This window comes from Manis javanica, chromosome 6, assembly GCF_040802235.1.
Source record: "Manis javanica isolate MJ-LG chromosome 6, MJ_LKY, whole genome shotgun sequence".
Classification (NCBI taxonomy): Eukaryota; Metazoa; Chordata; class Mammalia; order Pholidota; family Manidae; genus Manis; species Manis javanica.
Window position 1 is genome coordinate 33,616,291 of NC_133161.1, and position 144,179 is coordinate 33,760,469.

General features: G+C 37.8%; 1 protein-coding gene and 1 long non-coding RNA gene across 7 annotated transcripts; one reads left to right on the forward strand and one right to left on the reverse strand.

Moving 5' to 3' along the window:
• Positions 1-9,092: 9,092 nt before the first annotated feature.
• Positions 9,093-104,690, reverse strand: MDFIC (MyoD family inhibitor domain containing). Of its 6 annotated transcripts, none has more exons than XM_037027341.2 (6): positions 104,046-104,659; positions 103,596-103,774; positions 84,405-84,527; positions 52,351-52,626; positions 15,882-15,950; positions 9,093-11,788 (listed from the first exon to the last, which is right to left on the reverse strand). In XM_037027341.2, the coding sequence occupies exons 2-6, from the start codon at positions 103,678-103,680 to the stop codon at positions 11,541-11,543; spliced, it is 801 nt and encodes a 266-aa protein (XP_036883236.1). In that variant the 5' UTR covers positions 103,681-103,774; positions 104,046-104,659; the 3' UTR covers positions 9,093-11,540. The 6 variants fall into 6 exon arrangements, with proteins under 6 accessions (XP_036883236.1, XP_036883237.1, XP_036883239.1 ...); XM_037027342.2 differs by lacking the exon at positions 104,046-104,659 and adding an exon at positions 103,907-104,024; XM_037027344.2 differs by lacking the exon at positions 104,046-104,659 and adding an exon at positions 79,711-79,750 and having other exon boundaries at positions 103,596-103,611.
• Positions 103,785-111,099, forward strand: LOC140849872 (uncharacterized). Its single transcript, XR_012132178.1, has 3 exons — positions 103,785-103,929; positions 104,840-104,917; positions 110,854-111,099. It is a non-coding gene; the product is annotated as an uncharacterized lncRNA (long non-coding RNA).
• Positions 111,100-144,179: the final 33,080 nt, after the last annotated feature.

A 144,179-nucleotide genomic window follows, 5' to 3' on the forward strand; every position in this document is an offset into this window, starting at 1 on the left:
ACCGGCAATGACATAATTCTGAGAGGATTTGGAACCCTACCTCAACAAGTGTATTTCTGGTTTTTTCCACATATATTCAAAGCAATACTTTGGCATTGTAATGTGATTCTTGACAGGGCTAAGGTAAATTCATCATGCTAAACTGAAATGATTCTGGCAGATGTCTATTCTGGAACAATCAAATTGTGTGTACTGTAATATATGACAGCCACAGTGCTACTTCTAGTGGTAAAACCTACAAGTAAATATTTTATTAATGCAAACCTGGAATATAATTATGAAATGTATTATCCCACCATATTTTTTCATTTAAAAAAACTTTCTGAAGACAATCTGCTGACTTCCAAATAATGGGAATTTTTTAGTGAATATAGAAACAATGTAATTTTTTCGTCAAAATGATATGCAGGCATTTTGATACTTTTCAAAATCATATACTTGTTGAAATTTAAGAAAACATGAAAGTAAAGTGTTTTCTCTTATTAAATATTAACTTTGCTCCATATGGAAGTAGTTATTTGTCCCAAATGGGTGCTCTTCTTTAAAGAAGAAATGATAAAAATGCCAACTGCCCACACCATGCATTGAAATATTTTGAAAGCAGGTGTTTGGGGATTGCCTCTGCATAACTGTCTGTGCCACCTGTATACCTCAGTACAGTTTATCATATTTGAAGTCGAAGAACCTTAAAAATGTTTAAAGGAAAATGTAATCCAAATGAATGGCAGCCTTTTGACTTCATAATGTACATGCCTCCTTTTATTCTATGACATGATCTCTGAAAACAAAAACACTCAAGGAATCAGAATATACAACATGTTAAAATTCTGATGGACTTGTTTCCATATGATGGCCTGGATTGCCATTGCTTGGTCTCTGTAGTTTCGACAATTAAATATTTTCATGAACAGATGAAGATCTCTCAGGTCATATTTTATGACCTAGTTGCCAGATGTAAATTAAACGTTTGCCTGGACAGATGCATTGTGATTCCTTTCAAGGACCAGTCTCTACCACTAGGGCCAAAAAGAACCTGAGTGCCTTTCTTTCGCCCTGGAAACTCTTAGTATTCTTAGTAAGCACCCATATTTTAAAGGCCTCCTTGAAGCTCCATTAGTACTTGCAATGTGAATTTAAATATTTACATTTAATGTCATTATTTTTTAAGAAAACAGAAATTAATTCCATGATCCTTTTGCAATTTTTTTGTGAAGAATAGAATAGTTGAAGCAGGTTTGAGTCATTTTATTAAAACTAAGGAAACATAATGTGTGATGTACAGAACTTAAGACAAATCAAGCTACCTCTCAGGGCCAGTAAACACCCTCCCAGACTAACACAAAACCTGGAACCAGCCCAATTGAAAATTTGAATCAGGTTGTGCAAAAAGACAAAACCTGGCAAGAATATAACCTTGGAAGATTTACTCACTAATTTTAGAGCTGGTGGAGGCCAACCAAAAGAGATTTGGGTCATACATTACCTAAGACTTATGATGGGAACCGGACTTACTCATTAAGACAATTAAAGAATGACTCAATTACCGATCAGTAATTAGTAACTGGTTAGTGCTCTGTAGATTTTGTTAAAAATGATTAAACCATTGTGTGCATAGCCCAGTGGAAATTTCTTCTCTCAGATATTAGGCTCATAATTGTCATCCATGTGTACTACTAATATATCACCAATTTTTCACATAGTTATTTATGCCATGTATATACAAGTATATATATGTATTCGTTCATTATTAATTCAACAAATATATACATGAACACCTCTTATATGCCAGGCAGTCTGGAGATCCTTTGTCCATGTCCCTTTGTTCTGTGTTCCCCTCACGTCTTACCCCAAGCCCTGGCTCACATACATTAACATATACCTCTCACTTAGTAGGAAACTGGAAGATTTTATTCTGGCACTTTTCTTCCTAGTTTAGCCACCTGAACCCCACGTATACTACCATTGTCACCATGTAAACCTGAAATGGAATTCTGATGACATTGCTTAATACTGTTTAGCAGCACTTTCAGATCCATGATCTCACTTAATGAAAACATGGTATCTGTGGCCAGAAATGTCAATGCACTTTAAAATTTCTTCTATGGACTTGACTTGTATCTAACAATCACACAGTTGGTTCTGTATGCAGACACTGGGCACATTTAACATGTCCATTTACCTGGACACTCTTTCAATTCTTTTCCAGAAATAGGTTTAACTCAGTTCCGCCGCTGCCTCTGTCTGTTCCTACAGTCAGTGCCTTAGTGCAGGCCCTCACCATCTTCTGTGTGAATGTGCAGTCTTTTAACTATTTGGGGACTTAAACGTGCTGCATGAGGTACCAGGTAACCTAAAGCACACGGCAGGAACTCACACGGGAGGTGGCCTCCCTTCTCAGCGAGTTCATCCTCGGTCCCCTTCGGTCCATCACTCATAGTGCTGCCCCAATAAAAGTATATCAGAATACAGATTAGCTCTGGCCAGTTCCTTGATGAAAATCCTCGGCAGGCTCTACATTGTCTACAGCTCAGCAAAGCCTTTCAGGCCTGACTGTTTGGACTCTGTTCTGCCTCTTCCCATCGCCCCCTACTTTGTCCTTTCCAGCATTACTGCCACTTCCGAATGCGCAAGTAACTGCCTCCTCTTTGTCTGAATCCCAGTTCGAATGTTACCTCTTCTGGGAAATGTTCCTGGCTCTCCTTCATCACCCCCACCTCTCTACCCTCATAGCAAGTATACCTGTCTCTATTACAGTTCTTTAATTCTATCAGATTAATGTGCACACCATCTCTCTAAACTGAGAACTCGCTGATGGACCCCTTGCTAGCACTACTCCCGGCATAGGGTTTAGCACAAATAGCTGATCAGTAAATGCACCTTGACTTACTAGGTAAATATTTGAGGCATCAATTAAAATGTCAGTTTACTATCTTAGGGTTGAATTAGATATCTAAGTTTAATACTGAACTTTCTTTAGCTTAGAGCTATTTGACTCTGAAGGCATAGAGATGTCATATTAAACTCTTCATTGGCTACATGCATATGGAATCCCCAAATAGGACATTTCTGGAGAGATTAATTTCCAGGCTAAGATTATTTTTACTGTGTGTCTGCTTATGTTGATAATGATGTCGAGTCTGCTCAGGTTGTGGGAAACAAAGGAAAACCTCATCTTTAGGGAACCTAACGTTTACAAACGCAGCCATAAACTATGGCTCACTCATGATAATGATACTTCTCCCTTTCCTCTCCCACCACTAGCTTGTGATAGTGTTACATGTTAGCTGGGAGATGTGTAATCAATGAATTAAAAATTCTAAGTAAATTTCTGGATTGTCTTGTGTTGTTCTGGTGATACTGGATTAGACTAACCATAGTAAAAGACATAAACATCTAAGAGACCACCAAGATTTACACTGCTGTGAAAAATCTCAGAAACACAAGACGGGATTCAGACCACATGTATATCTGCATATACACAAACTCATTCTTCCTCATTACCTCATTAGTCAGAGTACTGGCAGAAAACAGATGGCTCATTCAGAGGGCTTAATTGAAGAGCATTTAATAAAATGGACTGTTTGCAGTGGAACAATCAGTTGTAAGGTAACCAACAAGAGAGTCTGAAGTGCCAGGAACTAGCAACAATGGCAAATATTACTTCTCCATGCCCAAAGGGGCAAGCGCAGGGAGCTGTAGCTGTGGGACAGGGGTCACTGCACAGGAGCCCCTTATGGCACTGTTCAGGAAGGGGGCCAGGGAGTGGGTAGGAATTAATACCCTGGACTCTGTCTTCCTACCTTCAAATCTGAAGTCAGTGCTTGCCCTCGGCTAAAGCTAACTGGAAACCAGAAAGCAAGGGATACTAGCATAAAGCTAGAAAGACAGAAGGACAGAAAGCAGATTTAGAGGGATAAATGGAGAGTGACCAGCATACAGTCTTAGAAAGAGCTTCGAATTTGACTCCTCACCTATCTAGAAGAAAAATGACAGCACGGACAAGTAGGCACAAGACAGTGGACTATTGCACGTTGATTGGCTTTTGGATCACTGTGTGAAACAAGAGATAGTAGCTCAGTAGCTATGACTTACAGTCTCCGTAGCCCATGCCAGGACCTCACTCAAAGTAGGAAAGACGGGCGACAAGAAGCAAGGCAGGCAAGAATCCCGATGCCCGTGTCCTCACTCCAGCTTCAAGCGGAGCAGCTGTGATTTGATCTATTTACTAAGCCACATGTGAGATTCCTTAAGAAAGGTAACCATTCTGATGGAACGATCTGGGGTAGCCATCAGGTTTCCTAGATCTACCAGGAGCTGTGTTACTTTAGCAATTGAACTTAAGCTATCTGCCCCAGTTTTCTCATCTGTAAAATGGAGGTAAAAATGTATATCCTAGATGAATCATAGGGTTGCAAAGATCAAATGAGAAAATGGGTATGGCTTCCTTTTGGAAGTTGAGCAAGCTCCACAAATGTCAGGCCCTATCACTTTCGGATGTTATCTTAGAAACCTGCTCCCTGAGTATATGCTTGCCAATCATCACATCCTCTCTTTTGGCTATCTTTCCTCTACACATGGAGCACTTTACTCAACTTCAACTTAAACATCACATATGAAGAAAAGATAAGCAGTAAGAAAATCCAAGTGTGTTGGCAATACTGCTGCATGTTAAAAAGAACTAGATTCATATTGAACTCCGTTTTCATGGTGCATGACTCCCCTTTCCATAGGTTCTATTAACTTCAAAGGGAGCTCTGTGCATGTAAATGATTATATTTATTGGATGCGCCAACTCCTTCTTATCCTCCAGGCACAATTAGAAATATCATAGAAAAATGAATGTCAGACGCTTGGATCCATGTTTGGTATTCTGTGGGAAATTTCCCATAGTTACAGATGTTAAAAATCCTGCCCAATGGTCCAGTTATGAATCTGTAGTATTTCTTCTGTCATCTTTGGAATTATTTTTTCTCTGATTTTAGAATATTATTTTTTACATTAAAGGAAAAATATTCTCTTTAGTTCCAGATAAGCTATAGTGATAAAATTTTAGCTTGTTATACAACTTGGTATAGTAATAAAAATTTAGACAGTGTAGCTCTTCTCTTTCAAGGAACTTGTTAGTGCTTTCCTGAGATTCTATCATTAATACTTAGAGCAATTCTGTTCCTAGTTCAAGTTCACTCTGGGAACTGATGGTTGAATCAGTGTCTAGGAACTAAATTCCTGGACGCCCAGTTTAATATTATATCCACTAAACCACGCTGTGATTTCACTGTTCTTTGTAAGTTCAGGCCATTAATGATTCTTGTTAGTTACCTGTGAACTTGGGTTTTCTACAGTTGAAATTGCCACAATCAAGGAAAACATGGTAGTTGTGAGGAGAGCAGCACTTTTCTCACCAATTTATTGTTTGTTCTTTAAATTCACTTGTCTCCTGGCTCTTGGTGGAAGTGTCTCCAGAACTAATTCTGATAAACAACTTAATATCCTCACCTCGATTTACCAGTGACTGGAAGGGCCTTGCACGTTATGGATGAGGCTCCTTGGCAATATTATATATATTACACATATACACATAAAATCCAAGAGGGCAGGTTGACACTTTATACATTTTTGAGGTGACAAAAAAGAAAAAGGGAAAAAGCCCATCAAATGAAATATTTAGAGCTATGATGAAAGACGCAGAGATTTTTAATAATATTTTGAAAAGCAGTATGACTGAAAAAAGACTCTAACTAGCCTTATATATAAACAAACCATATCCACAAAGTAATTTGGATCTACTTTGAATTATTCGTAAGAAATAAGCAAGCAAAGATGGTCTAATTTTAGTAAATATTTATGGAGCAAAACAATCTAAATTATTATACGTAACAGTCAAATTTCTAGTGAAATGTGGGTAAGTAGGATTATTTTGAAAGGGAAAGTCCTACTCCCAGTGTCATAACCAATTAAATTCTCCAGGTAATGACCCCATTTGCATAGTGAGCGGAACCCACAAGTGGGAATTTTAATGGGTACACCACCTGAGTAGAATAATTGAGAGTGACACAACTTGAACTAGTTTTGTGCTTACCCCACTGAAAATTCTACTCATATTATTTTTAATGTCAAACTACAAGTCAAATTTCAAGATGATGGATTTGTTCTTTTTTTAAGCACAGAGTTTGAGTAAAAGAAATGCTTTAATTCTGTTATGCATTGCATATCTTTGCTTTAACTAATCTGTAGTTCTGATTCTCACCATTGCTTCATTTTCTTCAGTGATTGGAATTTAATTTTATTCATTAATTTGTGAATAATTAGATAAAAAATAATGTTCCCAGCAGTCAAATTGCTTTTGGATTGCAATTTAACATACTTTTACCAGAATATGTATTCTACTTAAGGTGGCATAATAGTTTACTGAATGTAATTGTGTAAACATGCCCAATTATCCTTTCTGATGATCTAGGAAAGCCTAATAGGATATGTATCCATGGGTATTTCCTCCACCTTCACCTCAACATCAGTAAGACACAGTTCCTACAGAGCTGATCAAAGACGCCTTGTCACCTGAATGTGTTAACTTTTAAAAGATACTCTCCTTCTCTCTCAGGCACTATTCATGTCCTTGAAAGAATTGTGCATTCTGATTGAGGGATCATATGACATCCATGTTAAATTAAATAATAAAGGTGATCTCAAAACTCTAAGAGTCAGACACACATGACGAACTGTGCTTTCTAGGTTTTGAGATGACATTTTAAAACTTTTGTTTCACTTGAAGATTGCTTGAGATCCTAAAACTATTGGTGGGTGTTTGACACCACTCCGCCACATCTGTAATTGGCAGAACATCCAGCAGACAGGCTCTGTACATCTTTACACTGCAACCTACCAAGTTAAGAAATGTATTGGTTCAATATAAAACAGCAGGCTGTTTTTTAGACATAGTTACTAGTGCACAAGCTTTAATATGGCTTGGCTTCATCCTATAATGAGATCTTTTGGTTCCCTGCTCAACAGGCTTTTATTCTTTTGCAAAAGGCTATGAACTATGTCAAGTGGATCAGCTGCTTTTGTACACCCTCTTTCTTGGCTTTGGAATGTAATTCTTTTGCTTCTGTCCCTTTATGCATCAGACAGAACTTAAGAACCTTTTTAGTTTTTCAAGCTAAACTTAGAATTTGTTTGAATTTGCTTTTTGCTATTTTCCTAATAATTATGTTCTCAATGAAACCTCACACAAAGGCCTGCCTGGAACTTAACACTTAATTGCAGAGCTATACTCTTACACATGTGTCTGTACCCTACGTTGGTAATGTGTCAAAGGATGGTGATCTAGCGTGATTGCTTTCTGGTCACCTGGCAGCTAAATTCAGGATTCTCATTCCACGGCACTGAGAAGGGGATCAAAGGCATAATAATGGACAAACAATGGGCCTAGAACTAGTAGCCACAGTTTCTTTGGAAGGCAGGAAACTACTCAAGCTGACAGTTGGCAGCTTATGAGCTGTAGTTGTCGCCCCAATGAAAATGGCACATTGTTGTTCCAGTTTGAAGAATGGGGTGGTGTAGATTTCTCTGAGACTAGAGAGCCTGTTTTCTAGGTGGCGCTCATCTGTGGCTTTGCTTATGATCATTCTCACCTCCAGAATATCTACTAACTTCATTAAAATGTGATCATTTACATGAGATTTTGAGTCACAGTCCTTCCAAGCAGAAGGAGCAGCCATGGTTCTTTGGAAGTTTGCAATGTGAAGATGCCTGCTGGTGGGTTAATCACCAGTGATGGCTTTTGCACAAACCCCCCTTCACATTCGGGCTGCATCATTATGCTGTCCCCTCTTCACAAGCCCTTCCCTGAGAACCAAAATCTCTAAAAATAAATAAGCAAGAAAATACCAGCAGCTTCACTGTGAGAATTAAATTTTCTCACCAAAAGTGCCAAACTCCGTTCCCAGACTGACAGTACCGGAGGGTTCTGTGGCCCCCATGAGGTGCTGAAAGCAGTCACTGTACATGTATTGGTTATGGGGCGGCATGGAGATGGAGGATTAAATGGACTCCCTTGGAGTAAAACTCCTTGATTAAAAAAATATAATAGTAAATGTGGAATAAACACTATGAATACATTGACCACTGTTTAAAACAAAAACGGTATGTTTTACTTAATGTAAAAGGGAAAGAAAAAATAGGTATTGCAGTAGTTGATGAAACTTTATCTTGCCTGTCAGATTAGATGTAATAAACCTACAGGCCTGTAAATCATGAACAATTGGGAAGGGCATAAAGGTCTTGAATAATTTGAAAAATAATCTTATTAATAAATAACTTATTCATTAGGTAGGTGAGTAAATCTAAGCATTCAAACTGGAATTCAAGTAGACAAGCCACAAAGACTCTGGACTCAATCTTATTTATATTAGGCAGTGATTTGATGTTCACAGCATTAGAATCTAGGACACTGATGGAGTCTGTATGTATAAAGGGGAAGTTATTACATAAGGTTACCTTGGTTACTCCTTGAATTGCTGAGAGAACACTGAGTGCTTCAGGTAAGGGAAGTGGATATAGTTGATATACTGTAAGAATACAAAAATAAAATTATATTCCTAAATAAAAGGCTTTCTCCTATATAAAGTGATTGGGGGTGGTCGTTGAATATTAACTCTAAAACATCTCCTACTAAAGAATTGTGCCATTAAAAATCCTAGATGAAAATACTTTTGATGACTTACCTTTGGGTGAAATTCATTAAATCTAATACCCAATTTCATTGATCTTTCATGTTAATCTTAGAATATATTAAAAAAAATTACCTTAATTTTTACAAGTTGGGAGATAATTCCAAAGCAAACAAACAGAAACAATTTACCGAAACCATGTACGAAACTTGCATTTTGATCTATTGTGACTATTTTAAAAAACACTATGTTTTGAAATCATATGTCAACTATTACTTGCAATGTAAACTGATCTGAATCTTTCATAGTTCATTTAAGGATGTGAGTCATGTGATTTTACATAAGGAAACTAGAAAGGGATGTATCAAGATAATCTCTTCAAATATCAGTATCAATTAGAAAATATGCTACAGCCCAACAGAGAAGTTATGTTTTTTTAATTTCAAAATAATGTTTTCAGGCTAATACAGGATAATCCAGTTTTAAAATATATAAGATTAAGTTTCCACATTTAAAAAGAGACCAAATCTAAAACTGTAAACTATAGTACTTAGTCATGATGGTCATATAACTCAGCAAAACATTGTCCATACAGACATGCTAAAACATATTGGAATGATTTTCACATTTATTTACTTTTTTTTTCATATTAAAAAATCATATAAGGTACTTTATGGAATAACTGCAGAGTAGACAATGGAGGAAAACTGAATATAAATATGAAAATAAAATTCTGCTATCAGCTAATATGTTCTCTGTTACAGAGAAACATTATTTTAAAAGTGCTAATATTTTCATTGCAAATAGTAGCAGAATATATTTAAATATTAGACAAACCAGTTGGTTGAAAAATTTTGCAGGATACAAGTGAAATATTTTAAAAATTACAGGTCATTGGAAGGCTTTATATGTTAGTACACTGATGAATACTCTTACATTCTAATATATACGCTTAAGTTAACTTTGGGTATATGTAAGTATTCAGACTCTGGTTACTATGAAATAGCACAAAGATGATCTCATAGTTGATGTAATAAATGAAAGATGATCTTTAGACAAGGAGGAAAAAGACAGCTGTTTACTAGAATTCTCTTTAAACCCGACATTTAAAGTGTGTGTGTGTGTGTGTATGTGTGTAAATAGCACTGAAAGGGGACTGAAGAGTTTGCTATTTTCTTCTTTCTTAAGCCCATCAAACAATGGTATAAGTAGAAAGTAGGTTTCGTAACAAAGGAAAAGTCATAGGTGACATTACCATGCTTTAGGTTTAAAATCTTTCTTAAAAGGTTAGGTTTGCTAAAAGTTTCCTAAAAATATACATTTGTTTTTATTATCAGTTTGACTTTCGACCAGAATAATTGAAAATAACTATTAATCAATCCAAAAGTATACTTTGAAAATTTCTACAAGGAATTACAGTAAATCAAACCAAACTATAATTGGGGGAGATCAAACTTAGAAGAACAACATAGTACGAAAATATACTTCCCCTTTCATCTGCACCACACAAAGTCTCTATGTCTTAAAAAGTATTGACTTAGTCTTCTAATTAACAGACTTATTTCTTTGTGCCTAAGGATCTTTATAACCAGTCATATTAGCTTAATTTAACATAAAACTGCAATAGTAAAATTTGGTCACAGTAGTGGATGTCAAGATTCCCACTGGCTTAGGAGGAATTGTCTGCATTTAAGATTAAATGTGTTTATAAAATATAACATTGGTTAAGAAACAAACCAAAACAACCAACCTCCCTCCCCCCCCACAAAAGACTTAAAGCTCTTTAAAAAAAAGGGAAGCTTTTGAATAAATCAAAATCAGAATACTGGACTTAGAATATAAAAGTCTCCCAATTTAAGTGAAATTTGTCAAAAGTATTCCACATTCTTCATAAAATATATAGCTATTTTATAAGGCATTATGTTTTCTTCAAAAACTAACATTTAAATTATGAGTAAGAAAATGAGCACTTTTGAATTTTGTAGTTAAAAAAAAGCTGCATTCCTGCAACTAACAAAAATACATAAGGCTTTTTTCTTTTAACTGCTTACAAGCACACACAGTTCAGGCTATCCACCTAAAACTTGTTCTTAAATCTAATTCATTCAAGCAGCAGATGAAACACTCATCCTAAGAGGCTTCCTGAAATGTCACATTCTCCTTGAAGCCTTCTGAATATTCCAGTAGACATTAGCTGTTCTTTTCTGTGTATTCCTATAGCCTTTGGAGTTTCTCTCTCTCATAATCCTCACTTCCGTATGCCTTGTGGAATGGTTCACTCTTTACAGAGCTCTCTCCTCTGCGAAACTGTATGCTCCTTCGGATGGGAGCAGAATGACATTCATCTCTGCATCCCAGCAGGAGATTATACACGGCAGGCACTGCACGGCTGCCGAGCAAGCGGGGAAAGTGAAGAACAGAGTGCGGGCGTGGACACTGGGTGCCCAACTGGTGTGTGGGTTTGTTTCCCAAAGTTTACTTTAAAGTAGAGAATGCTTACTTTTAGCCATTAACAGACATCACATTGTCTGGTTTAAATACCCACTGAGAAATACTGCGTTTGGAGCCAGGGGCTCCTGAGAATGCTTAAAAGAAACAGAAGCATATGTAACAAGGAGAAGTCATTTACCATTTTCTTTTGTCAGAATGTCCCTCAGTCACTGTAACCTCTTAAAGTTTAAAAGCAGTTAAAGTTTCACATATTAAACCATGTAAATTTGGTTAGAGAAAAAAAGGTTTTCAGAAATTAATGAGTGAACAGTGCAAATACTGGGTTGCTTCATGAGAATCTTGCCATGTGCTTTTCTTCCCCCTTAAAAAAGAAAAATGTAAAACACTCCAGTTTTAACACAAACAGAAGATAAATATTTATGAAGGGAAACAAATTCCACAGCATTCCATACAGATTTCCAAACAGTCTGATGATTCACAACAGGCATCCATGATGCCACAGTCCATGTCACAAGGGCAGCTACAGTCGTCCCCCATCTCCTCCCCACAGCAACAGCAGCAGGCTTCTGAGGTGCAGATGCCGCATGCAGCGCGTCCCAGGACAATGTTGCAGAGCGTCAGGAATTCACAGAACAGGCAGGCCAGGATACAGTGGACACAGCAATCTTCATTGCCAGTTTGGAGACCACATATTGAAAAAGGGAACACAAAATAGATAAATCATCAATGGACTGAGCAGTAAGAATATCAGAATAATTCAGTGATCCAGAACCCCATGACATGCAGTCCTAGAAGGCTGTTATGAGCTAGAAGCTCAAAAAGAAACACGTTAGGTTGTAGATGAGCAATCTTTACAAGTAGAGAAAGCACTTAAAACAAATGGTGGCAGTGTGTATGCCGGTGTGGGACAGAGTATTCCTCTCAGGCGCTGTGCAGCAGTTCGTGGTCCCAGGCTCTACTTGGCGGTCACTCTCCTCTCCCCTATATCCTATTGTGCTCTCTCACTTAAAGCTAAAATGATTCCGTGACCTGAAAGTCCTGCAGGAACAGGTTATTTTCTTCAACTGTTCTACCCACCTCCAAATTTGGAAGGAAAAATTTTTAAGTATGATGGATTCAGAAGTTAAATTGGGATCAACCTATTTTACTGGAAAGGTTTTCCAGTAAAACTAACTCAACTGCATGGTCTTGAAATTTTTTGGTTTCCTAAGAATTAGAAAACCAATGAGACTCTCTGGTTAGGCCCAACCACTGTTTCTGGAATAGTTCTTCTGCCTATTTCTAGCAAAGGATTTGTACCTTAGCAAATATGAATAGTGACACAGTGGCATTGCCTTCCCACTTCCTGTGTGACCAAGTGCTTTATATTTGTTACTTCCTGAGACAATGCTGATGATGCCCTTTTAAACATTTACCAAACTTCATGAATCAGTATAAAAAGATGAGAAATCGAACAGATTTCCAATGTAACACATTTAGTATACCATCTTCAAAGCTCTTTCCTTTAGAATTTTGGGGCAAGTAAGAGGAGCAAGTAAAGAAATTTCTATTTCGGGAGGACTTTTAATATCTGTAATAAAATCACTTAAGACCAATGTTATAAGACATTTGTTGAATTTCAGAAATATTTATGAATTTTGACCAGGGTTATTTCTGGGTTTATGTGTTTTTTGTTTGTTTGTTTTCACGTATATTTTGTATAATGCAAGCTTTCATGAGGGTATTCTACTTCCAAAAGCCCCCAACCCCATCTCATATGTCTCTTTGTGTTTCTATATTTGGCTTTAAAAGTGAGTGCCTTTGAGAGAATTTCAGCACATTGTGTCATGGTCTCATCAAATCTCCCCAATTCCTTGAACATCTCCCTGTTTCTCTGTAGTCTCTAACTTTGTAGAGTCCCTACCATTGTAAAAGAGGGAAATGTGGAAATACAAGGCCATACTGCACATACCAGATGGCAGGAAGGGGGGAAGGTCAGAACAGAACTCGGAAGGTAACCTCCATGGTCATTCATAGAATTAAAGGCTAAAAGAATGCACCCAGCTTTCCTTCTATTTTTCTCAGTGTCAACCCCAGTCCCATGTACAGTGGTCTAGGGAGCAGCTGGAAGCTCATAGAGTTGTGAGAGTCCGCAGGGTGCCTCCATCTTCCCCTAATGTTTTCAGTAGTATCCAATCATATCAGGAGAATGCCAAAATCAAGTACAGGAATCCAGGTCCATAGCCTTGGAAAATTCTGGGTTTCTAAAGAATGTCTGTGGTTTCTCTCTTTCTATGTTCTTTCTATAAACTTTTATTCTAAAATCTCTCTTACATGTCTGTTCAGTTAAGGTTTTCCAGGCTTTTATCATGATGATTTGTAAAATACTTGAAATATTCCAAAGAGCTAGCTTTATTAAGAGAAAAGTAAATACAGCAAGCCAGTTCAATTCAATTTGCTTTCAAACAAATACGTATATTAACCAATTCTAACACTTCTGACCTTAACTTTCTATTCCACTGTGGAATGCCTGTATTTCAAAGGATGAGTGGGAGAATCTACAAACACTTACTTGATGCTGAAGAAACTTTTAACTGAGTATTCCTAAAATCCTAAGAATAGTTATTGAGCATTAGATTCTTTATGTATTAATCACAAAATACATCATACATAGAATTTTATGTAATGGATGTATCAATTTTAAAGGAGAAAGAATGGTCATCCCACCAAGACTTAGAAATACAGGGTTTTATCTTTAAAGCCTCTTTTGGTCCCTAAGTGTGTCTTCCTCTCCCAAGATATAATCACTGACTTGAATGTTGAGTAAATCGTTCCCTTGCATTTCACTGTAATTTTTACAATAGTGAATGTATTAATACTCTTATCAGGAAGGAAACAGTACCATATGAATATTCTGTGAGTAGTTTTTTTGCACAACATTGTGTATCAGATTTACCCTTGTGGATTCATATATATATAGTTCACTTACTTTCCAGGTGTATAGTATTCTATTATTTAATAGACCATTATTTACTTACCCATACTATTTATGAATATTTTGGTTATTTCCAGTGTTTTCATTATTCTGAACATTACAGTTAGAAGTAGTCCTCTGCAAGTCTCCTCTAGTGCACACACTAAATGCCTGGCAGAACCGCTGGGTAAGAGGATATGCAAACGTTTCCAAAGTGATGCTCCAGAGCTCACTCCCACCCACCGAATACGAGAATGCTCACTGTGCTGCACCTTCGCCAATCTTTGAAACTGTCCGACTTTCACAGCTACAAATTAGTTAACTGTGAAATAGCATCTCAAGGTGGTTTTACTTTGCATTTACTTATTTACTAATTAAGTTTAGACATCTTTATGTGTCTGTTGGCCATTCATGTTTCCTCCTCTTTAAAACGGGTGTTTATTGAGTTGCCTTTTTTTTTCTTACTGATGTGCAAAAGTTCTTTATATATTCAAGATGGCAGTCCTTTGTTAACTGTGATCGTCCTCTCTCAGTATGTGGCTTTTCTTGATTAACATGGGACAGGTGAGTTAATTTTTAGACTTGAAGAGCCTGCCGTGATGAAGAAAAACGCAAATCCAATCTTGTAGTTGGCTGGAAATGTGGGATTACACGGCTGAAGAAGTGAAATGGCAGGTAAGTCAGTGAAAAGAAGAGAAGACATTAAGATTTAGCAACAGGAATGAAATTAAAAGGTTGAGTGTCCGATGAAGGGAGGCCAGCCATGCCTACATACAGAAACGGAGAAGAAACCAGTAAGTAATCAGGAGTGAGAGAATAAAGGTGTTTGGTATGAAACCAAAAGCCCTCAGGATGAAAAGGGATAGGGGTGATATTCTGAACTAAACAACCCATTTGCTGCTCATAGGATGTATCTGTTTGAAAATTAAAACCTCTTCTAGATCTTAGACAATAGTGACAGTGGTCATACAGAAATTAGGAGCCCTAAGCCAAGAAAAGACTCTCTCCAAACTGCTACCTTTAGCCAATGAGATTTACAAATTAATTTAAGTCTGTCAAACTGTCTCTGTACTTTTAGTAAACAAAGAGGATGAAAAATTCTTAGTTCTTAAATTGAAGAAATACTCCTTTTCTAGATCAAATACTCCCTTTCTATCCTATGTTGGAATTTCTATAACTAGTGGGTAGGAGTGGTTGTTTTACACAGAATGGGAAGCCTAGCATTAATGAAGGAGAAGTATTTATTTGCTGTTTTCAGAATTAAGAAATGTTAGGAGAAATGGTTTCATTACTATTTCATTTCTAAAAAGCTATTTAAGAAACTTACTTTGTACTAAACCCTGTTTTAAGCTGTTTACAAATAGTAATTTCATTTAATTCTAATAATATTCCTAAGAAGCAGTACTGGTACTATCCCCATCTTACTAATACAGAGACAACTGACAGACATTTTATGACATTTGTTCCAAGTCCTGGAGGCAGTAAGCAGCAGAGCTAGTGTCAGAAGCTGCACCATCTGCCTGCGCGGCCCGCGCTCTAACCCAGCATGTTGTGTTGCCTCTGGGAGGCGGGGTCACTTCTAACAGTTGGTTCATCTTCCATGGGGGAAGATCAGTTATGAATCCAAACCTTTCTGCAGATTTGTTTTGCTGATCTGTCTGTTTTTAGCTTTGATTCACGTTTCTCTTCCTTTCTGAAGATGAGATTTTGAATTTTGGTTTTAAAAAAGGGTTGATAGTAAGTGTTAACCTTCAACAAGTAAGAGTAAGGTTTATGAGTTGGAGAATTGATAAATGGCCACTTACATTGCTGAAACAGACATAATAGGGTAGGCAGCCAAGGGACAGATAGTGTCTCAATCGAAAGAAACAAATCTGTGAATTTAAAACAGAAAAATTAAGCTCCATAGTTACATGAACAAGAGCAATATAGAGATTACATAGGAACGCTAGTGGTAAACATACAGTAATGACGACAGAGGTCTCAAAAGAATAAGGTCTTTATTTACACATTAAAACATACAAAAAATAGACATCCTCTTTAAAACATCAGTCCTACATAATTTACTAGAAAAGTGCTTTGCATCACTCTGAAAAACCAGATGTATTAAGGGGACAGGCACCTTAAGAGGCCACAAACCAAGACGTATTTCAGAGACTAAAGTGACATTAAACAAGGCACATTTACAGAGACACCCACCAAGAACACAGTCATTTTCTGTATTGTATAGAGAAATACCTGGACAGGACAACAAAAAAAGAAAAAAATGGATCCCTAAATTCTGTCAAATCAACTTAATGATCTGATTTATATTCCTTGCCAAAAACATTTTTCTTCTCAGATGTGTTCTAGAAAGAGTAATTTGAAATAAACGAAGAATAGCTGTTACATTTTCTGCCACTACTACCTCCACCATGCCAGAGACATCAAGAATCATAAAAGGCATTAAGATGTTGGTTTTATTGGAAGCAAAGAGAGGATTATAATTAATATCAAACTAAGAAGAGGTGGGGAAACTTTCAAGAAGATGAGTCCTCTGCATGCATGTAGTTCACTGTCAGAAATAATTCTTTTTCCCCCTGTTCTTGAGGTTTTTAGTTTTTATGGTTTTATTCAGTCATGTTTGCAGTTTTTGCCAAAGTGTTTAACCTTTGAGAAGCCAACTAGGTTCTGGGAAGGATGCCTGTCCCAAACTGAGCCAAGCCAGAATTGCACAATTCAGTATAGTATTGAGAGGAGAGAGCTTAGCACAAGCCTGACAGGTACTGTAAATTTAGGAAAACACAGGAACATCCCAGCAGCCAAGTTAAGTAAAATGAAAGCATAAGAGGAAATCTTTAGCACAATGTTTGATTTAAAAGAGAAACAAAAACAACTTATGAACCACTGCAGACATAAACCCAAACAGAAGCTTTGAATGCTATGAAAGGTCAGCAGTGTTCCATGCATGCGGCTGGCGTAGCTGGACAGTGTCCAGCTTCCTGATGCCATAGAGGTAACAACTGAAACCTACTTATATTGACTGGTAACAATGTTGGTGGCTAATCCACAGGACTTTGTTTTGATTAAAATGAGACTGAAGATACTAAATTATCTACATGTTAGTTTAACAATGAAATTATCCCACACTGATTTACCCAATCACATGTGGCCAGAAATGTTAAGAAAATATGAGGAAAGCAGTTTGTTATAACAAAAGGACCTCTGCCTAAGAGCCATCAGAAAACTATTCACATAGTAAATTCAACTCTATTCTAAATAAGTCTCTTATATTTCTTTAGTTTCCTTCTTTTAACATGTGGTGTGACAAGTGCTCTGAATTTCTTGGAACACAGACACCAAAGAGCAGAGTACAGGGGAGGGCAAAGAGTGGTGAGTTCTGAGAATAACCCACAACCCATTTTTGAGCCCACAAAGATTTGCATGCGCTTTATTGGAGCTAATCTCTAATAACATTTCCTATGACTTAAAATGCCTGAAATACTTTCTTAGTCAGGTTGCTGTCACCTCACCTATAAACTAAGCAGCGAGTTCACACCCATGGTTAACAGGCCGACAGTATGCCCACACACAACTGCGGACCAGAACATGAGCAGTCGGTTATGTGGAACCAGGAATTTAGGAAACAGCATCAAAGAGGTCAAACCTGACTGTACCTTTACAACCAAAGCTGCAGAGAACCCACAGGTGTCCCCATGTCTTTAGCCTCTAAGGTTCACATCTGCCCGGTGGGCGTACAAGGGGAATCACGGTGCAGAGGAAACCCAAGCTGGGTGGAGGCATTCTTCTTCCCAGATCCTGCTTTATTGTGACTGTTGTCTGTCAATACAAAGTCAAAAAGCAGGCTCAAAGTGGGTTTTGGTCATCCTGAGTTGCAGCCAGGATAGCTAAGTTAGTATCTGGTCTCTGAGAAGAGCCAGCTGTGAGGGACAAGATGCAGACATCTCCAGGGAGTTCTGCTCCTCCAGCACTCCCAGGGCCAGGAAATATTCACTCATACAGCACGGTAGCTCTCCAAGTAGCTCTGCGTGTCCCAGCCGGAGGACACAGAGCATTCTGGCCCACAGCCCTAGAATGACCTGCTGCCTGCACAAACTGGCCTGAAGTGCGCCTCCTGCACAGAGCCCTCTGGCACACTACTGTCCCTGTGAGGACATGCGTCTTAGCCAGAACACAGTCAACATTTTCCTAGTAGGGAGGAAAGGGAGTTAGGTCAGGAGGTAGAAAGAGTGAGCTACATTTTCCACTGCTGCACAAAGATGACCACACTTAGGAAAACTGAACAATAATCTTCACTGTTATCTTTCCTTTCAACCAACTCAAAAGAACCTTGGAAAAAACCAGCTCCATTCTCCCACAGCCCGCAAACAGAGTCCTCAATAATTTTCCTATCATGTGTTCAAATTCTGGACTCCATCCTCCACTTAGGGGACGTGCATTTGTATTTTAAATCATAGTAAGTGGAGAGCACAGAGCTTTGCTTCTATTCGTTTACTCTGCTGCCTGTATCTTTGGTTGATTCATTAAACATCCAGTAATTATGGGTCATCACCTAATTGTGGCCCTGATTCAGGCAGTTGTTTCTAAAGAGTCACATTTCGCAAAGTCCAGGAAGGTAACATATGTACCAGGATGACTTTTTATTTCCCAGGAGCTTTACAAAGAAATCTGAATAGAAGTAAAAGTTCAGCTAGTTGGGGTGTTTATAACACTGTTCATGTAAAGTCAGCATGGGGCAGAGAGGGGAGGGGGAAGAAAAGCTAAAAAAAAAATTGATGGTGCTAGTCATATTTACATTAGTTGACTGGATCTCTGTAACACTTTAAGGTCACAATTTTGATAGCTGCTAATAACAGCATTGTCGTCACAGGCATATGGTGAGGATTCAGAGAGACAGTGCATATAAAGTGTTCAATAAACGATTTATCATGTGAGTACTTACTAAAGATTATTACTGTGAAGAGGGCAAACTATTCTAGGGAGGACACAACTCTTTGCTCACTGGTTTTTCACCCACTCTGATTACCACACCAAAAGGTCATTCTGTTTTAACCCAAAGAGGTTTATTATAAAGGGCTCTGTTCATGATTCAGACACTTGAAAAGACAGAACCGAGAAGGCAACGCCGAGACATGGAATCTCCAGAAGAGTGGAGCAGCTATCTGGGAAAAATTAGTAAATCTTGTGTTTTGCTATAGCAGAAGATTTTAAAATAATAATCGTTTTCTAGATTTAAATTATCACCAGTTTATTTTCTCAGGAAGCGAGAAAGCAGCAACAGAGTTAAGACCATACTTTCCTTGAGCCTATTCAATGCTGACTTTAAGTTGGCCAGTTGAAATATCTCTGATCTAAAAAGTTTAACTAATAACAAGGCTGAATATAACTTTTGAATAACACAATCTGCTTTAGATCATACAAGCATTTTTCCTCAAAATACTATCTATGGCTAGGACAACATATAAGAAAGTAAACACTCTAGCATTAATGAAAACATGTTCGTATAAAAATGATCTAAGACATATCTCCCAAAAGCTGAACTTAGTATTTTTCCCATTTTTTATTTTTGCAATGCTGTTTATTTCACAATTCATATTTCAGCTTTATCTCTTCCAATCTGTGCTTGGTTATTGCACAAGGTCAGATTATGAAAAGAAATAAACGTTTATTTTTATTTTAAATTTAAAAATTTTTTTATTTTGTTGTCATTAATTTACAATTATATGAAGAACATTATGTTTACTAGGCTCCCCCCTTCACCAAGTCCCCCCCACAAACCCCATTACAGTCACTGTCCATCAGCGTAGTAAGATGCTGTAGAATCACTACTTGTCTTCTCTGTGTTGCACAGCCCTCCCCGTGCCTCCCCCCACGTTACACGTGCTAATCGTAATGTCCCCTTTCTTTTTCCCCACCCTTAGCCCTCCCTTCCTACCTATCCTCCCCAGTCCCTTTCCCTTTGGTAACTGTTAGTCTATTCTTGGGTTCTGTGATTGTGCTGCTGTTTTGTTCCTTCAGTTTTCCATTGTTCTTATACTCCACATATGAGTGAAATCATTTGGTACTTGTCTTTCTCTGCCTGGCTTATTTCATTGAGCATAGTACCCTCTAGCTCCATCCATTCTGTTGCAAATGGTAGGGTTTGTTTTCTTCTTATGGCTGAATAATATTCCATTGTGTATATGAACAACATCTTTTTTATCCATTCATCTAATGACGGAAACTTAGGTTGCTTCCATTTCTTGGCTATTGTAAATAGTGCAGCGATAAATATATGGGTGCATCTGTCTTTTTCAAACTGGGCTGCTGCATTCTTAGGGTAAATTCCTAGGAGTGGAATTCCTGGGTCAAATGGTATGTCTATTTTGAGCTTTATGAGGAACCTCCATACTGCTTTCCACAATGGCTGAACTATTTTACATTCCCACCAGCAGTATAGGAGGGTTCCCCTTTCTCCACAACCTCGCCAACATTTGTTGTTGTTTGTTTTTGGGTGATGGCGATTCTTACTGGTGTGAGGTGATATCTCATTGTGGTTTTAATTTGCATCTCTCTGATGACTAGCAATGTGCAGCATCTTTTCATGTGTCTGTTGGCCATCTGAATTTCTTCTTTGGAGAACTGTCTGTTCAGCTCCTCTGCTCATTTTTTAATTGGATAATTTGCTTTTTGTTTGTTGAAGTGCGTGAGTTCTTTATATATTTTGGATGTCAACCCTTTATCGGATCTGTCATTTATGAATATATTCTCCCATACTGTAGGGTACCTTTTTTCTCTATTGATGGTGTCCTTTGCTGTACAGAAGCTTTTCAGCTTGATATAGTCCCACTTAATAAACTTTTTTTTAAAAGCCACACAGTACCCACTGGGGTAATCCTGAAAAATGTTGATGAGAGTAAAATGGCAACCTTGCCATATCAGATGCTTGTTATCTAATTATATTTATCAAGGTCTAATTGACATACAATATTATATTAGTTTCAAGTGTACAATATAGTTTTTATATATCATATAGTCTTTATATATCGATATTTGCATACAGTGTGAAGTGATCATCAGATATGTCTAGCTAACAGCCATCACCATAGTTATATAATTTTTTCTTGTGATGAGAACTTTTAAGATCTACTCTTTTAGAAACCTTCAAATATACATAACAGTAGTCTTGACCACAGTCACGTGCTATACTTCTTTTACAACTGGAAGTCTGTGCCATTTGACCCCCTTCATCCATTGTCCAACCCTCCCTGCCCCACCCCCACCTCAGACCACCACTAATTTTTTCTTTGTATCTGTGAATTCCTGGTTGGTTGGTTTTTAGACACCATGTATAAATGAGGTCATATGGTATTTGACTTACTTTACTTATTAGCATAATGCCATCAAGGCCCATCCATGTTGTCACAAATGGTAAGATTTACTTCCTTTTTCATGGCTGAATAATATTTCAGTGTATGTGTGTCAACATATATTTGAATATATATTTATGTGTGTGTGTGTGAGAAGATCTGATCTTTAATCATCCATCAATGGACACTTAGGTTGTTTCCATATATTGGCTATTGTAAATAGTGCTGCAGTTAACATAGTACAGATATCTTTTCAAGTCAGTATTTTCATTTCTTTCAGATAAATACCCAGAAATGAAATTGCTAGACCCTATGGTAATTCTATTTTTCATTTCTTGAGGAACCTCCATACTAGAGGTTTTCCATAGTGGCTGCACCAATTTACATTCTTTCCAACGGTGCATAATAACTCCTTTTCTCTACAACCTTGTTAACATTTATCTCTTCTCTTTTCGATAATAGCCAATCTAACTGGTGTAAGATAGTATCTTACTGTGGTTTTGATTTGCATCTCCTAGATGATTAGCGATGGTGAGCTTCTTTTCATGGACCTGTTGGCCTTCTGTATGTCACCTTGGAAAAATGCCTAGTCAGAGCCTCTGCCCATTTTTTAAATCCAATTTTGTTGTTGTTGTTGTTACTGCATTGTATGAATTCTTTCCATATTTTGGGAATCAACCCCTTATCAGATACTTGCAAACAAATATTTTCTTCCATTTGGTAGGTTGCCTTTTTGTTTTGTTGGTGGTTTCTCTTTGCTGTGCAGCTTTTTTAGTTGTAGTCATACGTCTTTATTTTTGCTGTTTTTACCTTCAATTTTCGTATCAAATCCAAAAAACTGTCACCAAGACAGATGTTAAAGATCTTACTGTCTATGTTTTCTTCAGGAATTTTATGGTTTCAGGTCTTACATTCAAATCTTTAATCTGTTTTGAGTTAATTTTTGTGTATGGTATAAGATAGTGGTCCTGTTTCATTCTTCTGTATGTGGCTATCTAATTTTCCCAACACCACTTACTGAAGAGGCTGCTTGTTCCCCATCGTATATGCTTGGCTCCTTCTGATAAATTGACCATATATGCATGGGTTTATTTCTGGGCACTCTATTCTGTTCCATTGACCTATATGTTATTTTTTATGCCAATACCATACTGTTTATTAGCAATTATTATAGCTTTGTAATATACTTTAAAATCAGAGCTTATAATGCCTCCAGCTTTGTCTTTCTCAAAACTCCTTTGGCTATTTGGGGTCTTTTACAGTTCCACACAAATTTTTGGATCATTCTATTTCTGTAAAAAATGCAGTTGGAATTTTGATAGATATTGCATTGAATCTGTAGTTTGCTCTGGGCATTATGGACATTTTAATAATACTAATTTTTCCAATCCATGAGAATATCCTCCCATTTATTTGTTGTCCTTAATTTTTTTCATCAGTGTCTTATAACTTTCAGAGTATAGGTTTTTCAACCCTTTGATTATATTTATTTCTAGGAATTTTATTTTTTTATGCAATTATAAATGGGAATTAATTCTTAATTTCATTTTCTGATAATTCATTATTAGTGCATAGAAACACAACAAAATTTTCATATGGATTTTGGATCCTGTGACTTAACTGAATTTGTTGGCTGAGCTCTAGCACTTTTTTAGAGTCTGGGGTTTTCTATATATAATAGGTCATCTGCAAATAGTGACAGTTTTACCTTTTCCTTTCCAATTTATATGCCTTCTTTTTGTCACCTACTTGCTGTGGCTAAAATTTTGAATACTACACTGAATAAAAGTGGGGAGAGTGGGCATTCTTGTCTTATTCCTGAGCGTAGAGGAATAGCTTTGAGTTTTTCTCCATTGAGTATGTTAGCAATGTGCTTGTCATATTTGGCCTTTATTATGTTGAGGTACATTCACTTTGTTGAGAGTTTTTATCATAAATGGATGGTGAATTTTATCAAATGCTTTTTCTGCACCTATAGAGATGACCATATGACTTATTCTTCATTTTATTAACACAGTGTATATGTTGATTTGTGGATGTTGAACCATTCTTGCATCTCTGGGCTAAATCCCACTTGCTCATTATATATGATCCTTTAAATGTATTGTTGAATTCAGCTTGCTAATATTTTGTTGAGGATGTTTCATTAATGTTCACTGGGGACACTGGCCTGTAATTTTATTTTCTTGTGGCATCCTTGCCTGGCTTTCATATTATCAGTTTAGCACTGGCATTATAAAATGAGTTTGGAAGTAATTTGTCTTCTATTTTTTGGAAAGAGTTCAAAAAGGATTGGTGTTAATTCTTCTTTAAATGCTCAGTAGAATTCACCAGTGAAGCTGCCTGGTTTAACTTTTGTTTGTTGGCAGGTTTTTGACTACTGACTCAATCTTCTTACTAGTTATCTGTCAAGATTTTTATATTTCTTTATGATTCAGTCTTGGTAAATTGTATGCTTCTGGAATTTATTTAATCTAGGTTGTCAAATTTGTTGGTATATAATTGTTCATAGCAGTCTGTTTGTTTTGTTTTTCCTGTGATATCACTTGTACTATTTCCCTTTCATTTCTGATTTTGAGGTCTCTCTCTGGGGAGTCTAGTTAAAGGCTTGTCAGTTTCACTAATTTTTGCAAAGAACCAGTTCTTAGTTTCACTGATCTTTTGTCTTTTTAGTCTTATTTATTTTCACCTGATCTTTGTTATTTCTTTCCTTCTAGTAACTCTGAGCTTCATTTGTTCTTTTTTTTAGTTCCTTGAGGAGTGAAGTTGGTTGTTTATTTGAGACTTTTCTTGTTTCTTAAGGTAGGCATTTATGGCTGTGAACTTCCCTTGTAGAACTAATTTTGTTGCATCCCGAAAGTTTTGCTATGTTATATTTTCATTTGCCTCAAGAATTTTAACATCTGTTTTGATTTCTTCTTTGACCTACTAGTGCTCAGTGGCATGTTGCTTAATCCCTACCTATTGGTGAGTTTTCCAGTTCTCTTCTTGTAATTTCCAACCACAATGGTATGAAATTAGAAGTCAAAGATGCTCAATATAATTTCGATCTTCTTAAATTTATTAAGTCTTGTCTGTGGCTTGACATATAATTTATCCTGGAGAATGTTCCATGTGCACTTGAAAAGAATGTGTATTCTTGTGCTTTTGGATAGAAAGTTCTGTGTATGTATCTTAAATCTATCTGGTCTAACATGTCATTTAAGGAGATGGTTCTCTACTGAGTTTCTGTCTGGATGATCTAACCATTGATGTCAGTGGGGTATTTCTCCTTTTAAGACTGTAAATATTTGCTTTATATATTTAGGTGGTCCTATATTGAATAAATATTTACAAATGTTATATCCTCTTGTTGGAATCAACCCATCATTATATAATGATCTTCTTTGTTACTTCTTACATTCTTTGTTTTAAAGTCCATTTGTCTGATAGCTACTCCAGCTTTCTTTTGGTTTCTATTTCATGTAATATTTTTTTTTCCATCCCTTCACTTAAATCTGTATATATCCTTAATCTGAAATGAGTCTGTTGTAGACACATATAGATGGGTCTTTTTTTTTTCTTTTCTTCAAATTCATCTTACTACTCCAACTTTTAATTGGAGAGTCTAGTCCATTCACACTTAGAGTAATTATTGATAGGCATGTACATTCTGCTGTTCTGTAGTTCCTGTTCCTCCTTCTCCTGCTCTCTTTGTGACTTGATGATTTTCTGTGGTGGCATCTATTCTAGGTTCTTGCTTTGTGGTTATCATGAGTTATATATAATGACTTACAACTTAAAATAGATTGTTAGGATTATAACAACTAAAGTTTGCATTCTAAAGCTCTGCATTTTTACTCTTCTCCCCTTTTTAATGTCACATTTTTGCATCTTTTTCTGTAGTGTATCCTTTAGCTACTTATTTAGTTATTTTTATTACTTTTGTCTTTTAACCATGCTAGCTATATAAGTAATTAATCTGCTAGCTTACAAAATTCAATTATTCTAAGTTTTTCTATATATTCCCTTACCAGTGAGATTTATACTTTCATAAATTTTCTCATTACTAATCAGTGCCTTCTTTTCAACTTGAAGAAGTCCCTATAATATTCCTTGTAAGGTGGTCTTAATAATAGTAAATTCCTTTAGTTTTTGCTTGTCTGGAAAACTCCCCTGTAATTCAGAATGACAACTTTGATGGATGGATTATTCTTGTCTGCAAGTTTTTTTCTTTAAGCATTTTGGATATATCATACCACTCCTTTCTGACCTGCAAAGTTCCTGTGGAAAAATTTGCTGATTTTTATGTAAATGTGTTGATCTCTTTATGTAACCAGTTGTTTTTCTCTTGCTGCCTTTAGGATTCTCTTCTTATCTTTAACCTTTCACATTTTAATTACAGTGTCTTGGTAGCAGTCCCCTTGGGTTCATCTCATTTGGAACTCTCTGAGCTTCCTAGATCTGTATGTCTGTTCCCTTCCCCAGTTAAGGAAGTTTTCAGTCATTATTTCTTCAAATAAGTTTTCTGTTCCTTTTTAGTGTGAACATTATTCTGCTTGATGTTGTTCCATAGGTCCCTTATTTTCATTTTTAAAAATTCTTCTTGCCACTCTGTCTTGGATGAGTTTCATTGCTTTGTCTCCCAGCTCACTGACCCAGTCTTCTGTTTCATCCAGTCTTGTTGAGCCAATGCATCTCGTGTATTATTCAATTCAGTTGTGTATTTTTCAGCTCCATGACTTCTTTTTAGTATTTTATTATATTTCTCCTTATTGAAGTTCTGTGTTCCTCTTCTCCCAAGTTAGTGAGCATCTTTATGACTATTATTTTGAACTCATTATCAGGTAAATCTTATCTGTTTAATTAAGGTTATTTTCTTAGGTTTTATCTTGTTCTTTCTTTTGGAACATAGTCCTCTGTTTCTCTATTGTCCCTGAGTTTCTCTGTTAGCTTCTATGCATTAGATAAAACAATCACCTGTCCCAGTCTGAAGGAGTGGCTTCATGTGGGGGATGAATCTTACAGTTCTTCTCTGCCCTAGCTCTTGCTTGTCTCTTAAATCTTTGTGATTGCCCAAGCAGCCTATTTTATATTTAGCAGCTCTCCATAGTATCTCAAGACCTGTCAGTGTTCCAAAGAAGACGATCTCAGCACCTAAATTTAGGCTGATTAGAAGGCAGTCCCTTAGACAGCAGCTTCTAAAGTATGCAAATATGCTTTTTGTCCCACAGGGACGTATATATATATATATATACTTTCATAAATTTTCTCATTACTAATCAGTACTCCCTTTTCAACTTGAAGAAGTCCCTATAACATTCCTTGTAAGGTGGTCTTAATAATAGTAAGTCCCACTGGCCACCAGAGGTAGGTAATCAAATGATGTCTGTGGGCAGCAGTCACATATATGTACTCAGTCTGGGAGATACTGGTGCTCTGGTGGGCAAAGAAGGAGAACATGCAGATAGTGCCTGCCCTCTGCGATGTCTAAAAAGGATGACAGCAGGCAAGTTGGAGGAAGGCAGAAGACAGCACTGAGATGTGCCAGCCTCAGTCCCCAGAGGGTACCCTAATGGGCCCCTAGATGTGTGTTAAATTAGATGCCTGTCCCTCAGGCCAATGCTTTAAGCCATGAAGTCTCTTTCACATAAAGTCTGGGCATCTCCCAACAGGCTGCCTCTGAGGCAGGTCCTGGGGTGGGTGAGTCTGAGCCCTAAACACTGTTTCTCAGTTCACTACAGGGGAGGCAAGCCCATTGGTTTTCAAAGTTAAATGTTTCAGGGGCTGTCTCTCAGGTGCAGGTCTTAAAGTTGGGCTGATGTAAGGCTCAAACTCTTTGCTCCTCAAGAAGGGATTCCAGGTCTTGGGTTCCCTCCCAGTTATGGTTGCCGCGCCAGGGCTGAGGTTTATGGTGAGACAGTTTCTTGGCCTCTCCTGTCTGTTTCATGAGAGTTTTTTCTCATTTGCCTGATGTGTGGGATTCACTCAGTTTTTATTGTTCCATATGTAGCTGTAGATTTGGTATGTTGATGGCATGTCATCTTGAACTGGAACTTCCCACATTGGATTAATTGGATCCCACACTAACATTAGCCTATTACTGAGCCCACCAGGTTTGGCCAGGTTACCTGGGACATGAGGTCTTGATGACAACATGGGAATAAACACTAAGACGACGCTGAGAGTATTTACAGCATTAGGATCATGTGCGCACTTAAGCGTTCCTGAACAGGTGTCCAAAGGGCCGAGAGGCCCCGGCTCTGGCTGCTCCTGCGGGTGCCTATGGAGGCCTAGTGGGCATGAGGAGCCTTGCCTTGGGAGGCCCAGGACATGCTCCCTAGCCAAAAAGGCACAGCAGTGACAGACACTCCAGGCACGACGAAGAGAAACAAGCAGAGTGAAACGAGACTCCCCAGCCGCATTGTGAAGCAGTGCTCGGAAGGCAAACCCTGTCATTTATGGAATTAATTTGTGAATAATTGATGGCATTGTTACTCTTTCCACATCCCTCCCTCTCCACCCATGTTATCTATTAATACAATTTCGGTTTTTTTTTTAAGTCTCAGATGAATAGCCTGACATTGAAATTATAAGGTACAAATACCTCCACCTTAATTTAGTATACAAACAATTCCAGAGCCAAGAAAACCTACCAACATGCTGTTTGCAAGCATTCTCAAACTGACAGAAGCAGATAAGCCTGATTTTCTTGTACAATAAAAATTTTGTAGCCTTGCTATATTACTTTAAATTGTGGAAAAGGAGATAAAAATAAAGACCCTCTTATTTAGCTGCCTCCCAGTCCTCTGCACTTCATCAGGGCCACCCCTCACCTGAGGTTTTTCTGAGTAACTGCTCATTACTTACTGTGGCAATTAAGGCAAATGCTAGAACTACTAACAGAAATGCCAAAAGTGTCTGTGGTGGTGGCTGGCTATATGTTTGGTTCCAGTGAGGCTTCCAGCAACAGGGGAGTAAGATTCTTGGGGGCATAAAAGCAAAGAGGCACACACGCAACTTAGGATCACCCTGCCATCTTCACGAATGACACAGACAGCTTAGAGTTTTTCTATTTGTTAGGATCTGGAAAGTTAAAACCTATTTTCTGGTCTTGACTCTGTCACTAATTGGTTAAGTGTAAACCTTGAACAAATCATTTTACTCAGTGCCTTTATGCATATAATGAAGGGGAAAATGATCTTTGAGTTCTTTTCAAGCAGTAAGTTTCTATGATGATATAATCTACTATTATCTCTAAACAGTACATTTTTAAGTCTGGTTCAGGGTCTTGTCTTGGGCTTGAACAGAGCCATTATTTGGCTTAACACAATACTCAAAGCACAATGGAAAATTAATAAATCCTGAACACACACTGACTTCAAGCTGGCTAAACCCTGGGAGCATACGGTCAGATGGCATATTAGGTAAAGAGAAGCAAAGGTGGTTCCAGAAAATGGGGAAAAAGAAACAGAGGCAAGAATATGATAGTTTCAGAGATGGCTGTGACTCAGCATTTCTGGGGCAGGGAAAAACCAGGTAGTAAGCCTTCCATTTCCCATTTCAGGAATGAGGAGGCATAGCATCACTGATCATACCATGGTGTCAGGTGGCACGACTCTGAGGAATGTCAAGGCAGAAGCATTAGCAGGAGTTGACAAGACACTGGGTGAGGCATGGTGGGAAAAGAAGAGTCAAGTGTGACTCCCTTTGCTGGAGCCACTTACCAGTTTGATTTAAGACATTTTGAACATAAGACATAGTAGGTCTGAAGATACTCAAATGGAGATGTCTGAGAGAGAGCTGGAGCCAGGCTGGGGAGTTAGAGGCAGCTGAGACCCCAACAGTGATGAAATCATTAAGTTGCTCAGGGAGAATGTACCAAGTGAAAAGAGGAGAGCTGCAAGACAGCGGCATTAAGGGAAGGGCAGAGGAAACTGAGTGTGTAACAACTAGGAACCCCAGGAAGGCGGTGCCATGGAAGCAAGAGAAAAAAAACATGTCAAATACTGTTTAGCTAGAGAAATTTCAGTGATGTGATAGGGGTGGAGGTGAGTAGCAGTATGCTGAGGAGTGACTGAAAAATAGGAAATAGAGATGTCCTTTCAAGAAATCTGTGACAGGGAAGAAAAACCTGAGGGGACATTGCAGAGGGAGGCAGGCCTGAGGAAGAGACGCCCAGTCCTTACACTTGTAACACATGCACTGTCACACAGGAAAGGCTCGACATGTTTACTGTTCTCTGGCAGAGTGGAAGGCAGGACCTGTGTCACAGGTTCTGTTACTACAGGAAGCAAGGCATCTCTTCCTTTGAAATGGGAGATAAAAACGGTTCAGATTTAGGTAAGTTTGTAGGAAGGGCCCGAGGTAGAGAGATCTTAAGGGCATGCTAGATGGCTTCTTTTCCCACGGAGCCGAGGGACAGTCTAGGGAGAGCTCAAGTCTGTGGGCCCACTGCTGAATCCCAGTACACAAGAGTGCCTGCCACACAGCAAACTTGGTAATGACTTCTTGAATGAATTAGGGACACAGAAGATTTGTGGAAGGATAGTGAGAATCCAGTTTAGACCCAAAGCTATGTACGGGTAGTGATGGTGATTTTTATGGACATCAAGGTTTCTTCAGCAGTGCTTAGCTACTTGGTATACACAGAAGTTGAAACGACAGACCCCGAGATTTTTGGTTCTGAAAGACAAGTATGCCAGAATGACAGGGTCTTACGCAAGTTGGGAGATACATCAAGAGCGTTGGATAAGGAAGAAAATGTATGTGAGACCAGATAGATAGATATCTGTCTAGCTCTCTATATCTATAAAGATAGATACAGTGGTCAGTGGGGGTTCAAGAGCCAAGTATGTTTGTACTTATGTATGACTAAAAGTATGTATTTGTTTAAAAGTAATAGAAAAATGATCAAAAAGATACTAGATTGGAAGATAAAATGGGTCTGCTCTATAGAAACTAGGATATAGGCCTAGGCACAAGGTGGACCCTTTCCACAATTGAGTTGAGGAAATTCATTTGTATGGCTTGAGGCAAAGATCACTTTTAGTTTTACTTTAACTTCTCCTGTCACTCCACAGAACACATTTTCTAGGAAAGAGCTACCATAGATGTTGAGTAGTTACTTTAGAAAGAACTTTTTTCCCGTCATTCCAAAATGCAATTTCTGCATCCCTCACTGAGCATAATTATTAGGAGAAAAATAAACTTCAACTTCTAGTGTCAACTTTAAATTATGTTATGGGGATATTATTCCCCAAGAGGTCCGGTTCCTCCAGTCTGATTTCCCAAGAGAAGTCAAAGTAGAAATTTAGGCAGGTTTAATATATCTTTGGAAAACTAGTATATTAATCCATTTTGCTCTTTTCTTTCAATTATCTATCTTCATACTTTGCCTCAAATCCTGGATTTCTCAATCTTCTAGGAGACAACTACTATTTATTTGTATGATTATTTTTCCCGTCAGAATAGGGAAGATGAATAAGCTCCCTGAGCAAACTGTTTTATAATCATTCAGTCTTACTCTTCTAATTGTCTCCTATATCCACCTGAGAGGATGCCTACCAACTCCATTTTCCCTTTATCAAGTGTACAAGAAATAGGGAAGCCGTACAAATTATCAGTGCTGGGAAGGGGGCCTGAGGCCACACTATGTTGCATATCAATCAAAATCCCTTCGTAAGATTTGCCTGGTAGCCCCGAAACAAATTTTTTCACCCGATTGTTGACTTTTGATCCATTTCTTCTATTTTCTCCTGTACTAATTTATGGAACGCTAAGCTAAGATTACCCAAATTGTGGCATACAAAACCATGAAGTTAATTTTCTCCATGCCCCTGTATCCTGATACTGTTGACTATGCTTTGATAAAAGTACATCGTTAAAAATGTAAACAGGAGAATAACAATTACTTAGGAATTTAATACAGTTTTCTAAGAGGGAAATTTTGGGTATGTCCTTTATTCTTATTTCAATTTCAGTTGAGCAAAAAAGCTATTAAAAATATGTGTTGTCTGCATTATGAAAACTGCACACAGAAATGTAAGTTCACAAAACTAGTATGTTATGAAAAAAACTACTAGCATGCTAAGCATTTTTTTGTAGTGTAAAGATGCCAGAGCAAGTATTCTTGTTTCTGTGTGCCATGGACACAAAACAGTATTTTTAATTGGGTAAAATAAACAGGGATTCAAAGGAAATCAGTTATATTGAAGTACTTACAATATTTAAAGTAGAACAAATATGTAATTTACTAACATTTTAATAACTAGATCTAGTAGTCATTTGATAACTACTCTATTTCATGATTTCTGCAACAACTGTAGTAATATGAAAATGTTAGTAACAAAGTCAGATACCACCAGTGCTACTGGAGTTTATTGCTTATGTTTCTAATTGAGGGAAATGCTAAATTTCATTTAAAGCATAGAAGCTAATTAAATTTTTTTTCTCATTAAACACAGACCCCTTCCAAAGCTAAGAACCCTTGAGCTGAAGGATAAGTAAATCGTTCAAGTAGCTTCCTAGTGTATTCAGCTTAAACCTTTTATTAAAAAAAGTTAGACCTTGCAAGTTTTTTAGAAATGTGCACACTTGGTACCATGAGCACCCTTCTATTCTATTTTATACAAATTTTAACTATAAAATTAGAGAAAACATTTCTAAGCAAAACTAGCACCTATTTTACATTATATCAATTATAATCATTTAGATTATAATTGGAATCAGAGTCATTTGAGAATGTAATTTTGAAAAGCCAAAGAGTAAATAAAGCATCTATATATTCTTAAAGCATGGGAAGCTAATTTAATCTAGACAAAAAAAATGGCTGTTAAAAAAGTGTCGGGTCTTAAACCATAAAACTCTTAGAAAAAAACATAGGCAAAAATCTCTTGGACATAAACATGAGCAACTTCTTCATGAACATATCTCTCCAGGCAAGGGAAACAAAAGCAAAAATGAACAAGTGGGACTATATCAAACTAAAATGCTTCTGTACAGCTAAGGACACCATCAGCAGAACAAAAAGACATCCTACAGTATGGGAGAATATATTCATAAATGACATATCCAATAAAGGGTTGACATCCAAAATATATAACGAGCTCACGCACCTCAACAAACAAAAAGCAAATAATCCAATTAAAAAATGGGCAGAGGATCTGAACAGACACTTCACCAAAGAAGAAATTCAGATGGCCAACAGGCCCATGAAAAGATGCTCCACATTGCTAATCATCAGAGAAACGCAAATTAAAACCACAATGAGATCACCTCACACCAGTAAGGATCGCCAGCATCCAAAAGACAAACAAAAAGAAATGCTGACGAGGATGCAGAGAAAGGGGAACCCTCCTACACTGCTGGTGGGATGTAAATTAGTTCAACCATTGTGGAAAACAATATGAAGGTTCCTCAAAAAGCTAAAAATAGAAATTCCATTTGACCTGGGAATCCCACTCCTTGGAATTTACCCAAAGAATACAAGTTATCAGATTCAAAAAGACATATGCACCCCTATGTTTATCACAGCACTATTTACAGTGGCCAAGATATCGAAGCAACCTAAGTGTCCATTACTGGGTGAATGGATAAAGAAGATGTGGTACACACACACACACACACACACACACACACACACACACACACACACACACACACACACACACACACACACACACAATGGAATATTATTCAGCCATAAGAAGAAAACAAATCCTCCTATTTGCAACAACATGGATGGAGCTAGAGGATAGTATGCTCAGTGAAATAAGCCAAGTGGAGAAAGACAAGTACCAAATGATTTCACTCATTTGTGGAGTGTAACAAAGCAAAAGTGAAGAAACAAAACAGCAACAGACTCCAGGAAGGGACTAGCAGTTACCAAAGGGAAGGGGTGGAGGAGGGTGAAGGGGATTAAGGGGCACTGTAATTAGCAATCACAGTATAGGTAAGTCACAGGGAAGGCAGTACAGCAGGGAGAAGACAAGTAATGAACTCTACAGCATCTTACTATGCTGATGGACAGTGACTGCAATGGGGGTGGGTGGGTAAGGACTTGATAATATAGGTAAATGTTGAGACCACAATGTTGTTCATGTAAAACCTTCATAAAATTGTATATCAGTGATACTTTAATAAAACAAAAGTCTAGGGTTTTAGAGGTTTTGGATCTACTTTTAAGCTATGTACTCATACTCACAAACACACAAGCATAAAACTATCTTAAAAGAATATTTAAAAACAGTATTTTGGAAAATGTCATGAATCATTTGGATTCCTCTAAATTGCACTAAATTGTTCAATGAAATCATACAGAATTTCTAACTGAAATGAGTCAGGAGGGAGACGGAAGAACAAGTAAGAAAATGAGAGACATGAAGGGGGTTGGGGAAGAAAGACAGATACAGAAGGTTTACTTTGGAATAACAGCCAAAACTCTAGGCTTTACAGGCCAAATCTTCATAGATGGAAGCTTCTCCGACTAGTGCCCCAAACAATATATTCTGAGACATAAAGGGTATCCATCAGAATCTTTTCTTTTTTAAAAATACTCCATATACCAAGTCTATTTCCCCCCAATATTGTACTTTTCTATTATTAAACATTTTAGTGTCTATTTAGCCTGTAAGACAAATAGACCTTTTGAGTATTACAGAGCTAATGGTGGGGGCATCAAAGATGACAATAAAAAAGTACAGATTAATCAGAATGGTTGTAAAGACAAAAGAACAAGAATATAATCCAGTCAGAACAAAAATCTTGAATTTTCTCTTTCCTCCAGATTGTCAATGGGTAGAAAAACGCAGCATCTGAATACAAATTAAGGCATGGATTACATGTCAATATTTTCACCAGCTGATTTAAATTATCCTCAAAAATTGGTTCCAACTAATTTTTTAAAAGGTAAAATACCTTATCTAAAGGGATAAAATTTAGGCTGAAGTGAAATACAGTATATAAAGAAAATGTTACGATTTATAGTGAGCATCTGAGATAAAGTTTAATGTAAGTAGTTACCTCAAATTGACAAAAATTATATTCAGTGAACAATACTCTGATACTATTTTCCCTGGGTGTACACTTCATAAATTCTATGAGTCATCAGCCAGTTTTTGTCAGAAGATTCAAAACATCCTGCAGATTCTGTATCTCTTCCCAAAAACTTCCTCCTTTGAGAACTGTAGTATTACGCAGTGTCTAGTGCTATTATTGGACTGTATTTTTTTGAAAACCTAAAATGAATGGAAACTTTTAGTTTACTCAACATCATTCCAAATGATAAAATTTTTTCTTAAATGGAAGTTTCCAAAACTGTAAATCTATGTCAAATCCTACTGGTCATTTGAAAGATCTCCAGTTAAATAAATAGAAAGTGCCTCAGATACTGTAGTGAAGCAAGCACTGTAAAAGATCATCTCAAGGCCTGGCCACTGTCTTCTAAGAATCTAAAAGTCGAGAGGGATGATGAGATACAAATACTGATCACCGATACAGATGACTACATACAGAACCCTCTGTAATGGACCTCCTCCCCTCTCACCTACTCCAGGACATTTTTCTCCTGCATCATCAATATCTACACTAGCTCATTGCCAACAACACTCAAAGATATCCCATTTCAAAAAACATTCCCCTTTAGTAAAATTCTTTTAACAGAGTAATTCGGACTTGCTATCTTCAATTTTTTCTTTTTTCATTCTCTCTAGAACCCACTTTCAATCAGACTTCTGTCCCCATCACATCACCAGAAGTAGGAGAGTCCCCAGTGACCTGCACAGAACTGACACTTCAGTGGTCACCTCGCAGTCATCTTACTGGAGTTCTCAGGTATATTCGACACATGCTCACTCCCTGCATCTTGAAATAACTTCTTCACTTGGTTTCCAAGCTTTCCCTCTTTACAGGGTCCTCCTTCACCACCAGTTACTCATCCTCCTCCTTCATGGCTCCTCTTCATTTTCTGATCTCTACAGATTGGGGTGAACCAGGGATCAGTTCTTGGAAAACTTAACCTACAACAGTTCTTAACCCTACATGCATATCAGAATCATGTGGGGAGCTTCTAAAGGATGCTGATACCTTAACCCCACTCCATTCCAGATGAATTAGAATTTCTGGGGGCAAATCCCAGAAGCTCTTTATCCAAATACCCAGGTGCCAGGGTTGAGAACCCCAGTGCTCAGTGATCCCATCCACTTAACAACCTGTACCCTGATGACTCAAAAATACATTATTCAGGCTACAGTCCTTTCCTCTGAATTGCAGACTCCTCTATCCAACCACCTGTTTTACACTGTCACTTAGAGAGATAACAGGCATCTCAAATCCAACATGTTCAGAAGCAAACTCCTGGTCTTCCTCCTAGAAGCAAACCCTCTTCTCATCTCTGTTAATGACAACTCCATACTGTCAACTGCTCAAGTCAAAAAACTTGAAGTCATCCATAACCCCTGTGTTTCTCTCACACTGCCACCTCATCTTTCAGTAATCTTATTCTGCCTCCAAAATACATCCAAGAGCATCTTACCACCTCCACCCTGATCCAAACCAGTCATCTCCCATCTGAATACTGCATGAGCCACATGCTAATCTCCCTTCTTTGTACCGTGTGTGCCTACAGTGTACTACTCTCAGCACAAAAGGCAGGTGAGGCTTTAAAATGGCAAGTCAGCTCATGCCAGTTATCTGCTCAGAACCTGCCACTGGCTCCCAGCTCACTCAGAGCAAAATTAAGACCCTTATAATGGCTCTTATGGCTCCCCTCTTTGCTGTTCAGTTCTTTGATGCATTTAATTTCAGAATAAGACATCTAGGCACCTACTGTCTCTGTTTACTTTCGGGAACAACACAAAAGCTAACAGGATTTTATTACCATCTTTCTTAAAAACTTGACAGCAAGAGTCATAATTTTTGTGGGATTTTCATATAAACCCATGAACAGAGAATTTTCACAGTTAATCAAACTTTCAGTTTAAGTCTCAACCTTTTCAAGCCTTTGCTTATGACAGTAGTTCAGGGAAGAAGCCATGTTGAAACATAAAATTCACTTTTATAACCATTTTAGAATTAGGCTACTGTTTTTCCTTTTTCTGGATTATGCAGTGGTTTCCTTAGTCATCTTCCCTACACATTTCTTCTCTTTAACAGCTTGTTTTGTTTTCCTCATATTATACTATATGTAAAAGCTATGATTAAATTCAATTAGGGGCTTTATGAAGTATAAGAAGTTATTAACTTTTGGTCCAAAATATAAAAGTCCGAAACTTGGAACTCAGAATCATGAATGCCTGCCTTGTCTATGCCTTCCACTCAAGTGCAATTAGTGTTCCTGAAATGAGGTAGAAGGGGGAACTTGAGATAGGCTTTTTAATTCCTTCTATCTAGTCATTCCAAAACTCGGAAGGCTTCTAAGATGAATCAACCACACAACCCATAGAGTGGAGGCATCTGAGTTAACAGTTCCGTAAATGCTTCACTGGTTGCTCAGTTTCTCTCGCTTTGATAATGCACACGCAGTCACATACTCCAGTGTAACTGAACTCTTAAGAAACTATGCTTGCTTGTCAAGAAGGTATCATTATTACCTTCTTATAGATTCAGTTTCCCTCTCTCCTCGATCCTTTCCAGCCAAATGTAAACACACTCAAACTTTTCCATTTTACAATGAAATAACACAAAACAACCAACCTCCTTGGACCCACACTTTCAGCCTGGACTTTGGCCTTTCTAGAACTATTGTCATCAATGTGTTTCTTCACATTCCACAACTCACATCATTCTGGATTCTCCATGAAAATGATTCTAAATTAGGTTGCCAAATAACATCCACAATGCTAAGCCCAACAGAATTATTTCAGGCCTCATCCTTGGGTAACCTGGCAACATTATCTGGTGCAGTCCTCTTCATCAGACATTATTTCCCTGGCCTCCATGACCCTATTCTCTCCAGTTGGTTTCTTCTCTCACATTTCTTATTGTTTCCTCTTAGCCAGATAGTCCTCTCTTTGCCTGCTGACCTCTCCTATAGGATCTTGTCAGTGCCACGGCCTCACGCTGACTTCACCTCTGAAGGTGAAAGTCTGAGCCTTCCAAGGGTCTGTCTCCCAAATGTGCAAACTGAACTCGCATTCCCATCCCACTAAGCTGGCTGGTCTGTAGTGGTCCCTGAGCCACTCAGTTCTCAGCCATCTGACCTTTTCCCTTAAAATGCTACTTAAGAAAACTTAGTCAGATCTCTGTTTCAAATACCCCCTCTATGAGAACAAATATAAATTAGTATGCTTGGTTCTAATTCCTTCTTTTAAGCTCCACTTGTGTATTTCTAAATAGTCTTTGATCATGTATTCAGCTATTCCTTAGGATTTCCTAATCTGTATTCATTATCCCAATTAACTGGATTAGAAAATCCTGCTCAGGATGCATGTCTGACTACTGTTTCAGTTCTACTCCCTTTTATCCGTAGGCGAGGACCGGCACTTAAAGAAAGAAAACTTGCAGGTTCTCCAGTGCCCACACTTCGCAAAACTCTTGGGGTTGAAAACAAACTTTTATCCTAGAAAATCCTGGCTGCTGGTACCTACCTGTTGCTGCTTGGACACTTAGGTAAATTTGGATGGTTGTTTAATTTTTAAAGAAAAAATTAAAATCTTGGTATATTATATTAAAGGGGCCACAAGATTTATTCAATTCTTTCCATTTAGCTTAATACTCTGAAGCTGGAATTTCTAAATAGTCTCTTCACTCTGCCACCCGACGCCGCAGAGCTTCCTGACCAATCTGTCTGTATCTTCATTGTTTTACTTCCTCCCCACCCATCTCCTGAGTGAATGCTAAGCTAATTTGATTTTTTGACGCAGTGGCCTAAGGCAATTTGTCCGCAAAACCACAAACCAAAGGTGGAAGAGGTGGAGTCCATACACAGTTGATTGCTTCTCCCTCTTTAACACGGCTCCACAAAGCTATTATAAAAGAAGGGCTCTGAGATTTGAGGAATACTTTGAGGTGTCTCTTGTGTTTCAAATGTTAAATATATATACTTCAGAACCTTGTAAAATCTTTTATTTACCTCATCAAATGGATTGGCATGAGAATAATTTACTGTACATCATAATTTCCTAAACTCTAAAGGAACCATATTTAAATATTTACTTTGGGCCCTAATGAAACACTTATACTTACAAATACCTCAGATAGATAATTGTTTTAATTTTTTATGAACAGCTGAATAAATGTCAAATAAATAAAAAGAATGACATACATACAGAATGACTTGTGCTTTGACAACAGTCACTTGTGGTCTTGCTTTCTCTTGCACACACCCCTCATTGTATTACGGTTGTTCAATTTAGCTTGTTGACTGAGCAGTGAAATTATTAAAATCCTGTTTTCCAATGGACTGGCAAATATTCCTTTGGAAAGCAGAATTCTAAACCTTTCTCCTAGACAAATATTCTGACATGGAATGAGAAGCACTATCCTGAGGAAACAAAACAGAACATCATCAAAGCAAATTAAGTATTTTGAGGAATGCAGTGACATTTTGCCAAAGTCAAAGAAAATTTGTTTCTGGAAGCTCAGATTATAACACTATGGTCATATCATAAAAGTCCTATTATCCTTCCACTAAAATACTTATCTCTCCACAATTACAGGTAAAAACTGGAGTTATTATGGGAAAAAAATGAATGTAAGATTTTATACTACTACTAAAACTAAAAATTAACTATTCAATTTTACTTTTTTCTTATTTTAGGACTTGGGAGTGTGCGATTGACTGAAAACTACACAGAATGCGAAACACTTGATGGGGCTGGGAGTCAGAGAAGTTCTGAGTTCTAATCCAACCTCACCTAAATTTCTTTTTGTCTTTCTTTGAGCTCAAGTATTTGCTCTCCCTTAAGAATATCAGCCATTCGTGAGGTTTCAACCATAATATCTACAAAGAACAAGTACCTATGTTCTTCACTTTATACTCCTCACTGGGTTTGACATTTACTGAACACTTATTATAAGCCAGTCTGTAGGCTATGTGATGGAAATTAGAAGAGGAATAATAGTCTTTGCTTTCAATGATCTTACCTTTTAGTGCAGGAAGATACATCAGAAAACAGATAAACTTCAGTATCATTTTATATGTGGAAGGCGCTGTGGGAACCGAAAACTGGATATCAGGAGATGATGACTGAGTTCTGATAAAGTTGTGCTGATATCAAGAAGGCAAGAAGAATTATGAAAACATTCCAGACTGAGGGGACAGAAGCAAAGAGGCATTCGGTTGTGTCACTTAACCATGTATGTAGGGACCTCTAAGCATTGCAGTGAAGGCCCTGTTTCAAGTGCCAGGAGTTACATTGGGTTTTGCAGATGGTGGGGAGTGAAGGAGAAGTAGAGAGGCCAAGGAAAGATATTTTTAACATTTTACCAGTGATTCTCAAGAAAGATAGAGTGGCACATACTGGAATCACCTAGTGAGCTTTTCAAACTGTCCTGCTTGATTGTGCTGCATCCCCTCCCAGAGCAGCACACTATGCTCCTCCTGATGGTATGATGCCCTGCCCTTTGGTATGTCATGAGAAGCTGCTACACTACAGATGCATGGGGACATACACCAAAAAGGGGAGGAAGAGGGGCCTAAAATGGAGACCGGGAAAAGTCAGAGGTGGGAAGGAGAGAGGACCAGTAAAATCACAAGACTGGGCTTACGTCCATTCACATGTCCAAAGGCTTCCCAGAGAGCTTGTAAGCATCCCAGCTCAATGAATCTAAAGGCAATTCATCATTTCCTCTATGGTAATAGTTCATTATTAAAGTACAGGAGAATCGTACAGGCAATCAGAGTGCAGGTGCTTAATATGCAGCAGTATTCATTACAGGCAAGAAGGCATCCAGGTTTTTACATAATTGCACCCATGGAATTTCTGCATTATGGTGACAGAAGAAAAAAGTTTTCAAATAAATATATCCTGGATAGAAGATAGAAGATGATGTCCTTCAGAGAAGTCATGCATAGCTGGGCTATCTGGCTTCAGAACAGGGCATAGCAGGCTGCCTATAGACTGGCCCTTTCTCACCTTTCCGGTCTCACCTCCTCTAATTCTTGACAACAGCAAACTGTTTACGTTTCTCTGAACAAAACACAGTAACTCATAAGGGCCCCTCAGCTTTAAATGTCTCCCTCTGTCCTCAACTCCCTAACCTCACTTTACCTCTTGGGCCTCCATCCCGGCATCGCCTTTTCCAGGAAGCTACCATTCTGGACACCTGTGTGCCCCTTATTGGTGACGACGACAGCTGCAGCACCAAATGCCTTCTCAGGGCCAGCCCGCCCTGACCCGGGAACGCAGCACCCGCGCAACTCCTTCACAGCCATCCTGCGAGCTGGGTGCTAGTAATGTCCCTGTTTTACAGATAAGACTCGGAGGCACAAAGGACACATCATGGGTCCATGAGAAAGCCAGTATTTGAATCCCAGCTGATGGGCTCTAGAGTCTGTGCTCTAATCACCTAACCCCTACTGCCTCCGTGTGATTAGCCATGAGGCTGATCCTGGGTACTGCTCTATATACAATGCTCTTGACTATAGTCTTGCTCAGCACTTATGTTCAATAAGCTGCTGGGATTGGTTAGGTATATACTTACAGATTAACTTAAAACATATAAAATCACTTTTGTTGAAAGTGAATTTTTATACGAATGTACAGCTGTAACTGGTACACCTAAAATGTGTGAGGATTTACCGTTCCTATGATAAGAAGAGTATCTTAAGAGTCTAATGAAAACCCTTGGCAATTTGAATATTATATGATATTAAATTATACTATAATTATTTCAAAGGTCAAGAATCTTAAACATTTAGTCTTAAAACTCTCCACCTGGGTGATGCAATCAGAAAATTAAAGTATGTCTGAAAATATTAAATTAGATTTCTCCTTGTTTTGTATAATTAAATGATGTTCAAATAAAAGGTACAATATTTTTCCATGTGGGTATTTTTTTTTCCCTCTATTGCATAAAAGAAACTTTTCAAAAATAACCTTTTTAATGAATATGAGTGCACATTTTATTTTCCAGTGCTAGTTTCAAGGAAGACTATGATAAAGACGTTTGGAATAAAACATTGTATCATTTATTAACTCACAGAAACTTTATGAAGCTATTGTGCTGGGCACAGCTGTGAATTAAAAAAATAAAAGATGGACTCAGACTCAATGCAGCCTCTTCAGGAATTTATAGTCTAGCAGGGAAGGAAAACCAACACAAGCTGTAAGTGTTACTAAAATTTTAGTAGGAAAGAAGGCAAATGTATACTAATGAGATCCCTGCCTAACCCACAGCTGTAACACACGGCCAGAAATTACCCTTCGCTCAGGGACCTTTAACAAGGCAAAGTATCACGGGGATTAGGAGCAGACGGTGGAGCCAGAATGTCTGGGTTTGACTGTCTTGTCTATCACGTACCAACAAATGTCGGCAGGTTCCTTCGCCTCTCTGTGCCTTAGTTGCCTCATTTATACCTAGATAATTACACACAGTTCATAGAATTGCAGTGCTGTGGGGAGGATTAAATGAGTTCATGTGAGGGAAGCAGGTACATAGAATGAATCTACATGGATACACAAATCAATATAGCCCAAAAAGAGCTTTGATGGAGCACATACCGATTTGCACTCAAGCCTTGGGTAACCCACAGTTAAAGACATAATAATAAAATGTTACAAACCCACTGAGACAATTATGTGTCTGGGTTAATCCTTACCTCTGTACAAGCAAAGGGTGTTTTCCATACTTGGTCAGCAAAGAGGCTCTCAATACTCTTAATGAAATAGATGACAGAAATTCCATCAGCTGAACCAGAAAAATGCCCCTCTAGTTGTCAATATTATTTATACGCAATACCAAAAAATCATAACCACAAGGACTATTTTACCCAGAAAAAAACAATGCATATTGTACAAGAGCACAGTTAGCTGTGGGAAGTTTTCAGGGACTATTATTTGCTAGTAGTTTGCTCATTGTGCTGTAAGAAGAATGTAAGAATCAAACACTTAAAGACAATGAAGACATAAGAAAATACAGAACAAAACTGAAAAGTCTCGATATTAAATACCCAATTTTTTAAAATAATTCTATCCATTTTGATTAATGTCACAAATTAAGCCTGTTGAAGACCTACTCTCCCAACACATAGGCCTCCTCAAATCCAGATGCCATCCCTGTTCATCAAACCCATGTGTGCCATTGCTCTGTTCCACCCAGCCAGTGTTAGATTTTTCCTCTACCAGGAATTGGATTATCTTGTGGAGCAAGAGACATATCCTAGAGTGAAACAGTTCTGTATGAAGAGAGCATCATGGAATCCTGGAACTGAACCTGAGTTAGAAGATGTTTAATCCAAACCATTTTATAGAAAAAGCAGGCCCAGGGTGGAGCCAACATGGCGGAGTGATTAGGACAGTGGGAATCTCCTCCCAAAAACATATATATTTCTGAAAATACAACAAATACAACTAATCCTAAAAGAGAGACCAGAAGACACAGGACAACAGTCAGACTACATCCACACGTGCGAGAGCCCAGCACCTGGTGAAAGGGGTAAGATACAACCCCTGGCCCGGCAGGACCCGAGCACACCTACCCCCAGCTCCCGGCGGGAGGGAGAGGGAGCCCAGGACTGATAAACACCGAGCCCCAGCCACCCACACCAGAGCGTAGACACAGTGCATGCATGGAGGGCTGGAAACTAGGGAAACAGGGCAGCAAGACCTCTGAGTGGGTTCCAAAGCTGATGCCCCTGTGACAAAGAAAAGCGAGTGCTTTTTGAAAGTCTTAAAGGGACAGGGACATAACAGCGGGACAGATACAACACAGGTCACAGCCCAGTGGCTGGAAATTACTGGGAAAACCGGGCACACTAACCCGTGGTCAACAGCTCTGAGACCCCTCATGGAGGTAAACAGCCAAACAGTCACCCCCCCACATCCGTTACCCCTCCGGGCACTGCGAAAGCAGAGAAACAGCCTAAGGCAGACCACGACCAGAGAAAGGGAAATTCCTCCGTGTCGGCCCGGCAAGACACAAAGACCCAGTCTACACGCAATTACCCAACACAAGCCACTAGGGGTCGCAGTTGTCCCAGTAAAGAAAGGCCAGTAGCAAGTGAAAAGTTTGGCCCTCCCAGCTGACAGTCAATAGCACCTGTCAACATGAAAAGGCAAAAAAATATGATCCAGACAAGACTAACCCAGACAGCTTCGGCATCTGCCACATCTTCCCCTGAGAAGGAACCTGGGGAGATAGATTTAACCAGCCTTCCTGAAAAAGAATTCAAAACAAAAGTCATAACCATGCTGATGGACTTGCAGAGAAATATGCAAGAACTAAGGAAGGAGAATACAGAAATAAAACAAGCTTTGGAAGGACTTCAAAACAGAATGGACGAGATACAAGAGACCATTAATGGACTAGAAAACAGAGAACAAGAACGCAGAGAAGCTGATGCAGAGAGAAATAAAAGGATCTCCAGGAATGAAAGAATTCTAAGAGAGCTGAGTGACCAATTGAAATGGAACAATATCCTCATTATAGGGGTACCAGAAGAAGAGAGAGAAAAAGGGATAGAAAGTGTCTTTGAAGAAATAATTGCTAAAAACTTCCCCAAACTAGGGGAAGAAATGGCCTCTCAGACCACAGAGGTACACAGAACTCCCATGACAAGGGATCCAAGGAGGGCAACACCAAGACACATAATAATTAAAATGGCAAAGATCAAAGACAAGGACAAAGTATTAAAGGCAGCCAGAGAGAAAAAAAAGGTTACCTACAAAGGAAAACCCCTCAGGCTATATCATCAGACTTCTCAACAGAAACCCTACAGGCCAGAAGAGAATGGCATGATATACTTATTGCAATGAAACAGAAGGGCCTCGAACCAAGACTACTGTATCCAGCACGAATATCATTTAAATATGAAGGAGGGATTAAACAATTCCCAGACAAGCAAAAGTTGAGGGAATTGGCCTCCCACAAACCACCTCTACAGGGCATCCTACAGGGACTGCTCTAGATGGGAGCACTCCTAAAAAGAACACAGAACAAAACACCCAACATATGAAGAAGGGAGAAGGAGGAATAAGAAGGGAGAGAAATAAAGAATCATCAGACTGCGTTTATAATAGCTAAACAAGTGAGTTAAGTTAGACAGTAAGATAGTAAAGACGCTGACCCTGAACCTTTGGTAACCACAAACTTAAAGCCTGCAATGGCAATAAGTTCATACATCTCAATAATCACCCTAAATGTAAATGGACTGAATGCACCAATCAAAAGACACAGAGTAACAGAATGGATAAAAAAGCAAGATCCATCCATATGCTACTTACAAGAGACTCACCTCAAACCCAAAGACATGCACAGACTTAAAGTCAAGGGATGGAAAAAGATATTTCATGCAAACAACAGAGAGAAGAAAGCAGGTGTTGCAATTCTGGTATCAGACAAAATAGACTTCAAAATAAAGAAAGTAACAAAAGACAAAGAAGGATATTACATAATGGTAAATGGCTCAGTCCAACAAGAGAATATAACCATTATAAATATATATGCACCCAATACAGGAGCACCAACGTAACTGAAACAAATACTAACAGAACTAAAGGAGGAAATAGAATGCAATCCATTCATTCTAGGAGACTTCAACACACCACTCACTCCAAAGGACAGATCCACCAGACAGAAAATAAGTAAGGACACAGAGGCACTGAACAACACACTAGAACAGATGGACCTAATAGACATCTACAGAACTCTACACCCAAAAGCAACAGGATACACATTCTTCTCAAGTGCACATGGAACATTCTCCAGAATAGACCACATACTAGGCCACAAAAAGAGCCTCAGTAAATTCCAAAAGATTGAAATCCTACCAACCAACTTTTCAGACCACAAAGGCATAAAACTAGAAATAAACTGTACAAAGAAAGCAAAAAGGCTCACAAACACATGGAGGCTTAACAACACGCTCCTAAATAATCAATGGATCAATGACCAAATCAAAATGGAGATCCAGCAATATATGGAAACAAACGACAACAACAATACTAAGCCCCAACTACTGTGGGACACAGCAAAAGCAGTCTTAAGAGGAAAGTATATAGCAATCCAGGCATATTTAAAAAAGGAAGAGCAATCCCAAATAAATGGTCTAATGTCATAATTATCAAAATTGGAAAAAGAAGAACAAATGAGGCCTAAGGTCAGCAGAAGGAGGGACATAATAAAGATCGGAGAAGAAATAAATAAAATTGAGAAGAATAAAACAATAGCAAAAATCAATGAAACCAAGAGCTTCATTCGAGAAAATAAACAAAATAGATAAGCCTCTAGCCAGACTTATTAAGAGGAAAAGAGAGTCAACACACATCAACAGAATCAGAAATGAGAAAGGAAAAATCATGACGGACCCCACAGAAATACAAAGAATTATTAGTGAGTACTATGAAAACCTATATGCTAACAAGCTGGGAAACCAAGGAGAAATGGACAACTTCCTAGAAAAATGCAACCTTCCAAGACTGACCCAGAAAGAAACAGAAATTCTAAACAGACAAATTACCAGCAACAAAATTGAAGCGGTAATCAAAAAACAACCAAAGAACAAAACCCCCGGGCCACATGAATTCACCTCGGAATTTTCTCAGACATACAGGGAAGATATAATACCCATTCTCCTTAATGTTTTCCAAAAAATAGAAGAGGAGGGAATACTCCCAAACTCATTCTATGAAGCCAACATCACCTTAATACCAAAACGAGGCAAAGACCCAACCAAAAAAGAAAACTACAGACCAATATCCCTGATGAACGTAGATGCAAAAATACTCAACAAAATATTAGCAAACCAAATTCAAAAATACATCAAAAGGATCGTACACCGTGTCCAAGGGGGATTCATCCCAGGGATGCAAGGATGGTACAACATTCGGAAGTCCATCAACATCATCCACCACATCAACAAAAAGAAAGACAAAAACCACATGATCATCTCCATAGATGCTGAAAAAGCATTTGACAAAGTTCAACATCCATTCATGAAAAAACTCTCAGCAAAATGGGAATAGAGGGCAAGTACCTCAACATAATAATGGCCATCTATGATAAACCCACAGCCAACATTATATTGAACAGCGAGAAGCTGAAAGCTTTTCCTCTGAGATCAAGAACTAGAGAGGGATGCCCACTCTCCCCACTGTTATTTAACATAGTACTGGAGGTCCTAGCCACAGCAATTAGAAAAAACAAAGAAATACAAGGAATGTAGATTGGTAAAGAAGAAGTTAAACTGTCACTATTTGCCGATGACATGATACTATACATAAAAACCCCTAAAGACTCCACCCCAAAACTACTAGAACTGATATCGGAATACAGCAAAGTTGCAGGATACAAAATCAACACACAGAAATCTGTGGCTTTCCTATACACTAACAATGAACCAACAGAAAGAGAAATTAGGAAAACAACTCCATTCACAATTGCATCAAAAAAAATAAGATACCTAGGAATAAACCTAACCAAAGAAGTGAAAGACTTATACCCTGAAAACTACAAGTCACTCTTAAGAGAAATTAAAGGGGACACTAACAGATGGAAACTCATCCCATGCTCGTGGCTAGGAAGAATTAATATCGTCAAAATTGCCATCCTGCCCAAAGCAATATACAGATTTGATGCAATCCCTATGAAACTAACAGCAACATTCTTCAATGAATTGGAACAAATAATTCAAAAATTCATGTGGGAACACCAAAGACCCCGAATAGCCAAAGCAATCCTGAGAAAGAAGAATAAAGTAGGGGGGATCTCACTCCCCAACTTCAAGCTCTACTACAAAGCCATAGTAATCAAGACAATTTGGTACTGGCACAAGAACAGAGCCACAGACCAGTGGAACAGACTAGAGAATACAGACATTAACCCAGACATATATGGTCAATTATTATTTGATAAAGGAGCCATGGACATACAATGGCAAAATAACAGTCTCTTCAACAGATGGTGCTGGCAAAACTGGACAGCTACATGTAGGAGAATGAAACTGGACCATTGTCTAACCCCATATACAAAAGTAAACTCAAAATGGATCAAAGACCTGAATGTAAGTCATGAAACCATTAAACTCTTGGAAAAAAACATAGGCAAAAACCTCTTAGACATAAACATGAGTGACCTCTTCTTGAACATATCTCCCCGGGCAAGGAAAACAACAGCAAAAATGAACAAGTGGGACTATATTAAGCTGAAAAGCTTCTGTACAGCAAAAGACACCATCAATAGAACAAAAAGGAACCCTACAGTATGGGAGAATATATTTGAAAATGACAGATCCAATAAAGGCTTGACATCCAGAATATATAAAGAGCTCACACACCTCAACAAACAAAAAACAAATAACCCAATTAAAAAATGGGCAGAGGAACTGAACAGACAGTTCTCCAAAAAAGAAATACAGATGGCCAACAGACACATGAAAAGATGCTCCACATCACTAATTATCAGAGAAATGCAAACTAAAACCACAATGAGGTATCACCTCACACCAGTAAGGATGGCTGCCACCCAAAAGACAAACAACAACAAATGTTGGTGAGGCTGTGGAGAAAGGGGAACCCTCCTACACTGCTGGTGGGAATGTAAATTAGTTCAACCATTGTGGAAAGCTGTATGGAGGTACATCAAAATGCTCAAAACAGACTTACCATTTGACCCAGGAATTCCACTCCTAGGAATTTACCCTAAGAACGCAGCAATCAAGTTTGAGAAAGACAGATGCACCCCTGTTTATCGCAGCACTATTTACAATAGCCAAGAATTGGAAGCAACCTAAATGCCCATTGATAGATGAATGGATAAAGAAGATGTTGTATATATATACACAATGGAATACTACTCAGCCATAAGAAAAGGGCAAATCCTACCATTTGCAGCAACATGGATGGAGCTGGAGGGTATTATGCTCAGTGATGTAAGCCAAGCAGAAAAAGAGAAATACCAAATGATTTCACTCATCTGTGGAGTATAAGAACAAAGGAAAAACTGAAGGAACAAAACAGCAGCAGAATCACAGAACTCAAGAATGGACTAACAGGTACCAAAGGGAAAGGGACAGGGGAGGATGGGTGGGTAGGGAAGGTTAAGGAGGGGGGAAGAAGAAGGGCGGTATTAAGATTAGCATGCATGGGGAGGGGGAGAAAGGGGAGGGCTGTACAACACAGAGAAGACAAGTAGTAATTCTACAACATTTTGCTATGCTGATGGACAGTGACCGTAAAGGGGTTTATAGGGAGGACCTGGTTATACAGAGGATCAAAGTTTAAGTTGGCTACCCTGAAAATGAACTAAGATACGATATGAAAAAGAACTTCCAACATCAGCACTGTCTGGAAGACTCATGCCAGAGGATGATCATCAAAAAACCCCAACAAAGATCCACGTGCTGCTACAGGTGTAGATGCACTCATCCCACCTGTTCCTGGACTTGCCATGGGAATGAAGAAGGAGATATCTAAGCTGGCCTGTGCATACAGTAAAACAAAAAACTTGACTGGATCTGTACTGTTGGAACTCAACCAAGAATTAGGAGAAGTGTAAATTGTAGCACTCCAAAATCTTACAACTACAGACTATTTACTGTTAAAAGAACATATGGGATGTGAACAGTCCCCAGGAATGGGCTGTTTTAATTTGTCTGATTTCTCTCAGACTGTTCAAGTTCAGTTGGACAATATCCACCATATCATAGATAAGTTTTCACAAATGCCTACGGTGCCTAACTGGTTTTCTTGGTTTCACTGGAGATCGCTGGTAATTATAGGTATGCTTTGGTTATGTAACTGTACTCCTATTATGTTAATGTGTGTGTGCAATTTAATTAGTAGTTTAAAACCTATACATGCTGAAGTTACTCTACAAGAAGATACGTCAAAGAAAGAATCAATCTTCCCATGTTTTCTTCCACCTGCTACTTCTATAGCTTTTCTTCTTCCTTCCTAATTACAACCCTTAAATAGAATTCGTGCCTCATATTGAATTTACCGTGTATCATAATTCTTCCAAGTGGTAAAGATACCTCAAGACAAATGCTGGGCATAGAAGCCACAGGGCATAAATAAATATGCAAAGAAGTAAAAATAAAAAGCTAACCTTTTCAAACAATAAGGCTTCTCCCTCACTTACCAACTTTACATTTCCCTGTATGGCCCCTGAGGATGACTGGTTAGCCAGAGACAGGTAAGATTCCTCAAGGGAGGAACAACCTAAGACAGGCACAGTCACAGGGGGGCCATCAGGTGAGAAATTGGGGATCAACAGAGGTGAGGCTTAGAACCTCTCCCCTCCTGTTCTGAGAGAAATCTGCTGCATCCGTGGATGTTTTATGGCCCTTGTCTAGCTTGGATTAACACATAGTCTACAGGCACACACCTAATCATCTACATTTGCTCTCTTACAACACTAAACTATGTTTTCTACCTTTATCTTGCATCTACCAACCACTTCAGCATTTTATTAAAAATAGTAATAATCAAGAGAGAAATATGGTATCAACATATAAATCAAGTATAAAAATCTAACGAATATTCATATTTGGACTGATTGTTTATAGTTCATAATGCATGATCAAAACCGAAAGTTTCTGTGATGACTGCCCTTGTACTGTTCACCATGTAACTTATTCACTATGTAAGAATTTGTTCTCCATGTAAGAACTTGTTCGTTATGCTTCAGAAGACTGGAGACTGACGAAAATTAGGCTTGGGGTGGATTAATGATTGTACATTGAGCATTGACTTCCCTATACAGAATTTTATTGTTGTTAACAACCATTCGATCAATAAATAAGAGAGATGCCCTCACAAAAAAAGAAAAAAAAAAGCAGTCCCAGAAAAGTCCAACTCCCTCAGCTAGCTGGTAGTAGAGGTGCGAACGTTTTCCTTTTAATTTGCCATCAACCAGGCACACAGGTTTTTTTGTCATTTAACTATAGCACATTGCTAAAGAATAAAGTAAACTTCAAAACTGGCAATCAGAAGAAACAGCACTTCAGGGTGCAACCTTAAACAGTATCAAAAAGCATGAAGAGAACCTAGTTTTGAGAACATCTGAATTAGGACAATGGAATTTTCATCTAGATCCAAGCAACTACAGTAAAAGGAACCTGCGATTGGCTAAATTCTATAACCTAACAGTGAAGCTCTGGGTAGGACATTTTGTAATATATTTAGACACGTCCCTTTGTGTCTCATAGTACTCATGCCACCAGTCCAATGTGCAACAGATTTTGTGATAAGAGCAGGATTAAGAGGGACTTCCCCTATCCATATCTCTGTGGTTGGCTGTAAGAGAGTGAGAGAGAAGGGGAGAAGAGGAGAAGGGAGGAGAGGGCGGGGAGAACTCTACTTCACTCATATACCATTTATTGGTTTTCTGCTTCATATGTTACTTAGGAAGCTGTATTCTCCCATTAGAAAGCAATTCAGACATTGTTATTAAAAATAAGCAAATACGAAATTTTCTAAAAACTCCGTTATTTCAAATTGAATCAACATGCAAATGTTGCCATTCTTTAAGTCAATATCAAATGGAAAATAAGAGATTTGAGTCCTAGTAAGTAAATTCAGATGTATAAAACAAGTAGATTTCAATTACATTCAATTATTTCACCCAATCACCTAGAAGCGAAGATACTCTAAAGAAAATTGCATTGCCTTCCTAACTCCTTGGAGAATCCGTTTAGTTAACAGCCTACCTATGCTTCAGAGATGACCATACGGCGTACATGTCAAACTCATTTTAAAGTGTCAATCATGTCCCTTTCAATCTAATTAGTTTGGAAAGTAGTGTCACTGACCTGGAACTATGCAGACCATTTATTATCATATCATTTGATCTTCCTAACACTTTACCTCAGTTGAGTTTGAGACACCTGTAGCCAAAATGTAATATCCTTTTTCCCCCTCTCATTACTGGTAACTCTCAATACAATTTCCTATTTACAACTCAATTTATCTCTATGAATAAGCATGGCCAACTTCACATAAGCATCCACAGAATTTCCCTTATTTAAGATGTCATGGTCATTAAAATAGAAAGATAAGGAGAATATGAAAAAAATATCAGTTATATTTCAGAACTAGAGAAATTACTATATGTATATATATGAAATACACTTGAGGTTTTTGATGCCCAAGAACTGCTAAAGGAGGAGAAAGAGAAGAGCAGTGGAACATGAGTATGCTGGGAGAAATGTGGGACCTTCAAACATGGAGAAGGCGATTCTTTTTTTAATATAATACAGCAAGCCATCAGATGGGTTTGAGTTATAGTATGTAATCTAACTTTGACCTGGTAAGGGCAGGATGAGGTGGAACTGGAGAGGTCACAGTTGTGGTGACTGCACTGGTGGCTGCAAGATGCTGGTCAGTCAAGCAACAGAGATCACCTGGACTACTCCCTGGCAAAAGAATGAAAACTGCCAATTTCCCATTTTAGTTTTGCATATTTAAGAGCTGATTTTTAAGAAAAAAACAATCTTATCTCTGAACCACAGAGTAACATTAAATCAGGGTGAGAAAAAAATACATATATTCATAAGCCACCAAAATGTTGCATTCATATTTTTGAATGTATTAAAAAATAAGTATAGCAGTTATATTTAAAGTAATAACTATTCACTCTAGAAGACAATAATCTAAAGCAGGATGTTGGCTGCCAGCGCTTCCTTTCCTAGCTTGTGCTTTCCTTTAGGAAAGTTGCACTTCACCAAAATTCTTGTTTGTCTGAATGATAAGGAAGGTTCTTCATTTATATTTTCTTGATCAAATAATTACTAGTGAATATGATTTTACATACGGTCAAATAAAATATGCATAGATCTCAAACTTACCTTCAGGTGAAGAGCCTGTCTTTTGGGAAAAGACAGCATTTACTTTACTCTTCTTACTGATATCACTGTTTACAGACAAGCTGGACTGAAGTTTTCTATGCATTTTTTGAGTAACAGGCGCTGAAAGTCTTCGATTATCTGCAGATACGTGTTTCGCTCCATGGTGAATTCCATTTCCATTGCTCAGACTTGTGTGGCCGTTCTTTATCTTCACTATTTCCTCCTCACTTGGTTCCTGTGCTGACATTTGAAGCTGGGGCAAGCGCTGAGGTTGGGCTACATTTAAACAACAGGAAAAGTTTATCCAGTTAAAAAAGAAATTAATATCTGAAAATAAACTACATTCAGTAACAGACTTTTTTGGATTTTACCCATGATACAAACAATGGAGAGGGGAAAAAAAGGCTATTAATAAACATGGACATATTAACATACCATATAACAAATAATAAACATAACATAATACAGAGAAAGCATAATTATTAAAAGTGAAAATCAGATGGGTGTCATCTAAGGTGACTTTACATATAAAAAGAAAAGATTTTTTTTTAAAGAAAATTTAAGTTGGAAATCTGAAAAAGTAATTCAATACTCATTCAGCAGCAAATAGTAATTTTCTATGCACCAGGTCCTCTTTTGGGTGCTAGAGACACAGCAGTATTATCTCAATATCCCTGATAATGACAAACTACTCAATTATTTTTGAGATAAAATTAACAATAAATTCAGGTATCAAAGCTGGAAAGTATGTAAAGAAATACAGTTGTGTTTCTTTTTAATTCCATCTTAAATCCTGAAGAAAATCTTTGATTTTGATTCTTAAATAAACCATTTACAAAAAGTTAGGAATAAAAGAACACTTCCTTAATTTGATAAAATACATCTACCAGAATGAAATGTCAACCCTTTAAAGGTGCTCCCATTTAGGTCAAGACCAAGAAAAGAATGCCCATCTTTATCCCTCTTAAGCAGCTTTACAATGAAGATTCTGGCAAAATAAACAAACATGAAAGAGAAATAAAAACTAAAATTTGAGATGTATACATAATTCGAATGTTTAGGGGAAATCCAAGAAGTTATTAATCATGAAAATCTAATGATTTTGCAAGACATATACAGAATCAACCACATTAAAATCAATTATATAAAATTTCTCTATGCCAATGATAACCAAATAGCAAATATACAAGAAAAAATAGTCATAACAGCCAAAAAATCTACCAGCTAACACTGTAAGTATCTAAGAATTAAGTTAGAAAAACTGGACAGAAATTTTATGGCAAAACTTAGAGAACATTACTGTAGGCCATAACAGAAAACCCTAATAAATTGAAGTATAAATTTTAGTAAAATGTTAATTCTACCCAATTTATTTGTTTAGTGTAATTCCCATAAAATTTCCAACAGGCTTGTTTATAGAACTTGAAAACTGATCTAAAAATTTATAAGGAAAATTAAAGAATCACTAAGAAAATTTTAAGGAAGAAAAAGAGGGTTGAGAAACTTATTAGATATAAAGTATATTTTAAAACTATAGTAACTAAAACAGTATGGCATTGGTCCAGACAAAGACATAGCCAATGGAACAGCAGAGAAAATTCCAAATATGCATGTGCATGCACATATAAGTGCATGTGTATCTCATACAAATATATTCCAGATGTACTCAATGCCTGTGCATGTAAAGCAAAACTTTGGTTTAAAAGCAAAATACAAGAGACTATGTTAATAGCATGACACAAGGAAGGACAAACTAATTTGATTGTTTGGACAATGAATCATAAAACAAGCAGGATGACTATCCATTATTTGGGTTGCCTAGCATTTCTGAACACTCTCACAAAATCTGAAGTTCCTCTGTCCCATCCCTAGACTCCTCTTCAGCTAGGCGGCAGGTATGTGACCTAAGTTCTACCAAGCAGAATTATGTCTTACATGTAGAAGTGACCAATGCAAGATGGCAGCCACACTGGGGAGGTGGAGCCTTTCAGCACAAATAGTGAAGAAGGCATTTATTGGTCTTGGCAGTGGGGTGCAGTGTCTGGTGTCCACTTCCTAGCAGACCAGTTGGCTAATAGTGCCACAGTGGGTTTTCATTAGAAAAGTACCATTGAATGGATAGGCAAGATCTTTGGCTAAATTTTCAGGGAGTTTATATACTACTAGTAGATTTATTTTCTATGTAAATTAGCTAAAATGGATTCTGATTTTTGCAGCTATGAGCATTGATATCCCCCAAAATGGTATCTGTTTACATTGGTTAAGCAATGGATTATTAAAATCAGTATTTGCCTTGACTGTGCAACTCCTAAGCAAAGCTGTCATAGCACTTCAGTTAAACAAAAGAGCAACAACAAAAATCATTCACTGTCAAAATTTTACTATAATTTCCTGGAATTTCAAAATCAAAGCTTCTGTTATAATTAAACTCCTTTTCTATTTATCATTATTAACAGTTATGAAATGTAAATGAAATCTGAATACTAAGAACTCTTCAACTTAGAAAAAGTATTTCATGCAAAGCTGTAATAATTATACATGGCACTGATAATGTCTAAGAGGGACTGATTACCTGTGATCTGGGGACCAGCTAAGACTTGGTACAGATTTTTGACAAAGAAGCCATTTGCATTTGAGTAAGTCTTTAGCATATGTTGTTTACTTCTGCTCTTGTTTACACATGCTAACAGGTTAGCATATCAAAATATCCTACTCACGAATGTACATATTTCAAGAGAAGAGATTCATTTTTATACTTAACAAACTGAAGCATGCTTTCATACCAAACAGTATGGCATTGGTCCAGACAAAGACAAATGTCTATTAACATTTATACCTGATTTATAAAACAAATACATGAACTCCTCTTACACTTTTTCAGTTCTTGAGTGATAAACAAGGGAGAGTGTACTGGTTGTAAAATGCATCAAAATATTTTGCTTTTCTCCTTACTTCTGACAAGAAGAAAAGCTTACTTCTCTGTTTAGCAGCAGAATATATGCCCTTCTCATAGCTGAGATCAACAGTCAAGTCATCTGCAAAAGGAGATCTATGTCTTATGGACATGCAATCATTTGATCTAGAGATTAATTTACTGCTCCTGTAACTCCTTGTAGCAACTAGAATGACATCCTAATGACTGCTATTGAACATAAAGCCAGTTATGCATATGTATTTAAAGGGATGCCAAAGAAAGACAGTTAAACCTAATCTGGCCTTCTTTTCAGAGCACTTTCCAGTAATCTCACCAAATAAATGGAATGTTTTGGGCCATCTTATCTCTGAAAAGAATAATTCAAGCAGTCTGAGAGTTTGGTTAAGTTGAAACATCACTGACCAAGGCTAGGGACACTTCTTATCAAAAACGTTCTATCAATTTCCATAATTCAATATACATTTAAATTTACTATGTAAGTTAAACATTCCCAATAAATAAAAATAAAGGTGGTAAAAGATAACTGTCTTCCCACAAATTCCAAAACTGACAGATTTGACCTTTTTCTACTATCAAAATTGACTATTTGCAAATTACTGGCTATGGCTGAAGTGATAGTCAAACATATCCTTAATGATTTATCTACATTTCAGTCTTCAAAATGGTATCTATGTCTGTTGGCAGACAAATGATAGTACATTCATTTTTGTTTCACTGTTACCTAATTATTTTTACTATAGTTCATACTATGATCAGATAACCAAGTATTGTCTCCTCACTCCAATTTTTTTTAACATGAAAACAATTTTTAGCTTAATGGTTTTTATCAGATACATGCAGTATCCAAGTCAAATCAAACCTGGATAAACCTTAGATATATTAGTTATCTTAACAGACATTTATTTCAACTTCACTGATAATTTTCATGGGTATGACTTGAATCTTCTGGTAAAGTGACAACTAAAACCAAAGCGGACACACAATTTTATTCTCAAACAAGAACAAAATGTCTGACTAATTAAGCTGTAACTACTTGACTTTAAACAGATTTCTTTTCCTTATTGTGTAAAAGTTGTGTATGGCTTTAAAAAAAAGCACACTAATATGGAACGACCCAGTGCTTCTTAAAACACAAGTGATGCCTAGGGACCCACACTCCCCCTTTAATGATCCACTGCTCTCATTCAGCTGTCTTTCTTTTTTCAAATCTTTACATATGTGACAGCTCTCAAAAGTAGACCATAGACCATCTGGCATTTTCAGAGGTGTAACTTGTGCAAATTCAGCTCTATTGGGAGCACACTGCTATCTTCTGCCTGTGTTAGAAAGGGACAATAGAATGTAGAACTTATGGGTTGTTTTGAATTATTCATTTTTTTGCCTGTATATTCAAGAAATTTTACAAACTCTGCATTTTGTACTACATAATCACATGCGTTAAAGGTACAAAGAAACTTTTTGACACCTCTTTTCTACAGAAAACTGGCATTTTGTTTGATATGTGAACATTCAGCATCTCTTATATCATTCTAAACAGGATGGGTGCTTCTACAAAAGACCCCATTTTAAATGTACTCTATACGAGGAAAAAAATGTATTCTTGATATTCAGTAACGAATGCAATACACATCAAAATTTCAAATACCAGTTATATGAACATTCAGCATCGACAAACCTGGATAGCACTGGTCACCCGCTTACCATATGTGTAAAGAGTTTTTTTTTTAACCATTGCTTACACAATGAAACATGATTATAATTTTAATATCCATGATGAATAGTTACAAATGTCTTAAGAAATACTGTACTTCCTAGGCTCAAGTGTTTTCAATCAGGAAGGAAACCAATAGAATTCTATCTAGTGATTTACAATAAGAATAACAAATATGGGAGTAATGAGTCAATAGCATGAACTTCTTTTGATAAATTTTTTAAAAAGCTGGGTGATATTGTAGCCAGTAATAACTACACTTGAAACTGCGGCTGCTGGAGTAGCAATATAAGGCCACATTTTGCTATAGCATATAATCTATTACCATTTGTGAATCATCTTCAGTCACTGGTCTCTTTACACAAGTCAGATTTAATAAAATTACAAAAGAATCTTCATACCTTTTAGGCAGTGTACATGGTGGTGTACACATACAAAAAAAATAAAATAAACAGAAAGTAAATGCTTAGAATTTAAAATTGTCAATAACAAAATTATCAAAATAAAATATGGAAGGGAGGAAATGACTTGTATAAACTGAAATTACTCTCTCCAGAGATAGGTAACAAAGCTTTTATGGGGTGCCCTGTGCAATGGTCAGTGTGATACAGAGAGGCACACAAGTATGAATATATACACACAAAAATGGTAGAGATTTCATATATATATATATGTATGTGTGTATATATATATATATGGCAAAATAGTATATTACATATACATATTACTTGCATCTATGTACAATAACAGTTTTAAAAGGCACTTCAATATGCACAATACGATAGAGCTACATCACTGTATTTATTGATATAATGTAGATTTAGGCTAAAATCTACTAAGGCAAATGTGCTGATGGCCAACCCTGTTCATCAGCCGAGGCAAGCCTTTCTCAGTGTGCAGACCCTGGAAAGACCTCACATCCTGACACACAATCTGGAAGCTCCTGACATTTTCCACCTCACTGCTTTAGTTCTCCAAAGGCCTCCTGAAATTTTCTGTTTACCTCTTGAGCCACTGAACTTTTTCATCACATATTCCCATCTTCATTTTTTAATCTATATTAACATATTGAAATGTATTTTGGAATTGTGACTTTTTTGGAACATTGATCAATCTGAGAATAACAAATTCTTTGACCACATGATTGGGAATTCACAGGACGGAGGGATTGTCTCATGCTGGTGTTGCCATCTAACAGCGTTTTAAGCAGTAACTCAGTTTTGATGATCACAAAATGAATCACCAAGTGACAGGGGTTAGAGGTACTTCTTTACAAACAAAAGGATAAAACTTTAGAAGCTATTTGGAGAATGAATCATTTTTCTTCATTTGATAAGGAATGTGGAGAAAGTACTTAAACATATTTATGTAGAGCTTGGAAGAGGGAAACTCCTAGGTTTTCCCCAAATCCATTCTCCTCATTGTACTGAGCATTTGGCCAACCCATTTCCCAGCCTTCCTTGCAGTCCAGGTCTGCCATGTTTCCGTGTTCACAGAAATTATTTCTGCCCCTTCTAGGCCTAGGCCTAAGACTTGGTTGGGTGTGTCCTCACTCTACGTGCTTTCTTGTACTCGCCAGCAACCCAGCTCTGCACAAGGCTGAGGGAAATACCTTCAGGGATGCTGGAGAATCCAAATAGAAGCAATCTGCCTGGTGGCAGGGAGGACAGCCTCTCACTGACCTGGAATGCCCATCTTGTATTCTTACGTAGAAATAAGCTTTTATTTAGCCATAGGATTATGGCTGGACTCATTGTTATAAAGCATTAATAGCTTCTATCAAAGCCTATTAACACATATGTACAGTATTTATACACAGAACATATATAAACCGCCCCTAGTCGAAATGATCCCAAAGATTCTAAATTTCACTAGAAAGAGAGATACAAGAATATATTGGTAGCAGTAGAAAGACCACTGCCAAATCCAGAGCCTGTGGTGAATCTTAGAAAGCAGCAATTCAGCTTTACAATGCAGGACCTGATTATTACTGAGGAAAAATAATGCATCAAGGAGTTTTGTAGCAAAAGTATCCCAACCTTACTCTGCCATTTGAAGACAATCATATAATTATGTCAAATTTCTCTCCTAACCACAGCCAGGAGTAAATTAGGTATGGTGACCAACCATCCTGGTTTACTCAAGACTGAGGGAAGTGCTGGGATGCAAAACTTTAAGTTTTAAAACCAGTCTCAGGAAACTGGAACCCGTTGATTACCTTTCATCAGGAACAATTTGTGCACCACTACTATTGTTTTCCTCAAACAGTACTGGCAACAGCAGATAGTAGGAACTGCATAGGTTTTGAGCAAGCCCCCCAGGATTTGAATTCTAGAGTCAATATTTCCCAGTTCTGTGAGCCTGAGAAAATCACTTCATCTCCTGGGCATTAGGCCCTTCATTGGGAAAATGAGAAAAAATGATAGACTTTCATGGGTATGGAGAGACTTAACTTCCCAGTTCTATACTATCATTTTTCCTTTCCGTACTCTCCCCTACATAATCTTCCTTCTATTTTTCTTTCTGATTTTACTGTTTGGCTTTTATTTTTTATTCTGTTACTAGGGAATTTTTTTTTCCCTATAAACCATCCCAAGATCTTTTTGTAAATAAATAGGTTTCAAATAAATACACAAATATTACCTTTTATTTTTCAGAGTAATTACAACTTGATAGAAAAATAAATTAAAAAATACAGATTATTAAGGAAAGCAATGGACTTCTAAAGTATTACTGAAAAGTCGCCAGATAGCAAACCGATGAGTAACAAAAAAAAATTTTTTTGTATCCCTTCCAAATATAGTTTTTCTCTAATGATTGTTTTTAATCCGCATTTGCATGATAAATTTGGCCTTAGTTTGTGCCAGCTTTTACACATCAGTGTTTCTAGTTAACTTATCTGGATAATATGAGCCCAGAACTCATATATTTGACAAAAGAATATTTTAAGATTTTTTTTTTTTTTTTGCTGTCTACAAGCTTTATTTATATACTAAATATATATATTTATATATATATACTGTCCTCTCATATAATCCCATAGTGAAGACGGGGTCTCTGTAGTGGGGCCCCTTTGTTCTCTGACCTAATAGGTATTTCCATCATTTGGTCCAACTGATAATGTAACCTCTGCTAGTAATTATTTATAATTGTATAATAAAACATCTAAAGGCAGATGTGCTTATAGTTAATACAATATAAGTAACATAAGCTGTGTTTTTTTTTGTATGACAGAAAACATATTAATTCAATAAAAAGATAACACAAGGGCACGATCTTCTGAAAATGTATTTTCCATACTGAAATTTTTATAATATGGTAACTTTACAAGGAATTAATGCCTTCATGTTCTTCTGAAGAATCGCTCCTGAGTTTTCTAATATGTAATAATAGGCTCATTCAGGACAAATACATCTGTTGTTTTTTTTAAAGGTATAGACTAGTTTCTTTCACTATTTAAAGAATCAGTGGACAAGCAGAAGCTTGCAAAGCCCTTCTTTTACTGTGTTAAGTCTCAGCAAATGCAAGCTTTCCTCAGAACTCTCAAAGCAACAGCAAGACAAGAAGCACAGGGGCTACTACTCAACCTCAGCCTGCAGACCATCAGTTAGACATTTCTTTGACCTTGAGAATGTTTCACAATATAGGTTTATAGGCAAAGATAAATATATTATTAATATTCATTTTGTAAGTATTCACTTGAAACAGTAGCAAAGTAGTTAAACTGCCATCAGTTCTTGGAGATCAGAACTGATCCTGTGCACACTGAGGCCTGGAGCTTCAGGGCACTTTGCAGAAAACTATTCAGTTATTGGTATATTGGACCTTTTTACAGCTTTCAATAGCTACTACAATAAAACCGAAAACTCCATTCCAACTAGCTGAGGCAAAAGCCAACTGGAAAAAGCGTGCAGCTTTATTGAAGACAGCTACGTTCACCTGCAAGCAACACAACTGGAGCGAGCAACACACAAATAAGTTCACCATTGTGTACATTGAAAAAGGCTCCCCTCTGAGCAAATTTCAAAACGCCTTCTCTCCTGAGTGCAAGCCTTAGTAAGCAGAGCAAGGGCTGGATTCTGGCATCCCACTTGCGTTTGAGCAATTCACAGATGTACAGCCATAAGCAACAGCCCTGGTAGTTGGTGACGTGGGACCACTAAAGTTCATATACTCACACATGTTAGCTGACCTTCAGCAGTCAAATTACTTGTTCAGTCTAAATTTAGTGTGCTGATTAGGTAAACATGAAGTGCAAGAAAATGGAATAACGCATATTCGGGAGGAGCATGAACTGTGGAAACCTGAAACCCCAGGCTCTCAAGTGCTTCTGCCACTCACTGCCCATCAGTAGTTCGTGTAACTCACTCACAAGGGACACAGCCTGTGGAAGGGGCAGCGTCAGGGTCAAGCCTCACAACCCACAGAAGTAGCTCTAGTGACAGGAAGCCATTAAATTGAGACAAAAGAGATAGAGGAAGCCCAGAGCTCAAAAACAAATGTAGCAAGGCAAGGAACCAGAGTCAAAGATCATTATTTGATGCAACTTTTGGTGCCAGTTACCAGAAGATGAAGTCACCACCTCCAAAAAAGGGATATTGATAAGCAACTAACAAAGATATTAAAGAAATTGTATGGCTAGTAAAATTCCTACCCTAGCAAATAAAGGCTTGTGACTGTTCTCCCCTAGGGCAATCTCTGAATCTAAGTCCTTGTTACCAACAGAAAAATAAGTGCTAAGGCCCCTGCAAGGGAATCCTCCCTGTACGCTTCCCACATGCGGCCACGAAGGATGCCCAACACAGGAAATCTCAGCAGATGACCCTGGGGCTATACATACCCGCTGGACACAGATCCCAGGCCAAGGTCAGAGAAGAAACTCAATAAAAAGAGGCTTATGACAGTCCCTGGCCACATCATCTTCTGTCCCATCCCCAGCCAGAGGGATAGGTATTCCCGAGACCAGTACTATAACTTGAGAGTTTGCACTGCAGCTATCCTACACTTCCTTCACCATTGTGCAATCAGATAGATTTTAAAACCTAAGCTGCCAGATCATCAGGAGCTGCATCCTAATTTGATCAAGATCAGATTTCTGAATCATTTCAGAGGAGGAATAAACCACCCAGAGGTCTGTGGAACAATGGCCACAAGACACTAGCTCTAGGTGCCTCATCTGGATGTGAGTTCATCTTCCATTAGGGAAAGGCAGAATACACATATGTGTGCCTGAGGATAACTGGATCTCATCAGAAATTATTTTGAAATTATATGTGTGGGAACAAAGAGTATATCTGTGTACACACATACATAAATGTGTGCTGGTCAGCCAAGGACAGGACCATAGACACCTATTCTTGGCCCATCCAACATCACCCTTTTTTCTTGTGTCAGTATAGATATTAATGACAGCAGAACCCCATTTTACTAAAAAGAACCCTTCAGAAATAAAGTATTTTAGTTTCTTACATCTTGTACACACAGCTTGATAATACTGGGCATTTACTGACTTGCCTTTGATTATGTGGAGTGTGCCTTAAGGACAAAATTCTGTCTTAGAGTTCCATCAACCTTATCACGTGCATACCTGCTGCCAAAGAGCCTTGTACAATGTTCAGCACCCAGCAGACACCCAGTGAAAATTAGCTGATGATGATGAATTATACTAGCTTTTAAGCTGTCACTTGATCCCAGTATATAACAACCTTCCTGAATAAATCAAGCAACAGTTTGGTATTCAGTACCATTATAAACTTCATCCTTCACCTTCATGAGTCTAGGGAATTGCTGTAAAAGCATAATATGAGGATGGTGAAGCTGTAGTAAGGATTCAAGAAATTCTCTGTTATAACAAGGGAATTAAAGATTCAGTTACAGATATCATACAGTGTGTAGGGAAATGCATCAAAAATACTAGCTAAGTGACCTTTCTGAAAATAGCATAAGAAAAGTCAGTACCAAATCATATATCTAGAAGTTTTTCCACCTCCCTGTAATCCAACTTAATGTACAAGTAAAACTGGTATCTCCTTGAAGTCAGAGTAGCAGAAATGCAAATGAAGTTCCAGTTAGAAGATATGGAATTAGGCAGAGGAAACTGAATTGCCAACTGAGCATTTAAAAAGTAAATTTCTGGTAGCCTATATAAGATAAATCAGAACAAAAGCAAATTCCATTATTATGAATTCTCCACGGCTTGAATATAGCTCACAACCATCAGAGTTCATTGGTGAATATTTATTAGGGTATCTTTTCACTCTTCAATAAATTCCTTTAAGATATGGCCTAAGACAGGGAAACCTTTGTTCTTTATTTAACAGTTCTTGCTATAGAGGATGCTCTCTTTGACATGATTTGAAAATTTAGGACTCCAAGCAAAGTTTTCAGACTGACTGTATGTAGGCTGGGATGGGATGGCCCTAAGTATCATGTCCAATGCCTATAAGGGATCCTGGAGAGTTTCTTCCACAAAGAAGTACTGAGCAAGCTGCTTATCCCACATAACTATCAACAATATTCAGAAAAATGGAGTAATAAAGTTTCCAAACATGCAGAGGTAAATGCACATAAGTGAATTTTGAATTATTTTGTACATGTGAACAACAGACTAGAGCTTAAACATAATGGAAAGGTTTCAATATATAAATGAGTAAGTACAGTAACACTATTTCTCATTATTCTCATTGTGTTTTCACCTAAGATGAAATCACCCTGCCTTGTCCCCCTATAAGGCTGTTTTAATATTCTGGCGCCTGATTTGGGGAATGTGAATTTTACATTCTTATCTTCATCAATGTATCAAGATGATTTTAACCTCTGTGGTAACAGAATGTTACCCAAACCTAAGTACCAGGAAATGGCTAAACCTAGATGAACAGACTCATTTACCACATTTAAAGATTAACATGTTTTTACAAATATTTCTTCCCCCATTTTGCCATTAAAACCCACTAAATCCATCAAAAGGTACCTCTGGCTGCAAACTAAATGAATTACTATAAGATGTTGAGTGTATACTATAGTGCCAGCAACTGTTCAAGGCATAAAGAATATTCCAGTGAACAAAATTTACAAACAGCTTCCCCTCAGAGAACTTACAGATACTTATATCTTGTATAACCAGAAATTCAAAGATAGGGCAGGTCTGGTATTACTAATTTCGCAGGTTCTGTACTTTCACCATCATCCTCAGCAAATCAACTTTCCCATCTGACTGTTCCCCTCAGTTAGAAGACTCTCTGACACATTTCCAGACACATCACATCCAGAGATGATGACAGTCCTTGAAAAAAGTGGGTGCTCTTTCTTTCAGAATATATATATAAATCCTTTCCCAGAAACTCTCCAGATGTCCCTCACTTCTCATCGCTCAGCACTGGGTCACATGCTGAGCCCAAAGGTCCTTCCACTCTTGCCTGAGGGCAAAATCTCTTTAAAGGTTTGCCCTCCCCAGCAGACTGCATGCTCCTCCATGGCAAGAAACATTCCATTCATTCATTCGTATAGTCACTCAATGAGCATTTACTAAGTGCTACTTACAAATGCCCAGCACTTCTAACAACCTCCTCCAGCACCTAGAACCATGGTCCACTTAGAAAAATGAATGACAGACGATAGACAGAAGCAATAATGTTCATTCCACAGCTCTCAAATTCAATCATTTAATAAAATCCTTATAAGTACACATTGCTTACCTGGGGCAAGGAAAACAGAAGCATGATTGCCTTCCTTCGTTTCTCTGATATATTCTGACTTCTACTTAACCTAGATGATTTTTCAAACTATAACTACTACCTTTATTCTCCAAACCTCCACAATTATCTCACACACATTGTGTCATTTATAAGGCCAATTACTATTTGTAATTCAAATGAATTGGAAAAATGAGAATGTCAAATTTATTCACCACCATAGATCTCGTATCAATTTCACCAACGTGTTGCTCTGTTTTCTAGTAGTAGACAAAAATCCATAAATAACAACTGGAGCTAGTGAAAATAAACAAAGAAAACTCAGATCTCAGCACCTGAAAATAAAGAGCTGATGAAAGTGCTCATTATGTATATAAAATTATGTTTTTTTTTATATGTTATGTATTCTTTTACCAAATACTTATTGAACATCTACTATGAATCAGACACAGTGCTAAGACTCATTAAGTAGAGGTGAACAAAAAAACACTAAACATGTAACTAAACAATAAACACAATGTACAATTTGAAATTGTGGTAAATGCTGTAAAGGAAAAGTACTACTATCAGAGAAAATAACAAGGAAAACTGTTTTGGCTTGGGTAACTACGAATGGCACCTCAACAGAGATCTGAAGGAGAAGGGGCCTGGCAAGGAGGAGGAACGGGGTTCCAGGCCAGGCTCACAACACGTGGAAGTCCTGAGGCAGAACAGGGCTCAGCACATGTGCTGGACTGATGGGCAGCCAGTGTGGCTAGATAATACTCAGAGTCTTGTTGACCCCATTTACTGCCTGCTTCAAATTATAAACATTAATGAATATATTAGAAAATCATAGAATACGCCTCCATAAACAGTTCCTGGCAATATTCTTCCAGATATAGTGCTTTTTCACCATTTAAGCCATTACTACAATAAATTATTCATTTAAAAGACCACTCTCAGTATAACTGACCAGAATTTGACTTAAATACTTACTGTGAATCAAGACACTCCCAATAAAAAGAGCTTAGGAAGTTACATAAAGGGGCCATCGACTATATATAAATGTAAAATACAACCACGATTTGGAATATTAGGGAACACTTATAGAAATCTTATCCTTTAATTACTTTCCAAGAAAGAAATATATCCATTTCTCTGAAATGTACAAATCTATTTATATTGAAATTGGGTGAAAATTGTTCTGAGGCTAAAGAGAACAGCATGAATTATTTGATGCTCTTTAATAGTAAAATGAATGGTTGTGAGGCAATCTTGCTACTGTTCTTAAGAATCTGCTCCGATTTTAGAAATGGAACTTTGATTTGCATGTACCTTCATATTTTATTCGGGTTTCCTAAATCAGATTCCTTTACTCAATTAAAACACAATTCTCTAGCAGTAACTCTCAACCTTTTTCCAACTGCACAGAGTTTATTTGAGCAACACACACCCTTTAGTAATACCTTGTGTGGTTTCAGGAAACGTACTCCAGCATTTCTCCAATCTTCTGCCTTACATACTCCACCTGAGAATCAAAATTCTAATACTGGAACTACAGGTGGGTAGAAAGCTGACAAAGAGCAATTTTTATCATGAAGGCAGACTCTTAGGGGAGAACAAAAAGGGCAATTGGACAGTGAATTGAATAAGTTTATCTTCCTGGGGCCTTAAAAGTTCCTATTAATTTCTAGTAATTATTTTCTATTAATATAGCCTTTCAAATCCCTCATTGTGGTTTACAAATAGCAAGTAGTAATTACGTATTCTTGTTGATAATCGAAAGATCATTTTCAAAATTTATAGCCCAGCTTCTGCCACTACCTACCTGGGCAGCTTTGGACAATTTGTTTACCTCTTTCTGGTTCAATTTTCCAGATTAAAAAAAAAAAAAATCACGGAGGCTAAACACACTGATCTCTAAGGCACCTTCCCTAACTTTAATATACAGGTCCATGATTCATTGTCAGCACGTAGAAAAACAGTGTGTAGATGACATAATATCTAGAAAACAATCTGGAAAGAATCTATACATGCACCATTTCACTGGGGCCTTGTAATTTAGGATTTAAGTCATCTAGATAATATTTACTAATGTAATTATTAAATTTTTCTTCTTTTTCTAGAGAAAGAAGTATGAGAGCATGGAAGGTATGATATCTTAAACAGAAACATTCATCGAGAGCAAGATTAACCTGGAGGAGTTTAGGGATTGGACACTTTTCTATCCATCTACAGCCAGCAATGACTGATTTAACAAGGTTCATGGCCCTTCTGCTCTTAGCGAGGTGCCAGGGGCTGAGGGCTGCTACTAGAGAAAATGGTAACCAGTGGGAGGTAAGATTAAATTTTTTCCATTTTTTCCCTAAAATTGGAGAACTAGTGAACAAATTTTTCTCTTTCTGGTTAGTAGTATCTGGTTCATGACCATCCATACTTAAGGGGAAAAGAGGTAGGGACTGCAGCTGTGTTGTCACTGAGGATGTACATTTTCACTAAGCACCCTTGTGGTCATTATACCACTCAGGCCTCTGCTCTGCTGTGCCAGGTGTCCAGGGGCGGCAGCCACCCTGGTTTCAGCTCTGCAGTGCATCGCTCTCTAGTGTTTTGTGTCTTGTGAGAGTTGGAGCAGGAGTAACATGGCTGATCAGACTCAGGGGATGGAGCAGACCCAAAGGTCAAAGTCTTCCGTTCATGAACTTTGAACCTGCACTTTCCTTGTCCAGTCCAAATTTCACCCCAGACTCCTAGAGCCCTGGTGCCTCCAAATCTTGAATTTGAGTCTTTTGTGGAGAATGATCTACTGTATCATATTGGCACTTATGTCTGGCTTCTCCATTGTTTCTCCATCTACTTTCCAACTTCCAGAAAGTTCTTAACATCTCTAATTCACTAATTTCCTTGTGTCCTCTTCCTTAAATATTATTTTAAAAATTATTAATCTGCTATCATTTAAGTGGTATTTCCAAAAAGAATGGAATACATAATGTTCAATCTGTCATGCTGAACATTTTATTTTTAAAAACAAAAACCTTATGTAAATTTGCCAAATTAATGATAACACTCGTTAAATCTGAGCATATTGGTATAAACATTGGTGTTTGCCATATTCCTGGTTTTTCTTTTTAAAGGAGTTCACTAAATGTTAAGAAAAATCAGATTTCCATTTATTAGCACATGAAGTTCAGAAACCAATGAATTGCTACTGATTTGGTTGGTACTTAGGTGAAAGCATCATTTTACTGAAAACACTTAGAGAGTCTGGTGTTACCAGGAATCAAGGACAAAAGAGTAATTTTTGTAGAAGAATATTCTTTTGTATATCTTTCTAATTGAGATATTCCATTACATTTAAAACTGAAAATTAATTTTAAAATAAAGATGGGTCACTTCAGTACAGTGAGTCATTTCCTCAAAATTTTGTGGGACATTCTAATGATGTGTTTGGTTTTTTTTTTAATGGTAACATAAGAGAGGCCATGACATGTGTACTCCACTCTTCCCCCAACTCCAAGATAACCAGTGAGAGAATTCAGAGATCATGCATCACTTTCACTGTTCAGACTCTCTGGTTCAGCCTGAAAATGTGATTAAGGAAGGGTTTCCATTCTTTCCAAGACATGACTCAAAACGGTCCTGTATTTCTTCCTTTACACAGGTTTTAGTTACGTTCACTCACCCTTAGGCATAACTAATATCCATCCAGAAACTTAGGCTTAACAAAATATTTCCTTTTAGATTTCCATGTCTGCCCCTTCACCAACCTCATGGAGGTAGTGACGAAAGAAGGACCTCCAATCTATATTCTAAAGATGCAGGAATTGAAGCTTTTAAAAGACAAAAGTGCTTGCCCAATGACCCACAGAGAGTGAGTTTCAGGCAGCATTAGAATCCAAATCTTTGGATACGGTGCCTCACCCCCTCTAAATGCTCACTGCCTTCTCTGAGCACGGGCACTGGTGCTACCCCTTTAATATCTCTGACCAGTAGCCTCATCCCCATCAAAAGTCCAGCTGGCTGATAAGTCAGTCAAGTTTTCGGCCATTATTTCATTTTTATTTTTCCTCCAAACACTTTGTCTATATAGAGTATGGGAGTCAAGCTAATTGGCTTGCCACATGTGTACTTTCTCCTACTTTAAAAAAGCACCATGCTATGTTTGTATCTGTCATCAGTGACACCTCCACTTCTTCCAGAGTCTGCATACATAATCACTAACGGTGTGAGAGATTTCAGCAGTTAAGCTGCAAGGCACACTGGAGCGCATTGCGTCAGGCCCAGCTGACTGGAAACTCTCTAAGTTGAAGCAACCCTTATGAAAATATAAAAATTAAGTTACCTAAATAATGAAACTTCTTTATGGCATTTTCCAAGGGATTGAGTTTAATATTAATTCTATGCACCAAAATATCACCGGGGTATGTCGAGGGTGGAGAGGTACACGATAATGAGCCTTTCTTCCAAACAGACCTTCCCCAAACATTTTCACATTGTATTAATAGCAGAGTTGTGAAAATAAAGCTGTACCTACAGTTAAAAGGGAACAGGCTAAAACTGTCCCCAAATGATTTAAAGTCATCCTTCCCCTCAAGAAATGCTATTCTAGGACGATAAACCACCCATTTTTTTCAATTCATTGTAATTTAGTGTTTTGTACACTAAAATGGACACTAAAATCTGTCATTATTACTGACCAAGCTATAATCGTACCTACTCAGCCTGCCAGAGCTGGAGACCTGTCTCTGTGAGCTTGGTTATCCGATTTCACTTTTTGAATCCAAGAAGTAGTGGTTGGGCTTTTGTTTGTTTTTAGTTATAAAAAAAAAAATTAAATGCAGAAAATAAACACTCCCACACCTTTGTGTTCTCTGCACATTAAGCACATACTCTGTGAACTTTTTCATTTAAATTTTACCTTAACACTGTGGATGTCATCAGAAAAGTGCACTGAACTGAAGACTTCTTCACAGTGAGTCTTATAACAAACTCATTTTCTTTAGGCTTAATGGGGACAAGGATTGATCATGAACTCAATGTTTATTAAAATGAGCAAACCTGGGAAAGATGATGAACAAAGGGTGATGAGCCCTTGGCTAAACAATGGCCTTCATTTCCCAGGAAGGAAACTTTTCAATGTATCTAGGATAACGATGATAAAATGCTACAGTTTCAGAGGAAAAACTTCTAAAAGCTGGACGAAAGATGGCAAGACAGTTATTTTGTCTGTGTGCCTCAAAAACTCAGGACTGGATGGTAAATGGTACCTGCACAGGGTCTAATACATAGGCTGTGTGTACTTAATAAAATCGGTTTGCTCCAAACTCTGTTCCCTCAGAACATATTTATTTCACAATTCTATGTCTTCTTACTCTGTAAGTGCTGATTTTCTGAAGTAGGTCCATTATCCAGTATTTTGTAAAAAAAAAGTAACTCTTAATAACTAAATGACCAAGCTCTTTTAAATGCTTATTGTGCTGCTGCTTATTCTTATACAAGCAAATGATTATTATTGGTTTACTGGCTACAAACAATGGTGCCAGAAATTATATAGAACTAATGTTTTCCCAGCAGGCCTATAAATATTTGCTATTATTTTTCTTTCAGTAACTAGTCCTGAATGAGCCAACTATGAACTTTTACACGGTAAGAATGGTTTAAAACTGCCCCTAATAAATCTTCTCAGTCTATGCTATATTTTCATATTTCCATACCACTGAAAGAAATAGCTGATACTGCGCAAAGTTTTGAAATGCAGTGTTCTCCAAAGTATATGCTTCATCAGCAATTTATTTTAACATCACATTTCTCTCTCAAAGGGAATTGAAACTAATTATGTATTGTCCCAAATGCCTAGGTACTACTGGTATCATATGAATTCATATATTATTCAAAAAGCTCATTTTTTTTTTACTTATTAATATGACTCCTAGGTAAACTGTATCTCTATTATAAGGGACTTTGCTCTATTCCAAGAACAAACTCTAGCTGTAATAGTTAAGGAGATATTCTTTCCAATGTACCTACAAATACTTGATTGGGAGTCTGTTTACTCCAGAAATTTTTAACTGAAAGAGATAGCTTTTTCCAATTTGGGAACGAGTGTCAAAAGATGAACGAAGCAGGCATTTGTAATTCTTCAGAAGAAAGAGCAAATGGGTTTTCATCCTTAAAGAATTTGATTCATATGTAACATAAACCTTGATTTGGGTTTAATATCTCAAGGTTCCTAAAACAATCAAATAATTCCTTAGCCAATCAAGTTTTAGATTTTAAAGTCCTTTGTGCCATCCACCCTCACTGTGCAGTTTAACAAGGCTACAGTACAAATTATGATAGTTTTCTTCTAATATTACAAAACTTAAAGTGTTGCATAGTGAAACTAAAAGAAAGGAACACATTCTGAACAATGTAAACATCTCTGTAGAAAACAACCTCCCAAAAGGATAAGGGGACAAAACCAGAAGCCAGTACCCGGTGCTCCCAAACAGGCAGCCACAGCTACTAGCTCCTATGGATCAATCTTAACTGCAGGAAACCACTTTTAAAAAAAAGGCTTTAAATATCCAAATAAAACCTGAATGCTCTGCCCATTTTACAAGCTTATTTGTTATAGGGCAATATATACAGATTGAAAATTTCATCGGTTCTAAGTCTGACCTGCACCTCGGAATTAACTGAGGAGCTCTGGATAATCATGGTTGCCTGGACCCTACCCGCAAATGCTTTTGAATCGCGTCTTAGGAGGGAGCCTGGTCGGTGGGCATGTGCAGCTGATGTGAAGAGCTGGGAACCAGTGCTTCACACAAGGGTTATTCCTGGCCCCTGCATCTTCAGCGTCAGTCATTATGACTTCTTAACTGCAGAAGGAAACTGCCTATCTTTGTATCACAGAAAAGATCTTGTGATGCCAAGATTCTCTGCCTATCTTTCGGAATGTGACCAAGTTCTCATGGAAGCAATGAGTAGTTCTGAGAACTAAAGAAGCCCTTTTTCTAAGATGTCAAGTATATATTAAGCCCAGTAATTGTCTTGAATTTATCACAAAGATGAATTTCTACGGGAGTACAGTACATTCAAATTTTCCCAACTTTTTTCTAACCCGATGTAAAGGCAGAATACAGTCACATCATTAATAATAGTAGAACGGCAATAATATCCAACGAGGGAAATGGACTAGAATTTTTGTCTTGGAATAAGTTTATAATTTAGGAAAATCTCTACCTCCCCTGTGATTTTAAAGCAATATCTAGGGGACAAAAATGCCATCAAGTCCTTACCCTTCCCTCTATATCCTATCTGAGAATTACTGCTAGATCATCAGGACATTAATTGTGGCCCTAGGCTACACTTTTGACTTTGCCCTAGGCTTGACTTTTCTGAGCTCAGTTTCATATGGAGATAATAATACTTATCACACCTGCCTGATAAAGTTGCTGATAGACCAACTTAGATCATCAATATGAAAAATTTCATTAACTGCAAAAAGCTCTAAGTAATAACACTGTTAATATTACTAATAAAAAGCATCCTTTGATATGCATGAACTGTAGACTTAGAAAATTAGCTCCTTAAGAGAAGCAAAGATAGTCAATCCACATTTTAAGACAAATTACTACAGCTTAACCAATCAAAGCTGTCAGTCTCTTACAGAGAGGCTAAATGTAGTCAAAAGGCACAGGTTTTCATTTATTCAACAATTAACAGTATTAGGAACAAAATCTATGTGTGGCCCTGGGCTATATGCTGAGGGCTAAAAGCTGAATGAGATGCCAATCCCACCTTTAAGGAGCCTTCAGTGATGGGGAAGGGGGCCATCCCCACACATATTACTTTGAAATTACCAAGTCCTCAAGGACAGATGAAGATAATACTCTGAAAGCCTGATGGAGGAGAAATCACAGATGGCATCACTGTACAGCTGAAGATGCGGGAAGGCAGGTAACATGAGTGAAGCTTGGAAGAAGGAAAATACTGGACATGAAGAAGAGAAAGCAAGGAATGTACTTTGGCGATGGCAAGAGTTCATGAAAGGAAGTAGTGGAGGAAAAAGCAAAACTTATTTCACTCCCACAATCATCGAAAATAGTTTCCTGCAAGTTTGCCGTGATGCTGGAATGATACTAACTGCTGGGAATGCAACCTAAAGCCTGTGACAGTAGGCGTGTAATAGCAGGAGTAAATTACAAATGATGAGGATGGCGAGAAAGGAAGGGTGCTGGGAAAAATAGAGAAACCCAGTCCTGATGGAGAGGTCTGGAAGGCGACTCTTTGGAAGTGACAAAGAAGCCTGGGGGGAGACCCAGAATACAGAAGCCCAGGGACAGAGAGGAACTCAGGGCATCTGAGGGACTGATGGGAAGCCAAGAGAGCCACCGAGGCAAAATGAGTGGGGAGAGCAGCAGAAGAAAGGTGTTTCAAGCAGGAAATGTGTCCTGTAAAACTACAGAAAGAATGAGGACTGAGAAGAGGCCACTGGACTGGGACACATGACCTATCAATTTCAAAGTCTAGTTTAGGTTGGCTGTACTTAACCCTTCCAGGACATAGATCAAGGCAGACTAAGTCTCAGCCATGTAGACAAGAATTGGGTTTGAATACCAGAAACTGGTGCTTAAATATAACCTAAAATATCTTAGTAATGAAGGAATTAGAATATTATCTGAATTCTTATAAAACAGTGTTATAAAATTAAAAGGCAGGAATGGACTAAAAGTGGAAATCAATTAGAAATTAAAGTACAGCTGGGTAGCTGAGATGTCACAATTGAGTTTAGAGAACAGGTATTTATACTAGAGATCATCTTCTGCTAAGTAACATTTTTGTCTATGATCCACCGCTCTCAGAACCTGAAGTAAGAAGGCTCACAGTGAGGTCTCTTACCTTAGTTTGACCATAAGCATAGCAAATAGCACATAAGGTTGTAGAACTTAGGGGGATAAAGAAAGATTACTTGCCTGTCACACCTGGCCATGAAAAAAGGCAGATGAGGTTAAGGAGATGAGATGCAACAGGGAAAAGGATCATAGTTAACAGAGTGGGTGCACTTATTGTAGGTAAAATTGCAGTATTTCCAGAATCTCTAGCCTGGCCTTAGTGCATTTCCATAACAATAGGTGAATACTAGGGTCAGCTGGTGGGGCCTCTTCTGCAGCTGGGTTGAAAGAGAGGATGGCTTGCCAGCAATAAATGGGTTTCTCCCACTTTATTTCTCCCTTTGACTGATTTCAGTTTCAAAGGTATTTTGCCCTGGGATTTCCCCCCCACCCTGGAGTTACACTTACTATTAAGGCAAAGAACAGGAAGAAATGAGAAAGTGAACTTCCACCTTCAAACCCTTAGAGGGGATGATGGTAAGAGCAGTGGTAGCAAGGCCCCAGATATGACCATATTTGTAAGGTGGCTTAAGTGAAATAGGTGTGACATCCTTACTGTTAGAGAAGTCGAGAAGCAGTGTGATTTCAAAGATATTTAAAAAAGTTATACATTTTAAAGACATTAAAAGACTATTTGACTTAGAGGACAAGTAAGATACTAGTTAGGGATCCACCAGGTTATTATGGCTGGAAGGTGGAGCGGAAGGCAGGAATGAATAGTTGCAACAATGTCCTGCTCAACACCATTTCACACAATGACTAATTTAAGGTTCTGCCATTTGATTTTCAGTGTCAGCTGGGAATTAATGTACTACCAATATCCCTTCACATCAACTTTCCAGGTACCAGACTGGCAGCTAGACTAAGATTTAATATTGAAGTAATCAGAGGATCTTGCAGCCTGAAATTTTCACTCTGCCTTGAATTAGTCCAAACACATTTGGACTTTATAGCAAAAGTCAGTATTATTCAGTACTCTATAAAAACGATCTTGCGATGTACTATGTAGAATGGAATTTTTTGTTTCTTTCAAAATGTAAAGCTAGACCAAAAATCGACCACCTTAAAATTGGCTAAACCTGAGAAATACTGAAAACCTAAATATGTAAGTATATGGGTTCAACTTTACATCTCCAGTAGTAAATATTCATAGAGCTACTGGATAAGACTTTTTAGATGTACTGGGTATGGGAGAAGGGCAGTAAGAAGAGCCTAGCTTACAAGGAGCAGCCGAAAATGCTAATTACACAGATCACACCACTGGGTGAGCTGTCCCTGCTGCCGCCTATGTCATCAGTCACCTTTGCGATTACAACAGCACCTTCATCCTGCTGAAGTCATATGGAGAAAACAGGCCTCTGTGTCATGATGCTTTCATAACTTTTCCATAAAGACAAGGAATGATGGACAGCAGCCAAAGATGAGATGTACAGTCAGGAGGATCACACCGGCATGAGAATCAATTATTTGTGACAATTTGAGATGGTGGGAATCTTTTTTTTTTTTCCTCACATATCCCAATCCAAGTTCTGAACAACCATTGAAAATGTACTTAATTAAATTATGTCCCAAAGCAGAACAGATTTCTCCACCCACTCTCTTCTCTGGTCCACTTAATGCAATTTTACCCCTCTATATTACCAGCATCTGAGGGTTTTTAAAGAGATTTCCCTCACTTTTTTATGTCTCGCTGCAGAACCCAGGGACCTGGGAGGAATCCAGCTGCCTGTGGGGGAGTGCGGAGCATGGATTTACCAAGGCCTGAGAGACTCAACCAAGAAACCCAGGACAGGTCACCGTGCTGCCTCTGCTCTGCACCAAAGCGAAGGGGAGTGAAGCACCTAGAAGCAGAGAGGGATTTCCACCAACCCGCCTCCCCTCGGACTGAGCCAGGGAGAAAGCCAGAGGCAAGGCTCAGTCCCACTGGGGCTGGAGGAAAGCTGGGGCCAGAGCGTTGGGGTCTGCTGCGCGGTGGCTGCTCCTCATACTGACACACGTTGCACATGCTGGGACAGACACATGAATTGCCACACCCAGGACGTTTCCTCCTCCCTGAATTTCAGGGCCTTATTGGGAAAAGGAAGTATAAAATAGGTAGAGGGGTTTGTTTTTGTTTGCTTACCAGACATGAATCTCCACTCCCTCACTGCCTCCAGCTAGGCCCAGCTTCAGGGACCAGCTCAGAAGGACCCTAAACTTGGTCTAATGCTCTGCTGTTGCCATCTTGAAATTCATAATTTTTGAACGAGGGGACCAGAATTCTCATTTTGCGGTGTTCTCCACCACCCTCTCCCCTAGCTTGTTCAGCTGGCCCTGCCTTCCGTGGAACTGAAAGGGATCTGAATCTCCTGGCTTACCTGAGACCTGAGGCGCCTCCCATAGATGACTGGGCTCTACTGCAGCTTTGGAAAGCTGGGCCCTCGCCCTGATGTTGCTGGCTATATGGGAGAATTTTCTTTTTAAAATATTACTGCTTTTAATTTAACAAATAATTCACCTCATGGGAAAAAAATGATACATATGAAAGTATACAGAATATTAAGTGGAGTTCTCTTCACCACTATGTCCCCACTCAATTTCATATATAACTCCCTGGAGGTAACCAAGAAAAAAAACACACATATATAATTAGATGCAAATCATATATATGCACACATACACACACATACTAATACATATCTTTTTCTTAAATCCCAAATTTGTGTGTCTACTGGACTAGATGGAGAAGACCCTTTAGAATCTCACAATAAAGAAAGCCAGCAGGCCCAAACAATGTGCATTATTTTTCATTCATTTCCAGATCCTCAGCTTGGAGAACATCAAATGACTCTTCCATTCATCCACAACAGGTGACTAATCTTTGTGTCAAGTGGAAAGAACCAGAGATAAAAAACTGGCTGACTCCTCCTAAACCATTAACTTTCAATGAGGAATTCAAATGACTGAGACTCAAAAAACATAGATAAAGCCCCAGATTTGCTGACTACTGGCCAGACTGATTGGGGCAAACATCTGGATTTATGTTTCCCCACCCCTCAACAGGATAATTTTTATCAAGCCTCCTAAATCTCTTCCATATCAAGCCCTCTGGGTCTGGGAGAAGCTGTTCCAGTCACCTGTCCTCATGACCACATCTCGGGCCTTGTCCTCACCGGGGACTGTTTCACCTCGGAAATCTTAAATTCATATTTCCTAGTCTCATAATGCATCTTCTCTTTCCACTTCTCCCATTCATTTATTGAATCTATTTTGTTTTGTTTCATTTCTGAAAGAACAGAAACCTTTAGGGGTTACTAGCCTCTGTTTTTTTCTTATTTGTTAGACCCTTCCTGTCTTTATTTCCTTGTCTGCCCATCTGACATCCACGGTCTGTCATTTCAAGCCCTCCTTGGACAATGTTCTTAAATCCTCTGCCCAGCTGTTCTTTCATCACAACTGTCATTTGTCCAAACTGAAATACCTGGGTCTCACTGGCAGCACCTGCCGTACCCTTGCCCCGTATGTCTTACTGACTGTGCTCCGTAAAAGCTGAATCCACCTACTTCCCGCAATCGTCCCTACTATTCTACCAGCCCAAGACTTCTCCCTTTTTCATTGGATTAATACAACAGTCTCCCAGTTGGTCTCTTAAAGCCTTCAGTCATTCCCACTCCTATTTATTTTCTAACTATTACAACAGTAATCATCCTAAAATAGAACCAAACTAAAATACGAACCTACTTATTTAAGTCACTAAGCCCTTCGATTCCCTCCATCTTCTCTTAACCCTTTATTAACAGATTATTTTCCTCTCATCTCTCTCTACCCCTCATCTTACACTTAAATCCCAGCTTAAACAAAACTTCTCCAAGTCCCCTCAAGCCATGCTCTCTCATATCTAGACCAGGATGCATGCTGTTCCCCATGCTGCTAGAGTTAGCTACTTCCTTTAGGTATTATGCTAGACACCACTGTCTCTGGAGGAGCCTCTGACCCCTCCCTGACATGAGGATTTGTTTCTCTCAAATGCAAAAATACAGCAGCCTGCATTTCCCCATCATAGCCCTCCTAACACTCATTAACATTTCAGGACAAATTGTCTGTCTCTTCTATCAGACTATAAACTCTAATGCAGAGACCACACCCATAGTGTTCATCACTGTATCACCAACATTACACACCATCAGCACACTGTAAGCACTCTGTCTTAATGTAATTGATTTTTCATTCAGTTTTCAAAGTTACACTTTGATTCTTAATCTTGGAAGTTCAGTACAACAATATGCTATACAGCAAATAATACATGTGTAAATTCAGAGCGTTCAGATTCAGGAAGTTTGAGATTTGAGAACTAAAATTATCTAGACCACAGAATTTATGGTCTTGATCATTAAAGTTATTTATGCAATGGTTAGCATTTTCAGGGTGATCTCTAAGGTAGTTCCCCAACCTCAGCATGTTCCTGAGACTCAAAGAACTCCCAAATGGGAAAGGAATAAATCTGGTTCCCTCAACGAGCTCTCCTCCACCACTTGTACTTCAGTACCATCTCATCTCCCCTACTAAAGATCATAAGCTTTTAGAAACATCAGGAAGAGACTGAAAATCTTTGCCAAAGTGCAGGCTACAGACTGGAAATGGAATAAGTCATGGTATGTGACAAGGGCGAAGGGTAAAGTAATAAATTAGAATAATAACATTAATAAGGATAGTGTGAACAACAATAATAACAAGATACATTGTACTTTATAGAATACAATGCATTTGAAAACTGATTTAGGAAAGCAGAAAAAGGTATGGGAAGGAAGAAGAAAGGTGTGAGGAAAGGAAGGAGGGTGGTAAGGGCGAGAGTAAGCTAGGGAAGGAGGAACAGTCAAGGAAGGGAGGGAACTAAAGGAGCCTCAAGCTTTTTTTCTTACAGGTAGGCAAGAAAAAAGAAGCATCAGGGACCAAAAAGGCCCTACCTAAAGCGTCATTCCTACCCACCTACACAGATGGTGGACGTCATCCAGGGCACTGTCACAGTTCACTGAGAGCTCTTGGAAGAGCCTCATCAGTGAACAGCAGCCAAACGCAGGACTTGAATGCTTTACTGTCCTTAACAGTCCTCTTAGAACTTGACGTGAATGAACCATGTGTAGCTTGGGAGTGAGAAGGCAGTGTGAAGGAATAAAAGGGGAAATGCAATGATTTAGAATGTTCATCATAGGGCCTTAAAGTCTGAAATAACAGAAGTTGGGCAAAGAATCTCTTCCCTCCTGCATGACTTAGGATTTATTAGACCTAAACCATGTAGCATCCAATGTGCTGGCTATGTTACAGGTATAAATACAACTGGTCTCAGAAAGCAGGTCTGGACATGTAACTTGCCAGAACCACGCTGAAAAACAACAATAACAACAAAGCCTTATAACTGACACGTGGGCTTAAGGATGATAATAATGAAAACCAATACATTGAGCTAAATAAATAATAAGCTACTTACTTAGCTCTATGCTAATCAAGCACACAATACATACTTTCTTGTTTCATCCCTAAAAGAACAACAATGAGGTATATAGAATTAGTACCTCCATTTACAAAGTGAGGAATCTGATCTCAGAGGGTTTAGGTAAATTGTCCAACACTGCAGTAATGGTGCACCCAGGGTCTGAACCCTGGCGGTTGGCTTCTGCTTGGGACTCTGAACTTAAGGTGCCCCAAACAAAAGCTGAGCGGTGGTCTTCCTGGCTTCCCAAGGAGAGCCCAATGAACAGGACTATGCACCCTGAGGAGAAAGTATGTCAGGGAACCTGAGTTCCATCCAGAACGCAGCCTACTGGATGGCACTGACCAATGAGATAAATACAGGCCATCAACAAAAAGGGCTTATGATTGTCTACCCAGCCCTGAAACCAAACCAAGAGATGGATGACGGAATAACTGATGGTTAAAGACTCCTCTCCACCACAATAATCCAATCACTGGAACTGAAGCCACATGACCACTTGGTCAGCATATTGAAAAACAGAGAATTTTTCTGGGAGACAAATGGAAGAAAAGACACTGAGCAAGATGAAGCCACACTGGCTCACTTCCAGTATGGGATCCCAAAATGAAGGAGCATTGACCATCAGGGAGAGGATCCCAGATTACCTAGGAAACGCTACACAAAAGTGACATCCCCCAGTCTTCCTGGGTAGTACTTACCTGGGGGCTTGTTGATAGCTTCTTTTATATAAAGCAAATTCTAAAAACAAAACAAACAATACTTACTGTGCATTCAAACAGGAAAGCCATGGAAGAAATTTAAATCCAACCCTCTCAGTGTTCTTTCCTTATCATCAAATAAGAAATGTAAGCATAGAAATAGTACCTGAGTATCTGCTGTTTTTTATTTTACATACAGGAGGCATTTCCTAATGTGATGAGTGGTGTTCATTAAGGGGTAATCAGTGTTAAGCTGGTATAGTCTAGTAAAAGAAATAATAGAGTTCCTAGTAACAAAGCCTACTGATGTCGAGAGGAACCTCACTGGATGCCAAGTAGTAGAATGAGTGCAAAAGCTTGACGCATCAGCTCCATAAAAAAGAGGTTTGTGTGAAGTAGAGAAAGAGGGCTTGCCATCTACTACCAATTAAGTGATTACTATTATGGGAGCTAAAAACTCTTCAAAATGAATAAATGGGTTACACAGAATAGGGATTGTCATTTAAGTAGAACATTCTAACTTTGCTTCAGATCATGGGAATTCTACAAAATCACAAAGGAGAGAGTTAGCTGAACAAAACAGTTTAATGGGAAATTTATTTCAGAAGGGAAGCTAAGGAGAATTTCTGGAGTTAAGTAATGACATTTAAAATTACAAAACGTTTATATAAAAACAATGTCCAATAACAAAGTTAAATAATAATTTTCAGAAAGACCCAGAAGAATCTGAGATAGACACCTGAGGCACTTTAGAAAAAGGAACAAAGAAAAATGCAAGCTCTTTCTCTATAGGAAATGATTAGAATAGAATTTGACCTAAATTAAAGGAAAATATTACACATACCCATGAATATAAACACAGGAAAACATACACACACACACACACACACACTTCTTCCTACCTTAGAAATCCTCCCAAAGACTGAGATCAAAATGTTACCTCTGTTCTTTTTCTAGTCTAATTAAAACATGAAATGTTGCCTATTGCCTGTTATCAGCTTATGCATATTATGGGTTAAATAGAAAAATTAATATTAATTGACGGTGTCACTTCACTGCAACATTTATTTTACTAAGTCAGAGAAACAGTGATTGCTAAAATGAGGCATAGCTCCAAATTATATACTGTACCATATATGCTAATCTGGAAGGAAAAGCCTTAGTCTAAATCAGTGTTCCCATAAAAAGATGCTCTTAGAAACCCTAAAATTTAAGCTCCATTCCAAAAATTAAATTATACATCAAAATATTTTCTCAGAGTATGCTTTTTAAGCTATAAAAAAGATAAAAAGTTATAAAATGAAAAAAAATAAAACTCCAATTATAAAACTGCCTCACAAAACCTCCATTGTGTTTCTAATTCTTTCCTTGATTTTATTTAGATTTTTTTAAAACAAATTTGAGTGGTTGGAATTATCTTTTTAATTTAAATTTCATAACGAAGGATCACAATGCACATTCCCACACCAGATTGTGTGTGGCCTATTTATACAAAATGTTGGATTCCATATGGATTTCTTCTCTTTTATTTATAACTTCCAGAAAGGATTCTCTCTAATAAGTTAGCAGCTCAAGGGCAACCAATTTGAAATCCAGGCCCTGAGGGCACAATACTTCAGGTCTGCCACCTGCGATGTTTTCTAGACGGACCAGGGAAGGCTCACAAGGCTTGCATTTCTGTGTGAAGCATGAACAAAATGTGAGCCACAAGTGGGTGGTCCACGGAGGTCAGGGTTAAAGTTCACAGAATAATTTGGAAATTATTCTCAGCTTGGATCTCATTTATGAAACCTGAGCATACACCCTTTAATTAGAATACAATTTCCAAAGCAGCCACTCCCTTGACTTTCCAGAGCTCAGTTATTCTCAGAAAAGTAAAAACAGCCTCATCACACTGACAGCTAACAGTCCCCTAAAAATTATGCCTCAAATGTCCAGCAGAGAAGACGGCAGGCAGCAGAGACAATGGAGACATGAGCTGCCAGACCTCACCAACCACTCTCAAGGATAGAGGAAAAGAAGTCATATTAAACCCTCTACTTCACTTGCTTATACAGCTGAGCTGTCCCATGGAAGCTTGGAAAAAGAGTGGGCTGTGCATTTGAAAATGTTCCCACACCCTAGCTGGCCTCATTTTTCTGATGATCCCTCCATCCAGCCAAGCTCGCATTACAGTGGGAATACTAAAATCAGTTCCATGAGAGGCAGCTGTCTGCCTCTTCCACAGTGCTCAGGGAGCCACACAGGACTCCTGGACCGGGAGCCGGCCCAGACCTGACTCACTGCCCATGTTCTGAGCCAGAGCCTTCTTCCCACGGCCTGCTGTGATCACAAAAGATGTACAGGGCCCCCCAAACTAGATCCCGAATCAAGAGGAAAACAAACATTTCCCTAACTTTGGGGTTAAGCAAGACAAACATTAACTTATATAGAAATGGCCAACAAATCTATGGGGAAGGCCAAAGAAAGAGATTCAGGCAGCTTTGCAGAGTTCAGTATGGAGGAGTTGGAATAGCAGAAACTATCACAATATAAAACTTTCGAATGCTATCCTGACTTAAGTCAGGTTTAAAGATGACATAAAATGTTCCATTTCAGCAAATGCAGAAATCAAGGTTTTCCACAGACCCCACAAAGTTGCCTTTATCCAGAAAAGTATAACCAGGAAAATAACAAAAATAGAGTTTTTGAAATTTGTAATCAGAATTCAGAGTGAGCTGCCCCCAACAAACATTTGGAAATTTTTCCCAGGTTATGTTTCAGGCAGGAGCAGCCTTATTGTCTTTGGTCATTATCTTTGGGATATCCATTCAGCTGCCAGGTTTCCCACCAGCCCTCCCAGAGGGGTGCCATAAATCTCCCTGCCTCTGCACCCCTCCAGTGCATAGGAGGAGGCAAGCAGACAGAGGTTCCCAACTGCTCCAGAGTCCCATGGTACAGGTGGCCTCATTATCTCAACAAAAAAACCTATTTCATGCAATTTACAATTTATTTTATCACTGTCCACTTAACCATTATAGACAATACAGGGAATAGTTCATTTTAAATCCATTACCTTTAATGGTAAGAATCCCGTGACTAAACCAAGCTTAACCAAGTAGCGTAAACAAATTTTGAACACATTAACATGACTCTCAATATCCTTACAAGAGCTTGCATTTTGGGTTTTGACTTGTAAGTCTTATTGATGCTTTCCTTGCATGGGCCTTGGGAAAGACTAGGGAAATAAATCAATTAAATAAAACACACACAATTAAAATTCTGTAACTGTGGGGAAAAACAAAAAAAGAAACAATCACGTCTTCCAAAAGGTGGAGGTAGAATTATTTTTAAGAGCTCTTCTAACTCTAACTCTTGTTAGGAAACCACAGATAAAACATGCCAGGATCTCAAAACAAAACCCTAAGTTTTACAATAGCAGAGACAATAGTTAGATAGAAGACAACCAATATATGTTTTTGGGATAAATGTTTACTTGAAATATTGTTTATTTGGAAAAGCTATTATCAATCTTGCTCTTCACTGATTTATGAGCCTCATTTCCTTCCTATTTGCATCTGGATACAAAAGTGTAGAAAGCCAAAATGGTTCTAAAACTACACTAATGTGCCCATTTTTAGAGTTTTTGTTTGAAAATTTGACATGATTTTATTGGTATCATTTATTTTCTAGCAAATTGGTTCTTTCCTTTTTTATTTTCCCTGCTTTATTCTGTTTGGTTTCAATTAGGGACAGACATTGGCCATTCTAGAGACTAGAGACAAAAGGGAACATTCTGCCAGTAAGTATAACACGCAAAGCAAGAGAGGCTCTATATTTCTTGTGGTCCAAACTGAAGAACTAAATTTTCAAAATAGTAAAACAACACCTGGTTCCCAGAAAGGAATTCTCCTCTGTCCACTCTGGAAAACGGAGCATGAGACATAGTAACTCAGTTACCATGAATAAGGGAAGTACTGACTCCTGTGCTCTTCCAGCTGTGGCACAGCAGCGATCTTAATACTTACATGTTTACTACAGAGAGTAATTCATGTGGTAAATCCATCCTGCACCCACCTGGGGTAGCTTAGAGACCAGAATTTACACTTTAGGTCTAGAGGGAACCTGGCATGGAGTCGGCGTTCTCAGCAGCACCCAGGAGACACTGGTGTTTCTGGGCATTTCCAGAGTAAGGCAAAAATACACCAATGCTTTTGTATATATTCTACAGAGCAATTTTAGGAAGAGGAGGAGAATAAAAAGGAACCAAGTAGTGATAAAAATGTTAATTGTGAGAGTCTGGAATCATTTGGCTCAAAAAACAGGGACCACAATGGCATTAGCAAAGCTCTAATTATTGTCCTTCACTGTTTTTTTCTTTCGTTTTAGAGCTTCACAGTCCATGTACATTTAGTATTGTCTGACATCCACTTTGTCACTGCTCAAGAAAGAATTAAGTTTTGTCTAAATTTCTCTTGAGAACCGAGTGAGTCTAAAATTTTCAGGTCAATTCTTGCTTTCTAAATAAAGGATGAAAACTGACAGTATTGTTTGTAACCTAGTTTTGCTCTGTATTTTGCAGTACTCAGGAAAACACTTTCAGATAAACTCAGCTGATTTATAGATTTCCAGCAGAACTATATGGGACAACTAATGAGAGCATGTTATCATAGTCCTATCCCCAAATGACCCCAATTTGCTCTATAAATACTTACTTCGGATAAGTTTGTCATCTGAACAATTTCCCCACGTTGACTGGTCATGTGTCTCTCCGTGTGTAAAACAGCTATTGGTAGCATGAGTTACATCTCTCTCAGTATTTTCTTTATCACATTTTTCTGAATAAGAAGAAAGATTTATTATCATTAAATGTTACCTAGGTTCTCCATTTCTTTCACTTCTTAGATTTTTTTCCCCAAATGCTTCCAAGTCTGCCATAACTTAAGGAAATGGGAGTAGTACCTCTATGGACTGTTACATACGCTTTTGATTCAATAACAGATATTAATTGGGCTCCTACTATGTGACTAGCATTGAAGAAACAGAGATGTTTAAATAATGTTTAAAGATGTTAAAGAATTTTTAAACACAGGTGTAAAAACAATCTGTTAAGATTTCTATAAACAAACCATCAGAACAGAGCAAGTGATCTGCCATGATAGAAAAATGTGGAAAGGTTCCATGAAGGATGAAAGTGAGTCCACACCTGTAGAGGGTGGGGCGGCAGGGAAAGCATCAAAGGAGAAGGGCCCCCAGTGAATGGTGGGGATGAAGTCAGACTGCAGGTGAATGTGGAGTGGCTGAGACACAGAGAGTTATGAAAAGCACAGAGCTCTCTGGAAACTTGGGGAAGATGCAATGACTGTGTTAACCTTTCTCAGAGAGGGGGGTGTTTAGGATGAGAGATTTTTCTCATGGGTCTTTAGGTTCTCAAGGGGAAAGCCAGTAGGTAAGGAAAAGAGTAGCATCTCAGTAGGCACATAATTCAAGCAAAAAGCAAACTGTAACACGAGGTAAAATGCACATTATGACAAGTCCAGAGCACCAACAAAGTTCAAAGGAATGAAAAGAAACTTCTCAGGATTCAGAACTCAAGAAAGGCACTATAGAAAAAATGTGCATGTTGAATGGTCTGTAAAAGATTAGGAGGAATTCTAAAAGTAGAATGGTTGAAAGGCCACTCCAGGTGGAACAACATGGGCTAACTCCACAAGCAGACACTTGGGCAATGTTCCAACTTTCTGGACAGTACTCTAAGGAGAAGGAGATAAGAGGTTTGATTAAACACATGGTCTAGATACTGGAATGCCAAGATGAGAAATCTGGACCAAATTTAAAAGAAGATATAAGTCAAAGTATCCATTTAAGCTTTACAAATTGCTTAATTGGAGCCATGCACTAGAATGATTAATAAATCTATGTACATCAGTAGTTTTCAATCCTAATTGCACTTTAACTCACTGCGGGACCTTTTTAAGAAAACAGATTCCTGGGCCCCACAACCAAAGATTCTATTTCCATCTGGGGGTGAGGGACTTAGGTAGTTTTATTGCACTTATATCCTTGAGAACTGATGGAGTACAGATGCATCTAAGAGGAAGAACAGAGTTAAAAAGAACTAAAAGGAAGACTTAGCACAGTTCAGGTCAAAGTTGGTGAGAGTTTAATCAACTGATGAGAAAGGGGGTAGGTTGAAGAAAATAATTAGAGGTTTACACAGATGATCAGAGGAAATTGGACTGGAGATGACTGGGTTTCCCTTAGTCTGGATTTGACTGGGAAAACCTGGCGACAAAAGAATAATTTTTTAACTTAAAATATATGTATTTTTATATAGTAGATGTTTAGGCACTGCACTAGGTAGTAGGGATACAAGGACATGCAAGACTCAGCCCAGGCCTTCATGGAGTTTACAAATTTACAGTTTGGTGGATGAGTTTAGTATTGGACATTTGAATTTGCAAGTCACAAATAAAGTTATAGCTAGAAACAGTCATCTTTCTAAACTTGAATGCTGAAGCCATTTAAATGGATGGGCTCATGAAAAGAGTGAGTATATTAAAAGAAGAGTACCAAGAGGGGTCTGTAAAACTAAAAAGGAGCCACAGAAGGTAGAGAAGCTGGAGGATGTCAAGTCATGGAAGGAAGGAAAGGAAAGAGATTCAAACAGAAGTTGTTAGTCAACTGTGTTAACATTTCCAGTGGAAGGAACAATTTTCTGCACATAAAAAAATTTCTTATGTACCATGGGGATTTCACAACAATTGAAAAGTTCTGCCATGAAACACATTTCAACACATGAAAATAGATGGACACCAACTTAGGACTCAGTCCAGAGGCTAAGCTCTCTGAAGAAAAAAATAGGGTCTTCAATGCTAAGTATTTTTAGAAAGCAAAACCATATTCAAGTAGCAGTAAAATATAAATTAGAAGCATGCTAAACCAATATGTTCTAAAAGATTTATGTAACATTTACTCAGTATTATCACAGAGAAAAAGTAATCTTCTTGAGATGTGTTAGTTTCAATTAAAATCTTTACTGTTTTAAACGACTCCAGAAATCTTTTCTGTGCTATAGTCAACTCAAGGCCTTCCTGAGTTTATTGCACAAGCTTTTCTCATACAAACTCACTGGTGCACGTGAACAAGCTCATCAGCGGACCCACATACTTGAATGCTACTTTATGTAGCCAACTGCCGCCAGGTGTCAGGCTAGGAGGCTTGATTCAATTAGTAACTTTAATTGAAGCTGAATGAAATTAATTATATAATTTTGAGCTGTTCAAGTTTAATTCCATTAAGATTTATTCATGAAACCAGGGCATTATGAAGCATTGCTGACTAAAAGAAAATAGGTATGAATAAAGCCTCTAGACACACTTGACTCACATTTGAATCACGTCCAATATTCAAGTGCTAAACACAAACCCTTGAAAACTCCCCACTGAATAAATGAAAATGTCATGTGGTCCATACACACACAGATTGAGCAGTGACCTACTACTAAGAGGAAAATAAAGTTCTTTCTGCTCTAAATATTTATTAAGGAAGTTTATCACATTTTTTAAGTTTCCTTATCTATTAAATTCCATAATCAAATGATTCCTCAGAGTCCCTCTCAAGTTAAAAAACAAAAAATATAATTTTGTCTCATTTATTCAATAAATAATAAATAATATGTAATTACTCTTAAATCACAATCATCAGTCTATCCAACTTGACCTTCTTCGAAAACTAAATGTTTTGGCTCAAAAGTTGGTCTTGGGTATTTGCTCTGATCCCTAGCCCCCAGCCCAAAGCCAGACTCAGGGAAGGTTCCAAGTACAAAATTTAAATTGACTTTTGCCAATTCTCCTCTTCTATAAACTAAACTTCTGTAACCACTTGACTATTCCATGACTTTCTAATGTTGGTATATTACTTTATTAACATATCTTTAATCTTTAATGTTTAACGGCACACCTACATAGAATCCTTAAAAATGGGTTCATAGTCACACCTAACATTGAAGAAGTGCACTGACACAGAGCGCGATTTAATCAACAATTTAAGATGGGCACCATGATGCCAGCCACAAAACCAACCTCTCTACATCTTAACACTTGGTTGGGTCAGCCACTATCATTAGGATGACAAGTCAGCAGTTTCTATTAGTAGATTTCTGTTATCAGTGTGGGGTTGCTGTGTCACTTCTGGATTCCAGAAGCAGAGGTGAAAGCCCTGGTTTAACCCATTCCTTCTGGGTTTAATGGGGTTTGTAGTTCCTATTCAACCACCAAGTGGGCCTGGAAGAATAACTCACAGGCAATCAAGTAATTTCAAGCATGTATGAAATCAGTCTGTACTTTCTACAAGATTTCTGTAACTACACCCAGCAAGCACTCCCCACCAACTTAGCAATTTCCTCAAGATGGGAAGCCTTCATCATCTCAATGATGCTATTCCTCTAAGCCAGTGGTTCTGTACTGAAGAGCTCTTTAAACAAAGATGCACAGGTCCCAACGTCAGAGGGGTCAATTTAGGTGCTGTGGGGGACAGGACATGTAGATGTCATCATCATATATGGCCAAGTTTGAGGGACATTGTCTAATGAAGCTCTTCTGTACTACACAATTCAGAGAAAACTTAGAACAGTCTACTGAATATTAACAGATCTTGCATCTCATCACCTTCTCATAGTAGTCCAAGTAATCAGAAATGCAGTTTTATCTAATCACTAATTAATATAGGGGTATTTAGTTCTATCTCCATGTTAGGACAACTAGGAGAAGATAAAACCTGAATTATATATAATACTAAGCAGTTCTAATGGATGGATTTATATGAAGTATGTTTTAGAAATTAAAATAAAAATTGAAGACACTTTAAAAATAGGACTAGACAAAAGGATAGTCGTATAGCCCTGGCGTCTGCTTCCAGAACGCTTGCTCCCAAATATTCCAGGCTGCCTACTCTGAACCCAGAAGAACAAATGAATCTGTGGGTGAGGAAACACATCTTGGTCCCTGACAACAAATCCTCTATCTGGGGAAACCAAACGCTCACACAAAACAATTAGGCAGCTACAAAACAGAAGGTAATGAAAACTGCCCTGGTCATAATTCTGGATCAAACCTGACCAGCTGTGTGGCTGGGGCTGGGCCTCTTCCTCTTCATCCAGAAATGAGGGCCTTGAGCTGGATGGCTGCAGAGATCTTTGCTGGCTCTAAAATTCTGTAAATCTCAATCTGCATAAGGGCTAAACAACACAACCAGATTTCATATACACACTGAAGTGTATTTAGAATGGAGTGGGGGAAACAGAAAAGCCTCTGTAAGGCCCTAATTCAGAAAGAAAAGTGACAAGCATGTATTAAGTAAAAGAAAGGAAAACAAATAAGAGTCCTAACCGATCAACTTAAATACAGTAAGTATGTCTTATTCAGAAATATCTTAAAGAACCAGTACTTTTTACTTTTTGTTGTTTTTCTAAAGGGTATGATAGGTGAGAAACAACCTCTCTCTAATCAGATTATTCTGCTGAAGGTGAATGAGAAAGATTTGGATAAACAGAATTTCCATTTAATTTGAAATTCTATGATTTTTCCTAATTGGCATTTCCTAGAAGTAAAACCTTTGATTGTTTTATGTATCTCAGAGAGTTGAAGAAGAAAATAATTGAATGGTGATTGACAAGAGAAAAATATAAGGGCATTAAAAACAAGTAAAATTGGATAATATATATAAAATATTATATATGCCATATAACAGCCATTCAGCTGGTATATGATTAAGTAAAAAACAAAATACTTCCTTTTGTTGAAAAAATTAGTGAAATTTTGCAATTACATTAGCAGTTCTCAAAGGAATATATATTTATTTGATCTTAAGAGCCATCAATGAGATAATAAGAAAACATTATCTCAATTTTACTGAGGCAAACACAGAGTGAGTTTCAGAGATATACTCGGAAACAGGATGATAAAATTCATAGCAGGAAAAGATCTTGCAGTTCAGCTAATTTCTTATTCCACCCAGTATAGAGTCCCACGGCCACACCCAGCCCTTCCCCAAAATTCCAAGGAAAGGTGCCTCACAAGAGAACGCGCTGTATTCTTGGGTCATTTTTGTTCATTAATAAGTTATTCTTCATTTCAAACGAAAATCTGCGGTCAGGCAGTTTACAATTAGTTCTGCCACTGTAAGTAGAAATAATAAGCTTAAACTTTTCTTTAAGACAACAGTTCAAACTACTGAAGGATATTCATTCCTTCAATTTGTAGTCCAACAACTATATCAACTCAACAACTAACTGCTTATAGCGAATAACAGTAATAGAAAAGTCTAGTTGTGTTGCACAAGGATAAATGAGTTTATCAAAGTTACTAATGAGCTTTTTAACATAAAGTTCTGTTATGTGTCATGGTTTGTATAGGGATTGTACTGTCATCTAAAAGCCCAGACTGAATCCTCCCTGATGAATAGAAAGACTCTCCTTAGGTCCTCAGGGACAGAAATATCATCCCTAGAGCATACTTTGCACTAGAGAAGGGGTTAAGAGCACAGGATCTGAAATCAGGGTGCCCGGGTGTGTCATGAACAATGTGGATTCTGGGCAAGTTAATGTCAGATTCTTCATCTTTAAAATAGGAATAGCAGCAGGACTCAAAGGTAGATAGGAAAAGAAATGGAATCATGCCTGGAAAGCAGAGTTTTTAGTATAAGGGCTCATTCACTCTTGCTTTTGTTATTACATTATTACAATAAGCACCTTTTAAAGACTTGGTATAAAGGGGGAGGCTGTTGAGGGCAGTGTCTATTCAGTAATCCCATGTGAAAAACCATACTTCTATTTCCAGACTGAATATAAGGAAAACTACTGCTTCTTCTCTGTGAAGCTGTGTTATTTTTTTTCCTTATGGATGAAAAAAATCATATTTAAAGAAAATATTTTCATTTGCACTCAAATTTACAAACAAAATTTAGTGGGTTTGACCCTACAGTTTATATCTGTGTTTTCCACCAGGTATGGATATCCCCGACTAACTATATTTTCCATTACTCTGTTTTAATCTTTCTTTAAAATGTACCGTTATAAACCACTTCAAATATTCTGTTAAACCAGGCAGTAGAATGTGTAAATGCACAAACCAATCATCACATACATTTTCTACTTGTTATCCATACTCTATTTGCCTACTTCATGAAAGACTAATATAAATGATGATGGGTGGCAGAAATTTTTATAAAACCTCATAAAACTTAAATGGTGTAAAATACACTTACATTCTTTTAGAAAGGAGTATAAGCTTTCTTGGTACCTAAATATTGGGACTTTTGCATGGTAGATCTCATCCTCTTCAATTTAATATCTGATGATAATCTATGACAGATCACTTATAATCTACATAATATATATATTCCTACTGTTACACAATCTATATTAATACCTCCCTTATCAGTAAACAAAATCACTTTGAACAATTTCATTTTTTACTCTCCCATTCAAATACCAGCATTATTTCAGACAAGCTGTGTCCATTCTGGTTTATAAAATCTCAAGTTATCTTAAACTAAAATCTCGGAAAAGTAAAAAAAACCTGGATCTGTATTTCCCAGAGGCTCAGAACAATGTGGACATCCACAAATGTTTCCCAAATGTAACCTTTAAAAAATCAAAGATAAGGCAGCTTTCAGGAAGACTCCAGGCTCTGGAATTTTACTTCTTCACTGATCCAAAAAAAAAAAAAAAAAAAGCTTCAAACTCAGTGACCTTTAAGAAACACTACAAAACCAAAACCTTCCTGCTTTGCCTAATGTTCTAAAATATATTAAAATCTCATTCTCAAAAAAAAATGTTGAGATAACCAAAGCATTTTTAACAGATAAATGAGTAAATGCATAAAATTTAATAATTTTGTAAATATGTTATTATATAATCAAAGAGACTGATAAATGAATTAAATATCTACATCAATTTAATTTAATCAATTCCTTGTTATCAGTATTTTGAGAAATAAGACCTCTTTGTGAAATCTAAAATGTATTCCTTCAAAGGGCTTTTTATGCATTTGGAAACCTACATTGTGTTTATATGTAAAAGAATGATAAAAATGACACGGACTCAGGGGTTTACAGGTAGGGGTGGATAAAGAAGAATGAGTTATATACACAGCAAAATAGAAAACAATTATGAAATAAGTGAATATGCAATTGAATATGACTATGCAACTATATAAGTATAAAATGCAACAACTGTTCAAATCATACCTCAATTTATCTGAATAAATGGGGGGAAGAGGAGGAGTCGACTGAGGTTAGATAACAGCAAGCTGATACATTACCTCAGTCATTTTTATCTCCTGCATCTTTGACATCTAAATCTGTATTTCCTTATCCTAAAAATATATTTTCAGGATGACTGACTCTGAGGCATAGTAAACTCCTGCATTCTCAAAAACTGGTTCAATCATGTTTTTTCAGCCAACAGGTATACTCATGCTAATGCCAAACACTCATTAGCTCATGAAGTTTGGATAGTTAGAAGGGCTGGCTTTCAGAAGTCTCTTAGCCAAACTTGCTAACGTGAATTCAGATGAATGTACTCACTATCCCACATGCCCAAGAATAAGCCAAGAAGGGCAGTATAGACACTTCCAGGACAGGGAAAGCTCAGAAAGCAGCTTACTTCATTTGGGGCTGCTTTAACTATGCAAATACTTCCCACAATTGGCTAACATCCACTTCCCTATAATTCATCGTATTTTGCTCTTTGCAGTCAAAGTGAAGTTTAACCTTCCCTTCGTGTGACAGTCTCATATTAGAAAATATATGTCCTTGTGTCTTCATCTACTCTGTACTAAACACTCTCCACCCCGTGGTTTTCCAGATCCTTCACATTCTATTCACTCTAAAAGACAAAACAGCCTTCTTAATCTTATCTAGAAAGCTATCATGAAAGAGTGTCTTACTGACTGCTGAAATCCAGAGATGCTGTATCTATAGCAACTCCTTTACTTTGCAGCTGATTTACCTTATTACAAAAAGGAATAGAAGACTCTACCATCTTCCCCTTTTTAAAAATGATCATGTACATCTACAGTCTTTTAGCATGATCCCTGATGTTAAGGGACACAATTTAAAGGGGCACAAAATTTTTCTGTTCCCTCTCAGTTTTATTGAGTGATTTCATCAAGAACACTTTCTTTTCCAAGTCCTTTGGTCAAGGGATGAAACCTTATTTGGTACTGGTTTTTTTGTTTGTTTGGTTTTTTTTTTTTTCACAAGAATAAAAGTGAACCAAAGGGGATTGTCACATCTATAAAGACATTTTAAAGCTATGATTTCAGTCTTATCTGAAATAAATAAATGAGAGTGGATGGAGAAAAGAATTTCAAACAGTAGTGAAGCCACAGATACTAAGAGAATTAGAAGTATATTGGAATTTATTATTTGGACTTCAGAAAGATGGAAATGGATTAGAGGTCAGAGAATGTGTCCTCTCTGGTAATTCTACTAAAGGCCAAAACCAGCAGCATCTCAGATAATTACTTAACCTGGCCTCTTGCTTTCTAGATTCTCTCTGTGCTGCACTGCCTTCTTTGGATTCTCCTTTAAGACCACCAATGCATTCTGGCTTTACAGTCTTCGCAATCTCATTAACTTCCACAGTCCTATCTTTGGCAAATCAAACTCACCAGTTCCTATTTATCAAGACTTCTCGTCTGTCCGTGCATGTTTCTCCAATTGTGGTTTGTCTAGTGGTCAGTGCTAGTCACAGAATCATCTTTTGACTCTCGACTTTCCTCACATACACCCTGCTCCAACATAGTTGACTACCAGATCCTGCTGGTTACAACGTGCCGATTTTTTTTAAACTACTTCCTTTTCCATGCCCACTAACAGCACCTCCAATCTTTTTCTCCTCCAACCAGAAATATTTTCCTAACAAAGACTGACTATGTTACTCCTTAGCTCAAGTAAGAATTACATTCACTTTGCATATTGATGAAGAACTGATATAGTTGTTTTAACACTGTACATATTTTAATGTTATAAACTCCTCCACTTTTTCCAGGCTCCACCCTCTTATCTTGCATCCCAGTGAAAAATAAAAGAGGAAAACCCCTCAGAAAATGCACGTTGTTTGGGTGATGGAAGACAGAAGAACAGAATGTGTCTACATTGCTAGAGCCCAAAAGATCAAGGGCCGATCCACCGGGGAAAGTAGTGCAGTATATCTTGGAGTAGAGATAGTGAGCAGAGGGAGGTGGTTCCTTTGGACTCTGCCACCTGCCTTCAGAGGGCCTGTCACCTGCTCAACCACAAGTTGTCATATTTTTAGTGCTCACTCTGCATAATCAAAACCAAAAAGACCTTGCCCATCAGCTGGCAACGGGACATAAACTCATCTGCCACATGGTTCTTGCTGAAATCCTGATTTCACATTTAGACAAAAGATTACAATTTAATTTGTCACATATTTTTATCACATCCTCTCTCTCACCTGACTTACAAATTTGTTGTGGGCAAAGTGACATATTACACATTTTTAATCTTCATAGGATTTTGTACATAGTAGGCACACAGAAAGTATTGGTTGACAGGGTTTCCTCTTCAAATGCATCAATAATAAAATATCTGTGTTAGCATTAAAATTATTACAAACTTGACTTCTGAAATGACTAAAAAAGCAAGCATAAAAAGCACATGCACATGAATCAGCTTAGTTCAGATCATGTGGGCGTAAATCCAAAAACAGAAGTGGACTTCAAGTAGAAACCACAAACGAAGTTAAAAGTTAAAATAACTTTTTTCGTAGTTCCTACTCAGTGAGCACTAAGTGATTAGAATTAGGATATACAAAATATAATTCAACCTCAAAAACAAGGTTAAAAGCTTTCCTACTTCAGGATATTTACACAAATATAAAAAGAAGATATGAAAAGTTTAAGTAACTTCAGCAGTGTTGATAGCAAGACAGGGAGGAAAGAGAAGAAAGAAGAGAGAGAGAGAGAGGCACCCAAACACGGGTGCACACACAGGACGGGCCAAGAAGCAGGAAGGACCGAAGCACCTTTCATGCTCCAAAGAATCACCAAAGTTCAACCATCTACACATTTAAAATCAACCCAGTGCACATATCATAGACAAATTTTCACAGATGCCTAGGGTGCCTAAATGGTTTTCTTGGCTTCACTGGAGATGGATGGTAATTATAGATTTGCTTAGTTTATGTCACCGTATTCCTATTATGTTAATATGTGTGTGCAAATTAGTTAGTAGTTTAAAACCTATACATACTTAAGGTACTCTACAAGAAGATATGTCAAAGAAATAATCAATCTTCCCATGTTTTCTTCCATATGCTACCTCTATAGCTTTTCTTCTTCTTTCCTAATTACAACCCTTAAACAGAATTCGTGCCTCATATCGAATTTACCGAGTACCATAATTCCTCCAGGTGGCAAAGATACCTCAAGACAAGTGCTGGGCATAGAAGCCACAGGGCATAAATCTGCAAAGAAGTAAAAAGCTAACCTTTTCAAACAATATGGCTTCTCTCTCACTTACCAACTTTACATTTCCCTGTATGGCCCCGGAAGATGACTGGTTAGCCAGAGACGGGTAAGATTCCTCAAGGGAGGAACAACCTAAGACAGGCACAGTCGCAGGGGGGCCATCAGGTGAGAAATTGGGGATCAACAGAGGTGAGGCTCAGAACCTCATCCCCCCTGTTTTGAGAGAAATCTTCTGCATCTGTGGATGTCTTGCTGCCCTTGTCTAGCTTGGATTAATACTTAGTCCACAGGCACACACCTGATCATCTACATCTGCCCTCTTACAGTACTAAACTATGTTTTCTACCTTTATCTTGCATCTACCTACCACTTCAGGATTTTATTAAAAATAAAAATAATAATAATAATAAAGGGAGAAATGTGGGATCAACATATAAATCAAGTATAAAAATCAAACGAATATTCATATTTGACCTGATTGTTTATAGTTCATAATGCGTGATCAAAACCGAAAGTTTCTGTGATGAAAGCCCTTGTACTGTTCACCATGTAAGAATTTATTCACTATGTAAGAATTTGTTCACCATGTAAGAACTTGTTCGTTATGCTTCAGAAGATTGGAGACTGACGAGAATTAGGCTTGAGATGGATTAATGATTGTACATTGAGCATTGACCCCCCTATACTGAATTTTATTGTTGTTAACAACCATTTGATCAATAAATATGAGAGATGCCCTCTCAAAAAAAAAAAAAAATCAAGCCAGTGCAGAATCAGTCTTCCAAGAATAACAACTGAATAAACATAAAAAAACCACATCCCCTGTCTTTATACACACAACAAAATAATTAAATTATCTCAGAAAGACAATTTGGTTGAATTGTTTCCTTCTTCGGTTGTCCTAACTAATTTACCATTTGCAAATGGCATGACTTTAGATGGTGTCAATTTATGTTTCCTGATTTTCTCCAAATCTTTTATTATTATTATAAAAATATAATGCTAGTAAAATAATTGCATACTGTCATTAGACCTTTCCATGAAGTCACTCCAACAAGGAAATAAGGTTCAAAGAAACAGGAAAGGCCTTTACACACCCCAGAATTCCACAGCTTCCCCAGTAGCCCTGTAAAGGTCATTCCACTATATATATGAAATCCTTGTATGTGATCTGCCCAAACAGGGCCAACAGGCATGACCATTGCTGGCCAGAGATGTCAGCCAGTCAACTGCACTGCTGGCCTCCCTAGCTCCCCATACAGCCAGGAACCTAAGACCAGTGAGTGTAAATGCTCTCTTCCCACGCGGGGGTGACCCTCCTCCCTGATGTCCCCCACCTTCTCCAACCGATTCTGCCCTGCCTTCAACCCTCTGCTAATTCCAGAAATCTCTTCTATCTGCTTCTTGTTCCAAGTTCCCATGTGCTCCTTGCTGAGAAAGGCAATCAACCATGCTGACCGTGTCCACTAAAAATTCATGCTGTTCATTCTTAGTTAAGCCCTCAGTGTTACTAAGCAGCCCTTTGTTTGCCCCAGATGGACTTTCTCTTGACTTCTTCATTCTTCAAAATCTTTTCCACACATCTCGAATTTCTTAACTGATCCGATGCCCCCCTTGCTCTCAGCACATGCTACCATCTCCTCTGCTGAGAAGCTGCAGGCCTTCCATGATCTCTTCTTTGTATCTACTTTCCTCTGAGTTACCACTCATCCTTTACTCCCAGCCCCATCTCAAAGGGGAACATTCCCAACCTTCCTAAGACTGCTGCTTCATCTCATTCTTTCCCAGAATTTTCCTCTTCCAAATCCACTCACCATACCACCTCTCCACCCGGTACCCTTTCTCTGTCAGTCTCTATCCCCTGGCTTTCTTTCCATTAGTGTGTGGTGAGTATGTTCAAAATCCATACACCTTGTTTCCCCCTGAATAAACTACTCTCTCTTCATTGACTACTTAACATCTAATGCTTCTATAACCAATTTCTGTGGACTCTTTTTTTTTACATTTTTTTCCTTTTCCTCCCTAAAGCATAGCCATTCCCCAAGTGTGGTCCTCAGTCTTCCCTCTCACTCTTGTGCCCGTCCATCAGCTACGTGGTGGGAACTCTTGGTCTGCACTCCTAGCCATCAGCACTCTCCTAGTAACAGGTCCTCTTTTTGAGTGGCCTACCGGCGATCACAGCCAGGGACTAGTTCTATGGAACCAACATGGTCAAAAGAAGAGTCAACAACAACTCCTATGTTTCCACACAGGCTAAAAAGCAAACCTATGGATTACCTTAATTTCTGCCTTTCCAGTATTTCCCATCTTAACTATTTTGCCCAACCACATCGATTCAATTCAACAAAGTTTGGACAATGTGTTTGGTTTTAGATTATTCAAAGATAAAGAAGTAAAAATCAATGTGCCCTCCTGGGGCTCTCACAGCTGGGTAGAGCTCTATCCTACTTTTGCTATTGTTCTGAAATTCATTTTCTCAGTTCTACTCCCACTGGTACTACCCTCAATCCGCTAACCTTTTGTCAGGCTACTGTAATCACCTCCTAGATAACTACTATCTTCACTCTTGCCCCTCCCCACAATATCATCTTTTCAACTACCACCAGGTTTATTTTCCTAAAAACACCAATTTGGTCCTGTCCTGTCCCTTCTCGAGAACTTTCAGTGGCTCACCACTGCTTACAGAAAGGATATACAAACTCCTCAGCAGAAGAATCAAATCACCTCAAAATTATTTTAGCCTGTCTTTGCAACTTTATCTCATTCTCTGCTCCTTCAAAAAGCCCAGACAGTGATCTTACTGAATTTACTCAACATTCTATAATAATCCTCTCCAAGGCTTGCATCCCACAGTTCCTCTCCACAGAGTTGAGTCCTATGACCACACCTCTTGGTCCAACTCAAATCAAAAAGTTCTCCTTGAGGTTCTTCCAAATGCCCCTGCTGGGGATGCTTTTTCTCTCCCATTTTCTGCCATCACAAGCTGTGCCTCAGTTACAGCACGAATCAGTCTACCTCATTACCGATACATGTGAATGTATGTTTCTCCCTCATCTTGCAAGCCCTAGAGTTCATTTATCCATTTAATCTCTCTGTACTTGGTTTTTATATATTTATATTATATATTTTTATTATATATAGGATTGAACAGTTATAGAGCATCTGAGAATGAGAAATAAACAATACAAAGAGGACAAAAAAGGCTATAGTAGAGATGAAACTCAGTAGTAAAACTAAACCTCTACACAAGGGCCCTGAATGACAAACATAAATATATAAACACTTTCCCTATTCCTATCCTCCACCCTGACCCCAAAACTGTCCCTTTTCATTGCCACCTGCTGCCTTGACTCATATTTGTTCTGGACAGCAATTGGGCCCTCCATCAGACCAGTCCCTTGCTTCATAGACACATATTAGGACCTGCTTAAGAGTCAGGGTGCTACCTCACTCAAGATGCGCCTCCTTACCTGCTTCTTCCGCATGTCTGCTCCCAGCTCAGCTTATACTTTCTTAAAGTTCTACACATACAAAAGTAAACCACTTCTTTCCTTCCTCCCTCCTGTCCCTCTTAGTTTTTTCTCAGCTACATCCTTCTCTAACTTATTTTGTCCTTTTTCTTAGCACAGGGAAAATGAACTTCCTAGCTGATAGGCCTGGCTCTTCTATAGTTAAACTTACAAAATGAACATTAGATCCTTTAGACATAATGAAGAACAGGGAGTATAAGTTCTAAGGTGCTTGAAAATGCCCCCACATCCTCTTCCAAATCTAGATAAGTTTCCTAATTGTTTAATCTTTTCCTTTCTCAAGCACTTATAATCAAAAGTGTTTCAAACCAGTTTCTATTCAACTTAATTTTGATCTTGGTTATTTATACTTGGTTGCCAGTATTGTAATACACAGTATGTTCTCTATGATTTATTATTGTAAAGATATGAAATTTAATAAAATTTAATTCCAACAATCCTTAGAGACTTATCACAGAAGTAAGTACAATTTATCACTTTGTTTCTAATGGATAATTCAGCCTCCGAAACTCCAATTTAACAAATGAACACAACTGATGGACAAATTAAAGGCTTTTTTCCTTATTATTCCCTAATGCTGGGATCTCCAGAGAGAAGTGTAGGCTGGCAGGGCAACAATACCTACTGAGGTGGTAGAAGAAAAGTATCAAAATATCTATTTATCTATTTGTTTTTCTCTCACTCTTCTAAATATTTATTATTTATTTTCTAATGCTCACAATACAATTGGAATACAGAAAATGTAATTTTGAAAAGAAAAATTTTGAGGACGAATTCTCAGGCCTATTTTTATTAATTGGAGTATGTGATAAAAGTGCTGGAGAGCATTAGTATAGCATACCCATAGACTTAAAGAATTGAAAAAGGGGTTTCTTAGAAGCTTTCTGAAGGCTTACTACTAAAAAAGAGAAAAGACCTTAAAAGAATCTATCAATATAATGTCTCTCTATAGATAAAAGCCTCTAAAACAATGATTCTCAACTGTAGATAAGAGCACCTTAGAAAAGCAGATTCTTGAATCTTACACCCAGAGATTCTGATTCTATGAGTCTGGAGTGGAGCCAAAAATGTCAATCTCTTTGAGAGGTGAGGGTAGTGTCTCAACACTGTTAACATGCTGGGCCAGATAATTCTTCACAGTGAGGGGCTATCCTGGCCTGGGCACTCTAAGATGTTCAGCATTATGTCTGGCCTCTCCCCACCAGGTGCTGGGAGAGCCCTCTGTGCTCCCCATTCGGACCAAACATGTCTCCAAGGTGCTGTGAAATGCAAGGTGGAGGGCACAATCATCCCCCACTGAGAACTAGAGACAGAAGCTGTGCAAAGATGACACACTTTGACAAATGCCATCCTTAACTGAAGGGATAAAACAGCGTGATACAAATAGAAAAATGGGGATATTTAAAGTATACACTGTATAAACTGACATAAACAGGCTTCCCGTATAGGAAATCTGACTAGCCACTATAAACTGCAATTGAGCTAAGCCTAGTCAAAGCTCTTTTTCTGTAATCGCAACTTGGAGATTTTCTCCCTTGCTTCCATTTTAAATTATTTTTAATTAACTTCATTGGCATTCTGCATCCTGCTATGAAAAGTCTGTCTAATGGTCTCAGAGGACTCTCCCCAGAGAGCAGAGTGCATTAAGTCATACATTATCACATTAAAGTATATTCCAGCACTCACAGTCCAACAGCCTAAATCTTGGCAAATGCAATGGGGTGGGTGGGGCAGGGATTAAGGGAAGGAACAGGCTCCTGTGATTCACAGTATCCAAAGCCTATGATCTTCAAATTATCCATCCATAGGAAAAAGTTGTTTTGATTCTCCACTTCAACCACATTTGTCACCATGACATTGTGCTTCTACCCTGATTTCTACTGAGTGTGTATGAGACCCTTGGCAAGTCAACTAAACTTCTTTTCGTGTCTTTTCTAAAAAGTAAGCCAGGTGGACTCAATTGTTTCCAAAGACACTTCTAATCCCAAATCGCAAATGTAAGAATGAAGCACTTAATTAAAAAAGGTTGTTTCGATTGTGATATGGATTCTAGTAACTATTGAACAAAAAAGCAAATTCATTTCCAGTGTTGATAACATACTGAATTTTAAGATGCTTAATCCAAAAAAAGAAAAAATGGAAATTAGATGAATCATATATACAAGATCCATTCTCTCTAAAAACAAACATGTTTGGCCCAAGTTTGCATGAGAAGGCAAATCAAATCAATCATTCAGAGTTTTGTCATAAATAGGAAAACAATTTTAGATTGCATGTTTACTCTGTTTTCTGTAACCAAGATCACAAATCAGCTGCTTAGAGGCCATTTCCAGTCTGCAGGTGTGGCTGTTTTGTTTGGCCCGGAGAAAAATTGTCTTTAATTAGTTGCCAACTTTTAAACAGGGAGAGAGGATACATAAAAATCCCTGTTTCCAGTATCTCTTGAAATAATATAAGATTCTTAACCCAAATGGCAACCATGAGCTGGAGCTGTGAGTACTGCCTCCTGGTCAATGAGCAATCCAGTGGCCTGCAATCCCCATGGCTCCCTATCTTCTGACATCCACCCTGGTTCCCTCTTACAGCTTGCAGCATAAAAGCTGAGTCTTGCTCTGTAACAGTTTTCAAAATACACAGGAAAGATTTTTAATGCTCCCAAAGCAATCGAATGTCACTTGCAGACTCACAGAAAAAGGGTAGAAGTTTTAAAGACAGCTATGCTATCAGTAAGGAAAACCTTCATAACTCTGAATGCTGTTAAGTAGAATGTATTACCCTGTGGGTTTCCAACTAATCGTCTGAAATAATGTAGAAAGGAATTCTAGATCTGATGGGGAGTTAAGACTAGACCCCCCAAAATAACTGTCAATTTTAATGTTTATGCAATTGGTTAGCAATACAGAAAGCCCATAACAATATAGTAGTAATACAAATATAAGTTATCATATTTATGTACATGCATATATATAAAGATATAAATATAACTTTGTTGGCAGGGGAAGACTTGCCCTTATTCTTCCTCTTCATGAAATACACTTGCTGTTAACTTTCATAAAATATTGTTTTTCTCATTGATTTTAATATATAAATTTTTAAAATTAAGTTGCAATTAACTAAGGAGCCACATCTTACCAGGGAATATAATTAAACTATTCTTTTCAAAAGATGATTAAGAATCCAAGGACAGAAGGAAGAAGTTAAAAGAACTAGAGGTACAACTTAAAGAGCAGAGCAGTCTGTGAGCAAAGCTTTTTCACTAATTAACAAGATTCTAAGGATTTCCTTCTAAAACATCAATTTTATATTCTATTTACAATTAAACTGATGCCAATTTCAAGGATGTTGTGAGTCAAAGTTAAACTAGTAAGAAAGCAATATGTAACTAAGTTGCTGAGGCTAAACCACTTCTCAGGTAAAATATAACCCAAGAGTTTACACAACAATGTGAGTCCTGTATATAGTCAACATTCTATTTCAGACTACTCCAAATGCACCGATACCTTCACAGCCGCATCTGCACAGGTGCATTAAGTTCCAGTGTAAGTTCTTCTACCCGACCTTAAAAATGCATATTATTAAAGTTGGATATTATAGATATTGCTATTTCCAAATCAGTTGTTTTTCTAGTGTGTCTGAAGTTAATTTTTGACATAAGCATTGTTTAACAACAGTGATGAATGGCTCCATACCCTGCCCATGAGTAGATCAACTATTGAAGGCATGCCTGATGTGTAGGATCATGATTGTACTGGTAGTACAACCTGCAGAGCACCGGCTGCCTCTAGGAAAACATGTTTATCATTCTAGTTCTCTGATTTTCTGTTTAGAAAAAAATGACTCACTGTTTAGAAACAAAAGACAACGATAAAAAGAATTCAATTTACCAGCTCCAAATGCCAGAACATTTTAAGTTCGCATGGATGTTTTCTGCTTTTTACCTACTGTGGGTTCAACATTAACTTCTTTCTAACTTTTTGCTGTCTTAAAAAAAAGAATCTCAGGAAGCTCACTACATTACTGATAAGAAAAAAAAAAAAAACAGCTGCTATCCGATATGCTTTAAAAATCAAGTGTAAAGGAGGTTTTTGAGCCCTGGAAAATTTAGTGTATCATCAGTGTCAGAACTCTCTTATCAGAGTAAAATTCATCAGAAAAGGAAGGCCCTTGCTGTCACTGATGTGACAATGAAGTACCTTACTGACAGTAGAATAAAGATAGTGTCTTTATGTTTTATAAACTTGTGGAAGTTTCACAGAAACGAGAATTTTCTTTATAGGCTGTATGTGTTTATACTTTGGAAGAACACAAAGGAGCTAGTTCCTTCTTGGAGAGTGTTTCTTTTAAACCATGTTTATTTCAAAACAGAACAGTTACTGAAAAGGCATGCAGGAGCCACTCCAAAGCAGTGGCTCACAGAAACCTGGATTGTCAGCCCAGCTGCAGAGTGGCCCACAAGAAACTGAAAATGAACGGAGAGTGCGTGCTTGTTCAGAGAGAAGCCCCAGTCCTGGTTCTGGAGACACCAGAGCTGAAGGGAAGTAAAGAGAGGGAGCTGCTTCGGATGGCCGCACGTTTTAGTCTTAGGCCTTGAAATGCATATGCTTAAGAAAGAAGAAATCCTGTCATCATGTTTCTCTGCAGCCAAAGGAAGGGGGAGTGGAGGCACCAGCGGATCCCGCCCTCCTATCCGGTTGTTGATCTAGGGCAGGAATCCTGGAGAACTTGCTTGAGTAACGAGAACTGTGCAAAAGTTCCCAACTACGATGGAGGCATCCGTCCCTCTCTGCATCAACTCCCGCCCCCCACCCCAAAGCGGGAGCAAGTGTTAAACTGCAACGACGACAAAGAAGCTTGCCAGTGGCAAGCGCGCACTCACCCGCGGCCGGGGCGCCCGGCCGGCCGCTGCCCGCCTCGGCCCCGCGCCGGGGCGGAGGAGCGACGGCTTCGCCCGCGCCGGACATGGGCCGCTCGCCGCGCCGCGCCGTCTAGCTCGTCGCCCTGCGGGCCGGACGCACGGAGGGCTCGTCGGCGTGGGGTGCGGGGCCTCGACCGCTTCTGGCGGGAAAAGAAGAGTGTTTTTAGAGAGGAGCACACCGCCCCTGCGGGACATTCCCTTCCCCTCCGCTTCCCTCCGCCAACCCCACCCCAGGGAAGTTTTGATTCGAAACCTGGGAAGAAAACTGTTACCCAACAAGTTGACAACGGCGGAGGTGGGAGGTCAGAGGGCGGCCCTGCCGCGGTGGGGGGCGGGAAGGTGCTGGGTCCGGAGGAGCGGGGGAAGGGGCCACGCCGCTCCTCCGCCTCGCCCCGGGGGACCGCCACCTACCTCGGCATCCCCCCCAGCTCGCTCGGAGCCTTCCTCCTCCTCCTCCTCTTCCGCCCTGGACGGTCAGCGCGGCTCGGGCGGCAGCCGCATCTCGGCCCGGCGGCCTGGCGGCGGTGGCAGCCGCCCCTGCGCGGCCCTCCCCGCCTCCCTCCGGCTCAGCCCAGACACTGCAGGGCGGCAGCTGCGCCGGCCGCCGCTCCGCCGGCTCCTAGCTCTCCGCCCCCTCTTCCCAGCCCGCGCAGCCCGGCCAGTTCCCCAAGGGGGCCCGTCCCCCTCGGCCTCGCTGTCCCTCTCCCGCCGCTCCTACAGCCCTGAAGCACTGCCCCCCCTCGGCTGCTCTTTTCACCCTATCTGGACAGGGAGGGCCTCGAACTGCCGGCGGGCAGCGGCCCCCAGGCTGCAGGCGGCGGGGCCAGGCTGGCGGGGCTCCCTCCGCCCTGCGGTCTGGGTCAGGAGGCCAAAGCGCCACCGGACTGCCTGGGCGTTGAGGGCTTCCTCCAGGGATGGGCAAAAGGAGGGGGTGGCTGGTACCTGACTCCCCAGGGGTCCCCCTGCCTACGGAGTCACCCCATCCCTTTTCACCCAACAACTCTTCCCAGCCTTGCCTCAGGGCTCTGAAGCTCTGGGCATGCGCCGAGCGAAGTAGAACCCTTGAAGGGACAGTTGCAAAATGAAAAAAATACCAAAAATATCAAACTTTCCTACTGGGGTAAAGTGTGGTTTTGAAACCTTTACCCTTGACTGTTTCGTCTGTTAATCTCTGACTGTGAAGTTACCTTTATTGTGTTTTTCAGTTGTTGTTTTCACCAAACAGGATCCTGGATTGTAAAGCCAGCTGTAGCTGCAGGAATCCACTGGAGGCATCGGGGCAGGTAAGGCCGCCTGACACACCTGAGGACCTGCCTGGCCCCAGGCCTGGCCTGCTGCACACTGAATTCTTGGATCCACAGCTTCTGTGGCAAGATAACTTACAGTCTGGTCGGAAGTGAAATGTTAACTAACTCTCTCCATTTACAAAGGAGATGTTCTGATGGTAACTCAATCTGATGAGCCTGGAACAAGCATAAAGTAATTTGTAAATACAAAGTACTTTAAAAATACATTCAGATAACTTTTGCTGTTTATTTCCCTGTAAGTGAAACACAGGATTCACATGTAGGAAGCTAGAACAACTCTCAGTGTATCATTAATAGTAATAACCCAGGAATTTCATTTCTTAAAAAACCAATTGAAATTGATTCCATTTGATTGAGAAGATCCAGTTCTTGCTTTTAAAGGTTCAGTGCAACCAAACTTACTTTCAATTAAACCTGAGAAACACCGTTTAAGATTCTGATGACATTTATTCAGATACTCCCAAGAAGAAAATGAGACATTTTGCCCAATGACCTATGACTAACAAGTGTTTTTTTGTAATTTAGAGGTTTCAGAAATGATGTGTATCAAAGTGCCTTAACTGTCCAGAAAACTTTCCTTGGGGCTTAGACTATTTGGAATCTGCCTGACAGAAGCAGATCAGTTCTGGGGGTGACTGTATTACCATTAGACAATAATTATTTAGGAAGCATCACCATCTACTTCAGCATAACATGCAATCAAAGAGTGGGATAGAAAGTAGCTGCTCTGGAAGATTCTGTTTAATTCTTTTACTACATATTTTTTTATTTTTTAAAAATATCCCCTCACTAAGATGTTAAATTCCGTAAGTATCAAGAGTTTACAGCATTCTTCTGGAAAGTCATAGTCAGTGATGGATAATGTTGAGAATGACATAATGGCTACATCACAAGAGCCATATTAAAATACCAGGTAACCATGCCATGTATATTACACAAATTATCTCAATGAATTTTTATGTCAGCCTCATCAGTAACTTGCTAGGATTACTCTATTAAGGACTTAGAACTCAAGCCTGTCTGACTACAAGGCTATCCTGCTTCTCTAGGCTAGGGATGATGCTGCCAAGGGGAGCCAAGCAAACAGAGGTCAAGGATTAGGGAGCTGGAGGAATCAAGGGCAGCTTCCAGGTTTCTGCCTTTGGGTAGATGATGCTACTACCACCTATGGAGATGGACACATTGGGGAGAAGCAGGTTTGGGGAAAGTTGCTTCACTAGCCAGGTGGATGATGTAGTGTTTGAGGTACCTGCGAGACCCTAACTGGAACTATCCAGTAGTCTGCTGGATTGGTGTCTGGAATGCAAACGCATGGATGGTACTCTGTTGGCTGGGAAGTTATGCTAAGATGTTGAGTGCATGAGGTACAAATGCAGTGTAAGAGCAGAAGGTACAAGACGGCTAGGCACTGTAACATAACCCAAATGTGTTGTGACTGGTTCCTCTTTCTCTGTATGTCCTATGCCTAGTGTCATAATACTGATACGTGCCTGGCTTTGAGAATCACCCTTATTTAGTTACTACTGCTAGTGCCCACCCACCACCCAGATGCCCCTGGGTATCACCTGATGATCTTTATTAAGCCAGATTTTGCCACATCTCATATTACAATAATCTAGATGGATGAAAACATTTTGTGGGGACCAGCTTCCCAGTGGAATTAAGTGCCCTGGCCCTGACTTAAAGCCCTCTGCCACTGAAATTCCAGTGTGTCTTACTGCCTACTGATGTGCATATTAATGATGATATTGTATACTATGTGGACACATTGTCAAAGAGGCCTAATATTAGGTAAGCAAGTAAATGAACTAATTAAAAGAGTTTATGAAGTGTCCTTATGGACTACTTAGTCATCATGAAACACTGTGCACCTACTATATGGTAGCATGCATATAGTTAGGTTCTGCAGATAATAAAAAATTGATTTGCTATCTTAAAAACCAGCTAAATTAGTTTTCACTTGGACAGAGGCTTATCTGCCTAGCTAAAGTCCAAGTTAATATCCTTACACAGTTATCTAAACCAGAGGTCTACAGGTAGGGTGTGTAACTGTGTGTGCGTCTCAGGAAGTACACAAGACAATTGTCTGGAATGTGAAAAGAAAATACTAGAACGAGCATTTGTTTGTTTACATGTTATTTATAATTTCAGTTTTTGAGTACATTTTATAACACGTATAAACTTATTAGTACAAAAGTAATTGTGTCTCATTTACAAGTAAACACACATTAAGGGTTCATGCTCAAAAGTATTTTAACATTCGCTTTGTAAAAATAAATGGTGTAAATGCTTTAAATCATTTAAGGTACATTCAGTCATTCCCAGATTGGACCAAGGTTAGTTTTTCTAGAAAACACATATTCCTACCTCAGTTATACAGAAGCATGACTTCAGCAACCCCCAGGCCCAAGGACATAAAAAGCAGCAATTAACTCTAAGCCTCTAAAGACCTAAAATACCCTTCATGACCTTCACATGGTGCCAACACAATGACCATCAATGTTCTCAACTCCTACTCATTTTTGTTGTGAACATACATTTCTAAACAAACTTTATTTTCTATTGTTTTAGCTCACAGAAAATTTAGGACATAGGGGCTTTGAGGAAAAGATACTAGCTAAGGGAGCTATTAGGTCAGAAAAATGACAGCAGAAGAGATGACAACTGACAGACATAGGAAAATAACACGTCATAACAACGCCTCTGTGAATTCAGCTCAGTGAAACAGTCAATGTTCTTAATGAGAGCCCAAGTCATTAAAGAAAGATTCTGTTATGTTAGCTGTGCCTTCTCGTTTTCAGAGAAGCAGGTCAGTATTTTTTACATTTTAGGAAAAATTTACCAAAAAATGTTCACATAAAAAATGGTGGCTACTTGAAATAAATTTCACAGATTTATATTTTGATAGCTGCAAGAGAAATGAGCAACCATGATTTGTAGGCCAATGTGTTTTACTTGTATTTCTCTACCTCTGGTAGAAGAGAGGTCAAGTGGACGGGTTTCTGGAATCCCATTCTTCTAAAAGAGCACTTTCTTCTTTCATTATTGGTCTTTCTCTTAAATTTTTCATTGTGAAAACTGGTTCTTCTACTTTTTAAACATTTAAAAACTATCATTCCTGCCCAATTCTACTTAACATATAAATAAATATAAAAACATGAAGTTCATTCTGTAGGTTTGACAAACACATATTGAGTGTTTACTGTAAGTCAAACTCTGTGGTGGGTACTAGTATTTCAAAAACAGAGAAATCAAGTGATTTCTCATTGGGGAGCTCACAGTGTGTAAGGCTAGAAGCAAAGCAGGAGAGGGACATGCCCGTAGATAATGACTGTACCACAGGGGCACAGAGGAAGCGGCATCTCACCACTCAGGCGTAGGTGGGGAGAGTCGGGTTGTTTCAGGGAGAAGATGATACCAGACTGAGTATTGCTGATGAGTAAAAGCTTGCCTGTCATAGAGCTTAGGGAATTCCAAGTAGAAAGATAACACTTGCAAAGGCACAGATGTGTGAAAACCCCAGAGAAGTTAAATGACTTGGCAAAGGTTGTTTAGTGAGTTTATTGCACTGCCAGTCCTGAGGGCCTCCATTTCTTGACACTGAGGTTTCCTGCTCGAGTTACCTCAATAAACCACATAAATGAATCCATCATTTTAAGTGATGGCAAAGCGCGGGTGTACCTGATCATACACACAGGAGTTCCAGAGAGTTTCTGGTGTAAATATGTGACCAAAGAACTGGGTGCAGAATTCTCCTGGGGAATGAGCTTGACTTGACTTGTCCTTCTCCCCAAGCTCTCAGTTAGTGTTCCTATCAGTTGGCCAACCCCTCTTCAGCCTTCAGGGTGCTTCTCTGCTGTCACCTTACTTCCCTGCTTGTGTTTTAAAGGAAGGGAAGGAGATACTAAGGCACACAGAAGCACATGCTAGATAGCAACATGAGTGCAGGCAGAAATCAAAGTGGGCAAATCATATGCAACAGACAGTAAGACGACTTCTTGTTACATAGAAAGTGAGCCTAGACAAACCAGTTACTGTGGAAAAGTAGTAAATACAAAAAGCCCTTGAAAATGATGACAGCTACTGAAACCCTAACTGGAAACAATCTTAGCATGATGACCATGACAAAAACGTTTAAATCAATGTTGAATATGAGGATTATTTTGCCACTGTGGCCCCTAAACTTGCTTATATTCTTGGATAAAGAGAGGGACTTTCAGCTCTGACATGTAAACCAATGCCTATGTTTCTCCAAATTCTGTATGAAGAAACAGACACTAAATAAAAAAGTCAGGACTGCAGATAAACTATGTTGTTCATTTAATACTGGGACCTTTAATCAACTCTGGGAAAAAAGGTAGTTTTCTTGATTATCCTCCCACCTCCCATTACTCTCCTTTCTTTCACTTTGAATAGCTCCTGCCCCCAAAGCACTTGATAGCCCCACACATTCCCAACCTTAGACTCTATGCAAATAAGTGCCGAAGTTTGTAAGGAACAAATTTGATTTAGTACATGTGACACAAAGATATACATAACTCATAGTCTTCCTGATCTAGGAGTGACAATCCTGTTCCTATGTTCATAGTCTCCCCCCAAATTGTATTTGGGCCCAAAAAGGGACATACAGTTTATTTATTGCCACATTATATTGGTGGCAGAGCATGGGGTAGTTGTGTAGCTATTATGAGAACAGATACATGCCCATGTTAGCAACAACGTGGATCTTCAAACACTGCCGTTAGGGAAAAGAGAAACAAGGTGATTCCAGCACAAAACCAATTGATAATTAGAACTGTGCACCCAAAACAGCAGAACACAGTGTGTAAAAACCCAAAGGAGCAAAAGGACTTACATAAATAGCTCACGGTAACAATCTGTGGGGGATGGAAAAGAGTGGAGAGTGGGAATCTGAAGATATAATACATTCAGACAAGCATGTGTGCAAGAAAGGGGACTTGCACAGAGCAGTGGGATGAATGTGCCATGTACCAAGGTGCTGATTACCTCAATTCTTCTCTCTAGAGGGTCCAAAACAATGACAGCTACAGCCGCCAGTAATAATATTAATAGTAGCAGTAATAAATAATAATAAAATAATGGTGCTTGAGTTTGTATTTGGCAGAATATCCGGCTATGTCATAAAATGACCAGAAGAATATATACTGGGGAAGGGAACCCTGCATGTATTCCTGAAGTTCCTATAGAGACTATTTTACCTAATTTATCTGTGTTTAAGATCAGCAATAACAGAACACTTTGGTCACAGCAGCTAATTCCATTAAGGCATGTTTCGCACTTTCTTATACCCCGTGGTAGTCAGTTGAATGGTCTAGTGGCTCTGAAAGAGATATGGCCACGTCCTAATGCCTGGGCCCTGTGAATGTTACATTATTTGGTTAGAGGGTCTTTGCAGACATAATTAAGTATTTTGAAATGAAGAAATCATCCTGGATTATCCAGGTAAACCCTCATTTCAGTGGCAAGTGTGATGGTTAATTTTATGTCAACTTGACTGGGCCACGGTCCTGGTAGCTGGTTAGACATTATTTTGGGTGTGTCTGTGAGACTGTTTTTGTAAGAGATTAGCACTCAAACTGGGGGCACTCCTAAAGCGGATGACCCTCCCTACATGGGTGGGCATCATCCAATCTGTTGAGAGCCTGAACAGAACAAAAACAAAGAGGAAAACTGAACTTGCTCTCTTACTGTGAGCTGGAGTATCAGTCTTCTGTGTTCACCACTCCTGGTGCCCATGCTTTCAGACTCAGACTTGAATCTGTGCTGTTGAGCCTCTGCCTGGCAGGCTTTCAAACCACACCACAGGCCTGCCTGGTTCTCCAGCTCGCAAATGGCAAATCCTATTGGCTTTGTTTTTCTGGAGAATCCTAATACCACTTCCCTTGTAACAGACAAGGAGAGGAGGAGGCACTGTGCAGACAGCTACAGAGATGGAGTCAAGGGCCACAGGATGGCAGTTTCCAGACACCAAAAAAACCATGGCACAGACAGTCTCCCTGAGCCTCCAGAAGCAGCATGGCCCTGTCACATCTTCATTTTGGGCTTCTGGCCCCTAAAACTGTGAGAATAAATTGTTACTGCCTTAAGCCACTGGAGTTTGGGATAATTTGTTACAGCAGCTACAGAAAATTAACACAATTATCTTTGGTAGGCATGAAATGTAGGCCCACTGAGCTACCGTTATTTGATTTTTGCTGTCCTCTCACTACCAAAGAGAAAAGCAATCTTCTCTGAATCTCTGAAGGGACTCAATCCTTTCATCAAAAGCCTTTTTCCAGGTTGATGTTATCCATCCCAATATTTCCAAATGTATAGCCCATCTCTCAGCATTAACTATAATGACTATCATATGCAAGATCCTCTTTTTCTATTCATCCCCAACTCTATCCAAGGGAAAACTCTGTGTGATATATATTGAATATATTATGATACTCACTCTATAAATAAGGAAACGAAAGGTAAGAGAGATTCAGTGAAGAACATATAAGCAGTAAGTTGAAAAACTCAGACTCTAACTGAAATCTGTGTCTAGTTATTCATCACATATTTATTGACTATAAACTCTAAACCAGCTAGGCCTCCAGTTAGAGCCTTGGAACAGAATTCTTTTGTTCAACTACAAGATGTCAGGTACTATGCTAAATGCTGGAATAAAATGCAAAGTAAAGCAGATGTGTCCTGGCCTTCATAAAGTTTTAGAGTCTGGGAGCAGGTAGACATTAATCAAGTGAGCACACATATAAATATGTATAAATAGTGGTTAGTGAAGAAAAAGGATGGAATGCTGTGAGAGCATGTATAGGGCGGGGGCACAGAATGAGAGACAAAGTTCCTGCTCTGAAAGAGCTAAAACAGTAGAGTAGGGGGAAGAACCAAGTAAGCAGAAGATTAAAATAAAATGTGATTCACAGTAGGAAGTAGGGATTGGGTCTTTCGACAAGACACAAGAGGTGTCACCAAATCCAATCTGAAGAGAGGAATTCAATAAATGAAATCAGTTTGGAGAAGACCGTAGGGGAGAAGGACTTAGCCACAGAAGGAGGAGGAGGAGGAGAAAGGGAGAGCTGCGTACATTCCGAGAGCTGCAAACTTTATACCTCTTCTGCTGCACTTCGCAAAGCATGTAGGCCTAATCAAGATAGGACCTCAGTTATACATTCCAGAGACTTTGAATTCATCTCAGAATTTTATTAGAGGGATTTCTAGGCTAAATTTTTTACTCTCTAATGAGACTGTTCATTCAATTTCCCCCAGGTGATCAGACAAAAACTTATGTGAAGTATGTCCAAGAAGTTATTGGCTGTATAGTGCTGGCAAAAATCCATCCGACAGCAGCCAGCACACCAGAAGGCTCACTTGTATTTACCCCATAAGCTGCACCACTAATGTCACCACTAGAATGATGTTGCCCATAGTGTTGTCGGAGTATGACATCAACTGGAGCCCCTTGGCATCATCTATCTACTTTTACCCTACGGTCTATTTTTTAGATTCTGAAGGGCAGAGAAACCCTCCTGGGTCACTCTGTATGTGGTATCACTCCAGAATGGGGTATTTGGAAAGCTGAGTAATAAATAAAATAGTTTTTTAAATAAGAGAGATGGAATAGTATTTATAAGCGCATGATTATTAAACTTTAAAGTAAAAAAGAAAATATCTAAATCATATAAAACATCATCATGAACACCCATGATGGTAAGAAAGATAAGGTTGAAATGAACCATTACAAAATGACACCATGCCATTTAAAACTTCTGGAATAACTTTGGAATATTCCATTTGGTCTGCATGGAGACCCAGAGCGTTCTTTTATTAGATACAAGCTGGCAGACAATGCCTGTGTTCATTCAGCATTACAGACACTAAGCGTCTTTCATACAAGAATGTGAATACCTTCACAACCAGAAGGAAGCACCTTCTTAGGCCCATGTAGACTTTTTTGTCTCTGATAAATCAGTCCTAGGACAGGGTCTGGGATTGTCTTAGCATCACTTTCTTAAAGCCATTCTTAAAATTGAGTGTAATTCCCAAACTACTTTAAAAACAAGGCTATGGAGAATTCATAAATAACTCAAATTATGATTCTGATTTTTAGTTTAGCATAAAGGACATAATTACTCCCCTTCTTTGGCTTTGATAAAGTCACACTTTTTGAGACTCAATAGTGCTTAAGTCAAGTCACCTCTGTGTCCTCATTCCCCACACCAATCATGGTGACAAAAGGGCAAAGGGGAAAGAAAAAACTTTTGATCAGAGAAATCAAAACCTTAATTCAAGAGAAAGATGAAAACTGTAGTAAAACAATCAGTAGTTTGAAATATTTCTCTAATAACCTTTGACCCAGGGCAACAGACACATACAAAATTGCACATTGTGAGATAAAATGAAAGAAATCCATGTTTTTGGTCTTTGACATGATTTACATCATTCTTTTGGTTTATTAAAATACCTCCAAGAAATGATAACCTCTACTTACAAGAATCTAGTTTCCAGAATTATGGATGATACAGAAGTTTGACACAAATATATTAATAATAATTCCACCTGTTTATGTACATGTAGTTGAGTTCAGTAGAAGCCCAATGGTAATTTCAAAATATTAAATAAAAGAGACACAGTTTTTTCTCATTTTAGAAACATTTTCAAACCATTTTTTCCCAGCTATTTTTAGTACATAGTACTAATAATGTACTTAAGTTAAAAAAAAATCAGTGTATTAGAGAGCCAACTTTAAAGCTAAATAATTATTTTTGGCAGTTTTGGATAAGTTCTGTTATTGAAATATCAGGCCAATAAGTAGTCAATTACCTAATCAAGTTATATCTATTATTTTAAAAAACAATTATAGTATGTCATGCAGAAACTTATATTTCTGAAAATTATCCAGTTAAGAAAATTAAAATAATTTTTTAGATTCATCGCCAAGTTCATCCTCTGAAGTAGGCTCAAGGTTGGTTGCATAAAAAGAGGCTGGACCCACCACCTCCCATGTACAAACTGAATCTCCACCTACACACAGAGAAGTTCACCCTAAGGAAGAATTGAGGCCTGAGTGAACACCTTCTGCACAATAAGGGATGACAAATAAATAAATAAATAAATAAATAAATAAATAAATAAATAAATAAATGCATGCAGCAGGAATGATGGAGACATGATAAGGAAGGGAGCCCCATTCCCAACATGGCCCTCAGGAGGGAGGGATATCCCTGAGTGACCAGAGCGCACACAGCCACGCGTCCTGGAGCACAGAAACAAAGTTGTGGTTTGGAGGGCCTGGAGGGCTTAGGAGGCAGCCAAGCTATTTATGAAGGAAACCAGTTTTCAGAACTAAAGCACCTGCCAAATAGCAGGGGACCTGCTAAACCCTCTTCTGGACTGGAGGTGCTGATTAGTGCCATTGTTTATGATCCCCCCGCACACTGACTATGGGACAGAAGCAAGGTGAGCGCCATTGTTTACCTGATTGAGTTTAAAGTAATGGTTATGAAGATACTCGTCAGATTTGAGAAAAGAGTGGATGAACTCAGTGAAAATCTGAAGAGAAAGAATATATAAAAAAAGAATCAGTCAGAGATGCATAATACAACAAATTAAATAAAAAATACACTAGAGGAATCAAAGGCAGATTAGAGGATGCAGAAGAATAGATCAGCAATTTGGGAGATAAAGTAATGGAAAGCACTGAAGCTGTACGGTAGAAAGAAAAAAGAATTTAAAAAAATGAAGATTCTGGCATAAGACTGTATATCAGTGATACTGTAATCGAAAAAAAAATGAAGGTAAGTTTAACCTGGGAGTGTAACCTGTCCCAGAAGGCTCTGGGACAATATTAAACATCTTAAAACTCACATAGGAATTCCACAAGAGGAAGAGAAGAAAAAGGGGTGATAAACTTAAAGAAATAATAGCTGAAAATACCCTTAACTTAGGGAAAAAAAAAAGTAGGGAAGCACAGAAAGTACCAAACAAGAAACACCCAAGGGGGTCCATAACCAAGACACATAATAATTAAACTGGCAAAGATAAAATAAAGAGATAATCTTACAAGCAGTGACAGAAAAGTAGTAAGTTGCCTACAAGGGAAACCCCAAAAGGCCATCAGCTGATTTTTCAGCAGAAATTCTACAGGAAAAAAAGGAGTGGCATGTGATATTCAAAGTGAAGGGAAAAAACCTATAACCAAGAATAATATGTCCAGCAAGGTTATCATTCAGATTTGAAGGAGAGATAAAGGGCTTCCTAGATAACACAAGTCAAAAGGTTCACCACCACAGCACCAGCCTTATGAGAAATGTTAGAGGGACTTCTTTAAGAGGAAAAGAAAAGGCCATAATTAGAAACAAAAAGATTATGAAAACAAACAAACAAAAATTTCACTGATAAAGTAAACATATAGCAAAGGTAGTACATCACCTTAAAACTAGTATAATGGTTAAAAGACAACAATAAAATCATTCACTTCTACAAATTACTTAAGGGGATCACTAAATAAAAATGGGGTACATGAATTCATCATACACACAAAACATGGAAGAGGGGCACAGAAATGAAAATGTAGTGCTGATAGAATGCATTCAAAATTAAGTGACCATCAACATGTCATAGAGTGCTATACACATTAGATGTCACAGTAACTACAAACCAAAAACCTATAATAGATACACACAAAAAAAGAGAAAAGAACTCTCACTACAAAACTAAAGATCACTATGCACAAGGAAAAAGAGCAAGAGAAGAAGCAAGGAACAAAGAACAACAACAAAAATAACCCAGAAAACATATAACAAAATGGCAAACAGTACATTGCCTATCAAAAATTAACTTAAATGTAAAAGGACTGAAGACATAGGGTTACTGAATAGGAAAAAAGCAAGAATCTGTCATATGCTGCTTACAGACTCATTTCAGACTTAAAAACACATACAGATTGAAACTAAAAAGATGGAAAAAGATACTCCATGCAAATAGAAGAAAAAAAAGCTAGACTAGCAGTACTTAACATCAGACAAAACAGACTTTAAACAAAGACTGTAACAAGAGACAAAAAGGACATTATATAATGATTAAGGGTTCAATCCAGCAAGAAGATATAACAATTGTAAATATTTATGCACCCAATAGAGGGGCAACTAATATATCAAGCTAATATTAAGAAACAGAAAAACCTGCCAGTAATTCAATAACACTATATAGGGTAATTCAACAGTCAATTTCAGACAGAAAATAAAGAAACAATTGCTTTGAGTGATACATTAGAGCAAATGGACTTTACAGATATATACAGAACACTACATCCAAAAACAATAGAATACACATTCTTTTCAAGTGCACATAGAACATTTTCCAGGACAGATCACATGTTAGGCTAAAAAACAAATTTCAGTAAGTTTAAGATAATAACCATACTAAGCATATTTTCTGATCACAATTTCCAGCATAAAAGTGGAAATCAAATACAAGAAAAAAAATGGAAAATATACAAACACATGGAGGTTAAACAGTATGCTCTTAGATAAGCAGTGGGTCAAAGAAGAAATCAAAGAGGAAATTTAAAAAATGTTTGGAGAATAATGAAAATAGAAACCCAACAGTTAAAAGTCTGTGGGATGCAGCAAAATCAGTTCTGAGAGAGAATAGCACTACAGGTCTACCTCAAGAACCAAGAAAAGTCTCAGTCTAACCCTAAACCTTAAGAAACTAGACAAATAAGAATAAACAAAGCCCAAAGTTAGTAGAAGGAAGGAAAGAATACAGATTAAAGCAGAAATAAATGAAACAGAGGCTAAAAAAGATACAAACATAAAGGATCAATGAAACTAACAGCTGATTCTTTGAATAAACAAAATTGATAGATAAACCTTTAGCTATATTCATAAAGAAAAAGATATCAAAATCAGAAATGAAAGGAAGTTATAACTGACAACACAGAAATACAAACAATTATAAAAGATTACCATGAAAAACTATATACCAACAAATTAGACAACCTAGAAGAAATTGGTAAATTCCTAGAAACCTGAAATCTTCCAAGAATGAACCAGGAAGAAATAGAAAATTTGAACAGACTAATTACTGGTAATAAAAATGAATTGGTAGTCAAAAAACTCCTAATAAACAAAATCCCATGACCAGATGGCTTCTCAGGTTAATTCTACCAAACATTTAAAGAAGAGAAAACTATTTCAAAAATCAAAGAGGAAGAAAAGCTTCCACATTCCAAATCCATTCTAGAAGGCAAGCATCACCTTGATATGAAAACTAGACAAAAGCACTACAAGAAAAGAAAATTACAGACCAACATCTCTTATGAACATAGATGAAAAAATTCTCAAGAAAATATTAGCAAACCAAATTCAATAATACATGACCGGGATCATTCACCACAATCAATAGAGATTTATTCCAGGGATGCAAGGATGGTTCAATAGCCACATCAATCAATGTGACAGACCACATTAACAAAATGATGGATAAAACCATATGATGCTGAATCAACAGATACTGAAGAAGATTTGACAAAGTTCATCATCTATTCATGACAAAACTCTCAACAAAGTGGTTATAGAGGGACTATACCTTAACATAATAAAGGCCATATATGACAAACTCACAGCTAACATCATGCTGAATGGCAGAAAGCTGAAAGGTTTTCCTCCAAGATTAGGAAGAAGACAAGGATGCCCACTCTCACCACTGTTAGTCAACAAAGTAATGAAGTCCCAGTTATAACAACCAGATAAGCAAAAGAAATAAAAGGCATTGAAATTAGTAAGAAGTAAAATTGTCATTATTTGCAGGTGATGTGGTACTATATATAAAAAACACTAAAGACTTCATCAAACAACTATTAGAATTAATAAGTGAATTCAGTAAAGCTGCAGGATACAAAACCAATATACAGAAATCTTTCGCATTTCTATATAAAAATAATTAATTAACAGAAATTGCAGATGCATCAAACAAAAAAATACCTAGGAATAAATCTAACCAAAGGTAAAAGGCCTGTACTCTGAAAACTACAAAACATTGATCAAAGAAACGGAAGAAGATACAAATACATGGAAAGCTATTCCATGCTCATGGATAGGACAAACTAATATTCTTAAAATGGTCATTCTGCCCAAAGTAATCTACAGATCCAGTGTAATTCCTATTAAAACACCTATGTCATTTCTCACTGAGCTATATCAAATAATCCTAAAATTTGTATGGAACCACAAAGACCTCAAATATCCAAAGTAATCTTGAGAAAGAAGAAAAACACTAGGGGTATCATGCTCCCTGACTTCAAGCTATACTACAAAGGCAAAGTAATCAAAACAGTATGGTACTGGTGCACAAAGAGATACATAGATCAATGGAACAGAATACAGAGCCCAGAAATAAACCCATGCCTATATGGCCAGTTAATATATGACAAAGGAGGAAGAACTATACAATGAAGAAAAGACAGTGTCATCATTACACGGTGCTGGGAAAACTGAACAACTATATGCAAAATAATGAAACTGGATCACTGTCTTGCACCACACAAAAATAAACTCAAAATGGATTAAAGACCTAAATACAAAGCCTGAAGTCAAAAGATTTCAAGAAGAAAATATAAAAGCAGTATACTCTTGACCACTGGCTTTAGTAATTTTTTCTGGATATGTCTCCCCAGGCAAGTGAAACAAAAGCAAACACAAATGATACTTTATCAAACTAAAAAGCTTCTGCACAGAAAAGGAAACCATCAATGAAATGAAAAGGCAACCTACTATACAGAAGAATATATTTGCAAATGATATATCCAATGAAAGACTAATATCCAAAAAATAAGAAGAATTCATACAACTCAACACCAAATAAACAATCTGATTAAAGAAAGGGCAAAAGGAACTGAACACACATTTCTACAAAGAAGACATAAAGACGGCCAACAGACACATGCAAAAATGCTCAATATCACTGATCATCAGGAAAATGCAAGAGTGGCTAATATCAACAAGACAAGAATTAACAAGTGTTATCAAGGACATGAAGAAAAGGGAACCCTGACACACTGCCGGTGGAATTATAAATTGGTGCAGCCTTATGGAAAACAGTATGGGGGGTTCACAGTAAACTAAAAGCAGAAAGACCATATGACCCAGCAATTTCACTTCTGGAAATTTACCCACAGAAAACAAAATCACTAATTAAAATATATTGACAAGATGGCGGCATTAGTAGGACAGTGGAAATCTCCACCCAAAAACATAAATATTTTTGAAAATACAACAAATACAACTATTCTTAAAAGAGAGACCAGAAGATTCAGGACAACAGCCAGGCTACATCTACACCTGCGAGAACCCAGCACCTCACTAAGAGGGGGTAAAATACAAGCCGTGGCCCGGCAGGACCTGAGCAACACCCCTACCCCAGCTCTCCAGCAGGAGGAGAGGAGTCGGAGTGGGGAGGGAGAGGGAGCCCAGGACTGCTAAATACCCAGCCCTAGTCATCTGCACTGGGAGTGCAGACATACAGTGTGTGTGTGCTGGATACTAGGGAAACAGGACAGTAAAACCTGCAAGCGGGTCCCCACAGCCGGCACCCCTGGGACAAAAGAAAAGCAAGTGCTTTTTGAAAGCCTTAAAGGGACAGGAGCCTCACAGCTGGAAGGAAGCATTCCGGCACACTCAGCCCAGCAGCTGGGAATCCCGGGAAACTCTGGGTGCCCTAATGCCCTGGGTGGCAGCGCAGCTCTGAGGCTCCTCACGGCAATAAACAGCAATCTGCCCATTCCCCCTGCAGCGTGGCCCCACCATAGTGGAGCAACAGCCTGAGGCCACCCACGCCCACAGCAACCAAGCAGAGCTTAACTCTACAGTGGCCCAGGAAAGAATCAGAGACACCGTCTGCACGCAACTGCCCAGCACAAGCTGCTAGGGGTCACCATTCTCCCAGGAAAGGAAGGCCAGGAGCAAGTGGAAAGGGACTTGGTTCTCCCAGCTGACACAGGTGCCAACTGCCCACAACTACCTCTATCGCCATGAAAATGAAGGAGAATTTGATCCAGATGAGAATAATCAAGACATCCTCCCATTAGAGAGAACATGGGGAAATAGATTTTACCAATTTCCTGAAAAAGAAATCAAATAAAGGTCATAACCATGCTGATGGACTTGCAGAGAAATATGTAAGCGCTAAGGAGGGAGAATACAGAAATAAAACAATTTCTGGAAGGACTTAAAAGCAGAATGGATGAGATGCAAGAGGCCATTAATGGAATAGAAATCAGAGAACAGGAATGCAGAGAAGTTGACCCAGAGAGAGATAAAACGATCTCTAGGAATGAAAGAATATTAAGAGAACTCTGTGACCAGTCAAAACGGAACAATATCTGCATTATAGGGGTACCAGAAGAAGAAGAGAGAGAAAAAGGGATAGAAAGTATCTTTGAAGAAATAATTGCTGAAAACTTCCCCAAGCTGGGAGAGGAAACAGCCTCTCAGACCACGGAAGCACACAGAGCTCCCAACACAAAGGACCCAAAGAGGACAACAACAAGACACATAATTAAAATGGCAAAGATCAAAGACAAGGACAGAGTATTAAAGGCAGCCAGAGAGAGAAAAAAGGTCACCTACAAAGGAAAACCCATCAGGTTATCATCAGACTTCTCAACAGAAACCTTACAGGCCAGAAGAGAATGGCATGATATATTCAAGGCAATGAAACAGGAGGACCTTGAACCAAGGATACTGTATCCAGGATGATTATCATTTAAATACAAAGGAGGGATTAAACAATTCCCAGACAAGCAAAGTTGAGGGAATTTGCCTCACACCAACAACCTCTACAGGGTATTTTAGAGGGACTGCTCTAGATGGAAGCACTCCTAAAGCTAAACAGATGTCACCAGAGAAAATGAAATCATAGCAAAGAAAGCAGAACAATCAAATACTAACTAAAGGCAAAAAAATAAAATCAACTACCCACAAAAGCAGTCAAAGGAAACACAAAAGAGCAAAAAATAAAACACCTAACATACAAAAAATGGAGCAGGAGGAATAAGATGGGAGAGAAATAAAGAATCATCAGACTGTGTTTGTAATAGCTTAATAAGCAAGTTAAGTTAGACAGTAAAATACTAAAGAAGCTAACCTTGAACATTTGGTAACCACGAATATAAAGCCTAAAATGGCAACAAGTACATATCTTTCAATCATCACCCTAAATGTAAATGGACTGAATACACCAATCAAAAGACACAGAGTAATAGAATGGATAAAAAAGCAAGACCCATCTATATGCTGCTTACAAGAAACTCACCTCAAACCCAAAGACATGCACAGACTATAAGTCAAGGGATGGAAAAACATATTTCAGGTAAACAACCTGTTTACATATTTCAGGTAAACAAAAAGCAGGTGTTGCAATACTAGTATCAGACAAAATAGACTTCAAAACAAAGAAAGTAACAAGAGATAAAGAACATTATATAATGATAAAGGTGTCAATCCAACAAGAGGATATAACCATTATAAATATATATGCACCCAATACAGGAACACCAACATATGTGAAACAAATACTAACAGAATTAAAGGAGGAAAGAGAATTCAATGCATTCATTTTAGGAGACTTCAACACACCACTCACTCCAAAGGACAGATCCACCAGACAGAAAATAAGTAAAGACACAGAGGCACCGAACAATGTATTAGAACAGATGGACCTAAAGGACATCTACAGAATACTCCATTGGAAAGCAATAGGATACACATTCTTCTCAAGTGCACATGGAACATTTTCAAGAATAGACCACATACTAGGCCACAAAAAGAGCCTCACTGTATTCAAAAAGATTGAAATTCTACCAACCAATGTCTCAGACCACAAAGGTATAAAACTTGAAATAAATTGTACAAAGAAAGCAAAAACGCTCACAAACACATGGAGGCTTAACAACATGCTCGTAAATAATCAATGGATCAATGACCAAATCAAATTAGAGATCAAGCAATATATGGAAACAAATGACAACAACAACACAAAGCCCTAACTTCTGTGGGATGCAGCGAAAGCAGTCTTAAGAGGAAAGTATATAGCAATCCAGGCATATTTAAAGAAGGAAGAACAATCCCAAATGAATAGTCTAAAGGCAAAATTTTTGAAATTGGAAAAAGAAGAACAAATGAAGCCTAAAGTCAGCAAAAGGAGGAACATAATAAAGATCAGAGAAGAAATAAATAAAATTGAGAAGAATAAAACAATAGAAAAAATCAATGAAACCAAGAGCTGGTTCTTTGAGAAAATAAACATAATAGATAAGCCCCTAGCCAGACTTATTATCAACAGAATCAGAAATAAGAAGTGAAAAATCATGATGGACCCCACAGAAATACAAAGAATTATTAGAGAATACTACAAAAACCTATATGCTAAAAAGCTGGAAAACCTAGAAGAAATGGACAACATCTTAGAAAAATACAACCTTCCAAGACTGACCAAGGAAGAAATAGAAAATCTAAACAGAAAAATCACCAGCAATGAAATTGAAGTGGTAATCATAAAACTACCCAAGAGTAAAACTCCTGGGCCAGATGGATTTACCGTGGAGTTTTATCAAACATACAAAGAACATAATATCCATTCTCCTTAAAGTTTTCCAAAAAACAGAAGAAGAGAGAATACTTCCAGACTAATTCTGTGAAGTCAGCATCACCCTAATACCAAAACCAGGAAAAAGACCCCACCAAAAAAGAAAACTAAAGACCAATATCCCTGATGCACATAGATGCAAAACTACTCAACAAAATATTAGCAAACCGAATTCAAAAACACATCAAGAGGATCTGAAACCATGATAAAGTGGGATTCATCTCAGGGATGCAAGGATGGTACAACATTTGAAAATCCGTCAATATCATCCACCACATAAACAAAAAGAAGGACAAAAACCACATGATCATCTCCATAGATGCTGAAAAAGCATTTGACAAAGTTCAACATCTATTCATGATAAAAACTCTCAGCAAAATGGGTATAGAGGGCAAGTACCTCAACATAATAAAGGCCAAATATAAAAAACCCACTGCCAACATCATACTGAACAGTGAGAAGTTGAAAGCATTTCCTCTAAGATGGGAAACAAAACAGGGATACCCAGTATCCCCACTGTTATTCAACATAGTACTGGAGGTCCTAGCCACGGCAATTAGATAAAACAAAGAAATACAAGGAATCCAGATCGGTAAAGAAGAAGTCAAACAGTCACTATTTGCAGATGACATGATATTGTACATTAAAAAAACCCTAAAGACTCCACTCCAAAACTACTAGAATTGATGTATGAATACAGCAAGGTTGCAGGATACAAAATTAATACACAGAAATCTGAGGCTTTCCTATATACTCACAATGGACTAAGAGAAAGAGAAACCAGGAAAACAATTCCATTAACAGTTGCTTTAAAAAGAATAAAATACCTAGGAATAAACTTAACCAAGGAAGTGAAAGACCTATACCCTGAAAACTACAAGACATTCTTAAGAGAAATTAAAGAGGACACTAACAAATGGAAACTCATCCCATGCTCTTGGCTAGGAAGAATTAATATTGTCAAAATGGCCATCCTACCTAAAGGAATCTACAGATTTAATGCAATTCCTATCAAATTACCAACAGCATTCCTCAACAAACTGGAACAAATAGTTCTAAAATTCATGTAGAACCACCAAAGACCCCGAATAGCCAATGTAATCCTGAGAAGGAAGAATAAAGTGGGAGGGATCTTGCTCCCCAACTTCAAGCTCTACTACAAAGCCGCAGTAATCAAGACAATTTGGTAGTGGCACAAGAACAGAGCCACAGACCAGTGGAACAGAATAGAGTCTCCAGACATTAACCAAAACATATATGGTCAATTAATATACGATAAATGAGCCATGGACATACAATGGGGAAATGACAGCCGCCTCAACAGTTGGTGTTGGCAAAATTGGACAGCTACATGTAAGAGAATGAAACTGGATCATTGTCTAACCCCATACACAAAAGTAAATTAGAAATGGATCAAAGACCTGAATGTAAGCCATGAAACCATAAAACTCTTAGAAAAAAACATAGGCAAAAATCTCTTGGACATAAACATGAGTGACTTCTTCATGAACATATGTCCCTGGACAAGGAAAACTAAAGCAAAAATGAACGAGTGGGACTACATGAAGCTGAAAAGTTTCTGTACAGCAAAGGACACCATCAGTAGAACAAAAAGGCATCCTACAGTATGGGAGAATATATTCATAAATGACAGATCTGATAAGACATCCAAAATATATAAAGAGCTCACGCACCTCAACAAACAAAAAGTGAACAATCCAATTAAAAAATGGGCAGAGGAGCTGAACATACAGTTCTCCAAAGAAGAATTCAGATGGCCAACAGATTACATGAAAAGATGGTCCACATCGCTAGTCATCAGAGAAACGCAAATTAAAACCACAATGAGATATCACCTCACACCAGTAAGGATGGCTACCATCCAAAAGACAAACAACAACAAATGTTGGTGAGGTTGTGGAAAAAGGGGAACCCTCCTACACTGCTGGTGGGAATGTAAATTAGTTCAACCATTGTGAAAAGTAGTATGGAGGTTCCTCAAAATGCTCAAAATAGACATACCATTTGACCCAGGAATTCCACTTCTAGGAATTTACCCTAAGAATCCAGCACTCCAGTTTGAAAAAGACAGATGCACCCCTATCTTTATCACTGCACTATTTACAATAGCCAAAATATGGAAGCAACCTAAATGTCCATCAGTAGATGAATGGATAAAGAAGATGTGGCAAATATACACAATGGAATATTATTCAGCCATAAGAAGAAAACAAATCCTACCATTTGCAACAACATGGATGGAGCTAAGAGGGTATTATGCTCAGTGAAATAAGCCAGGCAGAGAAAGACAAGTACCAAATGATTTCACTCATATGTGGAATATAAGAACAAAGGAAAAATTGAAGGAACAAAACAGCAGCAGAATCACAGAACCCAAGAATGCACTAACAGTTACCAAAGTGAAAGGGACTGGGGAGGATGGGTGGGAAGGGAGGAAGAAGTGGGGGGAAGAAAGAAGAAAGGGAGCCTTATGATTAGCATGTATAATGTGGGGAAGGACAAGGTGAGGGCTGTACAACACAGAGAAGACAAGTAGTGATTTTACAGCATCTTACTATGCTGATGGACAGTGACTAATGGGGCATGTTGGGGGGACTTGGTGAAGGGGAGAGTCTAGTAAACATAACGCTCCTCAAAAAAAAAAAAAAATATATATATATATATATATATATATATATATAGAGAGAGAGAGAGAGAGAGAGAGAGAGAGCACTTCTATGCTTATTGCAACATTACTTACAATCACCAAGACATGGAAACAACCCAAATGTCCATCGATAGATGAATGGATAAAAAAGACGTAGTACATATGTACAATGGAATATTATTCAGCCATAAAAAAGAATGAACTCTTTGACTCTAAAAAGCAAATAAAACAGAAACAGACACATAGACACAGAGAACAGACTGGTGGTTGCCACAGGGAAAGGTGGTAGGGAATGGATGAAATAAGTGTAAGGGAAAAAGTTAGTGAGAATGCTTGATATCTTGATCTGGGAGATGGTCACATGAGTGCACACATGTCAGAATATATTTAAACACTAAGATTCATGCATGCTATTGTATCTCATTTTTTAAAATTTGAAAACATGTTAGCTATATTTTTTAGAGTCCTTAACTTTACAAATTGTAATGCATATTTAATAATTTATAATTTTAAAAGATTGCTTTGTTCCCCTGTTGATGTTTATATTATACACTTATAACTATGTACTATGGATGTATATTGAGAAATTGTTAAAGTTTCTCTCTAGCATATATATTTTTCAACATTATTAAATAAAGTAATTCATGCTAACTGAAGACAAGAAAATACTACTTCCCATAACATAGTACCTTTCATCTAGTTTCTCCTGTACTAGACAAATCAGTAAATATCTTGGCAGGCAGCATTCTAGGATGACCTTCAGTGTTTCTCACCTCCTGTGTAGTCCTTTTCCTTGAGTTGGCTAGATCTAGTGACTTGCATGCAATGAGCAGGATAAGGCAAAAATGATGGTATATAACTTCCATGACTGTGCTACAAAAGCCTGAGAATTCCATCTTGCTAGTGCTTGCTTTCTATCTCTCTGTCTTGTTGGTTCTCACTCACTCTTTCTCTCTCTCTCTGCCCTAAGACAAGCAACTGAGGGTGACCTTCTGCCAACAGCCCTCAAAGAACTGAATCCTTCCCAAAACCACACAAGTGAGCTTAGAAGCAGATCCTTCCCCAGTTGAGCCTTCACAGGAAACCACAGTGTTAGATAACACCTTCATTTCAGCCTGTGAGAGACCCTGAAACAGAGAACCCAGCTAAATTAAGCCCCGCCTAGATTCATTACCAGCAGACATAATAGAGATAATAGATGGGCATTTATTTCAAATAACTCAAAGCTTTGGGAGTTATTTGTAATGCAGCAATAGAAAATTAATACAACCTTTTAGCACTTTTTCTTTCTAAATCCAGACTACAGTAGAACACCATTCAGAATAAAGAGAGTGCTTCATCTTTGGCAAACACCTTAGTACTCAGCACTTAAATTGATATTCCAGGAGCAGAGGATCATTGTTTCCTTGCTTCTCAAGCCAAATAAACACAGGAATTGTCCTTCAGCCAAAAAGTAAACTTTGTGTCAGAATTTTTCTAACATACCTATGCATAAAATAAGTGAATTCCTCTGCCTCACCAAAGAACCATATATTCCCATATTTTAAAAATATGGGATATTAATATATAATGCAATATGCAATTATAAATTTATATATATATATATGTGTGTGTATATATATATATATATATGTGTGTGTGTGTGTGTGTATATATATATATAATCACTAATCACCACCCAAAACAAGCTATACAATATTCCATCACCCCAGGAAGTTTCTTATTGCCTTTCTCTTATCATTATTCCTCCTCCCTGACTGCAACCACCTACCAACAAGTATCTATTTCTATCAATATGAATTCGTTTTGTCTCAAGCTATATTTTATAACAATGGATTTAAACATTGTGCATTCTATTGTGTCTATATTAATTAGCATAACACTATCATATTTATATTCATCCATATTGGTGCATGTATCAGTAGTTTATTCTTTGTATTGCTATTTCATTTATGTGGATTTGTTTATCCATTATTTGTTTATTCAGTTACCTGCTGATGGGTATTTAGGTTATTTGAAGTTTTGCATATTTCTAATAAATCTATGAACATTTGAGTACAAATTTTGTGTGTGCATATGTTTTTATTTGGGTAAATACCTGGAAGTAGGATTTTTGGGTAAGCATATAGCTAACTTTTGAAAAACTGCCGAAGGTTTCTTCAAAGAAGTTATACCATTAGCAATATAGAAGAGGTCCAGTTGTTCAATGTTCAATATCCTTGGTAACATTTCACTCTGTAATTGAAAAAGAAAATTAGCCATTATAGTAGGTAAAAGTGGTATCTCCCTGTGGTATTAATTTGAATTTCTCTGATAACTAATGAGGTTGTGGGTTATTTCATTGTTTATAAACCATTCATATATCTTGACCATTTTTATATTGAGTTCCTTGAATTTTTGTCATTTGTGTATATATACATATATGTTTAATATGTATACTATATATGTGTGTATGCGTGTGTATGTTCTGGATATAAGCCCCTTGTTAGATAAATGCACTATGAATATTTTTCCCACTAACTTGTCATTCATATTTTTAATGGAGTCTTCTGATGACCCAAAAGGCTGAATTTTAAAATATGTATTTTTTAAGTGTTACAGTTTGTGCTATGGTATTGTGGCCTGTTCAAGACATTTTTGCCTATCTGAAGTTAGCAAGATAGTCTTTGATTGTTTTCTTTGAGAAGATTTATGACTCTGAGTTTCAAATTTAGGTCTACATTGTTCTCAAAGTATATTCCTTGTGTATGAAGAGAGAGGGGTCTTTATTAAAAATTTTTCATTTTTATATATAACACAGTTTGTTGAAAAGACTTTTCTTTCCACATTCAATATGTTTCCCAGTTTTATCAAAAATCAAATTACCATAAATATGTAGGTGTATTTCTGGACATTCTATTCTATTCCATCAATTGGTTTTCCTCACATTATCAATACCTGTAGCTGTAGTTTATCATAGGTCTAGAAATCATAATGTATAAGTCTTCCAACAGTGTTTCTCTTAGAAATTGGTGTGAATTTTAAACCATGTGAATTTCCACATAAATTTATGAATATTGTCCATCTCTTAAAAACATCCTGCTAGAATTTTGAAAAGGATTGCACTGAATCTATAATATTGATACAAGAAGAATGGATAACATAACAATAGCGAATCTCTCAACCAATAATAATGTATCTCTCCATTTAGTTATCTTTTTTAATACCAGTGATATCTGTAATTTGAATGTAAAGGTATCACACATTTTGTTAGATTTATCCCTAAGTACTTTTCTCATGAATTATGAGTTTCTGAAATTTTACTCTGTTTGAAAGCTAACAATTTGGTGCATGCTGGCAGAAGACAGGAGACTTCTGGATCACAAACTGAAGAGTTTATAGCTCACAACAATAGCACCTGCCAGAGTATCAGAATTTGTACAGCTTCTTCAAATGTAGTTCCCATAGGAAAATGCAAAAAAGGTCATGTGATAACTACACAAACTTAGAGACCTAAAACTTTTATAATAAGCAGTAAGTAAGCCTGCCCTTTGCTCTGTAGCAAGAGACACTATCTGTCTTCTGGTGTTTTTTCCAACACAGGCACCAGTGAAAAGATATTTCAGAACAAAGACAGTGCCTATGCTGCTAAGATATGCAGAAATGAGAGAGATGAATAGACAATTGTCTACCAACAACTTTATGTTTTTTTGATGCTATTTTACATGGGATTTAAAATTTTAAATTTCCTCCTGTTGATTACTAGTACATAGATATGGAATTAATTTATGTATATTTAAGAAGTAATCAATGATCAAAAATATCCAAACTATGAGAGGGAGCCAAGATGGCGGCATGAGTAGAGCAGCGGAAATCTCCTCCCAAAATCACATATATTTATGAAAATATAACAAAGACAACTCTTCCTAGAATAGAGACCAGAGGACACAGGACAACATCCAGACTACATTCACACCTGTGAGAACCCAGCGCCTCACGAAGGGGGTAAGATAAAAACCCCAGCCTGGCGGGACCTGAGCGCCTCTCCCCCCAGCTCCCGGCGAGCGGAGAGGAAGAGGGAGCCCAGCACTGCTGAACACCCAGCCCCAGCCATCCAGACCAGAGCACAGACACAGTGCATACTGGATACTAGGGAAACAGGGCAGCAAGACCACTAAGCGGATTCCTGAGGCCAGCGCCATAGGACAAAGAAAATCGAGTGGCTTTTTTTTGTTTTGGGGGGGTGCTTTTTGGAAGTCTTAAAGGGACAGGGACCTCAAAACCAGACAGAAGTGTCCTGGGACACTTGAATCTGGGGATCTCTGAGCTCTCTAACCCCCTGGGCAGCAGGGAGCACAAAGGTCCCTCACGGAGATAAATAGCCTCCCAGCCGCTCCCCCTCCAACGTGGCTCCACCATTTTGGAGCAGCAGCCCGAGCCAGGCCATGCCCACAGCGACAGCAGAGATAAACTCCATAGCAGCCAGGCAGGAATCAGAATCCCTGTTTGCGTGCAGCTGCCCAGCACAAGCCACTAGAGGTCGCTGTTCTCCCAGGAGAGGAAGGCCACAAACCAACAAGAAGGGAAGTTCTTCCAGCCATCACTCGTCCCAGTTCTGCAAACTATTTCTATCACCATGAAAAGGGAAAAATTACAGGCAAACCAAGATCACAGAGACAACACCAGAGAAGGAGACAGACTTAACCAGTATTCCTTAAAAAGAATTCAAAATAAAAATCATAAACATGCTGACAGAGATGCAGAGAAATATGCAAGAGCAAAGGGATGAAGTCCGGAGGGAGATCACAGATGACAGGAAGGAGATCACAGAAATGAAACAAACTCTGGAAGGATTTATAAGCAGAATGGATAAGATGCAAGAGGCCATTGATGGAATAGAAACCAGAGAACAGGAACGCATAGAAGCTGACATAGAGAGAGATAAAAGGATCTCCAGGAATGAAACAATATTAAGAGTACTGTGTGACCAATCCAAAAGGAACAATATCTGTATGATAGGGGTACCAGAAGAAGAAGAGAGAGGAAAAGGGATAGAAAGTCTCTTTGAAGAAATAATTGCTGAAAACTTCCCCAAACTGGGGGAGGAAATAATCTAACAGACCACAGAAATACACAGAACTCCCAACAGAAAGGATCCAAGGAGGACAACACCAAGACACATAATAATTAAAATGGCAAAGATCAAGGACAAGGAAAGAGTTCTAAAGGCAGCTAGAGAGAAAAAGGTCACCTATAAAGGAAAACCCATCAGGCTATCATCGGACTTCTCAACAGAAACCTTACACGCCAGAAGAGAACGGCATGATATACTTATTGCAATGAAACAGAAGGGCTTTGAATCAAGGATACTGCATCCAGCATGATTATCATTTAAATATGATGGAGGGATTAAACAATTCCCAGACAAGCAAAAGCTGAGGGAATTTGCCTCCCACAAACCACCTCTACAGAGCTTCTTACAGGGACTGCTTTAGATGGGAGCACTCCTAAAAAGAGCACAGAACAAAACACCCAACATATGAAGAATGGAGGAGGAGGAATAAGAAGGGAGAGAAGAAAAGAATCTCCAGACAGTGTATATAACAGCTCAATAAGCGAGCTAAGTTAGGCAGTAAGATACTAAAGAAGGTAACCTTGAACCTTTGGTAACCACGAATTTAAAGCCTGCAATGGCAATAAGTACATATCTTTCAATAGTCACTCTAAATGTAAATGGACTTAATGTACCAACCAAAAGACACAGAGTAATAGAATGGATAAAAAAGCAAGACCCATCTATATGCTGCTTACAAGAAACTCACCTCAAACCCAAAGACATGCACAGACTAAAAGTCAAGGGATGGAAAAACATATTTCAGACAAACAACAGAGAGAAGAAAGCAGGGGTTGCAGTACTAATATCAGACAAAATAGACTTCAAAACAAAGAAAAGTAACAAGAGATAAAGAAGGACACTACATAATGATAAAGGGCTCAGTCCAACAAGAGGATATAACCATTCTAAATATATATGTATGCACCCAACACAGGAGCACCAGCATATGTGAAACAAATACTAACAGAACTAAAGGGAGAAATAGACTGCAATGCATTCATTTTAGGAGACTTAAACATGCCATTCACCCCAAAGGATAGATCCACCAGGCAGAAAATAAGTAAGGACACGGAGGCACTGAACAACACAGTAGAACAGATGGACCTAATAGACATCTGTAGAACTCTACATCCAAAAGCAACAGGATATACATTCTTCTCAAGTGCACATGGAACATTCTCCAGAACAGACCACATACTAGCCCACAAAAAGAGCCTCAGTAAATTCCAAAAGATTGAAATCCTACCAACCAACTTTTCAGACCACAAAGGCATAAAACTAGAAATAAACTGTACAAAGAAAGCAAAAAGGCTCACAAACACATGGAGGCTTAACAACATGCTTCTAAATAATCAATGGATCAATGAACAAATCAAAATAGAGATCAAGGAGTATATGGAAACAAATGACAACAAAAACACAAAGCCCCAAAGTCTGTGGGATGCAGCGAAAGCAGTCTTAAAAGGAAAGTATATAGCAATCCAAGCACACTTGAAGAAGGAAGAACAATCCCAAATGAATAGTCTAACATCACAATTATTGAAACTGGAAAAAGAAGAACAAATGAGGCCTAAAATCAGCAGAAGGAGGGACATAATAAAGATCAGAGAAGAAATAAACAAAATTGAGAAGAATAAATCAATAGCAAAAATCAATGAAACCAAGAGCTGGTTCTTTGAGAAAATAAACAAAATAGATAAGCCTCTAGCCAAACTTATTAAGAGAAAAAGAGAATCAACACAAATCAATAGAATCAGAAATGAGAACGGAAAAATGATGACAGACTCCACAAAAATACAAAGAATTATTAAAGACTACTATGAAAACCTATATGCCAACAAGCTGGAAAACCTAGAAGAAATGGACAACTTCCTAGAAAAATACAACCTTCCAAGACTGACCAAGGAAGAAACACAAAAGTTAAACCAATTACGAGCAAAAAAATTGAAACGGTAATCAAAAAACTACCCAAGAACAAAACCCCAGGGCCAGACGGATTTACCTCGGAATTTAATCAGACACACAGAGAAGACATAACACCCATTCTCCTTAAAGTTTTCCAAAAAATAGAAGAAGAGGGAATACTCCCAAACTCATTCTATGAAGCCAACATCAGCCTAATACCAAAACCAGGCAAGGACCCCACCAAAAAAGAAAATTACAGACCAATATCCCAGATGAATGCAGATGCAAAAATACTCCATAAAATATTAGCAAACCAAATTCAAAAATATATCAAAAGGATCATACACCATGACCAAGTGGGATTCATCCCAGTGATGCAAGGATGGTACAACATTCAAAAATCCATCAACATCGTCCACCACATCAGTAAAAAGAAAGACAAAAACCACATGATCATCTCCATAGATGCTGAAAAAGCATTTGACAAAATTCAACATCCATTCATAATAAAAACTCTCAGCAAAATGGGTATAGAGGGCAAGTACCTCAACATAATAAAGGCCATATATGATGAACCCACAGCCAACATTATACTGAACAGCGAGAAGCTGAAAGCTTTTCCTCTGAGATTGGGAACAAGACAGGGATGCCCACTCTTACCACTGTTATTTAACATAGGACTGGAGGTCCTAGCCACGACAATCAGACAAAACAAAGAAATATAAGGAATCCAGATTGGTAAAGAAGAAGTTAAACTGTCACTATTTGCAGATGACATGATATTGTACATAAAAAAACCCTAAAGACTCCACTCCAAAACTACTAGAACTGATATCGGGATACAGAAAAGTTGCCAGGTACAAAATTAACACACAGAAATCTGTGGCTTTCCTATATACTAACAATGAACCAACAGAAAGAGAAATCAGGAAAACAACTCTATTCACAATTGCATCAAAAAGAATAAAATACCTAGGAATAAACCTAACCAAAGAAGTGAAAGACCTATACCCTGAAAACTACAAGTCACTCTTAAGAGAAATTAAAGGGGACACTAACAAATGGAAACTCATCCCATGTTCGTGGCTAGGAAGAATCAATATCGTCAAAATGGCCATCCTGCCCAAAACAATATACAGATTTGATGCAATCCCTATCAAATTACCAGCAACATTCTTCAATGAACTGGAACAAATAGTTCAAAAATTCATATGGAAACACCAAAGACCCCGAATAGCCAAAGCAATCCTGAGAAAGAAAAATAAAATAGGGGGGATCTCACTCCCCAACTGCAAGCTCTACTACAAAGCCATAGTAATCAAGACAATTTGGTACTGGCACAAGAACAGAGCCACAGACCAGTGGAACAGATTAGAGACTCCAGACATTAACCAAAACATATATGGTCAATTAATATTTAATAAAGGAGCCATGGACATACAATGGCAAAATAACAGTCTCTTCAACAGATGGTGCTGGAAAAACTGGACAGCTACATGTAGGAGAATGAAACTGGACCATTGTCTAACCCCATACACAAAAGTAAATTCAAAATGGATCAAATACCTGAATGTAAGTCATAAAACCATTAAACTCTTGGAAAAAAACATAGGCAAAAACTTCTTAGACATAAACATGAGTGACCTCTTCTTGAACATATCTCCTCAGGCAAGGAAAATAACAGCAGAAATGCACAAGTGGGACTATATTAAGCTGTAAAGCTTCTGTACAGCAAAAGACACCATCAATAGAACAAAAAGGAACCCTACAGTATGGGAGAATATATTTGAAAATGACAGATCCAATAAAGGCTTGACATCCAGAATATAGAAAGAGCTCACACGCCTCAACAAACAAAAAACATATAACCCAATTAAAAAATGGGCAGAGGAACTGAACAGACAGTTCTCCAAAAAAGAAATACAGATGGCCAACAGACACATGAAAAGATGCTCCACATAGCTAATTATCAGAGAAATGCAAATTAAAACCACAATGAGGTATCACCTCACACCAGTAAGGATGGCTACCATCCAAAAGACAAACAACAACAAATGTTGGTGAGGTTGTGGAGAAAGGGGAACCCTCTTACACTGCTGGTGGGAATGTAAATTAGTTCAACCATGTGGAAAGCAGTATGGAGGTTCCTCAAAATGCTCAAAATAGACTTACCATTTGATCCAGTAATTCCACTCCTAGGAATTTACCCTAAGAACTCAGCACTCAAGTTTGAGAAAGACAGATGCACCCCTATGTTTATCGCAGCACTATTTATAATAGCCAAGAATTGGAAGCAACCTAAGTATCCATCAGTAGATGAATGGATAAAGAAGATTTGGTACATATATACAATGGAATATTACTCAGCCATAAAAAGAAAACAAATCCTACCATTTGCAACAACATGGATGGAGCTAGAGGGTATTATGCTCAGTGAAATAAGCCAAGTGGAGAAAGAGAAATACCACATGATTTCACTCATCTGTGGAGTATAAGAACAAAGGAAAAACTGAAGGAACAAAACAGCAGCAGAATCACAGAACCCAACAATGGACTAACAGGTACCAAAGGGAAAGGGACTAGGGAGGATGGGTGGGTAGGCAGGGATAAGGAGTGGAAGAAGAAAGGGGGTATTATGATTAACATGCATAAGGCGGGGTGGGAGAAAGGGGAGGGCTGTACAATACAGAGAAGACAAGTAGTGATTCTACAACATTTTGCTATGCTGATGGACAGTGACTGTAAATGGGTTTGTGGGGGGGGATCTGGTATAGGGGAGAGCCTAGTAAACATAATATTCTTCATGTAATTGTAGATTAATGATAACAAAAAAAAAAAGAAAAGGGGGATTACTCCCTGATAGGATAAAACTAACTGAAATCAACGATTAATGCATGCTTTAAATATCCTTAATTTTGATCATTTAAAGGGTGTCAGATGATCAGCTGTGGAAATGCATTTTTCTGATAATATTCCTTTCTCTTAAATAAAAAAAATAAAGCAGTTCCTGTGTGGTGATCTCTAATAAGTTCTTCACAGTGGTATAAAGGGCATATCAAAGTGTGGGCAAAGGGTTTCTTTGTGTTTATACAGAGGATCAAAGCCTAATTTGGCTACCCAGAAAACGAATTAAGATACAATATGAAGAAGAACTTCCAATATCAACATTCTCTGGCAGAGTCATTCCAGAAGATGATCATCAAAAAACTTCAACAAAGATCCTGGTGCTGTTGCAGTCGTAGCTGCATTCATCCGACCGGTTCCTGGACTTGCCATTGGAATGAAGAAGGAGATATCTAAGCTGGCCTGTGCAAACAGTAAAACAACAAATTTGACTGGATCTGTACTGTCGGAACTCAACCAAGAATTAGGAGAAGTGCAAGTTGCAGCGCTCCAAAATCTTGCGACTATAGACTATCAACTGTTAAAAGAACATATGGGATGTGAACAGTTCCCAGGAATGTGTTGTTTTAATTTGTCTGATTTTTCTCAAACTATTCAAATTCAGTTAGACAATACCCATCATATCATTGATAAGTTTTCACAAATGCCTAGGGTGCCTAACTGGTTTTTTTGGTTTCACTGGAGATGGCTGGTAATTGTAGGTCTGCTTTGGTTATGTAGCTGTATTCCTATTATGTTAATGTGTGTATGCAATTTAATTAGTAGTTAAAGACCTATACATGCTTAAGTTACTCTACAAGAAGATATGTCAAAGAAATAATCAATCTTCCCATTTTTTCTTCCGTCTGCTACTTCTATAGCTTTTCTTCTTCCTTCCTAATTACAACCCTTAAGTAGAATTCGTGCCTCATATCGAAATTACCGAGTATCATAATTCCTCCAAGTGGTAAAGATAGCTCAAGACAAATGCTGGGCATAGAAGCCACAGGGCATAAATCTGCAAAGAAGTAAAAAGTTAACTTTTTCAAACAATATTGCTTCTCTCTCACTTATCAACTTTACATTTCCCTGTATGGCCCCGGAAGATGACTGGTTAGCCAGAGACGGGTAAGATTCCTCAAGGGAGGAACAACCTAAGACAGGCACAGTCGCCGGGGGGTCATCAGATGAGAAATTGGGGATCAACAGAGGTGAGGCTTAGAACCTGACCCCCTCTGTTTTGAGAGAAATCTGCTGCATCCGTGGATGTTTTATTGCCCTTGTCTAGCTTGGATTAACACTTAGTCTATAGGCACACACCTGATCATCTACATTTGCTCTCTTACAACACTAAACTGTTTTCTACCTTTATCTTGCATCTACCTACCACTTCAGCATTTTATTAAAAATAATAATAATAATAATAATAATAATAATAAGGGAGAAATGTGGGAATCACACATAAATCAAGTATAAAAATCAAACGAATATTCATATTTGACCTGATTGTTTATAGTTCATAATGCGTGATCAAAACCGAAAGTTTCTGTGATGACTGCCCTTGCACTGTTCACCATGTAAGAACTTACTCACTATGTAAGAATTTGTTCACCATGTAAGAACTTGTTCGTTATGCTTCAGAAGATTGGAGACTGTTGAGAATTAGGCTTGGGGTTGATTAATGATTGTGCATTGAGCCTCCCATACAGAATTTTATTGTTGTTAACAACCATTTGATCAATAAATATGAGAGATGCCCTCTCAAAAAAAAAAGTATCCAAACCACCTTAAAATTAAGAAACATACTCTTAGAAAATCATTAGATTAAAAAAAATCAAAAGTGAGATACAAATTCACTGATGTACAAAGAAATGGAGAATAATTTGAATCTAAACTTAGATAAGACAGGAAAAGCTGTACTCTGAGGGAAATGTGTAAGCTTAAATGCCTTTATTCAAATTAAAAAAGATGAAAAATATGAAAATAATACTCATATGAAGAAACTTTAAACAATACAAATATTTTAAACTATCAGATAGTCTATTAATTCCAGATTTGTTTAAGTCTAATAACTTTTTAAAAGATAGAAATGATAAACAATCCAATGATGAATCTTTGAAAAAAATCTATAAAATCCAATGTGGTCATCTTGATTAAGAATAAATTAGAAACACACACACACACACACACACACACACACACACACACATACACACACACACAGAAGATTAAGAATTAGAAAGGAGTAAGAAAGACCTGTAGAGGAGACACTACAAGAATCATGAGTAGAACTACCATAGGATTCAGCAATCCCGCTTCTGAGTACAGATCCAAAGGAAATGATAATAGGCTATCAAAGAGATTCTGCACTCCCAGACTCACTGCAGCATTCTTCACGATAGCCAGGATTCGGAAACAACCTAAATGTTCATGAATAGATAATGGGTAAAGAAGATGTGATTTTATATACATATATATACACATAAGGAAATCCTGCCATTTGTGACAACACAGATGGATCTTAGGGTCACTATGCTAAGTGCAATATGCCAGAGAAAAACAAACACTACATGCTGTCACTTATATATGGAATCTTAAACAAAATAAAAAGTTGAACTCAGAGAAAGAGTAGAAAAGTGGTAGCCAAGAGCTGGGGAATGGGAGAAATAGGGAGAGGCTGGTAAAAGGGTACAAACTTTCAGCTCTAAGATGAATAAGGTCTGAGGACCTAATGCAAAACATGGCGACTACAGTTGATAACACTATTGAAATTTGCTGAGAGTAAAAGTTGAATGTTCCCCACACCCAAAAAAAGGTAAATATTTGAGGTGATGGATGTTAATTAACTAGATGGGGGGAATACTTTCACAGTGTGCACATACACTAAATCACACAATGTACACTGCAAATATCTTACAATTTTATGTCAACTATACCTCCATACAGCTAAGATAAAACAAAATACAACCTGTGGTGGACCCACTCCCCTCAAAAAGAATTATAAGAGGCTAGAACATACAATTCCATGCATTTTAATTCCTCTAGGTTTGTAAAATATTTGAGAAAAAATATGAACTACCAAAATGATCACATGTGGACAAACCAATCATTCCAGTTACCACTGAAGAAACCTGAAAAATGTTTTTCAATGGTAGAAAGATCTACCATTAAAAAAGGCACTGGGATTACACTGGTTTATCACTGACTCCTATCTAACTTTCAAAGAGTAAACAAATAAAATGTCAAATACACTATTATAGACTAAAGGAAAACATGTAAAAGTCCTCCATTCATTGTGCAAAAGCTGAAGTAACAATAACTCCAAACTTGACAAACAACATAAATAATGGTACAGATAAACCTTATAACACATTCAAATTTAAAATAAGACAGTACCAAATAGAATCTAGCATGTAGCAAATGAATAAGGCATGATAAACATTTGGAATATGGGATATGGAATAAATATTTATTCCTGTAATGCAAGGATGATTCCACATTGAGAAATGTCAACTTAATAAAATATGTCAAATAATTTAAAGAGAATAATGCCAAAAAAAGCATTTGATAAAACTCAAGTCATCACCAATAAAAGCACTAAGTAAAAGGAATTGAGGAAACTGCTTAAATGCAATAATCTCTTTAAAAAAAATCAAGAACAAATATTACTCTAGCTAACACTAAAGCCAATTTAATAAAATATATTAAATAATTTTATTATCTATTACTTAATATTGTCTGGAATCTAGCAAATATAGTACAAATGAAACATGATCAGTATAAACATGGTGAGGTCAGTCAGTGGGGATGGTAAAAACTGCAACAAAAGTTTTTGTTGCAGTTACACTGTATACCTAGAATTATGGCACTAGTAAAAACAGTAACTACCATAATGGTAATGTAGATGGATTTAAAATAAGTATGTTTTTAAAAATTCAGTACTATTCTCTAAATAGACAATAAGAAACTGGAAATGGAAATGAAATCATTATGCTTTGCCCAATATTGACAAAGATTATGAAGTCTCCAGAAATAAATTTAATAAGAAGACACATGCCCTATATAAAGAAAAGTATAAAATCCCATAAAAGATAAAAGATCTGAATGGGAAGACAGCCTACATTCCGAAATGAGAAGTTTTAATATAAAATGTTATTTCTCTCAAACGTAATTTTACATTTAATGTTATTCCAATTCGAATTCTGGTTGCAATTTTTGGTTTCCTCTTTATTTTGGGCTAAAATATCTTAAAATTAATATGGAAGAATAAATACCTGAGACTAACTGCATACCCCTCCTCAAATAGTTGATATAAAAGAACACTGAGGAAGACTTGCCTTACCAGTTTTCACAAATTTCTATACAGTCACAGTAATTGAGTCAATATGGTATTGAGATAGGAATAAAGCAAGAGATTGGTGAAACAGGTCCAGAAATAATATATATGACAAAAGGATTTAAGTGTAAAAAATAAAAATCTAAATCTTAGAGGGAAAACAGGCAATTACATATATAATCTACAGGTGAAACTATATCTACCAAAGAAACTTCTTACCAAGACAGAAAATTTAGAATACCTATATGTAAGTAAAACATATTTTATGTATATACATACCATATACATGTTTTATATATACACCCATGCATAAAATATATACATATATGTGTGTGTGTGTGTGTGTGTGTATATATATATATATATATATATATATATTTGACAACAGATGAGGAACAATATACATCGTTGCAGGGGACACTGCAATGACAATGCTGGTGGTAATAGGAGATTATTTCTTTTTAAAAAGTAACCTGGCAACTTTAATTAAAATAAAAATTACATATACCTTTCTACCCACGGCAACTCCTGGGAATCTATTTCATGGAAATATCCCCAGTGGGTGAGGATACATGTACAATGTTGTTTGTGTCAACACTGTGCTTATTGACGATAACTAGAAATAATGCGAATGCCCATTGTTAAAGGAGTTGTTGAACATACTAGGCAACAGTACCCCTCACAGACTAGTCAATAAAGAGAAAGAAGTAAATCACAGGGAAACAGTTCCCCGTGACACTGTTAAGCTACAAGAGCAAACTGCAAACAAATATAAAACCCAGACCAAAAACAAAAACATATCCTATCAGTTAAAAGCAAGTCAGTAGGTCCAGACCACATTAAAGGCGAGTAGATCAAATAAGGGAGTGAATCCCAAGAGACGGAGGGCTTTGAGAGCCGTGTCCAAGGCTTCCTACCATAGTTTAAGTTTTTACCATATGTTTAAACCTCATAACATTATTGTGATATTCTCCAGTGTTTTCCTCATGCATACAATTTGAAGACTCTAAAGCCCTATTGTTACAAAACAAATACAATGCCGTGAACCTAGTCCTCAAACCTGTATTTTATTTAGCGATTTTATTTAAGTATAATACTGTCTCTCCCTTTCTAAGAAATCTTTGCCTTTACTAAAGTTACAGATTGCTCTTCCATTTTTGTTTTAATTTTGGTAAATTATATGTAAAGTAATTTTTTTGGCAAAAGTCATTCTTAATATTCTTTTTTTTCCCTTTTGATACCTGTGGGAGAGGAAATGCATAATTTATTCTTGAATTCGCTTTCGCCCTCTCCTAGTTCTCATCCTTTTCTTGATCTGCAAGCTAGTAGCTTAGCAATTTTGTTGAACACTTCAAATCATCAGTTTTGGCTTTAAAAATGTCCCTATTCCTAGTCTGTTCCCATTCAATTTTACTCAAATTTTTTTATGCATGTTGAGTTTAATTTGCTGTACTTTTTCTGGCTCCTAAGGTGGATTATTGATTTAGAACTTTCCTCCTTTTGCACATAAAAGCTTAAAGCTATAAATTTCCCTCTTAGCACTGCTTTAGAGCTCTTTACCAACAACTCTGATATATTGTATTTTTAATATTATCAAAAATTTTTTCTACTTTCCCTTACAATTCCCTATGATCTGTAAATTATTTCACAGTGTATTATTATCTTCCAGATGTTAACAGCTTCCCTGGAATGTTGTTATAAATTTCTAACCTAATTTTGTTCTGGTGAGAAATTTCTATTCTTTTAAATATATTGAGACTTATTTAGCTGCCCTGTATATGGTCTATTTTCATAAACAGACCACAATCACTATATTTATGTATAGTGTTCTGCAAATATCAATTGGGTGAAATTACTTTTATGGTATTTTTCAGATCTTCTATGTGTTTACTGATATTTTGTCTAGTTTTTGTATCAGTTGCTGAGTGTGGCGTTACTATTTTTTTTGTGAGATATAGTTTTCACTGGACCTTATATTCATGCATATTTTGCTAGGTGTGCCAGGACTGTAGGACTTTGACTTCTTTTTATCTGAGCCATTTCTTAGTTTTTAATGTTGCTGGTGACCTTAAGAGAGGACATACCATCCCACAAACCCCAGGAATACAGCATACTTACTGCTTGTTATAAAAGCAGTAGATTCCTCACCTGCACTGCACACCCATCTGATTCCCCTCATGGTACTCAGCACCAAGGGGAAGTGATGCAAGTATGTTGATATTTATGCTTGTGGTGAAAAATAAACTCTTTCTCTGACTCACAAGTCTTGTATTTTCAGCTAACATCTATGAAACAGAAATTAGCTAATTTACTGTCTTGTAGAGTACACTCAAATCCCAGACCTAATAGTCTACTGTGATTGTAGAGCTATTATCTATTTTTCTTTTAATTTGATCAATTCTTGATGAAGTAAGAAGCCACAATGGATAATCCCATGTGTCAAGGAATGGCAGGTTGCCTCTAGGAACTATTGGAAGGCATTAATATCTGGAGATGGGCTCCTGTTGACAACCATTAACATGCTGGGTCCTTAGTCACATGAAGAAATGAACTCTGCCAACATGAGTAAGTTGGGAAGCAAATTCTTCCCTAGTAGAGCCTCCACAGGAGAGCTCAGCCCAGAAGACACCTTGACTGGACCCTTCTAACGCTGTGCCTGATATCCTGACCCAAGGGAACTGCAAAATAATAAATCTATGTAGTTTATGGGGCTAAATTTTTGATAATTTGTTAGCAATGAAATGATTATAGCCTCTGATGATTACCTGTCTCGTTGAGAATGTGTCACGTTTTCCTGGTTCTTTGTGTAACAGTAATTTTGGATTGTGTCCTGGATATTGTTGAGTGTTATGTTGTGGAGACTCTGGTTTCCTTTTTATTCCTTTGAAGAGTGTTGGTATTTCTGACTTGACAGGTAATTAACTTGATTTGATTTTCAAACTAAAAGTCTGCCTCACCTACTGCATCTAAAATCTCAGTTCATTTTTTTTTTCTTGGTCCTTATGCATGATTTAGAGACTTGAGGAGAATTTATCCACAGAGCTTGGGCTTCTCCTTCTCTGGTTCTTTAATTTTCAGGGTTACTTGTCATTTTCCTACAGCAGTAATACCTTGAGTTGTCTTCTGATTTGTTACACCAGAAAGACCACAAGTTTTCTACTGGACCTCAATGTTTTGTCTTTAGTCCAAAACTTGCAAAAACTGGTAACTCAAACCATGTCATTTCCTTCATTCAAGTATTGACTTCCCTCCAAAATACCTCAGCCTTTTTTTCTTTCATTGTCTTTATCCATAGGCTTCAGGTAGTTGTTTTATGTATTTTCTCCAAAACTGATAGTTGTCATCTGTGGGATTAGGAGTCTCTTAGGAGTTCCCACAAAAGAGAAGCAATCCACTAAGCCTGTAATTTGATCAAGAGATCACTGGTGCAAAAATCTTCTAAACATTTTGTCTTATTAAAATGTAAGTTACATTAACAATCTAAACCATTCTCTATGTTTATGGACTAGCTAATATCCTGTAACAAAATACATTACCGTGCAATATCAATGGGCTCATAAAGACTTGCTAAAATTGTGGTATATACATATATATATATATGTATATATTCATATATATATATATAGACTTATACCATGATGTGTTTCTTAAGTATTTTCAGTGAATAAGGATTAATAAAGCCATTTCTTCTGCCTTTTGGGCCCTTACTATTTGTTGAACCCATAACATGTGTCTATTGTTCTTCATACATATTCAGAGCATATCTTAAAACAATTTCTTTGGAACCATTATCCATGTATGCTGTGAATGCACATTAACAGAATACATCTGCATTATATGAGTTCATCATATTGAATGCATAGCAAAATCTTTAGAAAAATATAGTTATAATATTCAGAGGCTATTTACTTAACCACATTACTTACTAGTCTACCATTCGTTAAATGTTATTTCTGAATTTTGTAGTAGAAATTAATAGAAAAGCCATGTTTTCAGAGGACTACATGACCAAATTTAGAAGGGTTTTTTAAATAAACAAGATCCTTCCTGCTGATATACCCCAAAGAATGCAATCTATACAGGTAAAAGAATTAGCATCTTTAGCTGTAATGAACATATTTTCATCATGCTCATTGCATAGCTCTTATTTTTAAAGGCCTTGTAATAGATGCAGAAGTTTGGATAAATTCTCGAAGTCTCCTAATTCTGCAAGATGTATATAAAATTAAATTTATAGCCATTTAACAAATCACATGGCATTATAGTTAATTTTTTCATCAACTGAAAGAATCCAGAAATGACCTAATCTCATAATGTGAACAAACCCAACATACCCTCTGGTTTCCTGATGAATCTTTGAAGATCAACTGTTTGTTGAGAAATTAAAAGCAGTAAAATATGTGAGTTTCTGTGTATTTTGACACCTTGGATAGTGTACATCCAAGTTGCATGACTTTACATAGCTGAGAAATTCAAGAACTCTAGAAAATTAGAGCATTTTATGACCCATTAGCACAATTAAATCAAATTTCAGAATAGCACAAAAAGAAAGGGACAGATATCTAAATTCACTAAGTGTGTTAACATGAACATGATATCTAAGACATTTACTCAGGAGATTTCCAATTGTTTATACAATGTATAAGTCACTTCATAATCTAGATAATGTTGCTTCAGCCTATAGTCCCTGTGTTCA

Excerpts from the sequence above, each read along its gene's own strand:
- MDFIC (XM_037027341.2), bottom strand. The coding sequence starts at position 103,680 with ATGTCCGGCGCGGGCGAAGCCGTCGCTCCTCCGCCCCGGCGCGGGGCC. Across the intron at positions 52,627-84,404 it reads AGATGACAAACTTATCCGAA|CCCAACCTCAGCGCTTGCCC; the intron begins GTAAGTATTTAT and ends GTTTAAATGTAG. Across the intron at positions 11,789-15,881 it reads ATTATGTCTGTTTCAGCAAT|ATTGCTGTGTCCACTGTATC; the intron begins GTAAGTGGCCAT and ends CTGGCAATGAAG.